The 144,179-nt window shown below is 31.7% G+C and overlaps 6 protein-coding genes and 1 long non-coding RNA gene across 12 annotated transcripts in view; 6 read left to right on the top strand and 1 right to left on the bottom strand.

Annotated features, from left to right (window-relative positions):
* LOC136982224 (transient receptor potential-gamma protein-like) overlaps positions 1-35,655 on the top strand; it is a 70,654-nt gene extending 34,999 nt beyond the window's left edge. The window contains 12 exon segments of the mRNA XM_067278665.1: positions 1,192-1,536; positions 3,353-3,523; positions 4,380-4,614; positions 4,712-4,864; positions 9,135-9,274; positions 10,204-10,319; positions 11,486-11,737; positions 20,243-20,438; positions 20,507-20,701; positions 20,793-20,834; positions 24,812-24,995; positions 34,359-35,655. Coding sequence (XP_067134766.1) covers positions 1,192-1,536; positions 3,353-3,523; positions 4,380-4,614; positions 4,712-4,864; positions 9,135-9,274; positions 10,204-10,319; positions 11,486-11,737; positions 20,243-20,438; positions 20,507-20,701; positions 20,793-20,834; positions 24,812-24,995; positions 34,359-35,359 — 3,030 coding nt within the window. The 3' untranslated portion in view covers positions 35,360-35,655.
* Positions 35,656-62,934: 27,279 nt separating this feature from the next.
* Positions 62,935-69,487, top strand: LOC136982223 (major facilitator superfamily domain-containing protein 6-A-like). Its single transcript, XM_067278664.1, has 5 exons — positions 62,935-63,030; positions 65,711-65,830; positions 65,910-67,232; positions 68,544-68,696; positions 69,316-69,487. Exons 2-5 carry the CDS (start codon positions 65,752-65,754, stop codon positions 69,372-69,374), a joined length of 1,614 nt encoding a protein of 537 aa, XP_067134765.1. The 5' UTR covers positions 62,935-63,030; positions 65,711-65,751; the 3' UTR covers positions 69,375-69,487.
* A 2,192-nt stretch (positions 69,488-71,679) lies between these two features.
* Positions 71,680-86,309, top strand: LOC136982222 (major facilitator superfamily domain-containing protein 6-like). Of its 2 annotated transcripts, XM_067278662.1 has the most exons (5): positions 80,848-80,936; positions 82,018-82,151; positions 82,221-83,546; positions 84,917-85,069; positions 86,143-86,309. In XM_067278662.1, the coding sequence occupies exons 2-5, from the start codon at positions 82,040-82,042 to the stop codon at positions 86,190-86,192; spliced, it is 1,641 nt and encodes a 546-aa protein (XP_067134763.1). In that variant the 5' UTR covers positions 80,848-80,936; positions 82,018-82,039; the 3' UTR covers positions 86,193-86,309. The 2 variants fall into 2 exon arrangements, with proteins under 2 accessions (XP_067134764.1, XP_067134763.1); XM_067278663.1 differs by lacking the exons at positions 80,848-80,936; positions 82,018-82,151 and adding an exon at positions 71,680-71,737.
* Positions 86,310-89,737: 3,428 nt separating this feature from the next.
* Positions 89,738-100,743, bottom strand: LOC136982219 (major facilitator superfamily domain-containing protein 6-like). 2 transcript variants are annotated; one of them, XM_067278659.1, is made up of 5 exons: positions 100,603-100,743; positions 95,163-95,248; positions 93,768-95,087; positions 93,152-93,304; positions 89,738-89,823 (listed from the first exon to the last, which is right to left on the bottom strand). In XM_067278659.1, the coding sequence occupies exons 2-5, from the start codon at positions 95,233-95,235 to the stop codon at positions 89,750-89,752; spliced, it is 1,620 nt and encodes a 539-aa protein (XP_067134760.1). In that variant the 5' UTR covers positions 95,236-95,248; positions 100,603-100,743; the 3' UTR covers positions 89,738-89,749. The 2 variants fall into 2 exon arrangements, with proteins under 2 accessions (XP_067134760.1, XP_067134759.1); XM_067278658.1 differs by lacking the exon at positions 100,603-100,743 and adding an exon at positions 99,073-99,124.
* Positions 100,744-104,667: 3,924 nt separating this feature from the next.
* Positions 104,668-107,221, top strand: LOC136982221 (uncharacterized). Its single transcript, XR_010881862.1, has 2 exons — positions 104,668-104,922; positions 107,101-107,221. It is a non-coding gene; the product is annotated as an uncharacterized lncRNA (long non-coding RNA).
* Positions 107,222-110,578: 3,357 nt separating this feature from the next.
* LOC136982220 (major facilitator superfamily domain-containing protein 6-like) lies at positions 110,579-120,862 on the top strand. Its single transcript, XM_067278661.1, has 6 exons — positions 110,579-110,591; positions 112,413-112,455; positions 114,844-114,939; positions 115,019-116,332; positions 116,563-116,715; positions 120,671-120,862. Coding segments are annotated over exons 2-6 (1,614 nt in total). The 5' UTR covers positions 110,579-110,591; positions 112,413-112,454; the 3' UTR covers positions 120,721-120,862.
* A 6,403-nt stretch (positions 120,863-127,265) lies between these two features.
* Positions 127,266-142,406, top strand: LOC136982167 (major facilitator superfamily domain-containing protein 6-like). 4 transcript variants are annotated; one of them, XM_067278600.1, is made up of 5 exons: positions 127,266-127,415; positions 132,902-134,020; positions 134,093-134,206; positions 141,233-141,385; positions 142,258-142,406. In XM_067278600.1, exons 1-5 carry the CDS (start codon positions 127,340-127,342, stop codon positions 142,308-142,310), a joined length of 1,515 nt encoding a protein of 504 aa, XP_067134701.1. In that variant the 5' UTR covers positions 127,266-127,339; the 3' UTR covers positions 142,311-142,406. The 4 variants fall into 4 exon arrangements, with proteins under 4 accessions (XP_067134701.1, XP_067134699.1, XP_067134700.1 ...); XM_067278598.1 differs by having other exon boundaries at positions 132,902-134,206; XM_067278599.1 differs by lacking the exon at positions 141,233-141,385 and adding an exon at positions 134,297-134,449 and having other exon boundaries at positions 132,902-134,206.
* The last annotated feature ends 1,773 nt before the right edge of the window (positions 142,407-144,179 follow it).

Here is a 144,179-nt window from a genome sequence, read left to right as displayed (position 1 = left end):
GTATATTATTCGGTCATACCTATAAATTTTCTATTATGTTTTATAAAATACCTAGTGTTTGATCATCTCCGTATAAAGAACGTAAATATAATTTATGACACCGAATCTAAGAGAAATCAAAGCTCGATTTACGACGACTGGCTTAATATGAGTTTGTATAAATTAATTCAGTCGTTAAATCGGGGTCTGAGTTCCCTGTTTATGACACCTAACATCTAAATACGGGCCAATTTCTCAAAAACTAGCAAAGAATCTATTTTTATGTTATGTATATGTGTATGGCTTTCGAAAATATGTGACCTCATGTTTATGATTAAACAAGGCCCCATCTTATGGCTCTAAGCATCCAAGATTTGTATTGTTGAAATAAAACATATTTACTTTGTGTTCCCTATTGCCTGTGTAAGGTAATTTCACATCAAATACAGTAAACTCCCGCTATACGACCGTTCGGTTGAATCCGCTTATACGACTAGTTTAAGCCATAACATTATACACGAAATTTTGTATGTTAGTTTGGTATTGTTCAGTAAAAATGCGTTATTTCCGGGAGCTAACCTCTATTTAAGACACGAAAATTAAAGAAAAATGCTACGCTTCGCTTTACGACGGTTTCCAGGTTATTGATTATTTTATACAGTCGAACTTCTTAACAACGTCCACCTTTAAATAGCGGCCACTTTATCAGGAACTTTCTTCTTTTAAACAAAAAATGCATACGTAATAATTTCGAAACAACGGTCATATTTTTTATGTACAGTCAGTGGTCGTTATTCAGAGGTTTTGACTGTATAACTTAGCTATATGTCATAAATTAATTCTAATACATAAACAAATACAGGAACCTGAATAAAACGGAAACCTGCCAAACAGGAAAAAATCGCACAGTACCGTATATATTTCTCGATTTAGCAGGTTTCCGTTTTTAACAGGTTAGTTTTTAACATTGAAAATCGCTCCGTTCCTAAGCATTTTTTCCGTTTAGGCAGGTTTTCTTTTCATTCAAATTCTGTTTATACAGGTTTCCTTTTTACCCAGGTTCCGTTTCGAACATGTTTCACTGAATTGGATACCGTGCGAGTCCGGTTTACACAGGTTTTACTGCAGTTGACTAATATTATAAATTACACGTTCGAACCCATTTAGCATACTTATCACGTGATTACCATTATTACCATTTTTTAATTCTAGAGCTGGGAAGCGATAGACAGGGATACAGCAACCTTTACCCCCGATATAACGCCTTTAATTCTTGCCGCTCATCGAGATAATTATGAAATATTGAAAATCCTGTTGGACAGAGGATCCATTTTACCCATTCCTCACGAAGTGCGATGTGGATGCGACGATTGTGTACAATCCATATCAGAAGATTGCTTACGTCATTCCAGATCACGGATTAATGCTTACAGGGCATTATCATCTCCGTCCCTTATTGCTCTGTCTAGTAAAGACCCTATCTTGACTGCTTTCGAGTTAAGTTGGGAACTCAGGAGACTTAGTTTCATGGAACATGAATTTAAAAGCGAATATCAAGTAAGTTTCTGATTTTTTTTTACATAAAATATGTTAATATAAGAAAAATTATGGGAAAACCTTCTTATTTTAAGATATTTTTCATGATTTTTATTGATATTTTTTAATGAAAATCATAACGAATATCATAAAAATCATGGCATCCCATGATTGAAATGAAATTTTTTGGTTATTTTTGGCAGTTTCCGTTCTGTGGACACTAAGAGGGCTTTTTCTTCCCATGCCCATTGTCAGCTAACAATGAGGGTGATCGGGTGCTGAGATAGAGACCCGAAATATTTGGATCTCGTTGTCCATGAAAAAAAAATGAAGGCATTTAACACGTAAATTTTCATGAAAAATATCGATTTGAAGCTATAAACCTACGAAAAAAAAATATGAAAACTGCTAAGTTTTGAAAACACATGAAAATATTAACAAGAACACAGAAATTTTTATGTACATATTTATAGAGGTTTCCATTTCTGGATATCTTTTTCTAGAACCGAATTGAAATTTATACAGTTTCCGAAACAGGAGATCGTAAAATTTTTCAAAATTATTTGATTATAGAAAGAAAAAAAACAAATTATTTTTATGGCCTATTTTTATTTTTCCGGAGAAGTTCATTCTTGTCAAAACCAAACTCACGTGTAATTCGTTTATATTCTAGAAAATGTTAGTTTTTTCTATCTACAGTATATGAAGGAAGGAAGAGGGGAAAATGTTCTCGAAACTTTATTTAATAAAAAATATATCTATATTTATAAAAAAATGTAATTTTATTAACACTTTTTTACGCCCCGAAACGTTTTTATCTACTAAAAAACACAGGAAAATATTACTGAAACTTTTATAGATAACGGGAAAATTGATAATAGTTTGATAAAGTTTTATGAAATTTAATGGTATTTTACTTTTATTATTAAATTCTTTTATCGGTAAATCGATAAAAAGATTAATGAAGTTGGTGTAAAACGAACCACAAGAATAAACTTAAAATATCATTATAAAAAAATAAAATTTATATTTAAAAGAAACCCTCTAAAATCAGTTTAATAATCTAGTGGAAAAAAACACTAAATTGCACTCATTTGACTCTACTTTTTCAGTTTCTAAAAATTCTTACGGGCAGACACACAGATGAGAAAAATAAATTTTCCCTCCTCCTAAATCCTTTCACTGATTAATTTTTAAGTAATAAAGACTCAATAACAGGGTATTTTAATATTTTGATGCATAAATTTATGATTTGTTTTTGTATCAAGGTTGGACTTAGAATTGTGGCCCTAACTTTAATATATAATAGACCTTTTCCTCTACTAAGTACATGCAAAAATGTAAGGCCCTAAGCTGTACAAGGTGCAAATCCCTCCTGCGATTTTACCCTTCCTCAAGACATTTTAAAATAAATATTTTAAACTGTTATTCCTTTATAAAACTGTAAAGAACAGTAAAGAAAGTCAACCGTAAAGGACCACAGTTACACAGAAATTACCCGAAAATATTTAAGGAAAGAAGAAGAAACTGGTAATAACACGAGACATATCGACGTAGTGTGGTGTACGAAGTGGGATGTGTAATTAAAGGACGTAGTGATGCTGAAGAAACAAGTCTTGTTTGAAGTGACAGCCTGATGAATCGAGGATTTTCCTAGTTAATGTACGATAAATGTAGCTTTTCCTAGGGCATTTACTAAATGACCATTTTCCAAATCTCACGTGAAAGTAGTGAAAGTAGCACGCTCTCTAGCAATAATAAATTAGTGAAAGTATCCCGAATCTTGACGAATTCTATCCCCCATTTTTTCTTTATTTATTTGAATGTTTATTAACAGGAATTAAGGAAGAAATGTCAAGATTTTGCCACTGCCCTGTTGGATCACACTAGAAGCTCTTACGAATTAGAAGTTCTGTTAAATTACGATCCTTTCGGTCCCGCTTTCGAACATGGCGATAGAATGCATTTAAGTCGATTGAAACTTGCCATTAGATACAAACAAAAAAAGGTAATTTGAGTAAATTATATGTAAAATTTGGTCTTAATTTATTTAATTATATTTTAATATAATGATTTTATGGGTTATTTGCATAAAAATTACTATTCCTTTCGGGTTAGGGGATGCAAAAGTCATACTTTTTCGTGCCCAATTTAATTACTATTCAAAGTTCTTAGGTCTTGTTGTGTGCTGTGTGTGTTATGTGTGCTATATGTTGTGTGTGTATTGAGTGTTGTGGTGTTGCGGTGTTGTGTTCTGTTTAGACAGGTTCTGCTATGTTTTAGATAGGTTTTTTTTTTACTGAATTGTGTCATTTTTTTAGTTGAAATAATTACTTATATTCTTAAAAGCTTACATTATACCGAATATGTATAGTTGAAGCTTTAATAATGGCCCCAATAGCGACCATTTCTTAACAGGAATATTTTTTTTTGGATCAAAAGTTCATAAAAAACCCTTCGAACGATGGTCCCCGTTAGTGGCTATTGCTAAAAGGTTTGACTGCATAAATATTAATTGCCTGATACTAAAAGACAAAAGTAAAGGTTTTACCAAAGACACAGAAATAGGTTCTGCTGTATTTAATAATAATTATTATTTTAAAGATCAATAATAAATAATAATAATAATTAAATACAGTAAAACCGGGATCTGAGAATTTCACCACTTTTAGACAGATTTCCGTTTTAACCAGGTTTCGTCTTAGACAGGTTTTTAAAACTGTTCTTTTCTAGTTGAAGTAATTAAGAAAGTATGCGAATAAAAATGTATATAGGCTATTTTTTTTAAATATTATAATTTTATTTATTAAAAAAATGATAAAAATTGTGGAGAAATGACAGAACTTTTTTAATATGACGAATAGTTTTGCGCTCATCCCAACGTACAACAGCTATTAGCTTCTATATGGTACGAAGGATTACCAGGATTCCGTAGGAAGAATATTGTCCTTCAAACACTAGAAATTATAAGAATAGGAGCACTTTTCCCACTATATTCTGCAGCGTATATCTTATCACCGCATTCCTATTATGGCCGCATCTTGAGACGTCCATTCATAAAGTTCATTTGTCACTCCGCATCTTATATCACTTTCTTGTGTGAGTTGAGTGTATTTTATTCTCGTGTTTTTATCTTTTATTTACATTTACATTAATGTGTTTTTCCTGTTTTTTCTTTTTACGTTCTTCCACTTAGTTTTGCTGATTTTAGCTTCACAAAGGATCGAAGCTGTTGTAAGTGATTGGTTCGGTACGGAGGAGAGGAAAATCAAAATCAGAGATGACATCACTACAAAACGTGGCTCTCCTCCTAGTATTGTTGAAGGAATGATTTTGGCATGGGTGGCAGGTAAGGTTTTCTTCCCCCTTTTCTTTTGTATTTAAAATGAATTTTTTTTATCCTATCGAAACGAATTTTTCGGAATTCTTAAGGTTGTTTTAATAGTTTTACTTTAATTTATGCTATGTAATTTACTATTAAGCATTTGAAAATTTAGAATAACTTCCATACGTCTTTTCGATACTGTTAAGTAACGCGTGGAATATAATATGGAGGTGAAATGACGGTGCCATCTTCATACGTTTTTTTAATCGATGTTATGGGTTATTCTGAAAATTAATATATAAAAATCGTAGGAAAATTTTGTCCTGGATTAGGGCCTGTCCCTTCTAAATGTACAGGGTGACCCAAAAGTTAATTAACATGGCTACATTTTACGTTATTTGCCTATTTTTTTTTAGATGATATTTGTTTATATATATAAGGTGACTCAAAAATGTGTTAACCGAACGAACACCTAAGTTACCTGACTTTCGGGCCACACTATCTAAAACTAGGCAAATATATATTAGATTTTCCACGTAAATTCCTATCTGTACATTATTAAATATTATAGATTTTTTAACGATTTAATACTACAGGAATATTGCGAATGGCCGCATAATATAACACGTAATAAAGAACTGATAAATTATTTATGATTTATATATAAGCAATTATATATTAATACTTAAATTTATCGTTTAATATGAAGCTGTGGATGTTTTATATTACCTCTTGTAAACACACACACACACACTAATATCTACACCCCGAATTTTCATGATAAATTTTAAATTCAGCAACGAGAAAATCCGGAAAATTTTTAAATTAAACAGTACTATTTACAGTATTTGTGTGCGACAATAGCAAAATATTTTATTTATTTATTTATCTTAAACTTCAAAACAATAGCCCAAGTTCAAGACGATTATTCGATAACCTTTCACAGGTTTCGACGAATGACAATAGTGAATAATTCATATAATGTTAGAATATCTTACAAATCTCTTACTACGTAAAATTCTTGCTGAATAAACTGGCTATTTCGATTTTTTTCCCACTCGATTTTCCTTGATCGTCAAGATACCATCTCTGGTCAGAAATCTCTCAATACTTTCTTTTATCTTAGACGTATACTGTTGTGTACTCAATCAAACCTCCAAACAACGGCCACCTGTCCCCGTCAGTGGTGGTTCTTTATAGGTTTGACTATTAACTTTTCTAGTCATTTTGTAAGAATTTGTAGATAAAAAGTGTTGTTTGCTTTACTAAAGTGTATAGAAGATTATAAATTAACTACATTTCACTCTGTAAAGCTTTATAGAGTGAATGAACCCTCCAGAAGTTTATGAAAAGATATGCTGCTTTTTTTAATCTCACAAGATTTAATCTCCTTAAATGTTAACAGGAAAAATGAGCTATTATTTTCTTATCCCATAAGAATGTATAGAGAGATGTGCTTTTTTTGTTCTCATAAGTCTATACGAGGGTATAGAGAATGTTATTCTTTTTGTTCTCTAAGATACCACGAGAATATTCTATAGACAGAATAAGTTTTTATACAGTAGAGTCTGCCTCATGAGAATCTACAGAGTTCTGTATTGTTTTTTCCATAAGAGTCTAATGAAGAGATATTCTATTCTTCATGCTCGCAACTAGTTACAGAGTGATTGAGCCACTCTTTTCTGCTCCTATATGAAGAGATTCTTTGTGCTCTCAACAAATTACAGGGAATTGGACCATTCTTTTCTTCTTTCTATATAAAGAGATGCGTTATTCTTTGTGCTCTCAACTAATTACAGAGAGATTGAGCTACTCTTTTCTGACTCATAAGAATATGTAGAGAGATGTGCTATTCTTTATGCTCTTAACTATTTACAGTGGGATTTAACTATTATTTTCTGTCCCCATATGGAGAGATTCATCAATCTTTGCGCTCTCACAATAATTTATGGATAAGATGTATAGAATTTAATAAGACAAAAATGAAAATTAAACTGAAATTTTATATTTTTAGTGTCTCAAGGATGTGTAAATATATGAATTAAATTATTCTATATTTTCTATATATGTTAGGAAGTTGTGAATGTGACCTTTACCCTTGAAATCGTCGCGCCCTCTCCTCTGCTATGCGAGGGGTGAGTGGAGTTATGCGAACTCTGTTAATGATAAATATTGACAAAGAAAATTAATTTAAATATTTTATTTAAATTAATTATCGGTGTTAACGAAACTTAAGTTTAGACAATTAAATTATTATTTTTTGCTATTTTTCCTCTTCGAATTAATTTTTTTAAATCTTATTTTAATTAATAACGAAGGAAACGTGAGGGAGAAAATTTAAAAAATTCAAATTATTTATGATGATTTTTTTAATGGTTTTACTCAACTCATTAATCAACACATGTAAGATGAAGCGCGAAATATCATTAACTTTAATCTGTAGTTTAAAAATAATAATAATTAATTAATTAATTTACATTAAAAAAATTAAAAATTACTTCTTAAGTTCCATTCGAATTTTGAAGTATTTTCGGGTCGGTAATTACAAGTTAAAATAGTTTAAAATATTTCTACTTTTCCGGCCATTTTTAATTTATTTGATTTGAAATATATGCTCTCCACCTCAAATTAATACTGTATTGGATAGGGCTTCGTTACGTGATACTTTTCCCGTGTTTCGAGATCCCTGAATCCGAAATAAATAAATAAACGGCAATGTATGTGTGTGTGTATGTGTGTGTGTGTGCTTAATATCTCAGGATGGAGTAAAGCTTAAGTAACGAAATTTGGCATGGTGACTTGAATTTAAGGGGCATTGATGATATTAAATTTTGGTGGTGAAAGATCGAGAGGGTGGAGAGATAAAGGGTCTTATATATCTCCAATAAGGTCAAACATAATGAGATTTTACTCGTTATTTACATTTACACTTCATTTTTATTTTATAAAACTCATTCCTACCCTCAAAATTAAGCGTTTTGCCATTTTATGGTAATTGAAATTATTAAAAGTTTTTTATAACAAATTCTCATAACAGATGGCGTAACACGCAATTTTATTTAGTTATATTTAAGTTATTTTCTAAATAAGATCTCATAATAACCGAGAAAGTTATGCAACTCGTAGCTAGATTTTTTAAAAATGTATTTAAAATAATACATAATTAAGGGAAATTTTGTAAAATAAACAGTAAATATTATAAAATTTTTATTAAATAAAGACTTGAAGAGTGACGAATATCTGGATTTAAGAAATACTTTGAATTAAGAGATATGTCCCATTTTAAAAAGGAAGTTTTCAGGGAAAAATCGATGATAATTAGTAGTAAATATAGTAGGTGATTAAGTCGTTTCCTATTTTCAAATTTGTGTGTAGCCTAGGATGATATATATATAATCTGTTCTAACAGGATTGTATGTATTAATACATGCTATTTTTTATTCTTGCATGTGCTGTAGAATGGCAGGTAGTAGAATATTCATCCAGGTGAGGGCTCAGATAGCTACAAGATTGCTCTTCAACATCTTCTGGACTTGTGTGGAGCATCTAAGCGATATGGATGTTCCATACAAGTCTCTTGCAGCTATCTGAGTTCTCATATGTACAGTACCTGCCATTAGTCTCTTGCAAATATAATAAATAGTATAGATTAGTGTATACAACCATATCAGAAGGGGTGGTATTCACACGTTATCATATTCCATGTACCATTTAAAAATAAGGAGTGACTTATCAATCATCTTATAGTTTAAAAGAATTTATTAACTAGTAAATGTGTTAATTATATTATATTTTAAATATATTTTTAATACATTTTAATATAATTAAAATCAAGTATAATTAAGAGAGAAAATATGAAATAAACTGAAAACGTGGGGTACAACAGATAAGTAACGTGAAAAATCTCCAATTTAAGACTCGTCCCCAAGTTTAAGCTTGAAAATGCAGGAGAAAATGAGTATTAAATTCGAAGCATTATTTAATTTAATATATTAAAATAAGTAATTAACATTTTACATAACAAAAAATACGTTAAAAAAGCAGAAAATTAATATAAAGGAAACCAATTGCGCCATATTAAATTGGCGTAGTTCAACCCAATTGGCGTGTGCTGTAAAATGTGCAATTTACAGATTTTTGTTGCTGTATTCTTTCTATAATTTACAGGTTAAAATTGCTAGATGTTGAGTTTATAGTTTTTTTTTTCATGTTTTTTATCCTTGTTAAGCACAATGGACTTCAGTAGAGTAGTTGCAATGACTGATATGATCTGACATTATTCTCTTTAAACCAGGCCTCATTTGGAGTGAAATAAAGCAACTATGGGAGGTTGGACTTACAGACTATGTCAGCGACATGTGGAACATCATTGATTTTATCACAAACTCTCTTTATGTGGCAACAGTAGCACTCAGGGTGGTCGCTTACTTCAGGGTAGGTAGGAACGTTTATATATATATATATATGATTGCTATTAAAGTTATTTAAATCATGATTTTCTTTGTAAAAATGACATTAAAGTTTTATTTTTTAAAAATGTAATATTTATTATTATTTTGCTAATTTTAACGCTGAAAACATTTGTTCGTCGTCGCGCTTCGCGGCGGCGCGTATGTTGCTCAATATTGATTATCTTATGTTAAAATTCAACGAACAAAGTTAAAATAGTTTGATTGATGTTCGCAATAAAAATTTAGTATAATGGAACGTTTTTACAATGAATATTTTATGAATTATCTAAGTTTTCGCTTTGGCGCACGCGACGACGCGACGTCGCGCGTGCGCCGAATAAAATTGTTCGTGTTATATTTATTTTAATTACATCCACTACGATTTATTCCAATACTTAAAAAGAATATTTCCTTCTAAATTTTAATTAAGTTAAAATTTGAAATTAGTTAATAAATAATTTTTTTAAAATATTTTAATTTAATTTAATTAATACGCGTCGCTCGTAGCGCCGCAAGCGCGCACACACACCATTAAATAAACCCCATTAAAATGAATAATAACGAAGTAGCACGAAAATGCTATTATATAGATATTTTAGAATATAAAAAATAAGCAAATTTAATCAAATTTACTGTAATAATTCAGCTCAGAACGTGACAGACAGACAAAAATAGCGTAAATAATACATGAAAAGTGAGTGATCAGAAGGATGCTGAGTGTATACAAGTAGCTAGTAACTTATTAATATTTAAAGGGTATATTTATTTTGCTATTCTACACTTTAACCTTATTAGAATAAGAACCTAAGAAGTTATTTAAAATTCAAAAAAAAAAAAAAAAAAAAAAAAAATAGAAGAAAATGATTGGTTTCAGCATCAATTCATTTAAATGATCTTCATCCCTGCTTACAGGTTCAACGTGAGATTAATGAAAATACAGGAACTGCCTCGTTACCAAGGGAAAAATGGGATCCCTGGGATCCAATTCTGATAGCTGAAGGTATATTTGCAACTGCAAATGTATTCAGGTAAGCTTACACTCCTTTATTGCGTCACAATCTCATTATATCAGGTAGTAACTAGAAATATGTAATCCAATTATAAGTGTGAGAACGTATATACAGGTATTTTCTTTTGTATATTATAAGTTATTTTTTTGTGTTTTCTCCCTTGTTACAAGCATCTAATGAGCTTAAAGAATGTAAAATTTTATTAATTTTTTTCTATAAATCTTGTCAAGATTCGTTAATCTTATTTTAGAGTATTAACCATGCATTTTTTAAAAAGAAAATCTTAAAAAGTAACATTTTAATGCTGTTATATCTTCGCAATTTAATTAAGTATATTTCAATTGTAAAAAAAAAATGCAGTAGAACCTGTCAATGACGGCCACTTCCCAACAGCAGAATCTTCTAAACGAAAGCTTCCTTTTACAATGCTTACAAAGATAACCTGCAAACGAGGCCACCCCTTTTATTTTCCCGTCAGTGGACGTTGTTTACAGGTTTGACTGTATATTTTTTATAATTTAAATTTAGTTAAAATTTAATCATTAATATAAAGTATATTATCATAATTAAGCTATATTTAATTAGTAATTAATTAAAAGATACAATAAGGGTAGGAAATATGGAGTGTGGACTAACTAAAGGACTTGTGTTAGAACTTGAAGCACATGCTTAAGGGCCCCGAGTCTCGGAGGCCCCAAAATTGAAAAAAATTAATTGCTGAAATTGTAGCTACAGTTAGAGCTCATAGTTGAAAATTATGTAGAAAGCCCGCCAATCTCTATGCCTAGAGGCTCTGGAAGGTTTTAATCTGTCACTGCCTAATCATAGAAAAAGGCATAGAATAATAACAATATAATAACGAGAAGGAAAGGGGAAAAAAAAAGATGAAGAATAAAAAGAAGAAGATGGAGTCGAGGAGTAGGAGGAGGAGGAGGAGGAAGAGATGAAGGAGGAGAATATTAAGAAAAATAAGATGAAGAATAAGAAGAAGAAGAAGAAGAAAGAGATGAAGAAGAAAAATGCGAAGAGAAATAAAAAAAAGAAGATATAGCTTAATTATGTTAATTAGAATTAATTTTTACAATTTAAATGCGGTTTTAAAAGTATATTTGAAGGTTTTAATATCGATTTAATGGCTGTAAAATTCACTGGTAAGATTTATATTAAATTTTTTTTTTATGTAGTTCTCTTAAACTGGTGTATATATTCTCTGTAAATCCTCATCTGGGACCACTTCAGATATCTCTCGGAAGAATGGTAATCGATATCGTCAAGTTTTTCTTCGTCTACACTCTAGTTCTATTCGCATTTGCTTGTGGACTTAATCAGTTGTTGTGGTATTATGCTGACATGGAGAAGCAAGAATGCATGAAGAAATCAAACGGAAACGAAACTAGAACAGATCCATCTTGTCTCACTTGGAGAAGATTTGCAAAGTAAGAAAAATAATCCTTAAATTCTTTCTTTTTTCCCCGTGAATCCAACTGAGTAAATTTTAATTTCTTTTTTTATTATTTAATTAATTAATTGATGGTGATCTATAAATTAAGAAACAAACCATTCTCATAAAAGAAGAATATGTTAATGATGTATTATTATAATCACTTCTTTTAATTAAATTACTGTTCTTTTTTGATTTATACGCTGTGTGCTAGAATATTTGCCTTATTTAGTTAAAGAATTATTGTTCTTTAGTCATTTTTAATATATGAACAGATCCAGATAGAGGGGCTTGGCTTATTTGCTATGGACCCCAGACAAGGAAACTTTCAAAATTTAGTGTTTTATATTTAAAAAAAAATACGAAATAAATTAAACTAGTTTTTGATGAGTGGCGAAAAATCTTTGTTTTTATTTAATTTATTCATTATTCACGCATTCTAGGAAGCTGTGTAGGGCCCACATTTGTAAGTCGGGCCTCATATCTTTGTACATTGTATATTTATTAGTTCATAAATACTTTGCATATTTATGAAAACGTTAATGAAATATTGAATTTTTAACTTTTTAAAAAGTGCCTGCGTGTGGACATTTTATAGAAAACTCTGCCTTATTTCGGTAATAGATACGTGAAGAAAACCGGAGAACTCCATGTGAAGCACATGAAGCACGAACCCGCGACTTATTACCAGTGTTGTGGTGTTATCTAGTGTTATCTACTCGATAAATAATGACCTCACATACTATGATAACATAACAATGTACTTTCTTCAGACTAATAACAATAGCTAGTTTGAAACAATATATTGCTGTGTTGTTAAAGTATAATTGGATATGCGGCCACAATAGCCGCTAGCCATACTAAAAACATCTAAATATTTATAGTGTTACCGCTATGCTGATATATCCTTCTTCCAATAATCGGACATGAAAAGAGTATAAGAACGTTTTTAAAATTGGATATTGTATAATGATGTATAATCTGTAAAATTATTATAATTCAATAAGATTTACAGAGGTACATATCTAGTAATTGGATTCAAAGCAAATGGAGTATGAATGCTATTGGCATAAGGGATGATATTGCTTTTATTGATTTCTTTAGAGTCAGCTGGAGATAAGAATTTAAGTCTCTTATGTCATTCGAAAATAGCATTGGGAACTACAAGTTGTATAGTCCATTTTTAATGCATGGTTAATTCAGATTTATTTAGATAATGTAATAAAGTCAAACCTTTAAACAGCGGCCATTTCTTAACATAAAAGAAAAAAAAAATCATCTCCAAACAATGGCCACTTCCGAACAACGGCCATTTTTTTTATGTCGCCATCAGTGGCCGTTGTTCAGAGGTTTGAATATATTTTGGTCTTAGAAAAAATGATAGGCTTATTTCAGAATAATTTATTATGCAAAGCCAATTTTACTTTTTATATTTAATTAAGATAAATCTACGTTTTTGAATTTCGTGATACAAAGTCTTGCGTTATTCATAAAAGTGGTGTTCATCCGTTTTCGAATTCTACAAAAATATATGAATAATATTAATTAATAAAACAAGCAAAAAAAAATTATCTAAAAACGTTTAAATATTGTGTTTTTATATGAAATATTTAAATCTTGAGTTCTCCCTGTTCGGGGTTCAGATCAAATGTCTGCTTGAATACCATTTAAGTACGTGCTAACAAATGTTAGAGATGTAATGGCTTTTTTTGAATATTTTTCGTGAGATAAATAATATAATTTTCAGTGTTTATTATGCTATTTGAGTAGAGAAAAATAAATTATTATAAACGTAAGTGGTTTATCGCAAAATATGTAAGAAAATATGCAATATCATTTAAGTCGAATTAGATTGCCGATGATTTGCAGAAGAAATCGATAAAAATACGCCCATTTCTATCTCCACCAATCATTGTTAAAATAGCCATTTTAAAACTCAATCTTGCAAATATCATAGATGACTACATAAGTTCATATGCATTTTTTCTTTTTTTTTTTTTTTACTGTTTTTTCTATGAACTTCCAATTTCATTGTCGACAGGTTACGTTTTATTTTATAAACGATCTTAAAAATTTTCATAAGTTTCGTTTAATTATATTAAACTATTTTAAGATACTATTAATGTTTACATTCTAGTTATGTATATTGCATGGTTATATTTTACATGGTTACGTGGCCAGGAGGTTAACCTATTAGTGAGGTGGAAATCCGCGACCAGTGTCCAGTAGTTTTATTCGTTTGGCCACTGATATACTGTAAGGGAGGGAATAGGATATTGATGTGTTATTGCAGACACTTGAATAAATGTGACTATATAGTGAAATTGCGTACTTAAAACACTGCGGGAAAATGTGTGCAATAAAAATTGACACGAAAAGATTCTTATCTGAAGAAAATTCTATTAAAAATATTGCTAATGGGCTCCAAATCAAAATTAAGAGCTTCATTAAATTGCATTAATTTCTTTATTATGTATAATTAGTACGTATAGTTCAAGTTATCGAAGTAGGGCCTTCCGCGTTTCAAAAGGGGCCCGGATCATTTATCATTCTGAGACCCTTTCGTGTTGAAAAATAATAAATTTTCTTATGCAATGGAATGGTTTGTAAAATAATGCTTTTTGAGGCCCTTGTAAATGAAAGATTTCTACTGATTGGCCTTACTGGTCTTCTTTATTTGAATTTGCATGTCTGGTAATAAAACTGTTATGTATATACAATCAAACCTCTTAACAACGGACACCGAGGGGAACACGAAACATGGCCGTATCTACTGTTTATAAGATATTTTTGTATTCATTTTTGTTCAACGTTCTTTAAAATGGCTGCTGTTTAGAGATGTCCGTTTTTGGAGGTTCGACCTTATAATGCTCGTAACGCATTCTGCATTTAAATTACCGTTAAATAAAATAAATAACTTAAGTTTAGTTCGGATAGTCACCAGAAGTTTACCAATTAAGTGGCTTTGTTCCAAGTACATATAACGATTTCACGAAAAGATCAGTAAATCTTCATTTATCGAAACGTTATCTGCAGAAAATAAAGTTAATGGTAATGGTAAGTATCTTAACGTATTCTTTACAAGCTTTTTTCTGTCTTGTAATAAAACTTTCCGATAAAAATACAGAACAATTTCTATATTGAACAGTCGTTAATTAGGGTTTTACGGCTTTAAAACTTGGTGAAAATCGATGAAATTAAAGGGAAAAATTCTTTAAAAATCTTCTTTAAAGTTCTCATTTTCAAAAAAAAAAATATTTTAATAATTTTAATTTTGTAAATTTGTAACCATTTCAAACAGTTTTACTTGTTGATATTGTTGTATTTAAACATTACAAATCGCATTTTTATTGCTTATACGTTGCTTATTTTAGACTCTAATTAATTAAAAACATATTAAAACTATCTATATTTATAAAATAGAATGTCAGTTGTCTGTCTGTCTGCTTGTCTGTCCGCCTTACAATCCTAAACTCTTTGACCGATCTGCACCGAATATCTCCTCCACTATTTTAGAAACAAGTAAAAAATAAATAAATAAAACCTGTGAACAACGGCCATTGAGAGAACATAAAGATGACCATTATTAGAAGCTTATTCTGCATGTATTTCATGTTTCTAAAAAAATGGTCGCCGTTTAGAGGTGGCCGTTATTTCAGGTTTCGCTGTACTTGATTAGTATACATAAATTTCTATAGTAAACATATAAAGTAATTAAAATATATGTATTGAGCGTTAAAAATAGGTTTCAAAAGTTATTTTATTCTATTATTATTAAAAATTTATAAGTAAATTAATTAAAAATTATATTTTCAATAAGAATATCGTATGTTTAGAGGTGAATCTCCTACTTTAAACATCGACATCTGTTGAATAAAACAGAAAAAATGTGGAAAAATATGACGTGAAGCGAGTGATTCAAAGGATATAAAATCAGAAGCAGAAAATGTGTGTCAGAAATGTCCAAAAAATATCATTACTCATCGGTTTTTCTTCCTACAGAAAATGCAATTTATAACCCTGGACGGTTAAAAAATTTCGAAAAATAATTTTAAAATATTTTACTACACTTCAGGCCTACTGATTTACAAAACAGTCGAACCTCCAATAACGACCACCTTTAAACGGCGACCATTTTTCGGGAAAGTAAAACAAGAATGCGTACAAAATAACCTCCAAACAACGTCCGTTTTTAATCTTTTTGTCAGTGACCGTTATTCAGAAGTTCGACTGTATTAAAAGAATTTAATTGTGCTCAGTAATTAGACTATTGGCATCTCTTTTCTTTCTCATCCGCCAACCAACTTCTTTCTTCAACATAGGCTCTTTTATGGACTCTACTCTTAATAATATATTAAATATAGGGTGTATAGATATATATAGATACAATAAAACCTGTCTAAAACGAAAATCCGCCAAAATATGCAATTCCGGTTTACACAGGTTTTACTGTACATTTAAGAAGTAAATTATATTATAAAAAAATTAATTCAGACGTGTGATTTATTCAATGATTTTCTTTAATAATTTTTAATTTTAGAAGTTATAATTATTTAATTAAAATATAAATTTTAAAACGTTTCATTGCAAATTTTATAAAAATTCTTTAAGCCAATCAGTAGAAATTTAGTGTAAACAACTTATCGACGTGTAAATGAAGATAAACCACAGGCTTATATAAAGATAGATAACTGTTATATTATGCAAGAAAACAACAGAATTAATAAAAAAAAAATGGCTAGTGTCACTATTAAAATAGCCTTGTTTATAAATAATTAAAATATTTGTGTATAATAAAATATTAATTTTACAGTTCGGTAGTAAAGATTAAGAAAGAAAATTTGGCATGGGAACTTGTATATACAGGACATTGATGCTATTAAATTTTGGAGTATGGAATTTCAAGACGAGAGGGGTCGAACTTACTGACGATTTCATTCGTTATTTGCATTTACAATACTTTTAAAAACTCATCTATACCCCAAAATTAAGCATGTTTTTTTTGCCTTTTTATATAATTAATAATATAAAAGTTATTTTAAAAAAACATTTCGTAACAGATATTGTCACACACAATTTAAACTTTGAGCGAGTGTCATAGTGTTTTTTAAGCTTAAATTTTTGATTTTTATCATAAGTCAATACAAGTCAATATTCTAGTATAATTGAAAATTATCGGATTTCCTAATGGATTTCCTTAACCTCGTGTTTGAGTAGAGGAAAGTCTAGCACTGAAGGAATCAAAAGTGAAAAACTTATCATGCTTTTGAAGCTTGCTAGTAATATGGGCAGAGAGTTTCTTTACAACATCCCCATAAATGAAGTATAATTTCTCCCAAAATTTCTCAAAAATCTCATTGACTACGGAAAATCTCTTGTAGAAAGAGCCCAACATATCACCATTTTCAATTTGACGGACTGGCAACATACATCCCTCTGGAATTCTTTTCGTTTCCATATACTTCTACTACAGAGAAGCGTCCTCACTGATATAAATGAAGATCAATATGGAAACATACAAATCAATCTATTTCAGAGCTAGGTCTTACCCTAATGAAACTTATAATAGAGTCTTTTAATTTGACACTTGCTAACAAAGTTTGCCAAAATCTAATCATTAATAACGTGCAAACGGTCCTGGCATCTGAAAAACTGTTGCCATCCTAACAAAACATATCTATACTTTGAAAAATAATATTCAAAGAGAAATTTCTGGTTCGCTTGTTACTTTCTTTGTCAGGCAAGTACAAAATTCTTTTTAAGTTGCATTTCTATTCACCCCACGTTACAGTAACGGTCGTGGGTTCGCGCCAGTTGGTGACGTGGAATTTTTCGGGTTTTATTCACGTGTCTAATATCTAAATAAGGGCCATGGAGTTAAGGCAATTAACTTAAGCGTTGTATACAATAGTCTGAAGAACTCTCTTGATGAACCATCTGTATTACTTATATAAGAATTTCATGAATAATTTGTAAGCTCAAACTGATGTTATACATCTCAAAAGTTTATTCCTTATGAATCAGTTATAATACAGTAAAATATATAACAATCGAATCACCTAATTGATATATTCTCAGGCTGTCTTTAATAAAATATATGAACAGTCATTAGGGTGATCCTGTGTACAAGGTTACGTTAGAATACCTCATCTTCAATGATTTCTGTAAACTTTGAGAAACTATTGATACACGTCTCTTTCATTTAAAAATGGTTAATTAACTTCTACATCATCTCTCACGTAATTTTTTGAGACATTGCTTATGTAATACAGCCAATTTACATAGCACAACGAATCTATCTACAAGTTTAATTAGCTCATAGAGTAATATTTAAGAAATTATTGTTAATGTCACGTAGTTTACTCAGGCCATAAATAATGTTTAAAGTATAAACAAATATTTCAATTTACAGTGGAATTCTACAAGATTTGAATCTAGAATAGGTATTTTGAAGTCTCTTCAAGAGATAAGTGAATAGATTTCAGAGGATTCCTAAACTTGAACAGGAAAAAATCAATTTATTTTCATTAACTTCTAACTGAAATTTAGCATTTCCATCAGTCATATTGTAGGCAGCAGACCATCGTAGCGTTAGAAGTATTCTACCCACCAGCTGTAGAGTAGATAACACCGCTGAACACTTGGTCGTGGATTTGGCCTCACCAACCGACTGGTCATGTGGAAAAAATCAATTTATTTTCATTAACTTCTAACTGAAATTTAGCATTTCCATCAGTCATATTGTAGGCAGCAGACCATTGTAGCGTTAGAAGTATTCTACCCACCAGCTGTAGAGTAGATAACACCGCTGAACACTTGGTGGTGGATTTGACCTCACCAACCGACTGGTCATGTGGAATTTTTCATGTTTTCTTCATGTGCCCAACTTCTAAATTGGGGCTCTTATAAAATCCTTCCTGGAGGCACCCTCTTCTTGACAGATTGTATATGTGTTGCATTGCCTTATCCCATCAATACAATTCAATCTAACAGCAGTATCAGTGACGTTCTCGCCAATAAAAGTCACCTATGTATACTGTATTATTCATAAAATATTTTACAAGAATATGTGTTTCTTATATAGTTTCATGTGTAAAAACCACAATTTTTCAAGAAGAAATGCAATAAACATACCTAGAATTTATGGAATGCTTAATATTCGATTACTAAAAATACGAGTAATTGTCATATACATGCAGTGGTGATATTCGAAATATTTAACAAAGGATTCGCTAGCAGAAGATTTTTCCCTAACAATCACCAACAAACAAAATGGAAGTTTTGGCTAGAAATAAATGCAATACCTTTTCTTGCGATATATCTAATAATCAGTGGCGTATTTGGAACGTAAGGGATCCTGGGCCAGGATCAGGTAACAATAGTATATTAGTGCTGTCGACCTTTGTGCTGTCGACTGCTGAGATTGTGGGATCTCTCTTATGACTGGATCTAGTTTCAAGAACTCTCTTGAATCGATCGCGATTAAACCTCGTTTCACTCGAGATTGAAACGGTCGAGAGAGCAGGGCATAGTCCCCGACCTTGCTCACAATCTAGATTGAAATGCTCGGTGCGAACGGGGTATAAGGCTCTAGTTTAGTAGTGTTACAGAGTATAATACGTATATTTTAATATATTTTTTAAAAAGAAACAAAACCACTGAGAAATGTTACGTGTGTTTAACAAGGTTCGGGAAACTGAAAATTTTACCAACGGATTCGATCGAACCTGTGCGAACCCGCTGAATATCACCACTGTATATGTTACCGGCAAAACCCGATTTTACGCCAAACTAGTTTTGCCTAGGCCAAACTAGTTTGGCGTAAAATCGGGTTTTGCCGGTAACATATACATGCTTACAATGGTTAATTAATATATAATTTATATTGAGAAATATTTATTTTAATTATGATTTAAATTATTCTGGCTAAGAAATTGATATCAATTGCTTTCTCTGATGATTATTTTTAATAATTTCTATCTGAATATTGCAAAATACCAGACTTATCTAAGAATTGTTGTAGGCAGACATGATAATATTTGTAATAAGTGGAGTGACAAAGGTAAAAATGAACAAGTCCTGGCAAAGTTTAAAGCCCAAAGAAACACAGGAAACGTATTAATTCAAAGGAAATAGCTTACACGGGGTCTTAAACGCAAAATTTTGCAGTATTCCGAATATATAGTACCTTATATAAAGTTATATAAAAAGGCATCATAAGTACCCATTTGCAGGGATCTTACACAGGATAATGACGCAAAAGTGTGTAGTATTTCGAATGTACCTTATGTAAAGTTATATAAAAGGGCATCACAAATACCCAGTTGCCTAGATCTAGCACATCCTCTTGACATAAAACTGTATAGTGTTTCGAACGTTCAGTACCGCAATGAGCAAGTAAAACTCTATAAAATGACATTAATACTTATTACATTTATAAAATAAATGTTTATATAATTATTTTTAAGCAATGTGACTAATAAGAATATTATGTTTTCAGCTTATTCGAATCTTCTCAAACCTTATTTTGGGCAAGCTTTGGTCTAATCGATTTGGATAATTTTGAACTGAACGGTATACAAAGTTATACAAGATTTTGGGGCTTGCTCATGTTCGGATCGTATTGCGTGATTAATGTCGTTGTATTGTTAAATCTTCTGATTGCCATGATGAATCATTCCTACCAAATGATTTCGGTAAGTTTCATTAAATTTCGAAGAAAATTATTCATTTTAATTAAATGATTTAGTTATATTTTTACTAGGAGCATGCTGATGTAGAATGGAAATTTGCTCGCTGTAAATTATGGATGAGTTATTTCGAGGATGGAGGTACCGTCCCTCCTCCTCTTAATATAATACCGACACCGAAAAGTTTGTATTATTTAACACGATCGTTGATAAAGCACTTTCGTGGAAATTCAAAAAATGCAAGAAAAGAGCACTTAAAAACGATTCGAGTAAGTTTTTTCTCAATAATAATTGTTTTTTGATGTATAATTTAACTTTTATATGCTGTAAAATTGATTATTTTTGCCTGTTTCTTCAAAGAGGAAAGCGAGACAAGCTAGTGAAAGAGATCATAATTACCAGGTATGTTAGATAATTGTTTCGTTTATTTCGTAATTCGTTTCATTATACAATGGAACTTCCAACGACGGACACCGCTAAATGGCACTTATTTTTCTCTAACGTTAAACATAATGCATACAAAATAACCTCTAAACAACGGTTTCTCCCAACAGCGACCATTTTCTGTTCCTGTCAGTGGCCGTTATTCGAATATTTCATAATGAAATCTTGTAGCAACGACAACTTTCTTTCTATAGTAATGAAACAGTTAGATTCGTATAAAAATATATGAATTTGTTTCCATAGCAATTTCATAGCAATGGAAACAAATTCAAAGAAAAACCTATATGTATAAAATGAAGCAATTTGTTTCAGTGCTATAGAAACGCGCAATTGCCATAGAAAAGTATAATATGGTTGCTCTAGAAACAAGAAAATCATTTCCATAGCAACGATTAAAATTTGTTTATTTCATTAAAAATATGTACTTTTCATCGTTGCTATAGAAACAAGAAAATCGTTTCCATAGCAACGATTAAAATTTGTTTATTTCATTAAAAATATGTACTTTTCATCGTTGCTATAGAAACAAGAAAATCGTTTCCATAGCAACGATTAAAATTTGTTTATTTCATTAAAAATATGTACTTTTCATCGTTGCTATAGAAACAAGAAAATCGTTTCCATAGCAACGATTAAAATTTGTTTATTTCATTAAAAATATGTACTTTTCATCGTTGCTATAGAAACAAGAAAATCATTTCCATAGCAACGATTAAAATTTGTTTATTTCATTAAAAATATGTACTTTTCATCGTTGCTATAGAAACAAGAAAATCGTTTCCATAGCAACGATTAAAATTTGTTTATTTCATTAAAAATATGTACTTTTCATCGTTGCTATAGAAACAAGAAAATCATTTCCATAGCAACGATTAAAATTTGTTTATTTCATTAAAAATATGTACTTTTCATCGTTGCTATAGAAACAAGAAAATCGTTTCCATAGCAACGATTAAAATTTGTTTATTTCATTAAAAATATGTACTTTTCATCGTTGCTCTAGAAACAAGAAAATCATTTCCATAGCAACGATTAAAATTTGTTTATTTCATTAAAAATATGTACTTTTCATCGTTGCTATAGAAACAAGAAAATCGTTTCCATAGCAACGATTAAAATTTGTTTATTTCATTAAAAATATGTACTTTTCATCGTTGCTATAGAAACAAGAAAATCGTTTCCATAGCAACGATTAAAATTTGTTTATTTCATTAAAAATATGTACTTTTCATCGTTGCTATAGAAACAAAAAAAATCATTTCCATAGCAACGATTAAAATTTGTTTATTTCATTAAAAAATATGTAATTTTCATAACAATATAATTTTTTATTTCATAAGTGTGAAAAAATAAGTAAATTTCACAAAAATACTTCAATTTGTTAAGTCTATTACAGGAAATAAGCAATGAAAGTTAGTGAAATAACTAAAAAACGTTCGATATATTTTTTTCAACTTTAATTCTTATATTCTATCTGTCATTAACATATAAAATCACAATAATAAGTTTTATTTGATTAAATAAAGCCTATAAAAAAATAGAATATGAAAGAAATATAATATAGAAAAATAGAATATATTGCCATCAGGTAATATGTTAGCTATATACAGTATATCGAAAGAATGATTGATTTAATAGTAAATGAAATTCTTGGATGTCGCCATAAAAAAAAACTACTTTGTAAGTTGTAATATGCAGATAATAACACTTTTTCTATTATTATTTTCTTACAAATAATATGAAAGATTATCACACTTTTAATAAGAGATATTTATTATTAGACTTACTGTAGAAATTAATTTATTGTTTACTATTAAGTTTCTTAATATAATCATTATAATATATTAATGATCATTACCTTAATTTAATGTAAAAATTATGAAAAATCGTATTTTTTTAAAAAAAGGTAAATTGATCGCATTATTCTTCCATCTCCATAATGCAGGAATGCGCGCTATAACAACGCGACGCATTTCTCTGTAAACACGACGTGACGCGCTTAAAACGTTAAAGTTAAGATATAAATTTATGAAGTTTTAAGAATTTTGCATATAGATAGAGCTATATAAGTATTTTTAAGATTTTTATCATGTTTTAAGTGAACAATACATATGATATGACTTCTATCTACTAGACAGAGAGCGACACGCTACGCGACGAAGCGACCAGGATATACTAATAATATCTACGTCTTAATAGTAAATATATAGAAAACGTGCGTACAGACAGACGTTATCGCAAAACATGTGATATAATGCTTAAGAGTCCCGAAAACTTGTATCTTATTATCGATTTTATTCAAGTAAACAATGCTTTATATACTTAACACGTCACGAAAGGAAGAAAAATCTGATAAAATAGTTTAAAAGGATGTTTATAAGTTGATAATTTTAATTTGGAACCTTGCCTAGAATTTTAAAAATATTTTAAAATATCGTTCAAGTCATTATAAATGCAGAAAATGTAATAAAAATTCCTCTCAAATTCAAAACTTTAAATAAATTTGTTTAAAAAAATAATAAAATAATGATTCTCGATATAGCGTCCCCGTAAATAGTGTCACTTTCGTAAAGCACCAATGAAGACTTTCGAAGGGGTATTTTCTGTATTTATTATAATAGGAGAATAGAAGATGACGTAATACGGGGAGTTATTCTGACAAACGTTAAACACGGGAAATCCAGTATCTGTGAATAACTAATTACACAATTTTGCATCACAAATCACATTACTATTTCCAGTATTTGTTGCAGAAGTACTTGGATTTAGCGCCAAACTCGATTTAGTGCTGATTTCCGATGTTAAACAACGATGACACTATAGGAAATTTGAGCGTAATACCGAGGTCTGTACGCAAGATCGAGTTTGAAAAGTCACGTGATTCGGTGTTATAAACATGTCTCTTAAAATGCAAAGTGATACATTTAAGAAATCGCCAAATACTAGCGGACAAATATTCATTGGCGTTTTATGAGGGTAACGCCATTCAGGATGGCGCTGTATCGAAGTTCGACTGCAATTTACTTTACAAAACATGCTATAATGGATATATTTTACGTGTTTGTGTGATTATATATGCGCATCCTTCCAATCAAACGTTAGCGTAGATAGTGTAGTTACGAAAATGCACTCTAGGGCGGAAAATGGCGTTGAAATATCGTAGTAGATTACCCAAAATGTCTCGAATGTTTATAGCCGCTGTATATAAACCATCACGTTTTCATGTTGCCGACAATGGAGATGAACATATCAAGCATGCTGCTGCGCAACCACACAATATACCGAGACATTTCAACTTATCTAGTACGGTGTTTCAGCGCCATTTACCGCCCCAGCGGACATTTTTGTAACTAACATTTTTTATTGTTTCGAATAAAATTTCATCACCTCAGGATTCTACGTGTGAAATATCACCTCATTTTCCAGATTAGTTCCCGAGTTATACCCTTTCGAAACGTGAACTTTAATTACGAACACCCCGTGTGTACATTACCGAATAAATGTGATGAATAAGTCAAGTTTTTAAACCAGAGCTCTAATTTGAATATTTAAATGTACAATTTAATATTCCGTACACGTTTACAATTAATTTTATTTTCGTATTCTTCTATAAAATCAGCGATAAATCTTCAAGAAAAAATTTTAAAAAATATATGATTTTTCTGAGAAAAGATATACATTTTTTTAATTTAAATTATCAATTCAAAAAATACACCTAAATAATTTAATTTAAAAAAAATAATAATACAAAAAATCAGCTTGTGTTATTTGTATTCAACTGATAATCCTTCACTATATAAAACAAAAGAAATTTCGTATTTAAATAAGAAATTTCTTTTTTAAGCAAATATTTAAAGTTTTATGAGTAAAAATTACAGTTTTTATATTTTGGAAAAGTTAAAAAAGTAATTTAATTTTAAAAACTTAATTTTAAGGTAATAATGCGTAATCTTGTAAGACGTTACATCACAGAAGAACAAAGAAAAGCTGATAATCAGGGTGTGACGGAAGATGATGTCAACGAAATTAAACAGGACATTTCGTCTTTTCGTTACGAACTTATCGAGATTCTATCGACTAGTGGATTTAATACGTCAGCTGCTAAGGGACAGGGACAGAGTAAGTTAATTATAATTAATTAAAGCTTTAATTTTAAGGTTATTCCTACCTCTTTCATCCCCCGCTTTAATAATTTAGGTAAGAGAAATTTTTGTATCAGTAAGATTAAGCTCTCAGGAGTTCAGCGGGGAGAGGGGATTTACGTATAAGCTAAACAAGCTATAGCTGAGGGCCTCTTCTTAAGTGGGCCTCGATCAGAGACGGATTTAGACTCGCTCTGGCCTACACTAACAACATACAAGAGGCTCTTCCTCTTTCACTAAATAATAATGGGCCACGTGTAGGCCTGTAAACTGTCTTTTAGATTAGCCCGAGGCCCCAAGCAGTAGCTTACTTAGCTTATACGCAAATTCAGTTCTATTCTCAATATTATACAAAGAAGCCCTTCCTACTTTGAGATTTGTATTTTTAAAGGAAGAAAGGCCTCTTGTAAGTCTATGTTGTAGCAGGCCACAAGTCTAAATCCGGCTCTGGTATTCTGGTATTCACTGGCTTCTGGTATATATAGGTCCTGTACTCATGACAGGATCTATATACATTTGCTATATTAAACCTTTAAAGGCCTCAACATTAAAAATTCTACTTAAGATCTCAATCTTTTAAATTTAGCTGTCCAAGAAAGGCCTTTTATATGGGTTTTTAATACGGCCTTATGCAAGAGGTAGGGTCTTAGACCTTGTAAGTGTCGTATTATAAAGGTTTAATATTATATAAAAGGGACCTCTTAAGTTCACGCTTGCTTAGGGCCTCGCACAACAAAAATCTCTTCTGGTAGGACCATATATATACAATAAGATTATTCTTACCAGTAAAATAAATAGAGAAAATAATTTTAATTTATTTATAAATTAATTAATCTAATATTTTTAAATTTAAACAGATTTATATTAATATCTTTACTCATTTATTTAAGATTTAATTAATTAAATTTATTGAATATACCCCCAAAACAACGGCCATTCTTTATGATCCCGTCAGTGGCCGTTGTTCATAGGCTTGACTTTATACATTATCTATTAAATAATAAAATTATATATATAGAAATATTAAAATTTATTAAATTTTACAGGAACTCTATATACTTTTAAATATAAATTTAATAATATTTAATTATATTAAAAATGATTTATAGATATAATATATAAAGGTTAATTCATGTACTAAAAATATCTTTAAAAAATTCCATCATCAGATGTCGAAATTTCATATTTTTAAAGCAGGAATGGAGAATTTCTTGGCATTTTCAAGGAAAATAAATCATTTTATGATCACTAAATTGATTTTTAAATCCAAATATACTGGAATTTAATGGGAGAATAAAATGAATATTTTCAAATAATTCAAAATTTTTTTCCGTCAATTTAATTTAATTTTATTAAATTGAGTATTAAATTAAAAATAAAATTAACCCAAACATTAAAAAAAATTATTATTATATTAAATACAAAATACAAAAGCTATAAATTATTTAGATATTTTAATAATTTTTTTTTGTTTTGGTTGGAAAAATATAATTAAAAATATTTTATCTGATATTTTAGTTTTTTAATATAAATTTCGATGCTTTCAATTAATAAATGTTAATTATATTTTTATATAAAATTATCATTTATCATCACCTCCATCATCTGCATCATCATTTATCATTAGCATCATTAATCATCAGCACCAGCAGCATCATTCATTACCATTCACCATCATCATCATCATCATCATCATCTGTTGGCTTATATAGAAGTCGTAGACCTGTTGTTGCATTCATCAACTCTCACTCTCTTACTTTATTCCTTGACTATCTCTGGCTCCACATCTCACAGCATCTTTCTTCACCTCTTCTTCTATCTTTACATCTGCCACTGGGTATTGTTCTATTTATTTTTAGGGTATAGAATTCATATTGTTAGCCTGTCGTCACTCATCCAGGCGATGTGATCTGTTCATTTTGTCTATACAGGGTGGCCTAAAACTCAGTTAATCGCTATAAAGAGTAATTTTCTGTATTATTCAAATACATTTTTTGCTCAAAATCATTTCTTCTTCTTTCGTATCCAAATTACAACGTATAACTTACTTTCGGGCCATCCTCTATTTAAAATTAACCTATAATCAATAGAAAATATATAATAAACAGCGAATGTTACAAAATTCTTATTGTGTAAAGACTTTTGAAGTCGTTTAAGTCGTTTAAAAGAATTTATTGGAGTGAAATCTTTAATAATATACAGGGTGGCCGAAAAGTCACTTAACCAGGTAGTAAAAGCCTACTTCTCTGGGAGATCCGGGATTGAATCCAGTCGAGTGACGTCAGGAATTTTCCATGCGTGGTCTGTCCCAGCGTGGGTTCGGTCTCATATCATCATCGCGAATACGTCCAGACCCATAATGGGGGATCGTACCCATTAAGGGCGTGGTCACTACGAATATGGAGAAAACTGCACCCTAAGGGCGTGTCTAGGTGACCAACAGCTATGTAAGAAGCCAATGACAGTTCATTTCACATAAAACATTTTATACTATTGGTCACTTAGATACAATCTTAGTGTCCACAGGAACCAATCAATAAATTCTTCGATAAGTTGCTCAAATTATTCACGTGGTTAGCTGACTTTTGAGCCACGCTGTACATTTAATTTTCTATTCAAAAGAAGGAATATTAACTATTATTTTAATATATAAAAATATTTTAAAAAAACAAAAATAAAACTGAAAAATTAATTTCAGAATATGTACAAGAAATCTTCAGATTTGTTGTAGCCAATAAACCATTTAATCTTCTTTTATTTATTTATTGTTGAGCTTGTTAAGTTATTTATGTTATTTTCCTGATTACTTGCAACATTTTTTTTTTCTTTTTGTTATCTGCCAACAAAGCAGCTGATCTTGCAAACATCCCTCCCAAAAAATCCCCACAAAATTCTCTGCAATAAATCTTCGGTATTATACACTACACAACCGTTTAAAACTTTATTCCAATTAATTTAATTGGCTTAAAGAATTTTAGAAATTAATAAAATATTTAAATTTTAATTAACCTATTGAATTGCGAGATAATCAATGTTGAATAATTATTTTAGAAGCTTTAATTTCTTAATTATATTTTGTTAATTTAATGAAAACCCGTATCTAAAGTCATCTATACATTTTCCACAATAGAGATCAATTTATGATTTAATTTAAGATAGTCTAATAAAGTGTAAATAATTTAATTCTTATACAAAGAGTTTCTTATTAAAATATTCAATTAATGTTGTTATTAAGAAAATAACTGTTAGCATACAAAATTACTTATCTATTTTTATTATAACACTGAACGTGTATAGGAGAATCATAATTAAACTTCATATATTCAGATTTATTCGACAGTACATGCAAAATTTATGAAGATTTCTCATTAAATTATGTATTAGAGTTCTAATAAAGATTGTGAGTTCGATCCTATCCTGAATAAACCATTCCTTCTTACCTGTATATTGGTTCCTTCTAATGAATATATGGCTTGTGGGAGTTCCTATGATTCTTATGTACAGGGTAGCTATAATTAAATTTTTCCAATTCAGAGAACTTTGCATCTGTAACTAATAAGCAGATTGACACCGACAGCGAGTAAAGTTAGTGAAAACAATGACGTGGATCTGAATCGGTTATGGGGGCATTTAAAGAATATGGTTTATTATGAAATGTTGCAACTTTGGCAGATTTAGAGGATCGTGTTACAGTGCTATTGCAAAGCATCATTGGAGAGCAGCTGTAGTCAGTTGTTTAGAACAGTGTTCCGCAACCGGTGTGCCGTCACAAGGTGAAAGGTGTGACGTGAACTTTTACATATTCTATTAATTGTCAAGTTTTATTTATGTTTTTATCACAGTTGCTGTGTTTCTTATGTTTGTATTTCATTCTCTGCCGCAGACCTGATAAAATAAGATGACGTTTGTTCATTCTTTATTACAAACCACACATTCTTATGTATTCTAAGAAATTAAATATAAAATAAATTTTTTCTCACAAGTTTTGATGTCTGTTTAATAATAATAATAATAATAATAATAATAACTCTCTCGTGGTCACCACCTGGTCTGATGGGAGAGCCCAGTAATTTTACTGATCCATAAGGCAATGCAGGCTGGAGCACAAGCTCCTGGTAGGGACACCCATGCCAGTAAGGTCTATGGGGAGAAATGAAGCTAAGAGTGACCACACACCCACATTCTGTGGAGATATGTATCATGGTAGTAACCAGATCTAAATGTGATACCGGCTCGGACGTCGCCCGGGTTAACAAGGTCCGCGTTCGTGGGTTAGGCAGAGGCTCACGTTCGAAAAATAGGCCACAGTCTCCCTTGGTTACCGGTGGCGAAAGCAGCACCGGCCCAAGCATGGCTACTGCAATGCCCTCAACAGATGTGAGGAACCAACCCAGCCTTGGTGTTTCTGTGGCAATGCATCCACAGACCACAAAGGCTGGAAAACCACGCCAACGGATGAAATGGACAGTAGAAATGAACGAGTTTATCATCCGTACTTATTACACGATCACAAAACTTGAAACAAACATGACAGCGTACAGACAACAACTACACCATAAATTCACACAACAATATCCTCACCTCACTGTCACTGAACAAAGGGTTGTTGATCAAAAAAGAACAATTATACACAACAACCTTATTCCACAAACAACACTTGAACTTATCAAACAACAGGTTGCTGATCAAATACATCAACAGACAGAAACATCTAACATTAATGAAGATCATGTAACCTGTCAGGATAATCCAGCAACAAGCATTGATAATAACACACATACAACAATTACCACTAATGATACTACAGACACTTCCTCGTCCATCACTGATAACATAGACATGGATTTAGTTAATACGCTCTCACTTATATTTCAGGAAACACTCACTAAATATACAGGCACAGATCCCACACAACGACCACGAATACCAAAAATCAACACGTCAAAAGAAGTAGGAAAAACACTAAATTATGTAAACACTCACTTACTACCACACTACATTCATTCAATTTCTACACTCGCAGACATTCATACATTAGTTTATGCTGGGGCAGTCACAGTAGTGACACACCATGGACTGAAAGTACAGTCACAGACAAATACACAGAAAACACAATACTATCACAAGCCTGCCTGGCAGAGAAGAATAGAAATACAAATAAATGACATTAGACAGCAATTAGGCAGGCTGACACAATACACTAAAAACAACATAACACCGAAATTAAGGAAACAGCTCAAAAACATTTTCAAGAAAATAAAAACACACACAAAACACGAACATCACAACACACACATTACAGAATACATTGATACACTAAAACAAAAACTTGCTGCCAAAGCACGTAGACTCAAACGATACAAAACATGTACACTACGAAAACAACAAAATAAATTATTTACAAACAATGAAAAACTCTTTTACAGACAAATTAATAACAAAGCAAACACTGATACACAGCACAGTGGCACACCAACAGAAGAAGAACTCACAACATATTGGTCTTCTCTTTGGTCCAGTGCTGTCACGCACAATGCTGATGCAGGCTGGATCGAGGAGGAGAACAGAAACTTGCACAACATACCAACTATGCCCTGTGCTGAAATAAACATACATGATTTCCAATACACTGTTAACAGAGCACACAACTGGAAGACACCTGGTGTAGACAACATTCACAATTTCTGGTACAAAAAGTTTACATCACTGCACCAGGAACTAGCTAAACACCTAACACACATCATCATCAATCCACAAGACATGCCAAATTTTCTTACTCAGGGCATCACCTACATGAAACCCAAAAACAACAATACCACAGACCCCACACAATACAGACCAATTACCTGTCTTCCAACACTCTACAAATTATTGACATCCTGTATTGCAAACAAAATATACAAACATATTGAAGAACACGACATTCTAACAGAACAACAAAAAGGTTGCCGTAGAAATCACAGGGGATGCAAAGAACAGTTACTCATAGATTCAGTCATTCTACGGCAAGCACACAAACAACACAGAAACATACACATGGCATATATAGACTACAGAAAAGCATTCGACAGTGTTCCACACAGTTGGCTGCTACATATTCTACACATGTACAAAATACATCCATCACTCATTGCATTCTTTCAAAACACTATGCAGCACTGGAGAACAACACTACATCTCAGGGTTAGTAACACTTCCATACAAACAAACCAAATTTTTATTAGGCGAGGAATTTTTCAAGGAGATTCCTTGAGTCCTCTCTGGTTCTGCTTAGCCCTGAACCCATTATCCAACATGTTAAACAACACGCAATATGGTTACAATATCAGACATGAAAAAACAACACAGTTTACACTGTCACATCTCATGTACATGGATGACATAAAACTTTATGCATCCACACAAAAACAACTTCATCAACTCCTACAAATCACACATTCATACACCAAGGACATACAAATGGAATTTGGCCTAGATAAATGCAAAACACTTCACATAGAAAAAGGAATCCTGAAGAAAGAAGATTTTGCACTTGGAAATGGAGACATTATTGAATCCATGGAAGAGGGCGAGTTCTACAAGTATTTAGGATTCCAACAGGCCAAACTAACAGAACATACACAAATAAAGCAAAGATTAATTAAAGAATACCAAAGTAGGTTAAATGCTATTCTCAGAACACAGTTAAATGCAAAACACACAGTTAAAGCAATAAACACATATGTCATCCCAGTACTCACATATTCTTTTGGAGTTATACATTGGACTCACACAGATCTTGAGCAACTCCAAAGGAAAACAAGAACTACACTTACTAAGCATAAACAACATCATCCTAAATCTGCCACAGAAAGATTAACCCTTCCACGTAAAGATGGCGGACGTGGCCTGATTGACATAGTTAACCTTCACTACAAACAAATACAGTCACTGCGAGAGTTTTTCTACAAAAAACAAGAAACATCACAATTACATAAAGCAGTAACTCTAGCAGACTCGAATAACACACCATTAAACTTACACTCACATCATATGGACACAACGCAACATATAAAAAGCATAGACACCATTAAGCAATCGTGGGCTCGAAAGGCACTCCATGGCAGGCATCCTTATGATCTGGCCCAGGATTTTGTTGACAAAACTGCGTCAAACAGCTGGTTAGCTCGGGGATGCCTCTTTGGGGAGACGGAAGGATTCATGATTGCCATACAGGATCAGGTCATAAATACTAAAAACTACAGAAAACACATACTCAAAGATGCAACACTCACAAATGACACATGCAGAAAATGTCACATCATGCCAGAAACTATACAACACATCACCTCTGGTTGCAAGCTCTTGGCACAGACAGATTATTTACACAGACATAATCAAGTAGCAAATATAATACACCAAGAGCTTGCAAAGAAACACAAATTAGTAGACATCCACGAACCATACTACAAATACATTCCGCAGACAGTATTGGAAAACAACACGCACAAAATGTACTACGACAGAGCCATAATCACAGATAAAACAATTTACCACAACAGACCAGACATCACACTCATTGACAAACACAATAAAATCACATACATTATAGACATATCCATTCCAAACACTCACAATATACAAAACGCATGCACTGAAAAAATTAGCAAGTACACAGAACTCGCCCAGGAAATAAGGCATCTGTGGAGGATGGATAGGGTGCTTATTGTACCTGTTGTTCTCTCCTCTACAGGTGTCATACCACACACACTACACAAAAGCCTGGGCACATTAGAATTGAATAGAAACACATACATCACACTACAGAAGGCCACTATATTGAATACATGTCATATTGTGAGAAAATTCCTGAATACAGACACACACACTGATACACTTCTTTAATTTCTGTTTTGGTTACTATGCCTTGACTTTGGTCCGGCATAGTACACAGCCACCGGTTGTTAACCGAGTATATTCTCACTTAACCCAACATAATAATAATAATAACAACAACAACAACAACAACAACAACAACACGTTAGTGGCATTACGTAATTCTATTAATACAGTAGAGCGTCGTTTATCCGAAAGCTGGTCAACCAAAACGTCAGTTAACCGAAAGCTTTTCAGTCGGACCGTGTCGTGCTGAATCGAACGTTTTTGATACTTAGATTAACTTCTAAAGTATAATTTTTTGTTTTTATATTTTTCAATATATATCATTTTGTTTGTACAAAATAAAGAAATAATTTTTAACGATACAATAGCCTCGATTATTATTATAAAATAATTTTGGTTAGGCTTAAAATCGACGAAAATTCAACACGAAGCGACACGCAACGGAGAAAAATTTCAACATGGGATAGGTTAATATATTTTTTCGTTCATAATCGGTTATCCGAACAACCACAGTTTCCAATTGATTCGGATAAACGACGCTCTACTGTAGTATCATATTATACGTTTTTGAGGGGAATAACATGTTGGTGTGCCGTGTTGTCATTGGTGTGCCGCAAGTAGAAAAAGGTTGCGGAACACTGGTTTAGGAGATGAATACACTGTTCATCGTCTTCAAATTTTACACCTGAACAATAGAACACACATTGAGCAACATTTCTTACATTCAGTAAGCAGCCTCCGCAGAAGGTATGCTTCTTCCGGAATAAATGAATGAGTTTTTGTTGTTTTGTTTTCTTATTTTCCTGTAAAGCGCTCCTTAGCGGACGTTTTTGAACTTAATTTTTGCTTGCAAAATCCTATTTCGTATCCTTTTCATAGTCTGTGTACAAATTTTGGTGTCAGTTGACTGCTAGGAGTGCTCTGAATAGAGAAACCTTAGTTATGGCCATCCTGCATATGTCTTCAAATTAATAATTTCTTTTGTGTCTGCAGGTGGCCGAGTGGATAAAACATTGAACACTAAGGCACGACCAGCGACCAGTGTTCAGTGGTTTTATCCATTTCTTCCTCCATACTAAAAGAATTTACCAAGAATTACCCTAAAAGACGAGATTAGATCTGCCATATTGTAATATAATACCTCGTACAAAGAAATTATATTCGGTATTCTTTTATGGTCTTGTTTTTTTATTTTCAATTAATTATCTAGGAAAACTCGATATAAACAAAATTTAATTAGGGTGTATTTGTTTACGATTGTTAAAAGTTTAATTAATGTATTGAAGAAAAGTAAAAACGTTACTTCTTTAAACAATGTATAAAGTATTATGATGCTATTGTGATTTCATTTAATTAATATTAAATAAATTTATTAAGGCATTAAAGATTTCTCAAAAGCTCTTTAATGCTTATTGTCTATAAAATTAATTATTGAAATGGCATATTATTGTATTTTCAGGTGCAGGAGGAAAAAAAGGACGTCAAAGAGAGAGGCGACTTATGAAAGGATTCGATATTGGATTAGTAGAAGGTTCGGTACAGACTCTTCCAGAATTTTGTTCTACAGAACCTACAAAAAAATCACCAGTTAGTCGAATGGTTAAGATCGCTAGAATGGCAGAAAATAAGAAGAAAATTAAAAAAGGAAAATGGAGCTATTTAGTAGAAGCAACGAGAAATGCTCGATCGGCTTTCTCCAGAAGTCGAAGCGAGGATTCAATTAGTAGCCAATTAAGTTCGGAACAAATGAGCCAACGATTTGCAACATCCCCCAGTGAGTCGAACTCGAGTGTAGCAACTTCACCCGGAGTTGCTGCTAATGACAAAACTAAAGACTTCAGCCCAACTCGTCAGACACCGAGCATCAAGAGATCGATGTTTGCGCGACGGTTTGGCACCATCTCTTTCAATCCTGCCAAACTGAGAATGATTTTCCAAGAGCAAAAAAACTATTCTCAACCAGAAAGTTCTACGCAAAATGTTGCATCTCTGGAGCGCAGTCAAGCATCTAGAACTTCCAGTGCACCATTCAGAGAAGAGTTTTTAAAATGCAATGATTTACACAAGAAAGAAGACAGGAGGCCATCAGTATCATTGACTTCTTTGTGTATGAATTTACCAACTCGCAGTCTCTCGCCTATTCCTAGTTGTGCCAGTTCGAACGTTCACACGCCTAGGAATTCTATTACTGGAAATGTGGAGATGCAAACTATTAGTTCAGAATGTGCAGAGATGGAACTACAGAATGTTGCAGTGAGCAAATGTGAAAACGTTCACGCAACCACCAGCACAACAGATACTATTTCTACTGTCAGTAGTCCAGAATGTTTAATGAGTCAAAGTTCTTCGAGGGAGCCATTAATGTCTAGTCAAAAGTCTGCGAATGGCACTTTGGGAGTTATATCAACAGTTTATGGTATTGAACCTGTTAATTGTCCATTGTCTATGGGGTGGATATGAACATTTAACAAAAAATAAACTATTCAATTACTGTGGATTATTGCCTACATAAATATAAAACAATGCAATGTATCCACCTTCAGGAAAAACTACTCGTATACTTCATAGTAGAAACCGAAAGTTTTATAAATTTTAAATAATTTTTCTTAACGAACAAACGCAAGTTTTTCTTTTACATTAAATTTATTATTAAAAATGAATCTTTAATGAATATAATAACGATACCAATTAGTGGAAAAAGCAAAATAAAATCTAAAACTTCCGCAAAGGAATATAAGCGGTCCTCCGCAATTCAAGTAAGATATCATTTCAATTACATTTCAATAACGAATTGGTTAACGCTGTAGTTTTCTTAACGACGATTGGCCGAAGGGATTGAGGACATTTCAAATTTAACCAATCATTTTAGATAAAATTTGAATTTCAACTAATGATTGAGGAAATCATTTTGAATTGAAAATTAATTTCATTTTAATTTTTTTTACTAGTTTTTAACGTTATTATATTCATTAACGGTTCATTTACGTAGAATTAAGTTTTAAAAAATTATAAATATTTAAAATTAATTTATAAAATATTTCTTTATTCTAAAAAAGTTATCTTAATTAATAACGATAGATATTTTGGAGAAAGGATGAAGATTCTGGAAGCGTGATGAGTTAAACAATTATTAAGCACTTATAAATTATATTTAACGTGATAATTCTTTAAAATTACATAAAAATACAATTTAAATATTGGCCTTAAACATATACAACGAATATAAATAGAAACAAATTTCTAAATTAAAATTTACAATTAACTTCTATTCTTCAAACGTTCGTACGATAAATTAAATTAAACAAACATTACGAAATATATTTAAAATTTAAGAAAGTGTTTTGAGCAATTTAAAATAAACGTACAAAAATATATATTAATTAATAAATAAATTTAATAAAAACGGAGATACGTAAATATGTAAATTGTATTTTTTTAATTAGCTTAAAATAGGAATTAAAATATTGAAAAAAAATAGGAATTAGATTTAAAATAAAAAATTATTTTCTTGAAAATAATTAGTCGAATTAAATGTTATGCTTTATATCAGGGTTCCCAATCTGCCTGGTCTCGTGCTAGGTGAGTTGAAACACGAACATATTGGGAGTGTCACGTGTCACGTTCAGTAAATGGCCTTACAGGGTGCATCGTTTCGAATTATGTAAGTAACAATACGACCGTGTTGGGAGTGTCACGTGTCACGAACTAGTTCAATGAATGGTCTTATTGAACGGGTTGGTATCACGTGCTGCTATACACATAACTCGGGACTAGATACTCAAAACGGGTTAGTGCCACGTGATGCTCATAACCCCGTGTTGTTACGTGAATATCTCGAGATTAAGCATCCCACTCACTAGTGATACCTCAAGGGGGCCTGTGGACAAATTTATTTAGTGTTATATTTTAAAATATATAAATATAGCAATTAATATTAATCATCATTAGGGCCTAAATTCGATTTAAGTAAAACACACAATTTTAAATTTATATTATTATCATTATTATTTTATTTTATTTGTGACGTATTTTGTATCAACGTAGAAAGGAGTCGAAGAATTAAGTCTGGTTTTGAAGAGAGGGGGAAGGCTAATTTAAACTTGTTGAGGCATTAAATTATAACAAAGAAGGCCACTCCCTTCATTAAACAATATTAGTTTAAAAACATGAGGCTCCAAGTTATAGTTTGCTTAGCTTATATACACATAAATCCGGCCCTATAGAGTACTGTTTTAGGGATAAGCTCCACGTTGAAATTCAAAATATGGCCTTCACCCTCTTGAAAATTGTTCCGATTTTTTTTTTTTTTTGTTATGAAATCCAACTGAGTGTAAGGTGACAAAGATACAGGAGGTACTAGTCAGGATCAGTACACTACCTTAGTATTTCCAGTTTATTGTAAGCTCTGAGAATACACAATACAAGTCGAGTTCAATTTATATAGCATAAGACAGTTTTAAATTTTATATTACACATTTAAAGGTTAAAAATCCACATGGCACCCCTCGGGTTGCACGCACCCCAAGTTAAGAAACACTGCTATAGAGAGATCGACAAGCAAAAGAAAATCAGATTGGGAATCTTTGCTTTATATAACTGTAAATAAATATTGTGTAAAAAAAATTATTTTAATTGTAGAAACAAACCAACAAATAAATTTTTATTCAGGGTATAGAATTATCACGTGATATTTATGCAAAATATTTGTACAAAGTAAATTATATATCGGCAAGCCATTTTGCTGCTGTTGATTCATAAATAATTCTAGTCTAGATCTAGTCGTGAATTGTAGTTAAAACGTTTTCTCTCTTGCAAAAGTATGGTTTACAATTCATTACAAAATGTGATTTTAATCTTCAGGTTATTACTGAATATAATTAATATTAATAATTATTTCTTTAATTCTGTGATAAATATTTATTTATTTTAAATAATTTCCTTTGTGTTTGAAGGTTAAATATTTTAGATAAGGTCATTTTCTCACCCCTTTTCTTATCTTGAATTTATTGAATTGTATAATATTAAGAAGATCGTATGGTAAAGGGGAATGCAAGAATTATTGCTAACACGGAATTTTTACATCTACAATAATCCAATTTTTTGTACGTATAAATTTTTAATAAAATTAGAATAAAATTAAATTTTGTGTTAATATTATTTAGTTTAAATATAATTAAATAAACGGAGCCCACCAGTGGCAGAGTGGATAAAACTATTGAACACTAGTCGTGGGTTCGTGCCTCACCAACGGGCTAGATACTTGGAGTTTTCCATGTTTTCTTCACGTTAGTAACACCTAAATAGGAGCTACTTTCCCATAGAATATTTTCCTGTATATCCATGAAACTATAATATGTCACTTGTATCCCCACTAGCCTCATGGGATCCGGGCGAATGTGAATTAGGGCGCCCTTTCAGACATTTTTCTTCAGAGGAATTTTTGGAAAAAATATTTTCTTACAAAAGATTGGTTTAGGGCCTCCGATTGATGGGGGCCCCAGGTAAGTGACCCATTTGTTCATAGGATAACGCTCCAATCCTGGACATCCCTTTCGGCGGAGCGCCCACATGTCGCGTTATCGTACACAACTAAATTAAATAATCAACAAAACAATGCATTATTCTTCCTTTTTGGATCTTTTTTGCCCCGTGGACACTAAAAGGGCCTTGGTATTCATACCTATTGAGGGTCCGGAAAGGCTCACAATGGGGGCGGAGAGAGACGGGGCCCGATCACCACCAAAAATTCCTGGAATTTCTGACAACCTGGATTCGATCCCGGATCCCACGAAGCAGCTTTAACTGTCTTGTTTATCCGACATTTTATTAAGATCTGTAACAAATTATACGTTACTTATCACATTACCGTAACGAATAATCATATCTAACGGGTAATTACGTTTAAAAAATTGAATTTTATTTAAATTATAAAAGAATAATTGCGTTTAAATTATAATTAAAAGAAGCAGAAGCAAACATTATAACGTTATATAAATTAGAATCATATCATTCGTTTTGACAAAATACGTCAGTTTGTCGTCATGTCTAATCTTTTTTGGTGTGGAGAAGTGTGAAATGACGTCAAATTGACGTCAGAGTATACATTATTCTAACAAAACGAATGCAACTATAAACTTCATTACAGTGTTATTCCTTATGATTTGCTTTAATATTAACATAATTCAATTATTTTCGCGAATTTAGTTTTTAAATATTTAAATTAGTTTTCTGTATACAAATTTAAATTTGGTAAATTAATCAAATCTAATTAACACTAAAACGAGATGAGATGATGCAAGAGATGATGATAGATAGTTTATACTTCTCTTTCTTTTAATTATAAATTTTAGTTTAAATCAATTTTTTATATAAATTATATTTAAATGAACGTGAAGCATGATTCTCTCTCTTATAGTGCGATTATACACCCATACAATCATTTGTATGTATGCTTCTTCTTGTTTTAATTATTATTTATATGACAGACTGATTTAATTATTGAAACTACTATAGAAAGAAGAAGCGTACGTCGTGCGCTAAAAATTTCATTCTGGTGCTTCATCTTACACTCGTAACACGCTTCATGAGTAATGATGCGTATGAAGTATCAGATGAAACACATGATTATAACTAAGTGTATTAGTAAATGCGTATGAAGCACCAGATGTGCACCAGTTTAAAACTACATAAAGCATCAGATGAAGCACCTGATGAAATAGAGATGATACATAAATTCAAATATCAGATTAAAATTAAAAGAGGTACCAGATGATGCACAAGATGAAGTAGAGACGAGACATCTCTCCATCATCTCTGATACTTCCATTTCGATATTAATTCAGTAACTTCTCAAATGTAAAGTTTTATATAGAAAATCGATTTATTAATATAATATTTTGATTATATTTTAACACCTAATTAATAATTATACAAAGAAAAAAATCGATACATTTAGAAACGAAGAAAGAATTTACGAAATAATCCCTTACTTAAAGTTGCTGAGTAAGCTATATCTGATCTAGTTAAAGAGGAAATTTTCATCATTCTTCTTCACCGAGTATTTTTAAAATTGATTATACTCTTCACGTCACATATATTATGTTATTTATAAGCACAACGTCCATGTCAAAACATCATCTATGTCGATATTTTCGAGTGAAATCCAGTAAGAGAATTTTCATAAACAAGCGATTGATTAAGAGGAAAAATTGAAGTAAATTAATTAAACATTTAAATAAAATCATCATAATTATATCTATTATAAGAAAAAAAACAGTTTTAAAAATTACAGAATTAAAAAAAAACCATAAAGAGGGCTGGCCCAAAAGTCAGTTAACCGAGACGTATTTTAAGAATGGTTCGTGTTAGCACGATTGTTTCAAGTCGGTTCTAATCATGTTAAGGAAAGTTAGCTTAGTGACTGCCTTTTGGGCCAGCCCACATTTAAATGTGTTATTGGAACTCTGTCCTTTTTTTTCTTTACTTTATAACAATGTTAAATTAAATAAAAGTAAAAACATATTTTGATTTTAATTTAAATAAGTAAAATCAATAAATGGAATTTTATTTGATTTATTAAAAATAAATTAATAAATAATAAAGCAAAGTTTAAAAATTTTGTTTGCATAATTTTTAATATTAAAAGCAATTTTAATAAAATACAGTAAAATAAATAAGTAAATAATTTTTATAATTTAATTAAAAATATAAATTAAATTAGCGATTTTTGAAGTTAAATATTTAAAAATTTAGCGAATTAACTCATCTGGAAGCTGCAAACATCAACTAATTTCCAGTCACTTGAATATTTAATATTTAAAAATTTAATTTAATATATAATTATTTTTTATTTAGGACCATTATAAAGTCCTACATAAAATAATTATCGATTAAATTCAATTTTCTATATATTAAATCTCAGGAGATTTCAAGTGAAATCCTGTTTTTTAATAAGTTTTACTCCCTTCCGCACCACTTCTTTTTTTCAGTATTATTTATCCACATCATTATCCCAGTACAAATGAAAAATTTTGAATATTTTCGAGCTGAATAAAAACTTTTACGTTTATTTTTTCGTAAATTAAATATTTTATTGTTAAATTTATAGTACAAACTGTAATTTATAGTTAAAAGCTGAACAAATTAAAATGTCTGGAGGCCTAAACAATATTAATCTTAGGCCCTTTAAGCTCGAGTTCCCTAAAGAACGTTTACTTTATTTATAAAATAATCTGCATTGATTTAAAATCAAATGTAATCATTGTATCACCTCTATGCAACATCATTTACTTCGCATCACATTCTCTATACAGCAACATCTGTTTTGCATCACTTTTCTGTACAGATTTATCCACGTCATTTTTTTATATACAGCTTCATCAATATTCCATCACTTTTTTATACACATCGTTTACTCCACATCACTTTTCTACGCAGCATCATTTACTCCACATCACTTTTCTATGCAGCATCATTTACTTCGCATCACTTTTCTATGCAGCATCATTTACTTCGCATCACTTTTCTATGCAGCATCATTACTTCGCATCACTTTTCTATGCAGCATCATTACTCCACATCACTTTTCTATGCAGCATCATTTACTTCGCATCACTTTTCTATGCAGCATCATTTACTCCACATCACTTTTCTATGCAGCATCATTTACTTCGCATCACTTTTCTATGCAGCATCATTTACTTCGCATCACTTTTCTATGCAGCATCATTTACTCCACATCACTTTTCTATGCAGCATCATTTACTTCGCATCACTTTTTCTATGCAGCATCATTTACTTCGCATCACTTTTCTATGCAGCATCATTTACTTCGCATCACTTTTCTATGCAGCATCATTTACTTCGCATCACTTTTCTATGCAGCATCATTACTCCACATCACTTTTCTATGCAGCATCATTTACTTCGCATCACTTTTCTATGCAGCATCATTTACTTCGCATCACTTTTCTATGCAGCATCATTTACTTCGCATCACTTTTCTATGCAGCATCATTACTTCACATCACTTTTCTATGCAGCATCATTTACTCCACATCACTTTTCTATGCAGCATCATTTACTCCGCATCACTTTTCTATGCAGCATCATTTACTTCGCATCACTTTTTCTATGCAGCATCATTTACTTCGCATCACTTTTCTATGCAGCATCATTTACTTCGCATCACTTTTCTATGCAGCATCATTACTCCACATCACTTTTCTATGCAGCATCATTTACTTCGCATCACTTTTCTATGCAGCATCATTTACTTCGCATCACTTTTCTATGCAGCATCATTTACTCCACATCACTTTTCTATGCAGCATCATTTACTTCGCATCACTTTTCTATGCAGCATCATTACTCCACATCACTTTTCTATGCAGCATCATTTACTTCGCATCACTTTTCTATGCAGCATCATTTACTTCGCATCACTTTTCTATGCAGCATCATTTACTTCGCATCACTTTTCTATGCAGCATCATTTACTTCGCATCACTTTTCTATGCAGCATCATTTACTCCACATCACTTTTCTATGCAGCATCATTTACTTCGCATCACTTTTCTATGCAGCATCATTTACTTCGCATCACTTTTCTATGCAGCATCATTTACTTCGCATCACTTTTCTATGCAGCATCATTTACTCCACATCACTTTTCTATGCAGCATCATTTACTCCACATCACTTTTCTATGCAGCATCATTTACTCCGCATCACTTTTCTATGCAGCATCATTTACTTCGCATCACTTTTTCTATGCAGCATCATTACTCCACATCACTTTTCTATGCAGCATCATTTACTTCGCATCACTTTTCTATGCAGCATCATTTACTTCGCATCACTTTTCTATGCAGCATCATTACTCCACATCACTTTTCTATGCAGCATCATTTACTCCACATCACTTTTCTATGCAGCATCATTTACTCCACATCACTTTTCTATGCAGCATCATTTACTTCGCATCACTTTTCTATGCAGCATCATTTACTTCGCATCACTTTTCTATGCAGCATCATTTACTTCGCATCACTTTTCTATGCAGCATCATTACTCCACATCACTTTTCTATGCAGCATCATTTACTCCACATCACTTTTCTATGCAGCATCATTTACTTCGCATCACTTTTCTATGCAGCATCATTACTCCACATCACTTTTCTATGCAGCATCATTTACTTCGCATCACTTTTCTATGCAGCATCATTTACTTCGCATCACTTTTCTATGCAGCATCATTACTCCACATCACTTTTCTATGCAGCATCATTACTCCACATCACTTTTCTATGCAGCATCATTTACTCCACATCACTTTTCTATGCAGCATCATTTACTTCGCATCACTTTTTCTATGCAGCATCATTTACTCCACATCACTTTTCTATGCAGCATCATTTACTTCGCATCACTTTTTCTATGCAGCATCATTTACTTCGCATCACTTTTCTATGCAGCATCATTTACTCCACATCACTTTTCTATGCAGCATCATTTACTTCGCATCACTTTTCTATGCAGCATCATTTACTTCACATCACTTTTCTATGCAGCATCATTTACTTCGCATCACTTTTCTATGCAGCATCATTTACTCCACATCACTTTTCTATGCAGCATCATTTACTTCGCATCACTTTTCTATGCAGCATCATTTACTTCGCATCACTTTTCTATGCAGCATCATTTACTTCGCATCACTTTTCTATGCAGCATCATTACTCCACATCACTTTTCTATGCAGCATCATTTACTTCGCATCACTTTTCTATGCAGCATCATTTACTTCGCATCACTTTTCTATGCAGCATCATTTACTCCACATCACTTTTCTATGCAGCATCATTTACTTCGCATCACTTTTCTATGCAGCATCATTTACTTCGCATCACTTTTCTATGCAGCATCATTTACTTCGCATCACTTTTCTATGCAGCATCATTACTCCACATCACTTTTCTATGCAGCATCATTTACTTCGCATCACTTTTCTATGCAGCATCATTTACTTCGCATCACTTTTCTATGCAGCATCATTTACTCCACATCACTTTTCTATGCAGCATCATTTACTTCGCATCACTTTTTCTATGCAGCATCATTTACTCCACATCACTTTTCTATGCAGCATCATTTACTTCGCATCACTTTTCTATGCAGCATCATTTACTTCACATCACTTTTCCTATGCAGCATCATTTACTCCACATCACTTTTCTATGCAGCATCATTTACTTCGCATCACTTTTCTATGCAGCATCATTACTTCACATCACTTTTCTATGCAGCATCATTTACTTCGCATCACTTTTTCTATGCAGCATCATTACTCCACATCACTTTTCTATGCAGCATCATTTACTCCACATCACTTTTCTATGCAGCATCATTTACTTCGCATCACTTTTTCTATGCAGCATCATTACTCCACATCACTTTTCTATGCAGCATCATTTACTTCGCATCACTTTTTCTATGCAGCATCATTTACTCCGCATCACTTTTCTATGCAGCATCATTTACTTCGCATCACTTTTCTATGCAGCATCATTTACTTCGCATCACTTTTCTATGCAGCATCATTACTCCACATCACTTTTCTATGCAGCATCATTTACTCCGCATCACTTTTCTATGCAGCATCATTTACTTCGCATCACTTTTCTATGCAGCATCATTACTCCACATCACTTTTCTATGCAGCATCATTTACTTCACATCACTTTTCTATGCAGCATCATTTACTTCGCATCACTTTTCTATGCAGCATCATTACTCCACATCACTTTTCTATGCAGCATCATTACTCCACATCACTTTTCCATGCAGCATCATTTACTCCACATCACTTTTCTATGCAGCATCATTTACTTCGCATCACTTTTTCTATGCAGCATCATTACTCCACATCACTTTTCTATGCAGCATCATTTACTTCGCATCACTTTTCTATGCAGCATCGTCTATTCCACATCACCTTTTCTACGCAGTATACTTTATTCCGGATTATTTTCTCTGTACAAATGAAATTTCGAATTTTAGAATTAAAGAACTTTTATATTTAATTTGTTAAAGGATTTTCTCGTAAATTAAATATTTGATCGCTCAATATAAAGTAAAAACCTCAATTCTTCTCTGTACATAACAATATTAATGCCAAACAATAAATTTCGATTTAGTAATCTGCCATTCTACATATACGACTAAAAGTTAACACATGTTCTATATTGATTTCATCACACAATACGATAAGGGAAGTAAAAGATTCATCAATTTATAAACTCAATTTAACACTTTCAAAATATTTTAAGCTTTTAATCACAACGAGAGATGCCGGGATGAAAATTATAATCATCTTTTAATTTTAAAAAAATACATGACTTCTGAAGTTTCTATATAGTTAATTGAGGTCTCCGGCCCTTAAATCTTCCATATCTAGTCTCGATTTATAGATACCTAACTTAGTTTTCGAGATTAACGAAGGACAGACAGCAAGACGGACGACAGTAGAAATGTCTAGGTCTGTAATTTTCAAATTTCAGCCCAATTAAATCTTCAATATAAAATTATTTTTAAAAATTATAATCCTAAAATGTTAATGTTTTTTAAAACTTATTTTTATTCGTAAAATATGTGTTGTTTGGAAAAGATTACTAATAATATTTATAATGTGTTTGCACGCGTATATTTTCTTTTAAGATATAAATCATATTTGAAAATTATATTTCGTTTAGAATATTTTATATTATTTTTGTTTATTTTTTAAAATTTAAATAAAATATATTTTACAAATTAATATAACAATTTTTAATGACAGTTTATACTGAATAACACGTAAATTTTATAACATACAAAATAATCACGCTCTTCTCATTAATTTCTCTATATATTATAATCTATCCTCTGCAAGAATTACTCTGCCTGTATAGCATTGTATATTCAGCATCATTCTGACTGTAGAGCATCGTTTACTCTGCTTCATTCTGTCTTAGAGCATCTACTCATCATCATTCTGCCAGTACATGTAAAAAAATTGAATTCTTAAATACAGTTTATTCATAAGTAAATGAAGCATAATTAATATATAACAACTTTAATGGCATTTTATTCTTTAAGTACACAAATTTGTATAAAACTTAAAATTAATGTAATCGCTCCACGTCAATCTCTTCAGCATCATTTACTCCACATCACTCTTCATCTACAGATTAAAATTTAATTTTTCGACTGAAATAAAAACTTTAAAAAATATGCTTATAAAAATTTTTATAAAATTTAACATTTATTTCATTTGTTTTAAATGAAAAAATGTTCACTAATTTTAATTTATTCTTGTATAAAAAATATAATTTTCATTTAAATAATTAATACACAGTCAAACCTATAGTGACATAAACGTAAAAAATGGCCGCCGTTTAGAGGTGACCGTTATTAGAGATTTATAGGACTTCTATTCAATTAATGTCCAAATATTAATGAGCATTTACAAATTAATTTATATAAAAAAATTCTTATTTAATTTTAATTTACAATAAACTATATATAATTACAGTCAAACCTCCGATAACGGCCACCTCTAAACGACGGCCATTTTTTCACGAACGTTTCTCTTTGTAATATATACAAAATAGTCTCCAAACAGCTCCATTTTTTATGTTCCTCTCAGTCCGTTGTTCACAGGTTCTACTGTATATTTAAAATATTAATTTAACAGATTTTTTTCCGTGACTTGTATGCAACTTTCTTAAAAAGCCATAAAGTTAGAATGATATAAATGATAATAGTCATTTGCTTTGAAACATTTATTGCTTGTATATCGTTCAATATGCTTGCAATAAATATTTCAAGTTAACAAGAAGAGATTCTCTTTGAGAATCACAGAAACATCAAAAGGTACAGTACAATTGTATACGTCAGAGGAGAAATCTTCCAATCAACATCCAATTGAATTACACGTAAAAACATTCTGTGTACGTCAAAACAATTGCATTCTGCGTGAATTCTTCATCAATTTTTCACGAGCAAACATTTTTCTTCCTCCTTCTTTCATATTAAAATTTGAATTTAACGGATTTACACAAAAATTATTTTTTTAAAATTTAATTATTTAAAAAAATGAAATTATAAAATATCATTTAAAAAACCTTTTTTAAAATGATATTTTATAATTTATTTTAATTTAAAATATATGCTCACCACCTCAAATTATGTCTTGCCCCTGTACATCATACTTTTCCTTTAACAATAGAGTCCAACAGACTGTGGGAATGTATAGGTCTACAATATTTTTCAAATTGCGGTGCATATTAAATGAAATTTATTGATAAAACTTACTTGTACATACTGTATAAAGGATTTCCCAAAATTCAGTTAACAAGTTAATTGAGTTTTTATGTTGCAGTTTGAAAAATTCCACATCTCTGTTGTTCATCTGGTGTTGTCTGTCCTTTCTTTAATCTCAAGAACGGGGTTAGATAGATAAAAGTCGCGTTTTTTAATGTTCCAGTCAATGTCCGTTATTTACAGGTTTCAATGTAAATATATTTTAATTTTTAAAATAAAGTAAATAAGTGAATTTTATACATTAAAATTAATTAATTTTTATTTTATTTATTGTTAATTATTTTATAAAATAAATAAGAATAAAAGAATAAATCATTTCTATTATTTATGGTGATTTATTTTTCGTTTAATTTATCATACTTTTAATAATGAAGTTAATAAATAATAACTATAAATTCCTCTCAGAAGGATAATTAAATTGATTTATTAAATATAATAATAATAAATTGTTATACTTTTGTACAGATATAACTTTATATTTAACATAATTTTCGGGGAGAAATTTGGACAACGATTTTATATTTATTTGTATAGAGAAGTGGGCACTCCCCTTGGAATTAAATAGGTGGGGTTTGTGGTAGGAAGAAAGTTTTCTTATACCATTTAACCAAGTATCAAGGAGAGAGATCGTTAAAGACGATAGAAACAGTGAAAGAGGATACCCAAAGGCATTATCTGCATCACTTAATAATGGCCGCTTGGAGAATATTTGCTTTCCACGTTAAATCGAATCCGAATTAATACCAGCGAAAAAACACTCCTTATCCTATCGAATATCTTCATATAAATTGATAATAAATAAAACTATATAATAATAATACAGTAAAATCTGTCCAAAACAGAAGGAAAAATATTCGGTTCCGTGCGATTCCGGTTTACACCGGTTGTACTGTAATAGTAAATGGTCAAATTTAATTAAATATTAATGTTATTTCCGCGAGTAGGTGCTATTTCTGTAAAGTCTGTCGAGCAACTTCCCAGGAATTTTTTTTGGTGTGGCACTGTCCCTGACCATCCGGTTCCTCCATGATCGACCCCATGATGAGCTGAGAAAGGCTTATTAGTTGTCACAGGGTGGCAAAATAATGCTACAGATAACGTTAACAAGAAGGAAATTATTAAAATTAAAAAGTCCAATAACGGCCATCTCCCAACAACTGTCACCTCTAATTGGCGGTCATTTTTCAGGAACGTTAAATAGAAATGTATGCAAAATAACCTCCGAACAACGGCCATTTCTATCAGCATCGATTTTTTTTACGCTACCGTCAGCGGTCGTTGTTTTGAAGATTATTTTGTGTGCATTTGAAAAACACGTCCCTGAAAAATGGCCATCGTTTAGAGATAGCCGTTGGGAGGTGGCCGTAGTTGAAGGTTCCACCATAAAGTCTAATTGTAGCTACAGAATTATTTATAAATTATGTTATAAAGTTGCAAGGTAAAATTACTTAATTTTTTACAATTTTGGGACTCCGAGCCTGTGTGTCTCTAGGCATGTGCCTCACGTGTCTAATGGGAAATCCGGTACAGAGTACAATGGTTAGATCAATTCAGTTATATAGTAATGAAATCTTTACAATGATGACTAATGATGCGAAAAAATCGAAAGTGCACAAATGAGATTTCTTGGAAAATCAGGCGAAACTGATTGATAAAAGAACAAACACAATTACAGACGGTATAAAGATTAATCTAATACACTCAATTATCCATAATTGCAGTAAAAGATGCACCAGCATGTAAGAAACGATGGGAAAAACAAGGTACCAAGAACATTCCATTATTCAAAGAAGTAGAGGAGCAACATAAAAAATGGTTTAAAGCAAACCAAAAGATGATAATGGACTTCAATTATCATAAATATAGAAAAGAATGACACGAATACGGAAGATAAAGAAGGAAGAAATGAGATTCCAAAGTATGATTTTATCATTTATATGATAGAAATCTCAACTGAAGATAGGTATAATCCGAAACTGAGCATTGGATATAATGATAATCGATTATTCATAATTGCAATAAGGAGTGGCACTAATATGCAAGTGGAAAGAATTATGATTTAATAGATGATTCTACCATTCACAGACTGGTGAAGAGAGAGAGAATCACATTAGAAAATGGTTAAAATCCAAAACAAACCATGTAGTAAAACATTTATGGGCACAGTCCTTTAACAGGAGTACAAACGGAACTGCAAACCATTCTAAAGTTTTTTCACGAGTAAAGCCGGAGGAAAAAGTTTGTAAGGCATATTGTTTTCTTTCTGCCCCTCCTCGAAAGATTTCTAAATCCAGTATTGAGAAGAACCAAAAATCTTTAAAATGGTGCAGAAAGGAACATTCTTCAAAAAATTTGTACTGTACATTCAGGCAGAATTTAAACTTGTCTGATCTTAATCTATAATATAAGGAGGCCGAATGGCAGATTAAGGATCCAGAATCGAATCCGAGCAAGCACACTGAAGAATTTTTCATGGGGTTTGTCTCGGATATGCTTGGATCCATTCCTACCATTCATCACTCCCATCTGACAGAACCCATGACGGGTGTAGAAAAATGGATCTTATTGCCCAAGAAAGAAGAAAGAGTCAAAAATGAAATAAAAAGAACATAGTTTACAAGAGGCCCTCGTAACATAAGGGTGTAAATTTTAGTTTACTTATAAATTCAAGTACATTTCGTAGAAAATAGAATTTAATCTTCAAATTTTCTAGACTTCTCAACTAAAATTTTTGTATACTGACTAAAAAGATTATAAATAAAACTAAATTTAATATAATTTTTCGGTAAATATATTTTTACGTTTATTATTACTATTATTATTTGTTTAGATCCTTGCAAAGTATACATGTGAGTTTTGTTTAAGACGAAGCATTGAAATTACATTATATTTAATGGAAAGATTTAGTAATTTACTTTTCACTTTCTTCTAAGTAAATTACTTTTAAAATTTATAAACTTTTATTACTATTAAGATAATAAATAAGATAAAATCTTTAACATAATTCATATAATAATAATATAAAAATTTTAAAGAATTTTTTCTGTTAAATTATTGTATGGGTTCGAACTTTTTCTTTAGAGATAAAACTAACGAATTATAAGAAAATCTAAAGAAAAAAAAACTATGAAATATTTAATTTTGTAGCAATAACAATAAAAATTTTGCAAAACGTTTGATAATTTTTGGTAAATTTAAAGGTTTCTAATTCGTTTTATCCAGTTGTGTCATGTCTGCCCATCACCAAATCATTCTATTAGGCCCACCAGTGGCTACTGGTGGGCCTAAGTCTGTAATGGAACGATTGAAATCACTGATGGGTCAACCTCTGACAGTCCTTTTTTATATCCTCATGTTAAATATATAATGGTTTGTTAGTTGGTTGATGAGGGTTACACAATGGCACCTCTTAGCAGATCGACCAAGTGCAGCTTTGCGATAACCCATCAATCAACTAATCAACCATCAGTTTTAACACGAGGGCATAAAAAAGAGGGCCCTGTTAAATATCAGTTTTCTCTTCTCGTATTTGTTTCCATCTAATTGTGTTAGTCGTCTAAGTCAACTAACAAGCTCTGTTGGGTCATTAACATTCCGTAATGGCTATAATGTGCTTTATTGATGACCCCACAAAGCTTACTTTATTGGATCATTAATGGTTAAAAAACAAAAAAAAATTTAATCTAAAATAAATTACTTTTAAATCAACGAACATCAAATTTTTAGTGATGATTGCAACGTCCATCTTAGAATTGTATCGATTTGACTGGCTGTCTGTAACAATCAACGTCTGTCACTCACTCGATAACTTATAAAATTAACTTATCTAAAACATAATTTTACAAAAATCTATAATTTTTTAAAAATATATTTCTTTTGTTTAAAGAATTTCATGATTTATGGAGAAATATTGTACTGCAATCAATACCTATATGTTCATATCTTAGTGATTTATTACCCTGAAAACATAGAAACACTCAGAATGACACGGGATTTTTGCAGTACGAACATTTTAAGAAAATCAGGTGTTACACATAAAGAAAAGCCGAAAAATTCCACGTGGTCAGTCTATTGATCGGGGAACCAAACTGGATAAAACCACCGTTGTTCGGTGGTTTTATCCAGTCGGCCACTAGTGACCTGCAAATTTTAATTAGGGATGGATTGATGGGAGAAGGCAACGTAACTCATGGGCCATCTGCCAAGTGAGAATGCCTCCCTGGAGGACTTTTATATTAAAAAAATTGGCCTTTATTCAGGTGTTAGTCACTTGATGAACACCGAAATACAATAATTTTTATTCATGTATTTTTATCCCCAAAAGATTTGGCGATATTCAAAAAAATAAATAAATAAATAAAAAGTTATTTTTGAATTAAAATTAATTATAAACATTTAAAATGATAATTAAATTCAAGGATTAAACCTAAACTATGCTTTAATGGAGAAATCTTTTGATAATTCGAAGCTCCGAAGCGTGATATTTTCAATAGATGAAAGATATAACTACATTAAACTAGAAAATTTAATTTAATTTAGCGAAGAATTAAAAGTATCTCGAAATAATTATTCAGTTTAACGGAAACAATTAGAGAAGTTTTGTATAGTTTCTTAATGAAAATAAATTTAAGTAAAATATAACAATTTGAACTGAAAGTACAAAGTGTAAGTAATAATTACGTTTAAAATTCTTCGTGTGTTACGTTCAATTAATTACAATAAAAAGAATAAATACTTTGTTTTCAAGATTAATTAATATCTTCGTCTAATTTTATGCCTTATTAATTATGCAAATTAACATTAATTCTGTGATTAAAATATACTATTTTGTACTATTTTAATCGGATTGGATTGATGGAACATTTGGGAGATTTGCCAGGAAAAAAATTCCTTTCGGGTGGACTTTCTACGGGGAAATAACTCCAGTTTAGGTATTAGACACGTGAAGAAAACACAAGAAACTGCACGTGATCAGCTCCTTGGTGTGGCAAGCAAAACGAATACCCCTTCACTAGTGGTAGAGTGGAAAGAACCACTGAACATTAATAGTTGGTGGTGGGTTCGGGCCTGACCAACGGGTTGGTACGCGGAATCTTCCGGGTTTTCTTCTTCACTCTTGTATCTGTGTGGATCCACTAGTGTTGTGTAGTAAGAGTAAACTCTTATGGCTATATACGGGTGAATGTTGGTTTGCAAGTTTTAATTTGACCCCCGTAATATCGAGTTTCTCATTGGTTACATTATTTACACTCCACTTACCAAACAAACACATTTGTGAGGCTCCACATATATGAGGCTTGTCTATAAAATATTTGTGAGGCCTCTCTCATACGTCATACAAGTGTGAAGTGTTAGTCTCCAGTGTGAAGCGCATTTCCTTCTCTCATACTCTGCATTGAAACGTATTTTAATTGTTTTAATATCTGTCAAAAGTTTAATTTAAAATATAAAATAAAATTACACATTTAATAAACACATTTAAGAAAATACTTAATATTTTCCTTGTAAATTAAGGCATAATTACATGTATGCGTATATAAGTACTGTACTGTACATTAAACAATTTTAAAGTAATTATATTGTCAAATTACCGTTCGATAATAATATAATTTGCAATTTAATATAATAAAAAATTATTATTTTTCTAAAAACTTTATGATATTTGAGCTTTTATATTTAAAAAAAAATATACATTTCAAAATTAACGTGCAATTTTATCTTATAATTTATAATCAGTTATTATTAATTTAAAAACACTTTTGTTTAAATTTAATAAAATTTTCCTTGTAAAAGCTTTATAAAATTAATTAAAATGTTACAGAAATTATTTAATTTTTTTTATATCTTGATTATTTATGTAATTTTGCTTAACAGATGTCGCCAGGTGCTTGAAACAACTGGCAATACGTACACCCCTTTATTTATATAAACAGAAGCTTTCTTCAAGTTTAAATGGAGGTTGAATACATATTTAAGTGCATTGCCTGAATTAATTTGGTTGTATGATCAAATTTAAATAATCTCAGACAATTGGCTACTCTCATCAACATCATGTGACTTCCTAGACCATCTAGATCCCTTCATCCTCAGATGCTGGAGTATGGAATAAAGCTGGAAGATGAATAAGAGGAGGCGAATAGCATCCTCTTATCCATCTTCCAGCTTAATTCTTTCCTTCCCTCCACTGTGAATTGCTCCAAGTCTAATTTTATACAAGCAAATCACCTGGTACTCGCTATACTTCTCTGGGTATTTCTCCAGGGAAATTTCATTTATTTTGCCTTATCATAGCCCCATAACATCGTAGGAATGCTTGTCATGTTTCAAAAGTTGTGCCATTTTTTCCACCTATCACTTTCTGCACCAAATAACAAGCCATATATACAAATATTAATAATATAAATTTATTTTCTTGAAGAAGTTTTTCCAGTAGAGAAGAAGATGGAACCATAAAATATCTCATACCTGCTTTCCTGTAGGAAAGGAATTAGAGGAACATTACATGGAAGAAGGATATGAAGCCATTAATTTATGAATACCTCTGTAATATCGGCGTGTCCTTTTCTACAGTAAAGACATAAAACTGGTGTACGAATACAGAAAATTAATATTTGTACGGAATAGATTTTTTTAATTAAGTAAATTCTCATTATTTTATTAAATAAACATCACCTTCTACAACAGATATTTTTTCTAAAAATAAACTTTTGACCTTTAATTATATAATATAGTAATCGCGATAAATGCACCATCAGTCATTTATATAATTAAACATTTGCTTTTATTTTTATTTTTTTCTTTTACTTGGAATTGTTTACTATTAATTTTTATTTGTTAAACTCGTTTATATTGTAAAAATATACAACTATTTTCTACTTCTAGCTCTCTTCCTAGGAAGGAAAAGATAATGGAAACAAAGTTTCTCTATCTCCTTTCACACAGAGAAGTAGTTCTAGATAGGTCTCGCGGGTCCAGCTAAGTAGAGAGGGTTCGTAGGTTTAATTTAGATAGAAGGGGATTCGCAGGCTTTTTCGTGAGCCACGGAGGAACCTCAAAATTTAGTATTATATATAGGCCTATATATAATACTAATACAGAAAGTTATGTTATAATTTTAATCGGAAAGAATCTCATGTCTGTCAGTTGGAAGTCAATCGTGAACAATGGGTTTATGAATTAGATTCTTGTTTACGAAAAATATTTTAAATGGTAGTATTTAAAAATATTTACTAATTTATCACTGTGGCAATTTCAATTACAGCATCACAAAGTTTGCAAAGTGATGAAAAATGAGCTGCTAAGTTCAATTTTTATCTATACGATGATAAGTAAACTTTATACTTTTAACGATTTAAGTTTCTTAGAAGAAGAAAAATAAATATTTAACTTATATGTATTTTTTACATATAAATTAAGTTTATAGATTTTTAAAAATAAGCTTGTAAAGAAAGAAATTAAGAAGAATTTTCTTATTATTTTCGATGAAAATAACATATAGGATGGCCCAAAAGTCAGTTAACTGAGATGTGTTTTCATTTTTAAGAACGGTTAATAACACGAAATTGTAACAAACTAGGTTTAAACTGTTTTTAAATACTTCTCGGTTAACTGAGACCATCCTATATGTGAATTGATTTAATATAGGATTAAAAATATGTCATCGGCTCGCGTCCTATTCTTTAATTTGCTTAATATAATTTAATTTTCTTTATTGTTTATACAGAGTTTATGACCTTCAACTTGTTGCTCGATAGTAGGCCCTATTATAGCTAAATCTAAACTTAATACAACTATTAAAGGAGAGGAAGAACATATCCAACGTAAAGAAATATTATAAAAGTAATTTTTTTTCTAACGAATATTCTTAGAATATAATATAGGAAAGAGTGAACTTATAGGAAATTTAGTATAGTTTTATGTATATTAGACCCTCGCTTTTACGACTAAAGATGTCGTAAAGTGAGACATCATTTCTCGTACGTCACTCAGATTATAGGCTAGACTCGCTTGCATTATAATCTTATTATCTTACTGTACTGATCAATCAAAAGGATTTTGATTGAGGTACCAGGCAGTAAAATTACAGTGCAAGCCATTCTCGCCCATTATTTGCAAGCCTAATCCACAATGAGAATACTTCTATATGAGATATGAGAAATTACGCTTCAAATCTTAAATTTTTTACAGAGCGAAATTCTTCTCGTGGTATTAAAATCCTTTTCATTGATGCCACGCGAAGGATTTTGCAAAACACAGAAATACATATTCTACAATTTAGTGTATGTTTTTCTATATATACTAGCTTCATTTAACAATATAACGTTATATTATAAATGATACAAAACAAGACAAAAACTCCAACTACCCTTTAAAACAAGAAGTCTTCTAATTACTACCTGGTTCTTCCCTATGCGCCCTTGCAATCAAGTTTTATATTTAATTTCTCGTCTTTTAAAAAAAAAAAAAAAAAAGAATTTCGCTTCACAATAAAAACAACAATGTGATTTCTTTCCTTTCCATTATTCAGAAATGTTGTCAGTCAATTCATACATTCGACTGTGTGGTCATTTGCATTGCTCTGGTTTTGACAGGTGGAAATCACGTCATAAATTTGAAAATTTGCAATATTTTTTGGAGAAAATATGATAAATTAAATTTTTAAAATATTTTATTTGTAAATTGTCATAAAATTAAGAAAAATTATATAGAATTAAATCGCTGACTTATAAAAAAAAATCCACCATTTCTTGCGGAGATTTTAAAATTAATGTCAAATCCCCCCGCATTCTGTTTTCGATTTTTGTATCTTTTACAGAAAAATTTGTACGCGTACCTTGTAAATACAGGAAATTAACATTCTTACTACAAAATTATTGCTTTCGCCCATTTTTTTCTTAGAGCCAACCAGTGCCCGAGTGGATAAAATCACTCTGAACAATGGTAGTGAGAAGCGGGTTCGGCCTGACCAACAGGCAAGACAAATGGAACTTTTCCGGTTTTCTTCAAGTGTTTAACATTTAAATAGGGGCTATTTTTTTCTTACAAGACTTCTATGAGAAACTGGTAGATCTTCCATGGTAAATGGACTTTTGGTAGATCGTCTATTGCATTGACTTATCCCATTAGTTCAATCCAACTCTCAATTTTGCCAAATACTCAGAATGTTTTATTTCATATTAGATTAATTGACATGTATTGTTATCAATTGTCAATTATTGTATAGATTGATTGTTACCCAAAAAACTGTCTTCTGTGTCCGAAATGTTTTCAATAGTCTTCATAGTCTCAGCAATTTCGTCCATAAAGCTTATTACTGGTCAACTTTGTCCTACTTTTTCAAGTTATAATGCTGTTTTGGGAACACCTTTCTCGTGTCTAATGGTATTTTTGATACACCACTTAATGATCAAAGGATCTAGTCAAAATATGAGAGTTTAAACTGAGTTATTTGAGTAATAATTGAAATGTAGTATATCGCGATCGACTTGTTGAAATCCATTTAAACATGTTATCGCCACCGACAGTGTTCAACAGAAAAAATAATTAAGTCAATTCTCATTAATCATTTATAATTATATAACTACACCATTAATTAAACGGTATTTATATTTGTTTACGCGAATAACCTCTATAGATTTCGATAGCCTTTAAACTAAATTATCTTAAAATTTACTTCATCATTCAACGTGAGTATGATGTTTTGAAACGTCATAATAAGGTTTATAGTTCTCATCTTATTTAAATTATTATGATTTATGCTGTTTTAATCGATAAAAGTCTTTTAACAGAAGTTATTTTTTATTAAACTTTGTAAAATTTATATAAAAATCGGAATTTTTACGTATTATAAACAAGCTTTTAATCATTATTGTTTTACAGTAACCCTGCTTTACGACTTGGCTTTCAAATTTCTATCTTCTGTAGCCTATATATAAAGTGGAATGTCTGTGTTTGTCTTCTTCAGACCTTGCTAAACCTTTCAATCAAATTGTTCAGAGTTATTTCCTATGATGCCAGGCTTCTATAAAACCTGAACACTACTGGTTTCATCCCCATGACGTTCGTGATAAACGTAACAATAATAGGCTCGTGTAATAGTAAAATGATAAATTAATATAATTTTTTTAAATATTTATAATTAAATAAACATATTTATCATTGGTAAATGCTGCAGAATCGCATGAATTAAGTTCTTAACGTTAACAGCAGTGACATTAATAACACAATAAAACCTGTTTTTAGTAGATGTAACAGTGTTTTGAAGGAAGGGGGTTGTAAAATACATTGTAACAGTTGGAATAAAGTCACACAATTGAAGGTAAGACGTTGAAAATTAATTTATTATGCAATCAAGTATGTAAATTGTAATGAATTAATTTAAGGGCAGCGAGCGAAAGGACATGAATTTGTGAAGTAATGACTCAACTGATTTGTTGAGTCATTGTTGGATAAAACCGAAATTTTACACGTTTGTAGAACTGATAATATGGCTCGTGGCGACGATAGGCGAATTTTAAAATTCGATCTAAAACGGGAGATATCGGGAGTCAAAGGTCATCCCCCATGTTATGTCAATGGGGAAATTTGCATTCCATAAATGTAAACAAACGAGCGCGCGCTACTCGACATTTCAAATACGGCGAAGCTCTTGACGAATTTTCTTTGAAGTTTACCCATTTTTCCCCATTATTATTGAAAAATTAATAATATACGTTAACGTATTACACCTTGCGTAAAATCCTTGCAAGGCGTAATATGTTGCACAACGTTTATTACGTATCAATAAGTTAGAAGGGTTTTAGAACAGAGGTAAGAATTCACTGATTATGCAGGGTGACAAGTCGCTTTATTTTAGCGCCTTCAACGATCTAATGTGAGTTCGCAAGCCATCGCTGCGCTTCAGTCAGGGATGAAGCTCTTCTAGTACTACATGGTACTGCATAAAGGTACAGTACAGTGTAGTCTGCTATAGAGGTGCGATATAGTCTACTGTAGAGTTGCAGTGTAATCTGCTATAGAGGTGCAGTGTAGCTGCTATAGAGGTACAATGTAGTGTAATATAGAGGTGCAGTGTAGCTGCTATAGAGGTACAATGTAATCTAATATAGAGGTGCGATATAGTCTACTATAGAGTTGTAGTGTAATCTGCTATAGAGGTGCAGTATAGTCTGCTATAGAGGTGCAGTGTAGCTGCTATAGAGTTGCACTACTAAAATTAACTATTAAATACATTATTTAGCACTTTTTTAAATTAAATTTATATACGAATTTATAAACAGAGCAGTGAATGACCTTAGAACAATGCTAAATCAATAAGGGAATCGAAATGAATTAATGTTGATAATATAATTATTGAGAACAGAGTGGCCCAAAAGTCAATTAACTTGGATATGTTTTTCAAGCCGCTTCGTTAAATTGAGTTATTGCTATCTTATACTTAATAATTATAACAAATCTAACCGATATTAAAGTAAATAGTGTGTCCCAAAAATCAGAACAGAATCACAAATAAAACGTATTTAAAACAAGCTTTAAAAGAATGTATCCTGGTTAACTGACTTTTGAGTCACTCTGCATTTATTACTTGTAAATATTATTATTGTATTTACTTATTACTTCTATTGATTAATAATTATAATTTTAACTGTTTTTAGGGTAAATTTCTTTAGGGGTTTTTATCTTTTTAGGGTAATTAAGGTAATAAAACTTGGTTTTAATCTTTGTAATTGATCAGTGGTCAGAGTTGGACTTAGATTCGTGGTCCTAAGCTATAATACAGAGCAATCTCTTTCTCTTTCTTAAATAATATATAAATCTGAGGCCCTATAGACTCGTAATGCGGGGCCCTAAGCTCCAACTTGTTTACCTTATGCCTATTAATTTATATTTAAATTTGATAAATGACGCGTAAAAATAATTTATTTTAATTTTTACAGCTGAAATTCGTGTAAAAATGTTTAAAACGTTTTATGACTAATGAATTTTAAATTTTTATTAAAATTAAGATGTATAATATATATATACATATAAATATTTTTATTCACGTAATTATACTAACCTTAAGTACTTCCTTACAGAAGAGAAGTAGCGTAAAGTTATTCATTTTATTGGAAATTCTACGAAAGAATTTTCTTTTGTACTCAAGAAAATTGCAATTATTTATATAGCATTTATACTACTTGCATTACCTCGAATTTAACACGCACCTTCGATTTTGTAAGACATCTTTTAGAAAAACTTGATGATAATTAGAATTAAATACAGTTTGAAAAAGTTTATTAAAGGGTGGAGTGTTGATAATGTATTTAAAATAAGTTTTATAAAAACTTGTAAATGATAATAACGAGTAAAGTCTTCATTAACGTCCGATCCCACCCGAGATACGGCACATAACCCCCTCTATCTACCCACCCTCTTGATCTTTAACCGCCAAAATTTAATAGCATCAATGCCGCGAATAGGCAAACCTCCCTGCCAAATTTCAGAAATTTTCGACAAAAGGCCCGAGAATTATTAAGCTTCAAATTGAGTAAACAATTCAAAACACAGATTGACATCATACATTAAAACAAATGTGACGAAATGTAAACATTTTGCGTGATTAAATGACTGTAATTTTCAGTCGGGCATTTCTTTATTGAGAAATTTAAATTTATAACATATTTAAGTAAAGAGGAAATCTGTGAATTGAATAAATTGAAGATCTTTTAATGCTGATTCTGTAGAATCCTTATACACACTATAATTACTAGTTAGAAATTATTATTTGTACCTCTTAACAGGACCACCAGTAGCCGAGTGCGAACTCAAAACCACCGGACATTTGGTCGTGGGTTTGTACCTGATCTACTAACCTGGCTACGTAAAGTTTCCTGGTGTCTAATTCCTAAAAATTCTCCCTGGTGGTACTCCCCTTGGCGGTCTTGGGTTCGCACCTAACTTACTGGTCACGTGGCGATCTATCGAGAGAAAAATGTCTTTCTATGGGAAACTGGTCCCTATTTAGGTGAAAAACACTCCACAAGCCCAGTTCGTTGATCAGACGCGAACCCACAACCAATCATGTTCAGTGATTTTATCCACTCTGTCATCTGGCCACGTGGAGTTTTCTGGGTGTTCTCACGTGTCTAGCACTTAAAAATTCTCTTGGTAAATCGCCTGTGTTACATTGCAATTGCCCAATCCCATCGCTCCATTTCGTACCTCTTTACACCCCTCACAAATTTTAATTTTTCTTCACGTTCTTCTAGATATCTTCTTTAATTTTAACGCTCTGAATTCATCAAAGTAGTTCTAGATAACTGTTGTAAGGAGAAGTCGAGTTCTTTCACACTCCCCAAAGCGAATTGTAGCTCTTTTATCACCCCCGAAAGCGAACTGTCACACATTATTAAGTTTGGAGTTTCGGCAAGTCACACCGTATCGGATCTATCGTCTATTGAATTTGTCATCGATATTCTCTAACTGACAGATCCAGGACACAACCTAGTGTATAGGGACTCTGTGTTCACTTTATATAAATGAATCTGTCACTCGAAATTTGCAACTTTTTCACCTCTCCCTGCTTATAAAGCATATAAAAAAATCGCATTTATATGAATTTTGTGTGTAGCTATAACCACAAGGCTGGGTAATTAAGGCCTTAATGTTCGTTCTGGGAAATCCTGGATCCAATTCAGAGAGCAGTTTTTCAGCTATCTTTCATGGGCGGTTTGTCCTGCCCCACTCTTAACACCAGCTCCCACAGCTCCCATTGTAGGTCGAACCAACGATGGGTATGGAGGAAAGTACCCATAAGACTCGTTATAAAGTAAAACCAGTGTAAACCGGAATCACTTGGTAACAATTATTTGGCCTTTTTGACAGGTTTTTCTGTGCTAGTGATCTAAAATCATATAGATATAATAAAATATAAACAGCGTGGCTCGTAAATTAGTTAAAATAAGGATAAAAATATATCTTAGTTAACTAACTTTTGAATCACTCTTTATCATACCAGCACACAAGCGTATAAATATGTTATAATACAACATTTTGATTATTTTTTTTAAAGAATATTAACATTTACGCGTTTTAAACATAGATGAAGGACAGTCCAAAGTTTTATCGTAGAATAAATAATATTTAATTTATCTATTTCATAATTATAAAACGAAAATAGTTATACTTTTACTGTACTTTATACATTTTTAAATATACTTTTTAAATAATTAAGTTTAGATTTTACATTCTTGGACTTGAAAAAGGAGAAATTTGGAGGTTTTCTGTATGTATGAAAGTTAATTAGTGTGTATGGGGGGGCACTATCTCATTCACTCATTTAAAGCTAAATATCTCTTGTTCCTATTGTCGAAAATTTTTGAAATTTTGCATGGAGGTTTATGTATTAGGAGGAAATGTTTCTAAAAATTTTCGGACCATTGGTTCGGAAGATATGGCCCACCCATTTAATATCCCCCGAACCCATCTAAAGACGTATAAAGGTAAAGAAAAAATTATTAGGAATGAAAATAAATAAAGAATGTCTGAAAATCCAGCAACAATGTCGGAATTTCGGGCAAATATGAAACTATAAAACGAATGAATCATGTCATTAATAAAAAGTTAGTGCATTTTACAGTTACTTTCATTCTACGCTCTGATTGGTTGGTTTAAATTTCAAAAAAATTTAAATTAAATTTCTTTAAGTATGCGGTTAATTGAATTAATATAAATAAATATTTTTTAAAATAAATGATTTAAAATGTCTTATTTTTAAATTATTTATTGTCAAACCTTTCAACAGCGGCCACTGACGAAAACGTAACAAGTGGTCTTTGTTCACAGATGGCCGTTATCGGAGGTTCAAGAATAAATATCTTAATTTATTTTGTTTATTTTAATTTTTAGTATATAATTTATTATTATTACCAATTGAAATTTATCTTACTTCGAAAAACTTATACGATAAACTAAATAGTGTCAATCAAATTTACACCTACGCCTCACGAAGGCCCCATACTTGATTTATAACCTTTTCAAAGAAAAAAAGAAATTTCATTTTAAAGAGGAAATGGTCCCGGAAATTTTGCGAAAATTGTAGTGTTTGTGTGTACAGTAATATAAAACAATTAAATAAATTTTTAAAAAGATCTTAATCAGGCCCCTTATTTGCTAGGGCCTGGTTTGAAATTAAATATAATATAACAATTAAATTTAACCAATTAACGCTTCGGTAATGCGTCCGTCTATACGCTACGCTCTAGAAAATACGAAATCACCAGTATATATAGGGCCTTATCTTCAAAAAAAATTATAAAAATATATTAATACAAGTAGATTTTTTCCATAATTTACCAATATAAAAATGATTTTATTATATATGTTTTTTATAAAGAGGCTAAGTTTTGCTTTTATGTCTGAAGGCCCTACGGATAGACCTGCTGGCACCCATACTATGTGGGCCTCGCTATATGTATTTGTAAGGTTTATATAAGATTAATTTTATGTATAATTAATTATTTTATAAAAGTTTCTGTACTATTTTAGACGTACGATTGTAAGAATCCAAACAAAGAAACTGCACCCGAAATGAATTAATGTATAGAGGAAGGAATATAAATTAATAACTTAAATTTATAAGATTAAATTAAATTAACGTTATAACGCAATTATTATCTGTATAGCATCTTAAAGTAAACAGTATATTAACTGTTTAAAAGTTGAAAGATATCAACTAAACATCTCTGTCTGAACTTCGTCATAAGACATCACTTGAAAGAAAATTGAGTGAGTATTATTCTATTAATAAACTAATATTTTTAAACGAAATATTATTTTATGTGCAATTTATTTAATTAAAATTTATACAAATTTAAGAAATTAAAGTTTAAATTGTACTTATTTAAAGATTGTAAACTTTATTGCTGCATATAAGTTTATATACTGACATTACCCGGGTTGAACTTAGAATTGTTATGTCTCCAAGCTGTAACATATAATAGGTCTTTCCCATCTACTTGATGTGAGGCCCTAAGCCACCAGAATATACAGTGATTATATGTATATATAGATCTTAGTATTAATTAGTAGTATGGTGATGTAGGGAACAGCGTTGTCAAGTACTGTACATAAATAGACGAAAGTTTTATAACTTGTGGCACTGTACACCGAGCATACCTCATTATTAAGTTGGTTAGCGTTGGTTAGCGTATGATAGACAATGTTCAGAATAGATATTTCGTTAAAATTATAAGCATTCTAGCTGGTTTATATAGTAGGATCTTATACAGTTGTACCACCTTATCGCATGGTCATATTTCAGTTCTGTTTAACAGCAGCTATACTAATATAATTTTATTGAAACACAACTAATATTAATTATAATATAATAACTATATCTATACTAGAACACAGCTATACGCTTGTTTTTTTGTATTAATTCAAGCAATCTTATGTACTGTACTACAAGGTTTAGTTTCATGGGGAGATTCAATGCAACACATGAGGTGCCTCTCAGGAGGACTTTCTGTGGTAGACAGACTCCAATTTAGATGTTAAATAAGTGAAGGAAAAATGGTAATGATTTATGTGAATTTTACGATAGTTTAGTTACTATTATTATTTACTCACTCAATTTACATTTTGGCTGGTCAGTGCCGAGCAACTACAACTACTAAATAATGGTAATTGGTCGCGAGTTCGCACCTGATCAAAAGGGTGGTCACGTAGAGTTTTTTGTTTTTCTTTACGTGCTAACACCTAAGAAGGGATCAGCTTCTCACAGAAAGGCCTCTCGGGAGTCCTGGCGTCGATGATGTAAGATAAAATAGGGTATTGCTGTATATCTTTTTCTGGTGTATACGCTACCGGGCTTGCTCTAAACAACGAGGTGAAATTTCGTGAGCCTTCTGGACACTAAAAGGGCCTTTTCTCCAAACCCATTATTTGTTCGGCCAGGCCCACAATAGGGCTATTGGATGTTAAGAGTGGGGCCAGAACAGACCTCCCATAAAAAACTCGTGACGAATTGCTCGCTGAATTGGATTCGGGATCCTCTAGAGCGGAGACTAAAGTCTTAATTAAACAGAAAATTTTTTTATTCTAATCTTATCCCCTAATGAAAATAGGACAACACAGCCAATTACAAAGTTGTAACACATGAAAAATTAGATACTATTACCCTTTAGTGCATTCCTATATATCAAGCTGGATTTCAGAATGAGCTGTCAAATATGACAGGTAAATGCTTCACTTCACAACACAAAACGTAACATTGCATCTCTGCATAGCACAAGTGCAGTGGGGTTAGGTTTAGGTTAGCAGTGATAAGGCTATGCAAATATTCCGATATAATAAAAAAACATCGAGTACCGTTAAGTAAAACTTAATATTTAAGAATGCATTAAAAGAAAGTAACAGTACGTATTTTTTATGTTTACGTAATTTACAGTGTTGCCCTATTTTCGTTAGGGGCTAAAATTACAACACCCGTCCCTAGGTAGGAGATACCGAAAATTCCTACCATCGTTTAGGCATTAGGATATGCCCGACATAGTATACATCAGCAAAGATTTTGAAATAATTGTCCAAAAAGTGATTTTTGTTGCACACTGTATAATAGCCCCTTTGAAAAATTTCTGACATTTTATGCAGTATCTTATGGAAGTACAGGTATAGCTAAGTTTTTTTGTAATATTTACTATAATACTTTTTACAGAATGATCCATAAACTTATCTATCAAACACTGCTCCACAATTGAACGAATTATTCAAATATTAATCAAATCAGCATTTGTTTTCTCTCATTTTAACGATTTTTGCATCATGTAAAGCACAATGGGTCTGCTTATTCTCCAAATATAAATTTCTGAGACTTGTTTTTATGGAGATATTTCGAAAATAGATTGCATCAAACCAAACCACAAACTTTAGAGATTTTGCATTGTGATACGAGGATCATAATGCAAAATCTCCAAAGTTAAGAACTAAAGAATCAATTTAAAAACTTTGGAGATTACATCACGATATAAAACTTCTCTTGAAGAGCTCAAGATCTTCAAGAGGAGTCTTATATCTTGATGACTGTCTGTTTGTCCTTCCTTATTCTCAAGAACGGAAATAGATACATTAAATTCAAGAACAGATATGGAAAATTTATGGGCAGAAGGCCACATTAACTATGTACAAACTTCCGATGAAAACCGGAAATCGTGTTATTTTAATTCAAATATTGAAAGGAGTTAGATACACGATCGGCACGATTCTGTTGCTATCAGGAAAAGTATGATGTACAGGGGCAAGCCATTACTAATTTGAGGTGTATAGCATATATTTTAAATGAAATAAATTAAAAAATATGATTAAAAATTACAGTCTGGCGATGTCACAACACATAATTGCTCATTTTATTCTACTGTATTTAAATATCGATAAACAGGTTTTTGAGTTTCCTTTCTTATCCCTTTAGGAACAAATTTGACTATTAAGTGTTGTAGAAAATTATTCAAGATGATATTTAAATGCTGTAAAGTGACTGTTGACAAGAAGATGCTACCAATGAAACTTCATTTTTTCTTTTACGCTTTGGGTAAGGAATAATTATGCTTCAGATAGAATTTTTGCTTTATTTTACAAATGATTAACTCTTTTTATTTTCAAATTTTCAGCCCTAGGGTCGGTGTTTCTTTACTTCTCATTAATAGCAAAAAATATCGGGATTAGTGTTACAGGAGTAGGAATAACCTTTACTATAGTTCCATTCGTTACAGTGTTAATTAATCCGATATTTGGATGCATAACTGATAAATTCAAAAAAATTAAATTTTTCATTATGCTTCTGGCAATTCTTCAAACACCCATTTACTTTTCCATCAATTATATTCCTGAAATTGAAAAAGAAAAACATGTTTTCTCTGACGTAAAATTCTTATGTAATAATGATAATGATTCTATGTTCATTGAATCTGCAAAGTTTCTAACAATAAATCCAAGCAATAAAACTTTAGAGTGTAATTTTGAATGTATGCCCTGTAACAACAGTGACATGTTATGCCACAGAAGTTTTAATATATTCAGTAAATCGCCTATAAATAATTCAAAAATTATGCAAGTAATTAATACAACCTTGGAGGATAATGCCACATCTTCCATCTGTTATGAAGAATGGAAGGAAAATTGCTGGGCAACGTGCTTCATGGATGAAGAAGATAGCAATTCATTCCTCCACTATCAGTTCTGGTTGTTTGTCTTCCTAACAGCTTCTGGTATAATTGTAACTGATATTATCATAGCTTTATCGGATGTTGCATGCTACGAATCCCTTGAAGGAAGAGTTAATCAGTTTGGTAAACAAAGAATGTGGCTTTCTATAGGATGGGGAGTGATATCAGCATGTACTGGATATATTGTAGAGTTAGCAAATATGAATAACAAGGGAAAAACCGATTTTTCTGTATGCTTTTATATGATGTTACCATTAATGCTTTTAGATGTTATAATACTTGGATTTACAGATATGAAAAAGGATAAATCATCAAGCCATATATTAAGGGATGTTAGGAAAATATTCGTAAAACCTCATCCCTATTTTATTGTTCTTGCTGTATTTCTTGTAGGAGCATTTGCTGGTATACAATGGAATTTTGCCTTTTGGTATTTCGATGAAATGGGTGCTAGTAAGATTTTAATGGGTGTCAGTTCAGCGACGATTTGTATGTTTAGTGAAGTACCATTCATGTTTACCTCTGGTTGGATTATTAAAAGAATAGGAAGAGATAACTGCATGTGTCTTGCCTTTATAGCATATTCCATCTGGTTTTTAACTGCTTCGTATATATATAACGCTTGGTGGATTATATTACCTGATCTGACTCAAGGACCGTGTTACGGTCTTTTCTATGCTGCTATGTCGTCTTATGGGAAAATCATAGCTGCACCTGGAACTGAAGCTACCATGCAAGCAATTTTGAGGGCCTCGTTTTTTGGCTTAGGTAAGAGTGCACACTTCTTTCTTACATTGAATTTCATGTAAATATGTTTTATTACCATAGCGAAATGTTTGTAATCAACTTTCATAACAGAAGCTAATTTGTAATTAGCTTCTGTTATGAATTAATAATATTTTTTATTATTAATAATTAGAAGTTGACACATGTATATTAAAACATGTGACAACTTTCCCCTTCCCGTATCCCATCAAACCCTTCCATTCTCAGCAAAGATTCAAATTTTTACTGAAAATACATAGGGGTTTGATAGGATACGGTATGCAACACATGGGCTATCTGCCAAGGGAGGTAACACGCAGAAGAAAACGTATATTCTATGGGAATTGGCTCCTATTTACTTGGAACTAGTTCCTATATAACGACGTGAAGAAAACCCGAAATTAAAGGACGAACCCGTGACAAACTATCAGTGTTCAGTGGTGTTATCCACTAGAGCTCTAGTAGAGTTGAAGAGTTCAGAGAAAATTTCTAACGACATGTAGTAAGAATATGGACTTCCAAGACCTATAGAACTGAAATATTTACATCTGTCATTACAATGTCAGAATATTTGTGCAGTCTTTCTCTTATTTATTATTTTTGTTTTAATTTTGTTTATATCGTTTACTTTTAATCAAGATTTATGTTGATTTTGAATGAGAGCAGATGTCAATTTATTTCAGAATTATCTCTATAAATTAGACATATAAATATACAGGATTGGTGGAAAGTAACTAGGCATTGAGAAATTGCAAAACTTTTTGTAATAATAATGCTATCGCAACAAAGTTTGTATGACACGTACAGTACATCAATCAATTATAACTCCTGTATATCACTGGTATGAGCAGTAACCGTAGGCTCGCGCAGTGGCAAAAAAGGATGGCCGACTGTTTGTCTGTTCAGGAGCGAGCTCGGACTGCTGCACGATATAAAGTGTGGAAATCAGTGGTCTTTGTGCAGAGATAGTGGGTTGTAGTAAAAGGTTGTCATGCAATAATCTTTCCGAAAACAATCAAGAGTTGTCATTCGAAGCTAAAATGACCACAGATTCGGCCAATTTTCCGTGCAGACGAAGTGCCTGTCCAACCTCATCACGACCAGAGGAAAACGTGTCGTTGGTAGACGGCACCAGTACCTGCGTTGAAGTTTTAAGTACCTATCCATGTTTCCATTCAGTGCGGTAAATGTCTAATAATTCTCTTCAACTTTGCCTTAGGAAAATAAAAATTATAGTGATTTCTCAGTACTTAGTTACTTATAACCCAGAATGTATAACTTTAAAAAGTTGAAAATGTGTTATTTAATGTACAGGCGTCGGTTCAGGAAGTTTACTAGGAGGAATCGGCTTCGAGAAATATGGCGGTCGAATGACATATCGTTTTACAGGATTTTTTACTTTGGGTGCTGCTGTTGTATATAAGTTCATAACCGTGTTTATAGCGGGAGAAAATTCTGTAATAGGAGGTATGTTTTATGTGTAGCCTACATATTTATTTATAAAATAGTTTAAGTATCACCTAATCAGATATCAGTGATATTGAAAAATTGTTTTGATATAATATACTTTACTATCATATTTTCTAAATAACTACCAAAACCTTGCATACATTTTAATTTTTAAAATAAAAATATTTTTAACTTTTAAATACAGTCAAACCTCTAAACAACGGCCACTGACAGGAACATGAAAATGGTCATTGTTCGGAGGTTATTTTTGTATGCATTTCAGGAAAAAACTCGCCGTTTAGAGGTGGTCTTTGTTGGAAGTTCGACTGTATTAATTTTAAAGAAAATTAGTTAACACCTTTGTTTCTATAAGTGCTACCTTCAAACATTCCTTTCTTAAAAACATGATTTTCAGAATTACTATCAGTTTGTAATAAAGGAGTGTTTTAGTATTGAATGATATAGGCTATCATTGTCTGTTGCATCTTGATTCTATCCTGTCGCCCGATTCATTAATAAATTGGAAAAATCAAAAACATGCTTCTTGTATATGATTTTTTTAATTATAAATTATTTTCTGTATTTTAAACAGTATAACAATTTTCTATTTTATTTTATTTATTTTATATTTTTAAAGATAAGAAAGAAGAAACCGAGGATAAACCTAAACTGGAAGACTTATCCACATGTAAATAATGAGAAATTCGTTCCGTTAAATTGGAATTATACAAATGTGAAAATATATAATCGAATATTACATCGGAATTTATTTTTCAAAATTTATATTATTTGTAATAAATGTATTATAATTTATTAAATAATAAAGTGATAAATGCATAATTGACTAAAATCATTTAAAATATTAAGATGCGCAAAAAGCTACATAAAATTAGTAGTCTATTATATAAAAATTTATTCAAAAAATTCAATAAAAGTCAAACCTTTCTGTAAGGAAGGTTGTGTGAATTCCTGTAAAACCATTCATTTTACAGGAGTAGACGTGGTGTGATTGAAAAACTCGCTTTCCGTTGGTCATGTCTGTATTGAAAATATAGACATGGCCGTATGTCATATGTCACATGAATCAAATCCTCGCCTATGATTGGCTACTTCGATATCGAAACTAATAGAATAGGATATTACTACTAAGTGTTTTTGTGTGATAAGTACAGTATAGTAGTTTTGTACGTGTATGCAATTTATTTAATATAGGGTAAGTACTTCGATATTATCAGATACAATATTCGCGTCGTCAAGTAAACAGATCAGATAATTTTGTATAATTATAAGAATAAAATAATAAAAAATAGCATTATAAAATTCTATTACATTTAAATTTCAATAATAGAACCAAATTACTACAAATTTAGATTATTTTAACTCTTTATTAATGTTCACAAAAAGATATTCTCAAAAATATAGGAAGATAGGAAGATAGGAAATTTTTCGCCTTCGTAAATAAGTGTTTAACTTGTTGTTGTTTCGGTCGATATAAAACAGAGAAATTGCCGAAAAGTTCATCAAATGTAGAAAATTATTATCTGTTTATTGATATGTACAGTATACTATAGTTAATAGAATTATAATACAGCAAAACCTCGAGTTAACAGACTAATTCGAACGAGGATGTGTCCAGTAAAGCCGAAAGTCCGTTATATAATACGGTAGGTTTTCGGAATGCGTATGTTGAAAACCTAACAAACTAGTTAATCTGTGTTTACTTATGTAAATAAGTATGCTTAAGAAGTGTAATTGAAAGAAATTTGCCAGCGCATGAATTACCTGGGTATATAACCCATTGTTTCTAAAACCAATCTTAGATATCTCTTCCTAAAACACTCCTGATTTTTAATGAATAATAAATATATAGCGAATCAACTGATTTTCAAATTAATTTTTAAAATATTTACAATTTTTCTATATAAAACTTTAAATATAAGTTATTATTATAATTGTGCAAAAGTCAATTTCATATTTTTCTGGACAAAATATACAACAGAGCTTTTTAAAACCCAAAGAGCTGAGCTTTAACAAAGAACCAACCTCTAAATTCCTCTAAGCGTGGAGGGCTATGCGACTATACAGGGCAGTCGGTTGTATTGTACTTATATGAGGCTCTAACAATAAGAAATCATAAGCATTTGTAAAAATCCCACCTTAAAACATACAAAATAAAAGCTTTAGGCGTAAACAGTCATATGATAGTCTGTCTATCTGTTTGTCTTTCCTCAATCTCAAGAATCATACTAGATAAATGAATTTAAAGATCACATACAGAAAGCAAGAGGCCCCGATTAACTATATACGAACTTCTGTTGCAAACCGAAAGTCACGTTATTTCACTTCAAACTTTTCCCGTGTAAGGTGTTAGATAGATGACTGGCATGACTTTATCGTCAACAGAAAACGTATGACGTGCAAGGGCAAGACACTACTATACTTAAGTGCATTGTGACGTATTCTTGTGCGTCTGCTTTTGTGCGTAGCAATTTAAATTTGGCTACGCCCAAAATTAGTGGAAGATGATCCGACGAATTCGGGTCTCACTATCTAAGAGAAATTTCTTAGAAAATATCTTGTAAGACTTGTCATTTTAATTTAAAAGTGTTGTTTCAAATCAATTTCTGAAAATGCAACCCGAATTTAAATTGGATACTTCAGAAAGAACATCAGAATGTCAGTTTTGTTGCCATTGTTATTCGAAATATTATATTTTATGTATTTTATCTTAAATTTATTAAAATTTACGTATATATAATTAATGATCATCTTTATTTGCATTAATATGCTGGCTTTACAAGTTAAATACGAGTATAAAAGCTTAACAATATATTTTGAAACTGTGATAAACGTTTCAGTCATTTAATTTGAATTCGCATAGAAAATAACATAAACATTTATAAATTTTGAATTATTCTTTCGTAGAAATCCATTTATCTATTGTTTATTGCATACTTTTTGCAAATAATTAGTCGACATGAGGGTATGTAGAAGCAGAAAATGTTCTATCGACAAGAAAATGCTACCGATGAAACTTCATTATCTTTTCTTCTCTTTTGGTAACTTATCTAATATCAAATTAATATAAACAATATTTACATTAATAAATTCTCTATATTGTTTATTGTTAATTTTCTAGCTGCAGCAGCAGGTACAGATTACTTCCCACTAATAGCTAAAAATATTGGAGTTAGTGCAACAGCATATGGTGTGACGTTTTTGATAGTTCCGTTTCTTACAGTTTTTATTAACCTAACTATTGGATTCATTACCGATAAATTCAAGAAAATAAAATTCATTATCATCTTCTTGATTGTTTTTATTACCCCTGTTTGCTTTTTAATTATTTGTATTCCTGAAATTTTAAAAGAAAATCGTATTACGTCTGATGTAAAATTGTATTGTAATGAGAGCAATATGTTAATTTTCATTAATTCTTCTGAATTTCTAATGAGAATTCCGAATAACGAAACTATTGAGTGCCAAGTAGAGTGTTTAACTTGCTACAACGATGATATTTCATGTCGAAATGTATATAATTTAATTACTGAGCCATTCCTTAATCCGTTCTGAAACCTTAAAAGTCAAGAACATAACCTTTCAGAATGAATCTTCATTCTGTTTTCACGAATTACCTGATAATTGCACTGCTTCATGCTCCGTAGAAAATCATAAAATCAATTCATTTTACTACTATCAATTTTGGTTATTTGTCATATTTTCATCACTAACTATTATTTTATTTAACAGCCTGATATCCTTATTGAATGCTGCTTGTTTTGAATCACTGGAAGGAAGAGTTAATCAATTTGGTAAACAAAGACTTTTACTATCTCTTGGATGGGGAATGTCTTCTATGTCTACCGGATATATTGTGCAACTAGTTAATGTCAATAACGCAGAAAAAAACCAATTTTTCTATAAGTTACTACATAATGTTGCTTTTATTTCTATTCGATATAATTACAATAATGTTTACAGACATGAGAAAAGAAAAATCCTCAAACAATATACTAAAAGTCTCAGTAAACTATTTGTAAGAGCTCATCCTTTTTTCCTTGTTTCTGCTTCATTTCTTGTAGGAGCATTAACTGGAATAAAATAGTATTATGACTATTGATACTTGGAGGATTTGGAAATAAGCTATTAATGGGATTACACAAAGGAATAGAATACATTTGAGCTGATGTACCTTTTATGTTTATTTCTGGTTGGATTATCAAAAGAATTGGAAGAGATAATGGCGTGTGTTTGTCTTTTATTACCTTATCTATTCATTATTTTACTGCTTCATTTATTAGAAATCCTTGGTTGATTTTGTTGCCCGATTTAGTTCAAGGACCCTCTTACGGTCTTTTCTACGCAGCCATGACGTCGTATAGGAAACTCGTAGCACCACCTGGAAAGGAAGCGACTATGTAAGCTATTCTAGGAGCATCATTTTATGGTCTAGGTAAGAAAAGCTACTTTTGTTTTAATTAAATATATTCTAATTCTGATTGTTGTAGGGTTTTGATTATCCGTCTTTCGGTTATCTGATTGAACAACACGAAACAATTATTCAGTGTTGTGCTGTACGAACACGTACTATTTAGGCCATTCCCAATACTACTTTTTCGAGCTCAATCTTATTTACTTACGCTTATTTATGCCCAAATAATACTTTCCTTAGGTAAAGAAAAGTGTTATATGCGTAGTAACCTTAACAAATCTTCAAACATGACACTTGGTCACATAATCACAAGCAGAGATTGTATATTTAGTATAACAAGATCACAAAAAAATGCTTTTGAAAGATAATTATGTACATGAAATGACGGAAGAAAATTTTGACAATTTGCTACTATTGACACAAATAGAAAAACGAGAAAGGGAACGGGTGATGATGTAGAAAAAGACGGACTATCAACCCGAATTGATTTAATAAACTCTGCATGACCGGATTAAGAATGATGATGATTATACTTGACATTGGAATGGGAGTAAACAACGTGAAAGAAACGATTCACAACAAGATGGGCATAGCGAAGAAATTCATTTCTTTGCTACGTCCATCTTCAGAGCTTTAAGGATTTAAAGCTTCGTGCAGTTACGCTGACAAAAAAAAAAAATAGAACATTTGATAACATGTTATTATAATTCTGACGGGACATGGCCTCAATAAGAGAAATTGTGATGCAAGTGTCATTTATTAAATTCTTGCAAACGTAACTTTTATATTTTGCCTTCATATATACTAAACGATGTATCTACTTAAATTAAAATTTGACGTTTAGTATATTTCATTCGAATTGACACTTCTACATAATAGTTATCGTGTTGGTTAGACTGTAAAATTATTATTTGTAATTCACACTTATATTGGATTTTCATTAAATTTGCAAGACTTTTCGTCTCTTCTTCACCTCGTTTCTGAAATTTTTCATACACACGTCCCATTTGCTCCGGATAATCAAATTTCTACTGTATTTAAATATATGGATATTTTAAATTTTAAACTCAATAGTAATTACATAACAAAATGTTAACCTAATCATTATAATGAGAAACATGAAGAAACACGTGTTCCTTAAAGCGTCTGCATACATCCTATCTCCATTCATAATATTTATGATAATCTTATATTGATTCTATTCAAAGATTGTTGGTAAGTCTCTTTAAAAAAAGGATAGCGGAATCTACGGATTGGAAATCGAACTCGAGTCCTTCCTATATTTGAAATAAGAAAAAATTTGGCGCCTCTGTTAATACAGTTATTGCAATGGATTGAATTTTCCGCAACACATTCAGATCTTATCAGAGAAATATAGGGCATGTCTCATTGCACAAGGGCACTCCTTGTGGTTCTAAGTTAATAATATATAAGATTCTACTTTTTACCAAATAATAATAATGTAAAAATTCAAAATATTAAGCTGTAATTTCATCACGTGAACTTTAAGTAGTGATTTACTTAATTTATATGTGAACCCTGCTCTTCTGCCCATGTCTTTGTATGCTCTGATTCCTATTGAGTTATTTAGCAAATTTTAATTCCTTCGCTGCAATGCGTTACAAATAATTTTGTAAAGCATTTTGAGGAATATTATAATATATAAAGTATAATCATCTAATTTAATTTAATTGTTTTATTCTTCTGTTTTCTAGGTATAGGTACAGGATGTCTGTTGGGAGGAATTGGTTTTGATAATTATGGTAATCGGATGTTTCTCTTTAGGTTCAGCCAGAATATACAAATGCATCACGACATTTATAGCGGGAGAAAGATCTGTAATAAAAGGTATCTGTGATAAAGTTTATATTGTAATTTTGTTGGTACAATATAATACATATAGAAGTATTCTGTTCTAAACAAGTGCAGGATCTTGATAATTACTATCAGTTTTTAACAAATAACTCCTTTTGTATTGCTTAAGGGCAGAAGACCCCGATTAACTATATTAGTTCGATTTTATTCTATTGCCTGATCTGTTAATAAATTAGAAAAGAATATATTTAAAAAATGCTTCTGATATATGATTTTTAATATAAACGATTTGCTGTATTTTAAGCTGTATAATAACATTTTTATGTTTTGTATTTTTAAAGATAAGGAGGAGGAAAACGAGGAAAAAGCTGAACACGAGGAATGTTATCCATGTGACTGAATAAGAAATTCGTTTCCGTTAACTTGAGTTATTTAAATGTGAAAATATATAATCGAATATTATACCGGAATTTATTATTAAAATGTATATTATTTGTAACAAATGTATTATAATTTATTAAATATTTGTTACAGTTCATCTTCTTTAAGTCGAACTGAGCTGTCTACATGTCCATGGCACAGTAAAATAGAAGAAATCGTTGGCACTTTTAACCCAAACCCATCTTTACGCTTACCTTTCACCTTTCGATAAGTTCGAGACCTTTCTTTTCTCTTATATTCCGTGTAAATACAGACGAATTAGATGAACACTACGACTCCATGCCTGAGACAATTTTTTTTGCAACTTGTAATACAGTAGAGCACCGATTATCCGAACCTCGATTAACCGACTTATCGGTTAACCGACCGCGTTCTAGTCGGCAAATTCAAATGTCCGCTAGTGATGTGGCGCTACAATATTTGGTTATGTCTTGGCTACTTTAATATTATTTTTGTTAAATTTTTGCATGTTTTAGCTGGCAGCACTGGCTCGACCATGAAAGGGAGGCTAGTATTTAAACCAGACCTAATACACTATACTAATAATGTATTTTTTCATACTTTTCGGTTATCCGACTAACTCCAGTCCCCAATTAAGTCGAATAATCGATGCTCTACTGTAATTGTTTTTCGTTATTTGGTATGAAGTTTTATATTAAGAAAATTTATTTTTGAATATATATTTGTTCCGGCTGCATTTCTTGTAGAAGCATTAACAGGAATAAAATGGTATTATGACTATTGGTATTTGGAGGATTTGGGAGGAAGTAAGCTATTAATGGGATTACACAAAGGAATAGAATACATTTGAGCTGATGTACCTTTTATGTTTATTTCTGATTGGATTATCAAAAGAATTAGAAGAGATAATGGCGTGTGTTTGTCTCTTTTATTACCTTATGTATTCATTATTTTACTGCTTCATTTATTAGAAATCCTTGGCGGATTTTGTTACCCGATTCAATTCGAGAACCCTCTTACTGTGTTTTTTTATTCAACCATGACCTCTAATGGGAAATTCATAGTACCACCTGGAACTGAAGCAACCAATGCAACATACTATTCTGGTAGTAGCATTTTAGGGTATAAGTAAGAAAAAGATCACAGCTTCACAAGATGAAAAATCGCCTGTTTTCTTTTTAAGATAAAAATGTACAAGAAATGGTGGATGAAAATTTTGACATTTTTTTACTATTGATACAGATAGAGAGCTAAGGAAGGAACAGTGTTGATGTAGAGAAACAGAATATCATAACGAATTAACTGTCTAAACACTTGTTTATAGAGTTCATGATGGTTTATAGGGTTAAATTTCGGAGGTTAAAGGTCGAGAGAGAAATCATATTTCGAACAGATTCGGACTTATTAAAGATTTTACTTATTAGCACTTATCTACACTATCAAAATTAAACATTTTGTCATTTTATAATAATTAATAATTTAAAAATGTTTTAAAAATAAAATCTTATAACAGATGGCGGTACATAAAATTTTAACTTTTTTGCCTGGAAAGTTACTCAACTCTCTGCTGGATTTTTATTTAAATAACTAGGTCAGGTTTTACTTTATATAATTATAGAGTGATGTTGAAGTGTTTACTTTAAAAATATACAAATGAAACCATTGATAAAATAATTAAATGATGGCCTTTAAATTTGATAAGTGACATAAAAAACATTTATTTATTGGAATTTAATTATTAACGAGCAATTATCTATTCTGACGTGGTCACAATGCCGGGGTACCAAGTTTTAGTCTTGTTAATCGGGGCCTCCTGTTCCTAATCTTTCTATATCCGTCTCGTCTTTAAACTTTCTAACCTTGTTTTCGAGATTAAGTATAGACAGAGACAGACATACGGAATTTATAGGTGCATTTTTTTTCAAATTGCAGCCCAAATATAGCAGATCCCCCGCGGTTACGACCTAACGGAGTTTAGTAAATCATATCGCAGCTGTGGAATGGAATACCTTATTTCTCAGCTTTAGGAAATTAAATAACCCTCCCAAATATTACACAACGCAGACATACAAAAATATAGAAGGTTACATACAGACTAATAACAGGGTATTTATATTGGTCGTAAAGCGAGGGGTCTAGTATAAATTATAAAATTAACAAAAATAAAAATTTTGTGGTGCTGTATAATAATTTTTGCATCAGAGCCCTTGACACCCTTACTCAGTTATTGATTATACTCTTAATATTTCGGCAATTTCGCCCTTGAATAATGTTTATGAGATATTTATCTATAAACAATATTTTTTAAATGCCTTCTTATAAAAACGAATTGTAATTGCAGTGAATAATATGCATTAAGTTGGGTTTTACTTCTTTAATATAACGCTCTCCTATACGCGTGAGTGGACATTCTCCATGGATATTGAACACACAAATAACCATATCACGTGACTTATACATCTGTACTGTGTAAATTCTTATTGTTTGGAATACTTTTGTTTAGCTTCACACTCTATTTAGTGCCAACTTCTGGAGTAAATAAGGGACGGGTCTAAATCGGGATTTAATTGCAATTACAAGTAGAATAAATTTATCAATATTTAAATAAATAGTAAACTGAAAATTTTATTGATTTGCTGTGAAACCGTGTTGTATTGTCTTAGAAGTGTTGAACACAAGATCGTGTTAATAACAATTACATGGCTTTTTCCACCTTTATTTAGTCGATACGGTACACGTTTCGGGCCTTGTGCCCCTCATCAGTCAACTAAAATAATATAAGAAATAGTGTATACAGCGTTTTAACATTATTTACAGGCAAATTGTATAAACATTTTAAAACGTATGTAACGTACCAGTCTTCCCCCAGTATGGCACTCGCACACGATAAGTTTGCACATTACAAGCCCGAGAATTAGAAGGTTGTAAAACCATAAAATTCTTGTACATCTATTTAAATTAAAAAAGGTACATCTATTTAATATAATAAAGTAATAAAATTATATCAACTATTGGGTAATAGTGGGACAGGTTTTTACTATTAGTTATCTTCTTTCTCCTATTAGAGACGATTAATGTACTGTACGTTTTCCAAGTTTGTTTGAGCACTTCCTTTGGTACGTTTATGTTGGGACAAATTTCTAGACAAGTCTTTCAAGTGTTAGCTTTAGTTTAAACTTTTTTCTATTGAGCGGTGTTTGGATTGTGCGATAGTTGAAATTTACATAATAACGTGGAGAGAAGTTGAAACGAATCCAAGCTCTCTGGTGGTGTTTTGTTTTGTTTTTTTTTTTTTTTTTGGACGAAAGTACAGGGGCACAAGGCCCGAAACGTGTACCGTATCAACTAAATAAAGGTGGAAAAAGCCGTGTGATTGTTATTAACACAATCTTGTGTTCAACACTTCTGAAAATTTTATTGTAATCAGAAATTTAATAAATATAGAATAACACACTTTTAGGATCTTATTTTATGTAAACCGCCGTAAAACGAGTCTTCCTATTTCGTATGTTCGGTGTTATAAATTGGAATTACGTTCCCGGAAAAATAATCAAATTATATAATACTAGGAAGAGATAAGTAACAAACAAGAGGATATTTCACACAAAAAATAGAGTAAAAACGGTAGTTGTAAACAATGCTCCCTCTATTTTTTTTCTAGATGAGCGGAACAGGTACTTCTCTGAGCAAAAAACAATTTTTGCTGAGAAGAATCTGAGCAAAAAATTTTTCTGAGCAGATATATATATAAAAAATCTTATTTTTTCCTATAAAAATTAAAATAATTAATTATAAAGTAGAGATTAAAATTTATTTTAAAATATATTTCCATACACAATATTATCTTTTGTCAATGATTTAATCGAAATACACGTAGCAATAATCATGTTGCAGACAGAGTGAGAAATAAGTAAACAACAATTCAAATCAGTGTGCATGCTCGCCTGCGCGGCACATAATTCTCGTGCGCGGCCGCGCAGCATAGAGGGTTGTAAAGCATTGGTGGTAAAGCGATGTCAGTCTTAAAATAGGAGATGCTGTGCTAGAAAATTTATAAAACAAATATCGTGAAATTGATGCGATGAATAGAAAGCAAAAGGAAGTATAAATAAGAAAGAATTATAATAAAGAAATTATAAAAATATATCGTTAGTAATATACGATGGAGAGTAAACTTTTATCACATTTCGTGAATTGTATAGGATAAGTTACCTTGTACTGTGACCTAGAGTAAAAACGATCATCCCTTTCTCTTAGATTACGATTATCTCTATGATCGGAGATGATCGGAAACTGGAGGACGGAATCGACCTATTCGTTACTCCTTTTACCTAACCTAACCTAACCTAACCCAACCTAAACCTAACCTAACCTAACACCATCCAAGTTCAAAGCTCTCTACCGTGTAACGACACACTTCCTATTATACGTTTCATCTACCTCCACTAATCCTTCAAATTAATGCTCAAGCCTTTGAATTACCCTTGTTTCTCAAACCATTCTTAAAATCTCTTCCTAAAAGACTTCTGCATTTTCAACGTACAGTAGAGCGTCGATAAGTGGAACCAGTTGGGGACTGGGGTCCTTCCAGTTAATGATTTGTTCCAGTTTCCGACTTTGTACGAAAAAATACATTAACCTGTCCGATGTTCAAATTTTTCTCCGTTGCGTGTCGCTTCGTGTTGAATTTTCGTTCGATTTTAAGCCTAACGAAAATTTTTATAATAATCATCGAGGCTATCGTATCGTTAAAAATTATTTCTGCATTTTGTACAAACAAAATAAATATATTAAAGAATATAAAAAACATGAAAATTATACTTTAGAAGTAAATTTAGTATCAAAAACGTTCGATTCAGCACGACACAGTCCGACTGAAAATCGTTCCACTTTCCGGCCATTCCACTTACCGACGCTCGACTGTATTTTTCTAATCTCCTAAAAAGTTTGAAAGAATAACATACTTTATACAAGATATTGTAAATTAAACACCGTCTTATTATCTGGGAGTATTACTCTGGGAGTATTACTTACATTCCTATATTAGAATTGAATCAAAATATTCGAGTTTCATGCGCGAAAATATATATAGCAAATCAATTTATACCTATTTTTTGCCTTTAAACATGATTTTCTCCTAAAATTTTACTCCTAAACACTTTCGTTTAGTTACTTTAAATATTCTCCATTGAATAAAATTGATGTAATTAACATTTTAAACGTTAATAACTGTGAATAACAATCGATACTAAATTAAACTTTAAACCTCATATGTTATATAAACTTCTAGATAAGGTTTCCTCGTACAATCTTTCGAAAATGGCCATTGGCATGCGAAACTAGCCACGTATTTATTCCATACACTTAAGAAACTCTCATAAAGCGTAGGTGAAGAACCGCAAAGTAAGAAATGATTAGTTTTCTTTTCTTAAATATTACAAATTTATTAACATGTAAGTTATATTTTAAACGAAATAATAATTATTTATATTATATTTTAAGATAAACATTTAAACGACTGTTTAAAACTTAACAGATATCAAGTAGATATCTCTCTTCGTTTCTGGCATCGTCATTAAACAACATACGGGAATACCAAGAGTATTTTAGTAGGTTTCTTATAAAATGTTTTTCATTTATTATTATATATATATTGGAGGTTTAATTTTAAAATATTTACAATTTTTCTATATAAAATTTTAAATATAAGTTATAATTATAATTGTGCACATTCGCTTCCTGTGTAAAATATAGACTAGACTAATTGAGTATGGACCTCTAAACTTTTCTATACAAAAGGCCTATGCTCATATATAACACACACACCCATGTTGTACATGTATTAGAACCTAAAAGACATAGTTATTAAGCATTTGTATAGGAACCTCGCGCTTTAGGAGGCCTCGACCACACAGATTAGAAGCATAATCGACAGAAGAAAAAGCCTAATGTCTCTTGAAAATGTTAACTTTCTTCTTATAATTTAATATAAAAACGAATTAGTTAAATTTAAAATGAAATAAAATATTCGATTTTCGAGCAAGTAAATAGCGGAAATTAGAATAAATAGTAGAAATTAGCGGATTTATATAAAATATTAAATATAGGCAATTTTGTACGATATCTGTACCGAGAGACTTAAGATAGATAGAGAAGATAGAGATAAACTAAAGTTGATAGAGACAGACAGACAATCCCGACAGGCTTTGCAAATATTCCCAGTTAGTGGGAACATCTACAAAGCCGGACAGAGTATAAGAACCCCAAGAGTGATAAGGAAAATCAATAACTTCAAACTAGAAAAGACTAGAGAATGTCTACTGACTTCGACTTATAAATGTACTTTCCTTGTAATATTGCTATGTAACAGATCGATGAAGAAATTTCACGAATTCGCTAACGATGTACAATAATAAAAGAAATTTTCTCTTGATTCAGTCAAAACTTTTCAAGAAACACCTGACATTAAGCAGAATATAGGCTAAATTTAAATTTTCTAAAATTTATTTATGTATAATAAAGGTATTCAATGATCACCTTTATTTACATCTGTACCTAGCTTTATACAAGTTGAACACGAGTAGCCTATAAAGTTTTAAAAATGAATGTTGAAAGATTAGTAATTAAATTTGAATTCTTCACATAAAAAATAATATAAATATTTATAAATTTTGAATTATTCATTCACAGGAATCCGTTTAATTATTGTTTAATGCGTACTTTTCATAAAAATTCAGTGGACATGGTGATACCTAGAAGCAGAAAATGTTCCATCGACAAGAAAATGCTACCGATGAAACTTCATTATCTCTTCTATTCACTCGGTAATTTGTGTAATATCAAATTAATATAAAAATTCTTTAAATTAATATTTCTTATTATTAATTTTGTAGCCGCGGCAGCAGTTTTAAATTACTTCCCACTAATAGCTAAAAACATTGGAGTTAGTGCTACAGGATTGGGTATCACTTACCTGACGGTCCCATTTCTTGCAGTTTTTATGAACCCAATATTCGGATACGTTACCGATAAATTCAAGAAAATAAAATTCATTATCATCCTCCTGATTGTTTTAATTACGCCTGTTTACTTTTCAATCAATTTTATTCCCGAAATCTTAAAAGAAACTCGCATTATTTCTGATGTAAAATTGTATTGTGATGACAGCAATACGTCAGTTTTCATTAAGTCTCCTCATTTTTTAATGAGAAGTCCGAATAACGAAAGTATTGAGTGCCGAGTAGAGTGTTTGACTTGCTACGACGACGATATTTCGTGTCGAAATGTATATAATTTGATCAGCGAGCCATTCCTTAATCGTTCTGACACCTTAGAAGTCAACAACATGACCTTCCAGAATAATAATTTTGCATCTTCATTCTGTTTTCACGAATTATCTGATAATTGCAATGCCTCGTGTTTCAAGGAAGACCACGAATTCAATTCATTTCACTACTATCAATTTTGGTTATTTGTCGTATTAGTATCATTGGCTCTTATTATAACCAATGCTGTCATAGCCTTATCGGACGCTGCTTGTTTTGAATCATTGGAAGGAAGAGTTAATCAATTTGGAAAACAAAGGTATTTACTATCTCTTGGATGGGGAATATCATCTATAGGTACCGGATACATCGTTGAATTAGCAAATGCCAATAACACAGGGAAAACAAATTTTTCATTAAGTTACTACATAATGTTGCCTTTAATTTTCTTCGATGTAATAACGCTGGTGTTTACAGATATGAGGAAAGAAAAATCGTCAAATAATATATTAAAAGATGTCAGAAAAATATTTGTGAAGGGTCATCCTTTCTTCCTTGTGTTTGCTTCATTTCTTGTAGGTGCATTTTCTGGTGTAAAATGGAATTATGGCTATTGGTATTTGGAGGATTTGGGAGGAAGTAAACTATTAATGGGATTACATAATGCAATGCTTTGCATTTGGGCCGAAGTACCTTTTATGTTTATTTCTGGTTGGATTATCAAAAGAATTGGAAGAGACAATAGCGTGTGTTTGGCTTTTATCACCTTTACCATTTGGTTTTTTACTGCTTCATTTATTAGAAATCCTTGGTTGATTTTGTTACCCGATTTAGTTCAAGGACCCTCTTACGGTCTTTTCTATGCAGCCATGACGTCGTATGGGAAACTCGTAGCACCTCCTGGAACGGAAGCGACTATGCAAACTATTCTAGGAGCAGCATTTCATGGCCTAGGTAAGGATACCTTAATTTTTCTTTTATTAATACATTATAATTTTCATTTCTATCGGTTATATCATCCAGCTTTTCGTTATCCTCACAACTACACTCAATTATTCAGAGTATTGTGCTGAGCCACGCGCAAAATATTTTGCCCATTTCCAGTACTATTTTGTCAAGCTTAACCTTTTTTATTTACGTTTACTTATAGCCTAATAACACATCATTTATTTAAGGGAAAGTGTTGTGCGTGTAATAGTCTTAAAAAGTTTCAAAAATGATATTTGTGTACAACATGATTAGGGAAAGAAATTGGATCACAAAGTTTGACAAGATGACCAAAAAAATCTGTTTTTGGAGGACAAAAATGTGCACGTAATGGTGAAAAATTATTATAAAAATTTTCAACTTTTGATGCAAATTATTTATAAATCATACTTATTTAAGATTTTCATTAAATTTGCAAGATATTATTCTCTTCTTTACCTTCTTTCTGAAATTTTCCATACACAAGTTCTATTTAGAATGAATAATTAAATCTCTATTGTATTTAGATACGTATGTATTTTTAATTTCATATATATTAATAATTTACTATGCAAACGTTAAATGGATAGTTATAATGAGCGTTATGAGAAACATGTTTAGCTTAAAATGTTTGCATATATCACGTGTTGATTCACATTATTCACGTTGATTCTATCCAGAGACCAGTAAGAACTTTTCTAAAGAAGAGAGAGTGGAATCTACATATGGAAAACGCAATAGAAATCCTTATTCTGGGTATAGAAGAGATTTATCGTCTTTGTTCATACAGTTATTTGAATGGAATGAATTTTCCACGAGACATTCTTCACTGAAAAAAGTCCAACCCTTGGTAAAGAGCATGCAGGAGCATTCTCCTTACACAGGGCTGGATTTATGACTCGCTACAGTATGTATTTCTTCCACCAAATAATATCTTAATGTTGAAAATGTGAGAAATTAAATTGTAAACTCGTAGTGTGAGACATAATTTGCAGTTTATTAATTTTTTATTGTAAATCCGGTTTTCCTCTCACCATCTAAATCTGTATTCCTCTGATTCCTATTGAATTATTTATCAGAGTTTAATTACCTAACCGACTACATAACTAATGTTCTCATAATACATATTTAGGAATGTTTTGATATATAATGTATAATATTCTCATTTAAACAATTTATACACGTTTCAATGTTAAAATCTCCTAATTAGAATACAATATATGGCTATGAAATCACGTTTTTACATGGATATCATGGTGTAAATTGTGATTCATTTGATTAATTTCATAATAAAAGTGCATAAAAAATATATAAATATATTAATTACGAAGTTTGAATAATTATAATTTGTTTTCTAGGTATAGGTACGGGATGTCTGTTGGGAGGAATTGGTTTTGATAATTATAATAGTCAGTTGACTTATCGCTTTGTGGGATGTTTCTCTTTAGGATCAGCCATAATTTACAAATGCATCACGACATTTATTGCTGGAGAAAAATCTATAATAAAAGGTATGATTTTTCCTTTACATTTCGGGGCTTAAGATAATAATTATTTTTTAAAAATGTTATAAGAAATGTGAATTAATTGTAACGAAAACCAGCAGCAGTTTTAGTTTACGCGAGATCTTAGAATAAGCAGCAAGTTGATAGGCCTCATTAAAAACCCATATCTTTATGTTAGCTAATTTTATACAAATTCTAAGACCTTTAATATATATACACGAGGGCCATAAAACACGAAGCTCTAGACATAAACACAAATTGCCTTTATAAAAACAGCCGCGATGATGTTAATTTTCAAACAAATGATATTGCGATTTCATGAAATGTCCATTTTTAATAAAATATCTCTTAGAATTGAGAGTAGTTATGAATTATTTAGTGGGTTTTTCTCATTAATGTCTATTTGAAGTAAATATAAACAATAAATGGCGTGCCATATTGTTAATCTACTGATTTTATTAGCGATGTGCAAAAATTTTTTTAGAAATTATAGATAATATCAACACAAATTATTAGAAACAGTTTAAAAACCTTTTCCTACTTCCACTTTTTACATACGTTTCCATGTCTTATACATCTATCTGTTCCATACTCTCCACTTCTACATATTTTGTTATGTTCCACACACTTCCATCACTTCCTCATCTTCTACTTATTTTATATCCTTCCACCTGTCCTATGCGTTTTTATCTCTTCCATACTTAACACTTCTTTCTACCTATTTCTCTCTTTTCCATCTCTTTCATCAAACTGTAAAGAAGTTTGTTGGAAGGGGTATTGACTCAATAGTTTAAAAAACCCATAGTTTAATTGAGAACCTCTATTTTCTCTAATGAAATTCCAATTATTACAATTTCAAATATTAAAAGAAAAGGTTCCAGAGCGTTACTTTTAAATATTTCATAAGTGAAATCTCTTTTAAAAAAGGCAAAGGAGAACAAAAAAGTTTCGCATTAAAGGATTCATTCGTATGAATGGCGCCGTTAATTTTCAGAAATGGTTGTAAAAAACTTTACATATTTATTATTTATTTTATTTAAAATATTTATATAAAATTAATTAAAATAAACTTTTTTTAGAAAGAAAAAGTGTGACAGAGGTTGAGAAACCAAAGCTAGAAGATCCCTGAAAATAGATATTATTTAAGAACTTCACTAATTAAATGTAAATCTCATTAAAATTTGAAAATTTATTAAAAAATAAATAAATTGATTAATATATTAATAAAAAGTTTGTGTAATTTATATAATAATTTATTTTAAAATAAAATTTATGGTATATTAAATATATTTAAAGACATTTTCGCTCGATAAACATTTTAATTGTTAATTATTTGACAAACTTATGAATTGTCTTCAATATAAATTCTTGAAAGAAAGAATATCTTTACAGCCTGACTTTATTAATTATTAATGTAATAAAATATCATAGCCATTAACTGTTTTTCTGTCTCTTAAAATATACCTTTTAACTATATAATTTCACACGGCCATGACTAAAATAAACTAGAATACTTTATACAACTCTTTATAATGGAAAATTTAAATAATGATGTTTATGAAGTGGGCGGTCGTACAGCGAATCTACTGTAGTAAATACGTTTAAAAAATATCTAGCAACGAGTTGTGTAACTTTCCCGGCAACATTTGGTGGCGCCATCTGTTATGATATTTTATTTAAAAACTTTTTATATTTTTAACTATTATAAAATAGCAAAAATCTTAATTTTGAAGGGTAGAAATGGGTTTTATAAAACATTGTAAATGCTAATAACGAGTAAAATCGTCATTAAGCCCCACTCTACTGGAGATACGCACGATCCCCATTATCACCTCATTCTCTCGATCTTTAGCCATCAAAATATAACAGCATCAATTCCCTTACTACACAAGCCTTTCCGCAAAATTTTAGAAATTTTTAACAAGAAGCACAGGAGTTATTAAGCTTCAAATAGGGTGAACAAAATTGTCCCCCTTCCGCATACATACACTAACATCCATACACAAAAAACCCCAAACATTTTGCATTTCTCTCTGATTTTGCATACTTTACCTCTGTTATATGATATATAACAGTCTAGAAAGTAATAATTTGAAATTCTACTTCTTAGTGGCCACACAACCGTCCGAATGGATAAAGCAAACACGTGGACTTTTCCGAGTGTTCTTTACGTGTCTAATAGGCAGCAATTCTCTATAATAAATCTTTTCGTGTGGTACCTTACCCTTAGCAGATTTTCAAAGTGTTGTGTTGCATTATTTCGTTAGTCTAATCGGATTAATTTTTAAATTTATTTTAAAATAATTCAATGTCCTTTTACTATAGTTAATGTATCATATTGTTTGATAATTTAAATTTCAACGGTGCCAAATAAATACACAATTTAATTAAGAAGTGAAGAGTGTCTCAAAGAAGTGGTGGTGGTTTCTAGGATGAAGTGAATTTGATATCTTAATTGTAATAATTTTTATTACAGTATATTACAATACGCATTTACAATAAGCATTTTCACATGACGTATGAAAGTCTCGTGTGTTTGTTCTGTGCATGCGTATTTCGTAAGCCGCCATATTGGAGCCGTTCGTACAGTGAAGCGTGTACCAAGATAAGCGTTACTCTGTAGGATGCAATTCAAATTCTGTAACGCAAAAAGAAGAGTTATTCTACAGAATTCCTACAGTTCTACAACATTAAGACCTTCAGACAGAACTCTATCAATGACGACAAATTTACAGGTAACTTAAGTGTGCAGATTGATAATTTAATTTGATTTAATTGACAAGATTTAACAGATATGTATTTAGCACAATACATACGAAATGAAAATATACAAATGCCAGAGAAAATTAAAGCATAATTAGTGCTTTTTCTTGAAGTCATGTTTTCGTGATTTCTTTAGCGAAAGCCATGTTATTTTATACTCCAATACTGCTCCACAACCATCCAGTTTCGGAGCAGTTTCGATCGTGTGACGTGACGTCAATGAAAAAAGCCCTATTTCAGGTTTCATACTAAAAATGCAATGTTGCGTTACTGAAGATTACTGGTGTTCAGTATAACCTGTCTAAAACGGAAACCTGCCTAAATGGAAAAAATTCTTCAGAACGGAGTAATTTTTCTATGTTGAAAAAACCTGTTTAAGACGAAAACCTGTTAAATAGGAAAAAATATTCGGTTCTGTGCGATTCCGGTTTACGCAGGTTTTACAGCCGTATATGACATAATTTCAACTTTTCAAATTGTTAATAATTGATATCCATGTATTGTTGTCGCATTTTATGTGAAAATCTACAAATGCATACAATAGTATATATATGTTATTTATCATCATCATTATTTTCAGCTTAATCTACCATTTCCAATTATAGTGTTCTCCCTTATATAATCGTCCTTCATTTGTGCCCATGTTTGCCTTTCGTCTGCTACTCTCCGCCATCTTGCGCCTGCTGCTTTCTTTATGTCATAGTCCCATCTTAAGTTTGGACGTCCTCTGGGTCTCTTCATTTCTCGTGGATACCATATCGTAATTTTCGTGGACCATCTGTGGTCTCCAGATGTCCTGCATTGCCATTTGAGAGATTTAATTCTGTTGATCATATCAATTACCTGGGGTTTTTTGTCTAATCCACTTTATTCTATTGTAGTCTTATGAAGCATGAAAAAGAAGCGTAACATTGAATTTAAGCATCCCTACAGCATAGAACACTTCTTTACATTAGCATTTTTTAAAATTTTATTTTATACATTAACGTTATTTTCATTAACAATTCTTTATATTAGTTAATAAAATATTTTAAAAAAACCAATGGAGTCAGATAATCAGTCTTTACCCAATTGTACTATTAACTATTATGTCTTTATATTAGAATATTCACGAGCATAAAAATAATTTTGTTACTATAATAAAATTAATTTCAGATGTTTTCATTATTTCCTTTATACAGGGTGATAACAAGTCTCTATGCACTAAACAATGGTTCGAATTTCCACACCATCCAGCTCTTCAATCAAAGGGGCTGTTGTAATTTCTGTCTCTAATAAAATACTTCAAAGTTGTAGCATATGAAAAAGTGGGTACTATTGCCTTTTAGTGCATTCAGAAATATAAAGTGCAATCCTTGAACAGGTTGACAAATTTGATAGGTAAATGCACCCCTTGCGGTGATCCCTCCAGCAATGTTTTGCAGATATTTCAGAGGACATGGTTGATTGTGCAGTTAATTTAGGTTAGCATTTCATGCAACACAGCTCAGAGTACACCCATTTTTCTTCCGTGATTTCATTAAAGGTCTAGTGTTCAGTTCACCCTTGCCCGAAACCCCTCCGAGCTTAAAACGCGAATCACCATTGCAGTTACCGAAATGGAAACAAATTCATGGTCCTGTTGAATTATAACGATTGTAATTATTACAAGCTTTACAAGTTACAAACTACAAGTATTTATAAGTCTTGTAGCTTGTAATTTTTATGTAACACGGTCCTAATGGGATGTCTGTTGGTGCTCACACCCACAAAACTGACACTTCGAGGTAAAACTTGATGTGTCTTGCTATAAATTAACACCTTGATTGATTCTTTAGTTCTTCTGATGAGTATTTACTAAAATGATATTACACAATATAGAATGTATTTTGTTTTAATATATTTGATAAAAAAAAGTATAATTTACATTGTAAACAAAGAGTTTTAAATATTCCTTTCAGTAATTGGCTCTTCCATCATTGAGTTTTCGATATTCACTACTTCGTTTTTATCTGTTTCTAAATAATTTTATATAAAGATTAGTTTTATAAATTACTTAATATAAATAGTTTTAATTAAAACGAAATTATACAACTTTAATTGCTATAAACTAGTTTATAGTCATTCGTAGTTTTAAAAAGTCATCCACAATATTTAACAGTAGAAATTGTAATAAAAACAGCATGAATACACATGTTCGTACGTGCATAAGATAGAAGCAGCAAATCAACTAAAATTTGGTGACCCCCCTTATAATTGGGATCTCCTAGATTATTACTCGCCATAGATTTCATCGTATTTTAATATTCTTTATTATATTCGTTATTGTTAACTGAAGAATTCTATTTATTATCGATTTTCCGAAACCGTGTTTTTTATAATTTTCTGATTCTCAAACACAAGACCGTGCTACTATTTAAACACTTGGCGTTTTTTCATCCCTATTTAGTTGATACGAGTATTTCTACACGTTTCGGGCACTGCCCCTCACCAACCAACTAAACATTAAAAAAGTATACATAAATTTTTTAACAAAATAACGTTATACAGAAAAGCTATTTTACAAAAATATATAACAAGATGTATAAATTCATTCGCGAGATGTACAGTACCATTAGATTCTTTACAAACTTGAAAGGTGTACACATGTATAAGACTAATGAAGTTTTGTATATCTGCCTAGATAAATTTTAACACTTTTTTACAAATTTATAATTTAACATTATCTTCTTTATATTTATAGGAAATTTACAAAATACAACCTACCTAAAGTTTTACAATTATACTACATTTACTAGTGAGACTCAGAATATACTTTTCCAACAATGAAATGAAAGGTGGGCTTCACCAACACGAAATTTACGTACATCTGGTTTAAAAACAAGCAATTGATACATAAGTACATAAACAGTATAAAAAAATTGTTTAAAAGGACATTACCTGAGGAGCAAGTTTTAAATCTTGATAAACAATTCCCACATTGAATCTTGCTTCTACATAGATGTGATATATATTATATATATAATATATTATTTATTTATTTACAAATAAAAGTAACACCAACTAGTAGACTTAGTTAAGTTCTACTTTACAAATTACACATCAATTAACAATTAACAAAGATAACTAGATAAGAAAAAGAAGAAACGCAAAATATAGTTTATAAAATTTCATGTACTTGCAGTAATACTAATATTTATATAGGTGAAACAAAACGTAAATTAAATATAAGATTGAAAGAACACATTGCAGACTTAAAATACAACAGATTAAATTCAGTTTTCCACGATCATTGTTTATTGAATAATGATAACGTAAAGAGGAAGCAGGTTCTCTGTGGTGTATTGATGTGTAACTTGTAAAGTAGAACTTAACTAAGTCTACTAGTTGGTGTTACTTTTATTTGTAAATAAATATATATTACATCTATGTAGAAGCAAGATTCAATGTGGGAATTGTTTATCAAGATTTAAAACTTGCTCCTCAGGTAATGTCCTTTTAAACAATTTTTTTATACTGTTTATGTACTTATGTATCAATTGCTTGTTTTTAAACCAGATGTACGTAAATTTCGTGTTGGTGAAGCCCACCTTTCATTTCATTGTTGGAAAAGTATATTCTGAGTCTCACTAGTAAATGTAGTATAATTGTAAAACTTTAGGTAGGTTGTATTTTGTAAATTTCCTATAAATATAAAGAAGATAATGTTAAATTATAAATTTGTAAAAAAGTGTTAAAATTTATCTAGGCAGATATACAAAACTTCATTAGTCTTATACATGTGTACACCTTTCAAGTTTGTAAAGAATCTAATGGTACTGTACATCTCGCGAATGAATTTATACATCTTGTTATATATTTTTGTAAAATAGCTTTTCTGTATAACGTTATTTTGTTAAAAAATTTATGTATACTTTTTTAATGTTTAGTTGGTTGGTGAGGGGCAGTGCCCGAAACGTGTAGAAATACTCGTATCAACTAAATAGGGATGAAAAAACGCCAAGTGTTTAAATAGTAGCACGGTCTTGTGTTTGAAAATCATGAAGAATTCTAGTTAAATTAATTTAGAGTCACTTCACGAAAGTGTCTTCGTGTGTTTTTATTAAAATTTCCACCTTATCATTAACAATAAATGCTTTGAAATAATAGTTCAATTTGAATCGTTGAATCGAAATAAGAATTTGGTGTAAAGATTAGCACTTTATTTTAAAAATGTTGTTATGGTATAAACATCATATCGAAACAGTGTAAATAAATCCTTGTTATACTTATACAGTGTACTTCGAAATTAATTGTAAGATAATGAAAGATAATTTCCTATATAAAATACGTATAAAATATGCAAAATATTTTTAGTTTAGTCCTCAAATTGGAAAGCAGAATGTGGTATTGTTCGTGTTAAACGTCATTACATATAGGTTCATGTTATCGTGAAGAAACTTGAGGCTATTAATTGCATATTTTATATATCATATGACAAAAACATCACCTAATTGAGATATTTTTATGGTTATTGTAAGTATAATTAAAAACGATTTGAAGTTATTAAAGACCCATCATTGGCCGAATGTCTAAAACTATTGAACAATGGTCGTTGGTCCAGAGTTTGCGCCTAAGAAAGATTTTCTGGACTTTCTTTGTATGTCTACATTTAAATACATCCAGTTTCCCATAGAAAGTCCTTCTGGGAGACACTCGCCCTGTTAGTAAAACCGCCTTTTGTTGCAATACACTTTGTCTAATGGTTGCACCCCTCAATTTGAAAAATTCTTCTGCGGAACTCCTACGTCTTTATCAATGTAGAGTTACAGAGATTTTCATACTTTTAGTTATGGAGTTGCTCAGCAGCATTCCTGAAGTGTTGTGGCACTCTAGCGAGCCGCGTTACTCCTTTGAAAACTATTGCATTGCATCCGTCTGACGATTAATATTGAACGGTTATTGAAATTAATAAATAACTATACAGATATAAGACTTGTGCTATTGTCCTTATTTTCCATTTATGTCTTATAGAACAGCTTATTAATGCTAGGATTTATCGGCTTGGCCAAAACAAAACTGATATTTGTGCAGTAAGAAAACTTCCTTAGAAAAAGGCATGCCATAGCCCATCAAACCAAATTAAGGAATTATTGAAGAGAATTACAAACCAGGTTTAACTCTCAGTATTGAAACATATATTTCGTTTTTAGTATTATACTACTATATTTTTATATCATATATCATATTTGAAAGACAATACATAATTATTCAATTCTCGAATTGATAGTAATATATATTTTATTGTCTATATTGATACGATTTTTTGATACTTATAAGTTTACTGAAATGTAAAAAACTGCATACCTTTAACCATAGAAGCTTCTCCTCCTATAAATTTCGTTATTAATTTGTATATGATGGCAGTTCCTATGGCAAAATAACCTACAGAACGATAAGTGAAACGAGCACCGTATTTGTCAAAACCGATTCCACCGAATAAACTTCCTGTGCCTATCCCTGAAACACAAAATACACAAGCAATAAATGAATTCATTTTTAAACAAACAGGACTATAAATTCAAAAAACTTGGATAAAAGTTTTTCAGATTTAAGCTTTTCACGGAAAAATTTCATTTTTTTTTATACTTTCGTTATGTCATATCCATTTTAAATATCTCCGAGGTTACCTTCCGTCGGTCTAAACCTTAGAAGAATCATGAAGTATGCGTTGAAGTGCACATACAACACATACATACACACACATACAAATACCCATATACATCACACACCACAGACACATGCAACACACAACACACATCACATACAATACAAACCACACACATACACTACATACTCACACACAAAAGTATAATAAAGACATGTGTCCATCGAAAACGTGAAATTAAAAAGAAACTTATCCAAGTTTTTTGAATTTAAACAAATAAAATTTACCGCAAATATATATTTATATCATTCTTACCTAAACCATGAAATGCGGCTCCCATGACAGTTTGCATAGTGGCTTCCGTTCCCTCTACAGCTACAAGTTTACCATAAGACGTCATCGCTGCATAAAATAAACCATAAGATGGCCCTTGGACCATGTAAGGCAATATAATCAACCAAGGTTCGTAGATGTAAGAAGCAGTTAAAAACCAAATAGAAAAGGAAACAAAAGCCAAAGACATGGTGTTGTCTCTTCCAATTCTTTTGATGATCCAACCAGAAATGAACATAAATGGAATGTCACCAAAAAAACAAAGAATTGCCGAACTTGTCCCCATTAATATCTTACTACCTCCCAGTTCTTCTAAATACCAAAACGAATAGTTCCATTGTAAACCAGAGAATGCCCCTACAAGAAACACAGCTGTGATGAAGAAGAAAGGGTGAGGTTTTACGAATATTTTTGAAATATCCTTCAATAAATGCTTCGACGTCTTTTCTTTCGTCATGTTTGTAAATTTCAGTGTGATAATGTCGAATATCATCAAAGGCAACATTATATAGAAACATACAGAAAAATCAGTTTTCCCTTTGTTATTGATATTTACAGCTTCTACAATGTATCCTGTAAACATAGATGCAACTCCCCATCCTAAAGAAAGCCATAATCTTTGTTTTCCAAACTGATTAACTCTTCCTTCGAGAGATTCGTAACAAGCAGCATCTGATAATGCTATAATAACATCAGTAACAATAACTGCAGATGATGATAACATAACAAAAAGCCAGAACTGATAGTAAAGAAACGAATTTACTTCTTCTTCCAACAAGCAGTTAATATTATATGTATCATTCAGCTGTCGAAAACAAAGATTCATTGTTATATTGTTCTCCAATGTCATATTCGTCACTCGTAACACTGTAGAGCTGTTTAGATATGATTTACTTGTTAAATTAAATGATTTTTGGCACAATTCTTCACTTATATTGCAAGTTTTATACTCTATCATACACTTTAATGACTCATTATCCGGATTCTTGGTCATAAATTGTGAAGATTCGATGAAAATAGAAGACGTATCATCACCACAATGAAATTTAACATCGTTAAAAATATATTTTTCTTTTGAAATTTCTGGGATATAAATAATAGAAAAATAAACAGGGGTATGAAGTATTGTTAAAAACATAATTATGAACTTAATTTTCTTGAATTTGTCAGTGATGCATCCGAATAATGGATTGATTAGTGTAGTGACGAAGGGAACAACTGTAAACATTACACCCAATCCTGTAGCACTTATTCCGATGTTTTTGGCTATTAGTGGGAAATAAACCAATGCTGATCCAATTGCTAAAGAAATAGAAAATAACATATATTTATAAAAATGGAACACGTTACTTTATATTGATGTTATAGTAAATTTACCTAACGAATAGAATAAATAATGGAGTTTCATTGGTAACATTTTCTTGTCGATAGTCCACTTTCGGCAGATCATCTTCGTAATTTGTCTATGAAAATAATACATCAAAATAATATAAGAAATATATAATAAGTATTGGGCAGGCAATACACAACTTTCAGACTGATTTATCTTACGTACATGGTACTTTAATAACTCAAAATGTTTACGGACGGATGACAAATGGCTGTCAAGGCTTCAACTTCCCACTCGGGAGTGAATGGCCGAGTGGATACCAAAGGGGCCACGTTTTCTATAGAATGTTCTTGCAGGAAGTATCTGCTCTTGGCTGATTGTTTATACGTACTGTACGTATATTGCTTGGCCGTATCTCGACAAGCTAACCAACCCACTCTGGGGAACCGAAGAAAAAGAAAAGGAAGAAAACTAGGGTAGTTGCAGGTTTCGTTTCTTTGCTACACGTGTTTAGATCTTAAAAAGGCGATACACGGGTATTATATTGTTTTTTTATTCTCACATATAGCTGATCAAGGAGGATTATCTCCTTGCACGCGTTAACTTACTTTAGTGTAACCACTTTTACTTTTATAAAATGCTTTAGCTTTATAACATTGCTTAATCAATAGAAAACAAATGAATAAATAAATCTCAGAGCAGGTGTTCCTATATCTTCCTGCTCCTCTTCCAGTAAGCGTTGTTAATGGAAGGCGAGTTTGTCGTCTGATTTAATCTGTTTATGTCGTACAAACAATTGCGACTTTGGTCACGTGTGATCACTCATTGAAGCAGTTCGTACCACGTGATCTATCACATGTTCGTATTACTACGAATAACACGAGACTAAGGTGGTTCCTCGAGCACCAGTTGTCTCAAGGGCGTTAAGAGAAATCAAATAAATGCGATTAAATACAGTTTAAATATTTCACAGTGCTTATTTAAACATACGAAATCTAAAACAAGAAAATAGTTTATAAGAATTGTATTTAATATTAATATTTAATAAAGATAAAATGGCCTAATTAAGAGGTTTTTTTTTAATTGTGGATTTAGCCAGACCAACAGTTGAGGCGGTTGAATGATAAGATTTGAGGCCCAATATATATCCTGAGACAGATCGCTCATGACAAACTTCTGGAGTTGTTCTTGACTGGGTTCGATTCCGTATCTCCCTCCCAGAGCAAAACACTGACACCATAATCGTCTCGTGCATAAAAGTGTTAATATAACAAATACACACAAGCATACGCTTAAACATATGCATTTATAAGTATATATGTGTCGACACACGTGTGCGTGGCAGCCATGTTGTTCTTAGAGTTATTCAGTTAATTATACCTAAATATTTTAAATACTTATTTAATTACTCTTCCTATTATAATTTATAAAAAGACACATAATAAAAGTTTATTAATTAATCAACGATAAAAAATAAATTTTAAAAGTTTTATTTGTCTACTTACTAAATTTTCTGTGCAGTATTTAATGAGGATAGAAGTAAGGAAGAGAGATGTTTGGCTGATTTCAACTTTTAAACACTTGATTTAATGTTTATATTTAAGATATTAAACAGATAATAGACGAGTTATAAAGTAGATTTATTTACAATTAAGCTTATAAAGTGTAAAATATATTAAAGTGATATTTATTTCCTGCAATATTAATTTAGTTGCTTTTAAAGATATTTTATTAAATATACATTCAATTGTTAAGCACTACAATTGGTAAAACAACTATATACTTCGACTAGACAGATGTTTTTCGTACAGTGAAATATACTGATACGTATGTTAACACACATTAATATATCTTTCAATAAAATAAAATTTGTTCTATTTAATTTCTAAATTTAATTATATTTATTAAAATTTAATGATTAAATATATCAGTCAGTACATGAGATACAAGTGGAGTTTTCTGGGTGTTTTTCACATGTGTAACACCTAAATAGGGGCTAGTTTCGCATAAAAGTCCACTTTTACCTTGGCAGATCGCCCATGTGTTGCATTACCTTACACCCTTAATCCAATCTAATCTGGCAAAAGTGTCCTTGTATAATGCATGTACTGTTTAAAATATAAATTTCACGTGATAATTTTATTTAATAATCTTAGTATTAATTTAAAAATATCCTCTAAATATTGATGCATTTTATTATTCCGAATAAAATTCGAATTACCCTCTTGTAAGTGGTTTTTATTTAGTTATACGTACACACAGTAGACTCTGACATTTTCATGTGCTATTTTAATAACTAATAAACAATCTTTCGTGTTACACATAAGTAGACAAGGCAGCTTTTACTACATAACGTAACAACTCAGTTTTATTATTAATGAATTTCTTGTCGCCGGACTGTACGACTAGTTTTAGATTGCCTGCAAATCGAAAGGTAATGCTGAGTGAAAGGTTCAGTCTGTGCCTGCATCGACGTGCAAACAATTTCAGAACTAAATACGGAAAAGACCCATCTTCCTATAAGGTAATTCTTAAGTAGTACATCTTTATGAAAGATGGAAGCGAGCAGCATTTATTTCCCACCTCAGAGCATCAGTATTAGTGTTTATAAAGAAGATTCAACATTAACTGTAGGACTGTATGTGCAAAACAACATAATACATTGGCGATCTGCAAAGGGGGGTGCATCCCGGAAGGATTTTTATGAGAAACTGGAAGAAAACTGGCTCCTACTTAGGTGTTAAACACGTGAAGAAAACCCAGACACCTCCACCTGGCAAGCTATTGGAGTGAGGTAAAAAATACCAGGGTTCAGTTTCCTTTTTATCCATTCGGGCCACAGGTACATAATTGTAAATGATTACAAATGTAATTGTATCATTCCTCAACATCGTTATAACGATAGGACGTAAAATGACGACTTGCTGTATTAATTTTATATCATTTACAATTAATATTGTGATTATACATAATAATCTCTCGTTATATCGCTCATACAGGGAGACAAAGCAAATGAGCGATATAACCGATTTATCTATTATCTTTTTTGTCGATTGAATTTCATATAATGGTAATTTCAATTCCAGTAATTGGAATGAAGATAGTATTTCTTGCCAGTAGAAATTCAATGGCAACCGATTTTTAAGAAATAATTCGCTGAAGCGCTTTCATATTTGGAAGACAAAAGCACAGCACGATATATCCCAATGAGCGATATAACGAGGAGCTGCTAATTTAGTGTAAAGAGTGTATTATAATAATGATGTAACATATTAATTTGATCAAATAATTACGTTAATTATAAATCACTTTAAAGTTTTGTGTTTTAATGGAGTATATCACGATAATTTTAACAGTAATTTTGTCTTGGTGATATAAAACATTTTACCCACTTCGGCCATTTAATTTAAATTTTGTCGCTTGAAATATTTCTATAATTGAGGAAATTGTCATCAATGCGTCTTTACATCTTCCTTAATACATTATACTTGTCATCCTGCTCGATCATTTTTTATGGTGTTGTATACGTAAGAATATCAATTAAAGTCTTCTTCAATTGGATATATTTAGGTAAATAAATATATTAGCATCTCATTTTATCATCTTATTTATTAATTACTTAAATTTATAAATTTAGTTTGTAAATATGTCATATCACCTTGACTTTATATTGAATTAAAGTCTACGTAATTTATTAAAGGGCAAGTGGAGGGGCAAAGTTTCGAAGAACAAGCTGAGGGACAAAGATCAAAGGGAAAGTTAGGAGGGAAGGTGTGGAAGGGCAAAATGAGGGGCAAAGGGCAAGGAGCGTGGAGTATTCTCAGCTTCTCTTACAAGGTTACTAAATATCCCCTGATCTCCACACCAGAGTGACAGGTCGAAGGTAAACCTCGCAGCATCCGATCAGCAAGAAATAAAATATAAAACATGATTAAAAAGATTGACTATTTTACTTACATTATAAACTGAGATTCTGTTTAAACTGCTTGCATTCGTGTCGTTGATTGGTTTATACTGTGCTCACTCAAGTGCTCCTTCCAACTGGTGGCAAATGTAAGTTAATCATAAAATGAATATTTATAACACAGAAGTCCTTGTTTTATAATAGATTCTATCTTATCGTATGCTGAATGGACCGTAAAGTATTTATTGTAAAATCTAAAAGTGATCTTTTGCCACTTTGAACTTTACATTTGGTAAATGACAATGAAACTTTATTTTTCTTTCGATAAGTCGAGATTTGTTTAAATCAATAAAATGTTTATAAAATCAATTTATTTTGTTCGTATAGTTCGAAGTTTTCTGCTGGGAAATTTTAAATTATATTAAATTTAATTTTGGGTGTAGGTGTTCAAAGATCTCTGCAGAAAGGACTACTGAGCTGAATCAAATTTATCAATAGTATATATACTGACCCGCGTGTGCGGTCTCGATTTTCGGAAAAAATTGCTGTCTTCTTAGTTATTTAACGTGCAAATTTTGCTTGTTTTCTGAAAAATTTCAAGCATTAAGTAGTAGCAAAATGTCATAAATTCTTTAGGTGGCTTTGCTGCTTTCCTGGATAGAAGAGTTTAACAAAGTGAGCACCATTAGTGTTTCCTATCAGAGAATTGCGAAGGATGTTTTGCTTCTCCTTTCACACGCAAAATTTCTCAAGAAACGTACTTAATACGAAGATTAAGAGTCCCCTTAATGTACGTATTAAGTTAAGGCAGCGGCAAATTTTGTCCTATCAACTGAATTTTGAAGTAAATTTATTTTCCCAAAAATCGAAACAGCATGGTAAGTACCAAGCTTTGTTGAAATTTTTCCTAATAGTTCTTTACTACAGAGAGATCTGAACACCCAATCTTTAATTGTGTTCACCCTGTAAATGCCAGAAATTAAGAAAATGGACATACAGAATTGTCTTTGCCTCAACTATCAAGTAATTTCAGAAAATTTCGAGTAATCGCCGTATTATCATATATAATACTTATATAGATTTATATCCGTTGAATAAATATTTATGACCTTATAGAGCGATATGTACTGAATTGGTTTAGTAGGAGTTGCTTTTAGTTCAGATGGAAAGCCGAAAATTTCAGTCGACCGGTCGCCAAATGGATAAAAACCACTAAACTCTGATAGTTTTTGGGGATTTAAACATGACCAATGGACTATCCACGTGGAATTTTCCGGGTTTTTTACGTGTGTAACACGTAAATAGACGTCATTTTCGCACACAAACGGAGGAAACTCTTCGTTGGAGATTGCCCTCGTGGTGCACCGCACTACGAGGGCGATCTGCATTATAACAATAACTTAACTGTCATCATTATTATTATTGCCTTTATCTACCTGTATTTTTAAATCTGAAATTTTTTTCTTTTTATCACTCATTTACCCATTATTTGCATATATGCTTTTGTATGAAACGATCTCTTCTATCATCTTCACAGTTTACCATTTCAGGTCACACCCAGAGATATACATATACAAACTTACCTTTAATCATGAAATTTTCTCCTGATATAAACACCATAATGCATTTGTAAACTGCAACCGAAGCTAAAGAAATATATCCCTTAAAACGATATGCCAATCGGCCACCATAATTATCAAAGCCAAAGCCTCCTAACAAACTTCCCTTGCCTACACCTGAAAATAATACCGTACGTCACATAAGACTTAATAGAAGTAATGATAAGACTCAAACGAATATACATGAAGAGCTGCTCTTAGTATGGTTTGCATGCTTGCCTCCGTCCCATCTGGAGCTATCATTTTTCCATAAGAAATCGTCGTTGCAGTAAACAGACCGTAAGTAGGTTCCTGTACTAAATAAGTAACAAAATCAACCAAGGTTCGTAGATAAAAGAAATACCTAAAAACGAAATTGAAAACGCAATAAAAGCTAAACACATGCTGTTATCTCTTTCAATTCTTTTGATAATCTATCTAGAAATGAACGTAAAATGGAATATCATCACAAAAACATTGAATTGCTGTACTTAGTCCCAAGTTCTTCCAAAAACCAGTAAGCGTAATTAGACTGTAAACCAGCGAAAACACCCACAAGAAATACAGCTGTGATGAAGAAAACGAGATGAGGTTTTACGAATATTTTCTGAATATCTTTTAGTATATTACTCGAAGATTTTTCTATTCGTAAAAGTCTGTAAGTCTGTAAATTTCAATACAATAATGTCGCAGAGCATTAAAGATAACATTATGTAAGAACGTATTGAAAAATCAGTTTTATCTGTGTACATTTTTTCGTCCGATGGAGGAGAATTGTTTTTAAAATTAAAAACAAAGTCTGTCCAAAGAGGACCACCATTTATTTTTCTTGCGTTCTAGACGATAGGCATTCTTGGCAACTGGCCTTTCTCTGTATATCACCAGTTCTTTTTTAGAAATTACTTTGTGATTTTTAAAAGCACATGTTTTAACTTTTGGCAACAAGTAGCCTACAGAGAAAGGTCAGTTGCCAAGAATGTGTATTATCAGTTTTATCTGTGTTAACATTTACGGCATCTACAATGGATCCCGGAGCCAAAGATGAAACTCCCCAACCAACAGAAAGCCATTATCTTTGTTTGCCAAACTGATTAACTCGTCCATCGAGAAATTCGTAACAAGCAGCATCTGATAAATATGTGATACCATTGGACACAATAATAGATGTGATCGACAAAATTACAAATAACCAAAATTGGTAGTGATGAAATGAATTGACTACTCGATCTTCTATAGAACACGAGGCAACAGATAGAAGACGTACGATTATTATACTGGAAGGTGATGTTCTTTACTTCTAAGGCTTGTGCGTCATTAGAAAATGGTTTAGTAATTAATTTATATACTTTTCGGCATGAGATATCACTATTGTTACAATATAGACATTCTACTTTACATTCACTCGTACTGTTCATTAGAAATTGTGACGTATTGTTCTCATTGCAATGTAATTTTACCTGTTGCACTTATTCCAATGTTTTTGGCAATTAGTGAAAGGTAATTCAAAATGGATGTCGCAGCTAAATAGAAACGAATGCAAATTATTAAAAACATCGATAAAACGGATTTTATATTAATTAGATGCTGCACGAATTACCTAATGAATAGAAGAGGTAATGAAGTTTTATTGGTACCATTTCCCTGTCGATAGCATTTTCTTCTTTCATGTATCGCCATGTTAATTGGTTTCTTGGTAAACGCCAAATACTAAATAAATAGATCACTGTAAAAGAAAAAGAATGAAAATTTAGTGAATATTTACATAGATTACTATTTAGAAGGAAAGTATGGCGATCGGCAGAACCCTATGAAGATCTTCACATTTATGGATTCAGGATACCTTAAAACATGGAGAAGTACAAAAAACTTTCGGGTTCGATTTTAACGGGATTTTTCGATATATTATAAATAAAATTTCCGTAATTGTTCCTTTGGACTTCCACAAACTGTGGATAAGTTTGAAGCTACCGTTTTTTGCATTCGAATGTGTTGGCCACGTGGTAAGTTTCGGGTTTTCTTTTCCTCACACCTAAATAGGGATCAGTTTTCCTTGCAATATTTTGTCCGGGAGGTATCTCTTCTTGACAGATTACCTATGTGTTACCTGGCCGTACTATCCAAACAAACTAACCAACCCGCTTTGGGAATCCGGGACTGAATCCATCCCAGCAACTCTTCAGAAATTAGATCGGAATATGTCGGGCCCTTCTTTCATTACCCGATTGTTCTACTATGGGTCTAGCACAGCGGTCGGGAAACCGGGGTAAATTACCCCAAATGGGGTAAAAATGAAATTATTTGGGTAATAAGGAATTTCTCCAAAACCTAAAGAGTAAAAGTTTTCAATGAAATTATTGTGTTCCAAAATAATAATTTTATTTGGTTTGTGTATTATTTATTATTTTCAGTGTAAAATGATTCAATAAATAGTGTTTAATTTAAATTTGTATCGATTTTCTCCTTTTCAAAATGAGGGGGGTAATGTCGACTTACACAAATATATTTTGGGGTAATGGCTAAAAAAGTTCCCCGCCCCCTGGTCTAGCAGAACTCATCATGAGCATGCCTCATCTTGGAAAAGGCCTATACCACAAAGGAGAATAACTCGAAAACCCCTAAAAACTCGTTTTTTTCGTATGCCAAATTTACACTTTCGTGCTTTTTTAACCGAGGTCCCTTTTCTCCTAATCTTTCCATATTTGGTCTTGGCTTTCATCTATCTAACTTTGTTCTCGAGATTAAGGAACAGACAGTGGGAATTTATAAGTCTACAATTTTTTCAAATTGCATCTCAATGATCATAAGAATTGTATTTAATATTAATATTTAAAAAAATAAGAAGATTAATTAAGAAGGTCTTTTTTAATTACACTCATTATGGATTCGGCCAGGCTCGAATTGGGTACGGGACCCAATATACCCCGATCCGTGACAAGCTCCTGGAGGGGAGATACGGGTGCAAGCCCGTATCTCCCCCAAAGCGGTAGGCAAACACCGCAACTTTCTCCCCATTCATCTGGCCGTTTGTATAAAAGTGTTAAAATAAATAAGATATTTGTAAATACAGTAATATAAAACATATTAAATGCAAACAATGTATATGTGTATATGTGTGTGTGAGTGTATGGGGCTTCCATGTTACCTAAAACTACAGATTCTACATAAAATCTGTTCGTTTTTCAGATTAAAAAGCCCATATATTATCACAGATCACATTTTTTATTCTTTCGGCCATGTGAAAACTAAGAGGCCAGTTTAAAGTACCCATTTTGAGCTCGACTAACCATTGTGGGCTCTCATTATGGGACCGGATAGTAAGGGACAGGGTCCCACATATCCGAGACAGATTATGAACCCGATTTCGATCCTAAATCCAATAAAATGGTACGCTGAGGCCTCTGCCAACCAGCCGTTTGTAATTCATATTTTCTTCGACGTAAACATCATGTATTGATTTATATATTTAAATATCGAATTGTAAAAAATATAATTAAATTTAAATCTACAAAATTATGAATAATAAAAAGTTGTTGGCAGGAGGATCCGGGGTGCAACCCGAAGAATTTTTCGGAAGTAACCTGTCTTGGATATCTCCGGTTCTGTCCCATACCACTTTGCCCATAATGGAGGTCTATAACGTCTAATCTGACCCAAAATTAGTATGGAAAACGTCTGTTAATGCTCACAAGACGCCTCACCAACGGACTAGTTTTATTGCCATGACTAACACCTAAATACGGACTAGTTTTCCGTAAAAGTCCTCCCGGGAGACATTCCCTCTTGGCAGATCTCCTATGTGTTGTTGCATTGTCCTATACCATCAACTAGATGTAATGCGATAATTTTTTATCTCACAATCTTCATTTTAATTTACAACTATCCGCTAAGCATTAATGCATTTTATTATGCGTATATACGGGCGTAAATGCTAAACTATGTATGCGTGTTTATTATTAATTAATTTGTTATCGCCAGATGGAGCGACTAGTTCCAGATTCGTAATACGCTCTTCCATAGAAAGGCTTGATTTATTTGTATACACGCGGGATATCTACCGAAGGGATCTCCTACGTGTATAGGTTCAGATAGTTTAACAGACCGTTTACTGACTGAGTGATTTACAACGATCTTCGGAATTCCTTGGCAAGTCCATGATCCAATCAATGAGGCATTCGTCCAGGTGAAGTAGAGTTCTTCAAGAGAGAGAAAGGAGGAATTTCTCATCGAAGAGGTGTACAGGTACCCACAGTTTGCTGAACGGAGAAGCCGAGTAGCGTGGCAGCAGCACAGGTTCAATCCAAAGAGGTAAGGGAGCAAAAAGGGAGTCTGGCAGGTCTGGTAAAAACGATTTAAAGGGAGCACGACGATTTGGACAGACAGTTCGAAAAGGTACACTTGTGTGACAGAAACGAATAGAAAAGGCGATCCGTGTCCTTGGGAGAGGAGTTTTGAAAAGATTGGTCCGTCCATGGCATATTCCGACTGGTTCTGTCTCCCGTCCTTATTTTCCGAGTGGTCTCTTACCCGATTTCAAGCAATGGCACATTGTAGCTTCACGGGGACCAGGTAAATTTGAATTAGGGGCTCCACGTACAGTATTTTTCTTCCAGGGAATTGTCTGAGAGTAATATTTTCTTATAAAAGATTGGTGGTGCCCCAGGCGATTGCTCTTTCTGCCCATAGGATCACGCACCACTATTTTTCAAGGCTAACTCGCGACTGACTCAAGCCACAGGACATTTTAACCGACACACAGCGACGGCCTTAATGATTGCGAGGCCCCGGGCGGCAGATCTTTGCGAGGCCCTTGTCCTTATGAAAAGTATGTGAGTTGAAAATAGATATTTCTGATGATTGACGAGAAATGCAAGTTATAAATAAATAAATTTAGAGTGTTAAAATATTATATCAGAAGATTTATAAAAGTTAATAGTCATAAAGACGACAAATTAGTAATGATGATAAACTAAGGTACATAAATGCCTTAAAAGATATACGCAGGGATTTAAAAATGATGTTTGTGGCTTATAACTAATAGCTAAGGATAAAATAAAAAGTTTTAAATATCAACTTTTTTCTACTCGAGTTGTTGCGCGAGGATCCTGCAAGAGCGAGGCCCCGGGCGATTGCCCTGCTCGCCACTGCCGAACATACTGTATACATAATTATAAAAATTAAATTACAGTATTTACAATTAGAGTAACACCAATAATATACAACACAAAAACTAAATTGAATTCAATTCAATATTTAAAAAAATCGAGGTCATATCGCATGTCTACAAGAATTTTATAATTTAAATTACAATTTCGAAACTTTGAATAAAATGAGATGTTTCTACTTTACCTGAATAACTTCAACTGAAGAGAGTTTTTCTATTGTTCTATTGTTCAGTTTTTCTATTCTTTCTGCTTTATCTAAGTGTAGAAAACTCCAAGAATGGCCATCCAGGAAAGATAGATTGATAACAATTTCCGCAATTATCGAAACGTTTCGTGTGACAGAATTTAAATCGAATGATTAAAATGTTAAAAGATAAATACTGCTACGTGTCCTTCTATTATCTAAAAATTGTATTGTGCTCGGTTTCATTTGTTTATTTTCAAGACCTTTCAAATGAAAGCAGCGACGTGAAATATCTCAGAAATATTACAAATAATATTTATTTACAAAAGATAAATTACCAGGATATTAATGCAATAAGGAAACAATCATACACATGAATTTTCACCATTTATACCGGTAAATATGGAATAATTTTAGAATCAGATGAAGAATGAATACTCCACGTTATTAATATATTTATTTCTTTTTGCTAATCTGAAACAGTGTCGTTATTCTTATTCGTTGCTTAAACACTATGAAGTGCAATTAATCGATCACTTGGCATTCCTTCATCTCTTTATTTTCAATTCAGTTGAGTTCAAAAATTTTATTTTAATTAAATACACCAAAGCGATACGGCATGTCTACAAGTCAGAATTTTGGGCTGCAATATGGAAAAATTATAGGGCTGTAAATACTCACTGTCGTCCGTCTGTCCGTCCTCTTCCTTAATCTCGATCACGGCGTTAGATAGATAAAAAACGAGACCGGATATGGAAAGCTTAGATGCAGGAAGCCCGGATTAACTATTTACGAACTTTTGGTCTAGAACGGAAGTCACGTGACTTTAATTCAAAAATTCCCCTAAACAGAGTTAGATAAATGACCGGCACGACTCTACTGTTAACAGGAAAAGTATGATGTACAGGGGGATAAACTACTAAAATGAAGGCCTACATTTTAAATTAAATAAACTTAAAATATTGTTAAAAATCGCATCGTGGTATTGTGACAATGTCACAACAAATAATTGCTCGTATACTTTAAATTACAATTTAAAACTCTATAAATAAACAAGATGGCAAAATAAAATGTTTCTATATTTCTTTACCCGAATAAATTCAATTAAAGAAAGTGATTTTTCTGTATTTCTTTCAGGTTCATCTTAGTGTAGAACACTCCAAGAATGGCCCATCCAAAAAAGGCGGATTGATAAAAAAATTTCTGCAAAATATTTCTTGTATTAATAACTTGTATAAAATAAAAAATATTGCATTAATATCGTGTATAAAATATCTTGTATTAAAAGTAACATTCATTTACAAACAATAAACAAATGAAAAGAATTCTTCAACGAAGTGCTTAACATTTCCGACAAGAGTTAAAATTTTCTATGGCGCCATCTGTTATGAGAATTTATTATAAAAACATTTTTATATTATTAATTATTATAAAATGGCAAAAATCTTAATTCTGAGGAAGAGACAAATTTTATTTGAAAAAAATTGTAAATGCTAACAAGTAAAATCTTCATTAAGTCTCGAGATATAATACGTGACACCCCTATTGCCCCCCACATCGTCGACCTTTAAGCACCAAAATTTAATAGTACCAATGTCTCTTACACACTAGGAACCAGATTAAATAGAAAGTTCCTTCCAGGGGGAACCCAACTCGTAATACATTAAAAACTAGGACATCGCGTGACTTTGTCGTCACGGCACGCCACTGTACACAGGCGAACTTTGCACTTGCCTGCCACGAGAAAGGCGATCCTTGTACTGTACATGCCGACGTGGGCCCCTATTTTCTACGTTTATATGGACCCATATTACATTTTTGGATTCCTTAGAGCAATTAATAGAAAATGTCAAAGTTTTATCAAAATTGGCCCATCAAATTATGAGAACGAACTCAATTCTATAAGCCCATAGACGTGTAAGCGACTTGTTTCTCCTTCAATCTTGTATATCAAAAACAAAGACATGGACTCCATTTTTATAATGTTTTAAGATTCCTCATCGCAATTAATGGAAAGTGGCAAAGTTTAATAAAAATCGATCGAACAAATTCTGAAATCGAACGTAATTTTGTAAGCCACATAGAAGAGGTTTCTCTAACGCTTTTGTTTTTTATATTTTCATTGATTTATGTTATAAATTGTTACATAACTTATGTGTAGACGTTTTTGGTTAATTAACACGTAAAAGTCATGTATAAAAAGTGCAAGTTATATAAAAAAAAGTTGAAGAAAATAAGGACAGCAATTAGAAAAAGTAGCTGCGATAGGTAGCAAAATATACGTTCCTATTAAATTTGTCCTCTTTAGAAAATAGTTATACAGTTAGTTCAAGTTTATACAGACGTAATACACCACACACACACGTGGAAAGAAAGATGTTTTATTCTTATCGTATAAATTAAGTAAATAACTTTGTTATAATCAGACAACGTTTCTAATATTTCGTAGTAAATTAGCTCAAGGCAGTTTACACTTGTATTATGCCTTATATATACAAAAGGAACCCTAGACTATAGTTATATTAATGGACTCTGTTGGTACTACTCTACACGAAATAAGGGAAGATACGTCATTGGAGAAGAGGTAAAATACAATAGCTTCTTTACATTGAAAGTTTTTCATTGGGTTCAAATTCTACAAATGTCAAAGCAAATATACAAATTGTAGGCTTCTGTGAGAAATGTAACGATACCAGATCCGATCTTCAGTATCGGGTCGTCCCTAATTATAATATAGCAAAATGTTTAATTTTGAGGGTAAAGATGGGTTTTATAGAAATTTATAAGTGATAATAAGGGGTTGAATCTTTATTAAGTCAGACACTACTAAAGACACACACGATCCTTTTTATCTCTCCACTCCATCGACCTTTAACCATCAAAATTTAACAGCCTCGATCTTCCTAATACGCAAACCTCCCTGAAAAATTTCAGAAATTTTCGACAAGAAGCACAAAAGTTATTAAGCTTCAAACAGGGTGAACAAATTCGTGTCCCTCCCCACACACACACACTAACATTTATACATACAGATTACCCTTAAATTTTTTGTATTTCCCGACGTTTCAAGGTCCCCAAAAAGTAAAAATTCCAAAAAGTGAAAATTTTGAATGGGGGTCTTTTTTTTGACCGATCGCCATACTTTCCCTCTGTTATATATAATGGAGCCAGGAAAGTAAAAGGGTTTCGGTTATATGTTCCGGATATTTTGGGTCCTACTCCCACAATTCGGCCGCTATAACCGCGCGATGAATGGCCGAACCTACGAGGATTTCGAAGTCATATATAAATTTGATATTTTGATTGATTTATGTTATAAATTGTTACGTAGCTTACGTGCAAACGTTTATAATTAATTAACATTTTTTTGACTCACTAACACAAGGTGTGTTACCATTTCAACACTTGGCAGTATTTCATCTTTATTTAGTTGATCAACTAAATCAGCGTTTCTCAAAGTGGGCGATAACGTCCCCTTGTGGGTGCTGGAGGCTTTCAGGGGGGCAGTAGAAGGCTCAAAGGAAATTAGGGGGCAGTAAGGAAATCTAGAGGGGCGATGGCAGACAAATTCTATTTACAAAAATCTGACTATAATATATATAAAATGCTGACAATCTATATATTTTTTAATTTTTATTGAAGATCACAACCTGAATATTTCTAACACGTTGACTTATATTATAGCATGAATGAACTTATTATAGTAACATTATTGCATAAATATGCTAAAAATGAAAGTTCAAGAATGGCTACCAAGAATTTTGGCTGCAGAAGCAAATCTCTCAACTGTACCCTGAGTTATGGTCAGTTGTTCAACGATTTCTGATAGCATTCCCATCGTCGTATTTGTGTGAACGTGGATTTAGTGCTGTAGCAACGTTGCTAACTAAAAACAGAAATCGGCTGCGGCTACTTACGGCTGATTTTAAGTGAATTCGACCCTGATATTAACAAACTGGTCGAAATACATCAGATTCATCCTTCACATTAGATAAGTTTTAAATTCAAAGCCTTCTTTTAATGTTAATAAAAATACTTCTAAATATGTTTCCTCTCATTGAAACATTCTTTGATCTCAGAAATAAGATATAGATCACACCCTATCTATCCTATCCATATAATAATGCATGTTTAAACATTATATTTGCAACTGTTTTTAAGATACGCAACAGATGGTAATGTAAAAAGGCAAGTTAAAAAATATGGGGGCGCTAGGAATTTTTTTAATCTCAAAGTGGGCGATGGTCGAAATAAGTTTGAGAACCAGTGAACTAAATAAAGATGAAATACTGCCAAGTGTTGAAATGGTAACACACCTTGTGTTAGTGAATCAAATTAATTAACAGTTAAAAGCTATTTATAAAAAAATAGAGAATAAAGAAAGTTGAATGAAAGTAAATTAGAAAGATATAGCTGCAATATAGTAACACATACTTTCCTATTAAATTTAACTTCTATAGAAAATAGCTAAATACAAGGTTATACAGATGTAACACACATAAAGCTTTGACGTATGAAATAAAAAGATTTCCAGAGAAAAAAAACTTGTACAGACAGGAAGAGTTAAAGGTAGCAATTTAATATTATACACGCATTTTATTTTCTTGCAGTCGGAACAAATACACGTGGTAAGAAAGACGTGTTCTTTTCCTTTATAAATTAAGTAAATAACTGAGAATTAATTAAGTTTAAAATTAATTTAATATTTAAAATCGATTTATCAATATCATATACGATAAAACCTGTCTAAAGCGGAACCTGAATAAAACAGAAATTTGTCAAACCGGAAGAAAATATTCGACACCGCGCGATTCCGGTTTACACAGGTTTTAGCGAATGTGATTTAATATTTAACAAATTTATAAGTAATAATACTGTTAATGTGCGTGTTTATGTGCAAGTAATACAATTAAACCTGTCTATCTCAAACCGGAACGAAGATGTTTATCTCGGAATTTAATTTTTTCCTTCGTTTTTCAGTCTAAATTAAGTACATAAAAGTAGTATACATTAGTTTATATAATCATATTATCATGTTTATCTCAAATTATGGACCGAAGTATCAATTGTAAATTCAGAGTCCGGTGAATATATTTGCATAAATTGTAGTTGAGAAACATTTCTTGTAATACAGTACATGACGCAATTAATGCTTTTCTCTTGTTGGATACGACTTTGGGTTGCTTATTATTGGTTGAAGAAAGTCGGACGTCTATTACTGTTAAGGTATGTCGAAGATGTTTTATTTATATCTACTACAGGTATGTACTGAACTCGCTATTGTATTAATGAAATACCGTCTTCCAATCAAATCTTATTAATGTTTACTGTGTAGGAACTCTATATCTCGAAACCTGTTTATCTCGAATTTTCCCCATTCTCGCCTCGCTAGGTAAACAGGTTCAAACTGTACTTAGATTGCATGATTGGTTTGTGATTACTATATTTTGTGGTTTGATACCTGACCGAATTCACGATTAGTATGGAAAAAAAGACCCTCTTACTTCCGACATAACGAAAAAAATTTAAAATAGAAAAAAAACTATTTTTGTTGGCCTTGAATCGGCTTGATATGGCAGAACAATCTACCATCATTCGAATTATTCTAAAATGACCCACGATAAACCACTTGAACATTTGGCATGCCATCTGCTACCATTTTACACGCGCCCATCAGATTCTAATGCCCAGATAGGGGTCCATGACTCTTGAATGCCCTTGTGTTGCGTTGCCTCATTCAGACAACCCAACCCACCTTTATATGCATACCGTCTTCTAAGATATACAAAACTTAGTTTTATTATCACACGATGATAAAAATATAACTTATTAGCCGCTTGTATTCTATATTCTGATACATATATTTTTTTTTCTCATAATTGAAACAATTTTTGTATACATAAGGATATCTCTCTTGCTGTTTTACCCAATCATTATGAATCGAAAAATGAAAAAAAAGGATACTTTAATCATATATTCTCTTTGCCATATAAAGCATCTTATCATAAAAGCAATACAGTTTAATATTTTAACCAATTTTCTCCGGATTTTGAAAGTAATTAATCAAAATATGACAATTTGCAACAACAAGCCTTATATGCCCATGGATCGAGAATCCTCCTGGTTACTGGAATTAATAAAAGGATATCAAATGGCTACTTTTTAATGGATTTTGCCAGGCTGAATGGCAAGAGATAAATCCTGATATATCCAGGACAAATTATTAATAAAATTTTGAAGATTTCCATAACATCAAAGTGATGCTTAAAGGCCATTCAGATGCTATTTAAACAATATTAATCCATACATTTCAAATCGTATAAACGTCAGTCAAATATAAACACTGTTTACAATAGGCTAATTATTATCTACGCAGAATCTTCAGCATAAACATTCATTCAACTGTTTAAAACTTGAAAAAATTAACTAAACATCTCTCTTCTTTCTAGAATCGCAAACAGGACGTCACCAGAAAACACAGGGATTATCACAGTAAGTCTGAAATGTATATGTTAGTTTTCCTTCAACATAGTTTTATTAATTTAATTACAATAACAATACTTATTCTTTTTCTAATTAACTATTGTACAGTTTATATAAATCTTAAATTATATTTAAAATCTTTAATTACAATTCCAATAGATTGGGAATTGTCAAATATACGAAACTGAACTATACTTAAATGCGTCCTGTTTTTTAAAAAAATGTGTAAATAACTTTAATATATATCTCTTTCCGTTATATAAACATTTGTATAAATCAACTTTGACCTTGCATTTAGTACATGGCAACAAATACAAAGTTCATTAACAGAGAAAAAAATTATGTAATATGTCCTACAACGTTTACTCGGAAAAGTTGTAACAATAAAATTAGTTGTTTTAAAAATTAAATTTAAATTACAATTTCATATTTATTATTAATAATCGTTATAAAGATCCTGTGGCAAGGACTGTTCGATACATTCGTATTAAACATTCCTTCTCATATTATAGTGACTCTGCTGTGAAATCTTCTTAGCACCTTATCTATGAGTATGTAGTCCTTTGTTCTGGTAGATTTTTTTTCAAAAATCTTTCAGAAGAAAGGACTTCAAACTTCATAACAAAGGATTTCATAGATATCACCTTTATGGTACAGGTGATATCTATAAAATCAAAAGGATGTGACATAAACGATGAACTAGATCCTTTATGGTGGTATCTATCATCTCTTTTCTGTCCTGGCAGATTTGGTTTACTCGTACCTTCCTGAACACACGTGACATCTGATATCCTTCCTTTAATTGTTTGTTTTATTTTTTAAGAAACTAAACAATTACCTTAATTAACTGTGGAATTGCACAGTAGAATATTTAGTTTGAAAGCACTAAGCTGCAAACACAATAGAGACACACAATAGCTGCAAACACGTAATGTCATAAGTCATGTCTGGAGTGGGGTCATTCCAGATGTGACTTATGATCATCCTGTATCTCTCCACTCCCTCGACCTTTAACCACCATAATTTCATGACGACAATGATCCTAATGCACAAACCTCCCTGAAAAATTTCATAAATTTTAATTATTTAAGCTTCGAAATGGGTGAAGAAAATCGTGTTTCCCTTCACACACAAACATCTATACATATAGAGAAAACCTATTTACCCTCTATTAAGCATCTATTTAGGTGTTATGAATCGTATTTTCAGAAAGAACCTCGATTTACGACGGTTTACAATTAAGTCGCAAAAAACAGGATCTACTGTATATGTAGACTATTTATTACATTCTAAAGAATTCATTAGAAGTAATACCAGTCTTGAGAGTAATTATAGTCACATATTTATAGTTACATAACTAACTTGATTTACTTACTTTTATAACGTAACCTGAGTTAAATTGAAGACAAAAACTTCTATAAACAAGAAAATAAATGTTTATAGCAGGTTATTAGTGTACATTTAGACACGTTACCTTCAACGGCACGACTTTGTAAATTGTTTTTTCTTCTATTATAGATGTACATTAATGTTAATTCAAAGTTTTAAAATCCAGCAACAAGTTGATTAAGTTTTCCGGTAATATTTAAAACTGCGCCATCTGTTATGATATTTTATTTTAAAGAACTTTTTATATGTTTAATTATTATAAAATGGCAAATAGCTTAATTTTGAGAGTAGAAAAAGTCGTCATTAAGTCCGACCTTACATGAACCCTATTATCTCCCCATCCCCTCGACCTTTAACCACCAAAATTTAATAGCATCGATCCCCTAATACCTCCCTGCAATATTTCAGAAATTTTTGATGAAAAGCACAGGAGTTACCACGCTTCAAACAGGGTGAACAAAATTGTGCCATACATATTAACAACCATACGCATAGAAAAATAAACTCGAATTTTTTTGCATTTCTCAACATTTCAAGATCTGCGAGTCCAAAAACTCTTAGGGGTGGTCATTTTTTTTTGACCGATTGCCATACTTTCCCTCTGTTATAACAGAGCTAGAAAAGAGAAAAATAGGTGTTCAAAGCTTCCTTTTAGTGGGCAATTATCATGCAAATCTGAAATCTAAACTAAATTTGGTATCGAGTATGAGGTTTCGATTTTCGAGAAAAAAATATATCAAAATTCTGCAACTAGGATTAAATTTGGCGCTGTCAATCCCTTAATGTGCATATTACGTATATTTTCTAACCGGCATGTGAATTTGCAACCCAACAACACTTGCTGCTACGGCAATTCTGTGTGAGACAAATGCGTATAGTGTGAATCGCCCTTCAGCCATTAGTCGTCGTAATCGCCATTTGCTTATAGTTTAAATCCACTGCATTGATTGCTAGATTAAATTATGTATCTTGTAATAATTTATTTAACGTTATTATATTTTTAAACAGTGAAGTCATTGAACATGGCCATATTTAAACGTCCTGATTGCACCATCGACAAGAAAATGTTACCAATGAAACTTCACTACTTGTTCAATTCTTTAGGTACGTATATGGACAATAAGGTAATAAGTAAATTAATGTTTATAGATACTATATATTTTATATTTATTTTACTTTTTAGCTATGGGATCGGTTACGATTTACTTCCCACTAATAGCTAAGAAGATAGGAATAAATGCTACAGGATTGGGTGTGATGTTTACAGTACTTCCATTTCTTAGTCTGTTGTTTAATCCACTGTTTGGGTACATTACTGATAAATTCAAGAAGATTACCTTCATTATCATCGTCTTAACCATTATTCTTGCACCTGTCCACTTTTCGGTCAATTATATTCCCGTAATTGAGAGAAGGACACACTCTTTTGCTGGTGTCAAACTTCATTGCGATGAAGGCAACTCTTTTACTTTCATCGAATCTTCTCAATTTAAAATGAAAAATGTAGAAAATAAGAATTTGGAGTGCCAGAAAGAATGCCAAAGTTGCAATAAAAGCGATTTATTTAACGTCACGAGTGGGTCATTTTTAAATAATTCCCAAATTTTACGAGTATCGAACATAACGTTGGGGGATAATATAACAATTTCCATTTGTTCTCAACAGTTATATGATAATTTCAGTGTTAAATGTTTGATGAAAGACAATCAACGTATCAATTCGTTTGTTCATTATCAATTCTGGATATTTGTTATCTTAATAACACTTGGTGATATTATAGCAGATGCTATCACTGCCTTATCAGATGCTGCCTGTTACGAAGCTCTGGAAGGAAGGATTAATCAGTTTGGTAAACAAATATTATGGACTTCAGCTGGTTATGGTACCATGTCTTTTCTTGCAGGATATATTTTAGATTATGCAAATGTCAATAATAAAGGAAAAACTGACTTTTCTTTGTGTTTCTACATGATGATACCTCTAATGTTAATTGATATCATCATACTGAAATTTACAGATATGAAAAAAGAAAAGTCATCATCGAAAAATATATTCAAAGATATCACGAAATCATTTGTAAAACTCCATTCTCTATTCTTCGTTACGGGTGTGTTTTTTGTGGGATTATTATCTGCCTTACAGTGGAAATATTCGGTTTGGTACTTGGAAGAATTAGGAGGTAGCATGATGTTAATTGGAATTTGTGAAGGAGTAATTTGTTTCGTTAGTGATATTCCCTTTATGTTAATTTCTGGTTGGATCATCAAAAGAATTGGAAGAGACAACAGCATGAGCTTGGCATTCATTTCACTTTCTGTATGGTTTCTAACTGCTTCTTACATCTATGAACCATGGTGGATATTACCGGCATATATGGTGCAAGGACCTTCTTTCGGTCTACTTTATGCAGTTATGACTTCGTATGGAAAACTCACAGCTGCACCTGGTACAGAAGCCACCATGCAAACTGTTTTGGGAGCAGTATTTAACGGTTTAGGTAAGAAACATTAATGTTTTTCTATATTAGATATTTATTTAGTTATATAATTCACTAGAATTGTGTTCTAAAAATAATTTAAACAATATAAAACTATTCATTTGTATTTAATTGCTTATTAAAACAATCTAAGTACCAACAGTCGCTGTAATAAGCACTGTTTGAAAGTATATTTATAATTATTGCCTGTACACAAATTATAATAATTAAATTTATTATTTTGTTTTCAGGTGTAGGAGTGGGAAGTTTATTGGGAGGAATCGGTTTCGATAAATATAGTGGTCGTATGACTTATCGCATTGCAGGATATTCCGGATTAGGTTGTGCCGCTGTATATAAATGTGTTACGTTATTTATAGCTGGAGAAGATTCAGTTATTAAAGGTACTCTTTTTGTTTATATTTCTAACAGTACTAAATTAATTATACATTTAATAATTACTCTGTCTTGTAGTAACAGTAATATAAACACGTAAAGTTAATGTAACAATAATTTGTTAGTATGAAGAAATTACTTCTAGTGTAATGAAATAATGTTGTAGCGAATAGCATCCACCAGTTCAGTTACAGAGTGAATAAAACCCCTGATTATTGCTACTAAGTTGGTCGCGGGTTCGCACCTAATTACTAGGGTTTCTCAAACGGGATCCCGGTTGTTTTTTTAACCCGGGAAATATCCCTGAAAATTTTTCTTATCCCGGGAAATCCCGCAAATTACTTAAAAATTCACTTTTTTCTTATTTTGTGTTAAGATTGAGGAAATTTTGCAAACAGAAAGTATAATTAACTCATAAACTGTCAGAATACATTTGTATTTATTAATTTTAAACCTACTTATTAGTTTTTTTAATTTTTCCTCTTTATGGCACGTTACAAATGATCAATAATCAATACGTAGCTTATTTGTGGCAAGACTCTCAAAATTCTTTACCTGTAATATCTGTAATAATTGCGCTTACGTTGTGTTAATTTTTAACCATGCCCAGTAGCTTCAATAACTGCGTAACGCCAAGTTGTGGAAATTGGGCAAGGATACAAACGAGTACGAAGTCTCAAGTATGAAGTTTTTCTTCATAACCCGATTATTAAAGACAAACGAACTGCCGAATTATTGAGATATGATGTTTCTATTAAAGCAGCCAAGGTAGACAAATCAAAAATACTCGAGAGCAAAAGAAGTACTGCAATAAATCTCGAAAACGAACTAGAAATCTTTCGGGATACAAGTGAAAAACACATAAAATTTGTCTTCTCTTAAATGCATTAAACACGATTCCAATCACAACAATTGAATCGGTAAAGGCATTCTCGGTAGCGAGACTTTTCATTACTAAAATAAGAATTAGATTGAGTGATCGGAGTATTGACCATCTTTGCTTTTTAAAATCTTATAAAAATTTACAATATTTTGTATTATATTTTATTTTTAAAAAAACAAAAATTACCTTCTAAGTTAGAAGTTTGATCTGTTTTTTTTTAAATTTTCAATTCAATTCAAAAGCATTTTTGTTGTGTTGTATGCAGTTTCCAGCAAACTTTAATCAATATTTTCTATTTGTGAAAATTTCTACGTAATTCAAAGGTAATTTTTAATATATATCTTACACAGCATTATTAATATGATTTTGGAGGTTACAGAACGTATTAAATTACTTTAAAAAATGAAAAATAATTATATCATGATATTTTGTATATCTTAAAAATAATTAATTTTGTCCCGGGATTTTCCGGGATCCCGGGAAACAGTTCACTTTTATCCCGGAATCCCGGGACAAGCAAAAGACCGAGAAATGAGAAACCCTACTGATTACGTAGGCTGGTAAGGTGGTGTTTTCCGAGTTTTTTCACATATCAAACACCTAAATAGAAATGTTTTTATATTAAAATTCAAGTGGAAAAAGGTTTTTGTTACATAAGTGGATGAATGGGTTCAATGGTTTGGCTGTATTTGGCATCACATTGTGATTTTAATCAGTTGTCACACTATTAATTGGGTTACAGTTTGAAAACATTGTAGACCTATAAATTTCCATTGTCATCTATCTGTCTCGTTGGTTGTAGGTTTTTTCTTGAAAAATTTGATTTCAATTCGAGGGATTTTCTGTATGTAGGGTGTTAGTTTGTGTGGAGTCACAATTTTGTTCACCCACTTTGAAGCTTAATAACTCTTGTGCCTTTGTCAAAAATTTCCGAAATTTTGCCGGGAGGTTTGTGCATTACGGAAATTAGTACTATTAAATTTTGGCGGTTAAAGTTCGAGGAGATGAGGAGATAAAGGAGGCCATCTGTCGTATCTCGAGTGGGATCAGACTTAGTAAAGAGTTTTACTCGTTATTACAATTTACGATTTCTTTATAAAAGCATTTCTACTCTTAAAATTAATCTCATTGCTATTTTATGATACATCACCAAACGATCGCCTAAATATCGGGCTACAATATGGCTAGTTAAATGATTAACACAAAGTAATTTGTCACTAGAGGTAGACGGTAGGCGCCATCTCTTAAGTAAATTAATAATTATAATTAAATAAATAAGTTATTAAATAATTTAGAACCTTCTGGAATAAAAGAACTGACCTGGGGCGAAGCTTGAACCCGCAACCTTCTCTTGCCGTGTGGTGCGGTGCGCTTGCCAGTTACGCCACCCGGACCCCAAGCGAGTCTTCGTTTCCAGAAGTATATTAATTTAGATATAACCTTACTTGGTTAAATACTGGCGCTGGCTATTTTATAATAGTAAAAATATAAAACGTTATTAAAACAAAATATGATAACGGATGTCGCTACCAAAATTTTAAATGTTGCCGGGAAAGTTGAACAACTTGTTGCTGGTTTATTTCTTCTAGAAATTAGAGCACGTATGTAGCGATGTAGACCTTCATAACAGAAATTTTTCAAAAATTTTCATGTATAACATTGAATTTTAAAATTCTAAAAAGAGTGGAGTGTCAAGAACCATGCTCATCGTAGGAACCAAAAGCAAGATAATAGCCAAGGTAGAGAGTGGGCAGAAAATGTCTGATATTGCTAGACAGTATGGCACGAATAGATCTACAGTAGGTACAATCTTAGCTAAGAAAGATATAATCAAGAAGCTCAAGCAGCTAAAGAAGTAACGAAAATCACATCTGAGAAACAAAGATGTTCTATCCATCAAAACATTGAGAAATTGCTTTTAATTTGAACAAAAGAAAGAGAAAAGAAAAGAGATGCAACTAGTATGACTATCATTCAAGAGAAAGTTAGAGAAATTTTTGGAAAACTGAACAAACAAACTCCACATTTGTCACACGAGGAGATAGAATTCAAGGTGTTTGAAGCATGCCAGTTCTCCTCAACGATGACATTGAAAATTGTTGATTAAATTAAATCAATATTATGACCATACAAATAATTTTGGGTCTTTGCAAAATTATCCTTTTTAATTGTCCAATCAGAGACAGATGGTAACAACTTAAAACCGACAAATGACATTAAAAAATACATACAATACAATTGACGCCGACCTTTTCTTTGAGGATCCGACGCCAAGAACACAGTATCACAATTCTTCACAATAGGTAAAAAACAGTTGTATTTATATCCATCTGCTGACTATGGTGGAACTCTGGAACAGCTTCTTAATTTGCATATCTACATTATTAACAAAATTAATCCTTGGAACTTTGTTAATGATGACATTGAAATGCTCATAATGGAACTTGAAACTGATCTGAATTCCCATAAGAATCAACGTTAAATTGATAATCTGTTAACGAAGAATTCGGGTAACGAACATGGTCTTGGAACGGATTATGGTCGTTAACCGTTTACCCACTGTATTCTATATTATATTATATAAATATTTCAAATTATACCGTATATAAAGTAGCCTTTTTATTTTCATGTAATACAAATTGCTACATTTCTTTATTGAATCTTGTCTTTATTTTAAATATATCATTAGCATTTAGATGAAAAATTAAAGATAATTGAATGTAGAAAAATATGTTTAAGTACAGTTCAATAAAATGTTAATGGTTAAGATTTGTCTATACAAAGCCAAAACACTTTGTAGACTTTGTATTTTTGGGAAAATATTTATCCATATTTAATAATTTCCCTTCTATATAAATCCATCTCTCCTGCAGATTTTATCTGTATTTATGGACTAATTAGTTAACAGATTAGCCGCTACAGTACTAATTTGAGATGGAGAGCATATAATTTAAATTAAATTAATTAAAATATGGTTAAAAATTACAGCCAGGCATTCACAATAAATAATTGTTCTTTTAATTATTATTTATTTTAAAATAATTGTGTATAATTGTCTAAGATGAAATCTTATTTATCAGAAACTAAAGAAGTAGAAGCAGAAAAGCCAAAGATTGAAGATTGCAGCTGATCAGACCATCGTTAATTGAATGTAACTAATGCTAAATTTTCGTCACATAGACGAAAATAAAAATATAAAAATATTGTATTAATATTATGAACTTGGAAATACATTAAAATATGTATTATAACTATTTTTTAAAAAATAATAAGTTTTAAATTTTATTTATCAATACAAAATTTATATTTGTCTGTATATACATATATTAAAAGAAAAATGCTCCTTTCTCACCGAAACTGACACTTTACAAAAAAGCAGTGTGTAAGTAGATTACACTTGATCGCCTGTGGTGTTTACAATTCGTTCTTCGAAAATACCGCCCGTTAACTTCTTCAGTAGACTCAGCATGAATTCATGAAAAGGGTTAAATTAACAAAGGGGAAGGGAGGTCTTTGCATAAGGATAGTTGACACAAAAACTTTTGACTCAGACTTGGAGTTGAATAGACGACTATTCGTTTCCTGTCGTAACTATTCTTTAAGTTTCATTGTTGGGCTGCAATTCGAAAAAAATGTAGACCTATAAATTCCCACTGTCGTCCTTCTTTAATCTCAGAACGTAGTTAGATAGATCAACGGTGGGCAACCCCCGGCCCGCGGGCCAGCTACGACCCGCGAAAAGTTTCTATCCGGCCCGCGAGAAGTTTGATAGATTATAAATTGGAAAAATAACTAACTAATTAATAGTTGTTTTTCCAATTCTTTGTAATTTTTCGAGAACGATAAGAGAAATAAATGTAGTACTGCAATTAACTTCTTTTTTTATTTATTTCATATTTGCAGACTAAAAAATTACAGGTCACAAGAAGGCGTCAATTAACTACTACGGCCCGCGGAAGAAGCGTACAATTTATTCTGGCCCATGTTATAAAAAACGTTGCCCACCCTTGAGATAGATGACTGGCACGACTCAAAGGAAAAGTATGATGTACAGGGGCAAGTCACTATTAATTTGAGGTGGAGGGCGTATATTTTAAATTAAATAAATAACAATTTTGATTAAAAATTGCAACTCTGCATTGTGTCCCTGTTATAATAAATAATCGATTGTTAAAATTGACGTTTTATTTCCGAACACCTCGTAGAAAAAAAAAGCTATATTAAGAATAATTGTCGAAGCCTTTGAATGTAATAGTGAAAAGTATGGCGATTTATAGTTTATAATTTAATTATTTTAAATTATAAACTGCATCTCTACATGATTTTAGTCGATTATTCGAGTATAAAATGATATATTGTTTGGGAATGTCGAGGATGGCGCCGTTACACGGTAGATGGGAAGAGATATAAGATGCCTCTCATAGGAATAACATTCTTCTAAACTGGCATTGTTTAGGAAATAACGCGTGAGACCAGAGAGGTTCATAACCTTGGTCCAGGTCTCTGTTTTTTATGCAATGACAGAGATAAAGTTGATTTGCTGGAAAAATCCAGGGTATACGCCATACTGTCTTTCGGGGAGACAATCAATTATATTCGAGCTATTACTAGAATACTCCAGACGGGTATTCAAAAACATCATGAAGGCGTACGAAATAACAGATATACTACAGAATTGGCCAAAATAGTCCTAGACAAAGATTATGAACCCCCTGGTTCATGCGTTAGATTTAAACAATGCTAGAATAGAAGAACGTTATTGCTCTGGGAGGCATTTTTATACCTCTTTCCTCCTACTAGAGTGACTTGATAAGAAGAGTGACAACAATAGGTTGTCTGTTTTAATTGGTTGTTAGTGACGTGGTAGAGAATCGCCATCCTTCTATGCCTTCGTACGTTTAACATACTGTCAGGTGTTTTCGATATTTTTAATGTAATGATAATGTGGGAACGCCGGGAGGTAGAGCGGAGTCGTACCTCCTTTTTCTTCGGCGAACAGGTCGGCAAGACCCACTCCACTGTAAAGGATGGCTAAATTTTTGATGATATCCCGACTCGTCGGGATTGGGTAATTAATTGTCAGGTCGAGTGGAGGAAGTGTGTGGGTTCGTCGATAAGTTTAAGGCGATGTTCGAAATAACTGAACCATAGTGAAAACAAACAACGATTTATTCAGACAGATAAACAAATACAAAAAATCTAACGCGTCTAGTTCCTAACCGCGAGAGAGAGAGTTTACAAATTTCGGGGTCATACCTCTTCCTAGGGTATATCGATGTTAATCGCAGTAGTAATCGTATCGGTTCTTCGGACGTGAAGGTAAGCCGGCGGTTCGGTCGGGTCGGCTCGTCGTCGGCGGGCTTCGTTGGCTTCGGGTTTCGGCCCTCGTTTCTCGGGACGGATCTTACGGGTCGGGCGTCTTGTGCGGACCTTCAGCGACCCCGTTATCAGCCTTTCCCCCCTTATATACTACAGGTCACGTTATCTTCGATCACCAATCGCGATAGTGGGTGAATCGCTGATGATTCGATCTCCGTGACTCAGTTTGGATCCGGAGGGAAAGGAAGTGCGTTTCGACGGCGGAAGGCTGCACATCCTTACAATTTCGACCGTTTCTCCACTTTCTCACGAGGGGATTTTAACAAAAAAAAGATTTTGGGCCGGGTTAAACCCGGTCCTCACAATAAATAGTGAGTACTTTATTAGCACGTAAATAGATTCTTTAGACTTTAGATAATTGTTTAACTTGAAAAATAATTGTATTTAATTCAGCAATCACTTTCAAAGCAAACTTAAGCTGATGTTTGAAACCGTATAAACCGTTAAAACCGTATAATCTTGTTTGTTTATGGTGGATAGACGGAGCTTAGCCTCTATTGTCGCAACTCTATCGTACTATTATAAGCAGTCTTTACTAGTAGCGGGAGTTTTAACTATTTCTGGCGAACAGTTGTATCAGTTTCTGTAATATTAGGCAAATGTTAACCGTAAGGTAACACGTCTAATGTATTAAATAACAGCTTAGAAGGTACAGAGCGGAAATATTATTTTCGATCGAAAGCTGTAGTTACGAACGTTATTATAAGAAGCTAAAAATGCGAAAAGTTATACCAAACAATCATGAAAATGATGGACATTTCCGCGGAAAAATAGGTAAATAAACATTACAAGTGTAATTTGTGGTAGTATTTTATGCAGTAGAACTCCGGTTAACCAAACTAACACTTTCTCTATCACACTGCAGTTCTCTTACGTCTTGCAACTGCATGATCAGTGACTCATATTTGCTTGACAGATCCAAATATACAGTAAAATCGGAATTTTACTGTTATATTTCGTTAATATAAAAGGAATTAACCACAGTAAAACCTGCTTAAAACGATGCAATTGTAACAGCAAGAATCCTTTTGTATTGATAATTTCCCGCCTTACAGAGGGTAAATTAATGTAGAAAAGCAATTTAAAACGTTACAATTCATATTTAGAACTGTTACTCCTTTATCATGAAAATTTCATGTTTCAAAGACAAGTTGAAAATATAAAAATGTACACGGAGTGGAGTAATCAGTGTAAATACTTAATATCCTTGAAATGTGTTTTAATTATAATCTATAATATATGGTGAAAATGTCCTCTATATTCAGGTTTTGTTATAGAATTGGTATCTAAAAAGTCTTGTTTTTCCATTAGACAGGTTTCAGACTTATAATAGTATGGGAAATAGTTCTGTTCGAAGATTTATTTTATTACTGTTTTTAAAGTCAGATTTCATTGTTGTAGAGGATGTTTTAGACTGATTTTACTAAATAATACTGTATTTACTACAGTAAAACCCGTTCAAAATGGAACATTAATAAAACGGAAACCTGTATAAACGGGAAAAATTCTTTAGAATCTAGCGTTTTTGGTGTTAAAAAAACCTGTTTAAAGCGGAAAGCTACCAAGCCGGAAAACATATAGCACAAATTTTATTGTATTCGTTTTTCATTGGAATAAATTCTCTCATAAATTATTACATACTAATTTATGAGATAATTTATAGCAAAAATTTGCGTAAGCGGAACGAAATGATATACTTACTACATAAAGTACTATTATTTAAACGGCGGAAACCTGTCTAATGCCGAAGTCTATTGTTTGATTTAATCTGAGCGGTATATTTCGATGTAACAGCACCTAAATTTTAAATCGTAATGGAGTAACCAACGGGGTTCAAATTGCAATCGACTTCAAGTGTCAAGTTACACAGTAGTTTATCGCATTTTTCTTCTGTTAAGATTATAATTTCATCGTTTGGAAAGTAATACAATATCGCTACTTTTCTCCAATTCGCTAGATGATGACTAAATTAATATCAAAATAATTCTCTATAAAACGAAAACTTGTTAAAACGGACAATTCTAACCGGTTTCTTAGCTCAAATAACTTTTTAAGCATTATATAACGTGATTGGTCAATTTCAAAAATAGAAATAACGAATTTTCTCATATCTCCCGCTCTTATTGGTTAATTTAAATACGCATATAAATTAACATAAATTAATTACACAAAATGAATAATAATTAATGATATATATATATAGGCTATATTATTAAATGAGAATTATATTAAACTTATTGAATAAAATAAAATTATTATTATTATTATTAGTCTATTATTAAGAATTAATTAAAATTTGTAATTTATTTTAAATCTTAAAAAATGTTGATATTGTTTTTATTCATGTGTAAAATAATATATTATTATTGTATTGTGTATTTGAAATTTATGTTTAAATCTTATTTATATATTTGTAATTTATGTACAGTACTTAAAATATACGTATATATGAAAATTATTAGAAAAATATATAATCGGGAAAGAATTCTACATTATTTCACTACGCAATTGACAATTGGAAGCGAAAATTTCTGTGAAGATCAAGTCTACTGCTTTAAAAAAAAACACTTGGATACATTTGAATATTTTATTTTGAGAGATATAAAGCGAAATTCTTCAACAAAATAGTGTAAGTATACATACAGGACGAACTATCTTCAGTGAAACAGCAAAATATAGCAATCAAAGTATAGAGGACAAACAAGACGCTGGTAAGAATTATTATTATTATTTTGTTGAATACTTTTCTATGTTGCCTTAAGATGACGATTTGTTGGCTAATTAATTTAAAGTTTCAGCACATTGTAAAACCTGTAAAGGGCTGAAACCTATCGTTAATTAAGTTATGTAGTTTGTAATATATACTATGTGGTTACGTTACCGACTGTACTGTATACTACAGACTGTAAGAGATGAAGGAGGACTCTCTCAGCTCTTGATAAATTGAGAAAATCTGCAGCATCGCCCCTATAATTTTTCAAGAGCATTACGAATTATGATGTCATCCTCGAACTGTAGATTAAAAACTCTTTACATCGTTTGAGCACTAAGGTCTTTTTAATCATACCTATTATTTTGGCCACAATGAACTCGGTTTGGTTTATTCGGTTAAGATAACGGGACACATGGTCGAGGGTGTTGCCTCCCGGGATGTTTTTATGGGAATCCGACCTCTATTTTGGTGTTATAAACGTGAAGAAAACTCTCTCGTTGGAGAGGTGTAAACCACTACCAACTACTGTAGCAGTATTCTGTAGTTTTATCCACTCTGACACTGGTGGCCACATCCAGGATCAGATAAGCTTCGAAAACTTTTTAAGGTGTCTCACCTGTCCCGAGTTTGTGTTCTCCAGAACTGCAGACCGATGCTTATATTAACTTGGCCATTCGGTTCGTCCTGTGGGCACTAGGAAGGCCTTTCAATATAGCCGTCAAGGATTCGACCGTCTCCACACTCTAGGAGCGTGGCAAGGACCAAGCCCGACATGTCAAATTTCGTTTATTTATGTATTGTATTTCATTGTGGGCTACAACATTAACCGTGTTAATATAGTGATTACTGGTGGCCGGATTGCCGACCGATAAAGGTGGCAGCCTACAACTCTAGAGAACGTGTAAAAAACTCCAGGAATTTTTCGGGGATGGTCCTTCCTAATATGTTGAGCCCTGTCCCTCACCACCCGGCCGCCCTATTGTAAGCTTGGTCGAACCAATAATGGACTCGTTGAAAAGAACCCTCTTTGTGATGAAAAGTAACTTCAATGTTCCAATTTTGTAATGTAGATAATTAAAAATATACTATTTATTATCTTATTTGTAGGGGAGCTGTATTAATATTGTTATCTTCTAATCGCTTCAATCCTTTTATTAAGATTGATTTTCTTATAATCTTGCGATTGGTATATTCCTATTCCTTCTGAACCACTGACAGTGGCAGTTGGTCCCGCATTGTCACTGACTAACTGGTTGCCTGATGGAGTATTTTGAGTGCTATTTACGTATATAATACTTAAATAGGGACGTTACCCATTGAAAGCCCTTCCGAGAATCATTCCTCCTTGACAGATTAATTGGTGTTGCATTGCGTTATTCCGTCGCAGCACTTCTAATATAAATTTCAACAAAACTTTTGGTAACCTTTCGTCATTGAATTGACGTAATGTTATGGAGAAAACTTCCCATTTTTTCCATTGCGTTAATTTTTTCATTAAGAAAATATATTCTTAATTATTCTTCAATGTATTTATTCTAGTAACAGTTAACTATGTTTATCCTTTTGTCTCTCTTAATATAGAAATTCCGAACATATCATCAGAAATAATTTATTAGTAAGAAGATCTGATCATCTGAGTTTTTGAAAATTATTCAAAATGATAACATCTTTTAACTGTTCCATCAACAAGAAAATGCTACCAATGAAACTCCATTATCTCTTTTATTCATTAGGTAATTTAAATAAAAATTAATCAATTGAATAGTAATAAATAACTATGAACTTCGTTGGCTTTACCGTTATAAGTACAGATCATCGCACACCTTTTCGATTTCTATTCAATTAACCCAAGATATCCCGGAATGCACTTCGATGTATCCAACACCCCTCTTCAGCCAGGTTACACATATATAAATTCGAAATTACGGCATTATACTGTATAACAAAAGATTAATTACTTAGATATGACAATAGAAAGAGAAGTTAAAAAATTTATTTAAAAAAAAACATGTTAAACCTTGCCAAATACCAGTAACAATAAATTATAAATCAACAATACACCTTTAAAATGTAAATTAAAAAAGTAATAATAGAATTAAATTTATTTATTTATTGTGATATCATCACAATTCCAAGATGCAATTTTTAATTTATTTAATTTAAAATATGCACTCGCCACTTCAAATTAGTAGTGGCTGGCCCTTGTATATCATACTTTTCCTTTAACAATAGAGTCGCGCCGTTCATCTAACTACGTTCTCGAGATTAAGAAAAGACGGATTGTTTATTAATTATAATGCCGTAATTTCGAATGTATATATATATATATATATAACATATTTTAAATTTTGTATATATTTTTGTATATTTTTCTGTAATTTACTTTGTTAATCTCGCCCCTTTTGGAATGAGGTTAACAACACCAATAAAGAATAAAGGAGAGTTCGAGTGAGGACCTGAAAGTGAACGGACGTGTTTTTATGGTCTCCAATTTTCTTTTGTCTTGCTAACCCTACACTCGACCCCACGACTACGACTGCAAAATAATACGACAATTTATAAGAGTCGACAGGATTACCTTATCCAGCAATGAGTAAATCTAGAGACAAATCCATCCCAGAAACAGGTAGTTCTACCTCTCCTCCTAAACTAAATCTTATTCCGTTTAACCCACGTGGAAAGCTAAGTCTAACTTCGTGGATGAGACTGTTTGAGAAGCAAGCGGCGAGACAAAGGATTGACGAACAAGAGCTCCACTTTTACATACCAGAGTATTTACAGCATGAAGCTTTCGACTATTTTTGTGAAAATTTAGTGGAGGAAACGGATTGGAACAAAATTAAACAAAAATTACTCGAGTACTTTCCACAGGAAGAAGAAGATTACTTCACCGATTTTGTAAATCGACAACACCAGCGAGATGAAGACGTCTTAACTTACTATAGGGACAAAACCTCCTTGGCGGAAAAAGCTAAGTTAAACATGCAACAGACCATTACAGGTCTCAATGCCGGCATAAATGCGGAAATTAGAAAATATATGATAGCCGCACCGCCAGCCACCGCTGTCGAATGGCTTCAGAAGGCTACTAAATTAATAAAAATTCAAGAAGAAGCAGATCATCCGCCGAAGACCCAGAAAGAAAATCATCCGGCAACTAAACCGAATCGAGAAAATTACACAGGATCCCAACACTTTGCCAAAAACCAGATACTGTCATGGCCGCACACAAAGAAAACGACGCCATCTTGGATTCCACCACGGGGTCAACCCCAGTACAGAAATTTGGTACATCACATGAGCAGACCGCCATCCCCTTGCCGTTTTTGCTATCAGCAGGGATTACCAGCACAGCACTGGAGAAGAGACTGTCCCCAAAGATATTCAGCTCCTATTCACAGAGACGTCCACAAGGTATCTGAAGCAAATGAGGCAGAACCAACTTCACCATCTTGACTACTACTAACTGTTTCAATGGAGAACAAGACGATGCCTGCGCTCATCGATACAGGAAGTTCCATCAGCCTTATATCCCAAAAACTATTAGATACTTTATCCAAATACTTTCAATACCAATCGGATGTGAAGATTATCACTACAGCTGCAGGATCTACCACAAGCATGGCTAATGTATCAATCCCTCTTAAGATTGGAAACCTGACAAAAAACATTACTTTACATGTAGTATCCAGGTATTTCCCTTATTTAATTTTATCTTATCCAGACATTAGAAAATTTAGTCTTGTCATAGATTCTAGTCTTAATCAGATCTCCCAAAATCAGACTATCCTAGCATTAGATCCTAATACTTTTGAAGTACGTTCAAATCACTCTAGTTCCACAAATAGTTACTATAGTAGAGACATTAATCATTTTTGTAATAGAATAAGTAAAAATAGTAATAGCTTATATAAGATAGATCAGAAGGAGACCCCTCAGGCTCCTAACCTTGTCTTCCCACCTCCTTTGGCTCAAAATGCAGCAGGAACTTGTAGGGGTAGGAATAGTTCTACTTCCTTAAAGGAATCTCTGTTAAATATTTTTAACATTAGGGATGTTGTTAACCCTAATCTGAAGGATGATCAGAAGCAGAAGCTAAAGAGCATTGTTTTAGGATTTCGGGAAGTTTTTTCTGCTGAGAAGTTTTCAGTGCCAGCCCTAAAAATAGCTTCCCCTAGAATATTACTTAAAGACGAAAGACCCATAACTTTAAAACCTTACAGAGCATCTTACCGTGATAGGGAAGAGATTGATAGACAGGTGGAACTATTGCTAAAGTCGGGATTGATTGAACCATCGTCGTCCCCTTACGCTGCCCCAGTCACATTAGCCAAGAAAAGAGATGAGGGAAAAACTAGATTATGTATGGACTATAGGAAATTAAACGAGAGGATTAAAGTTAACAATGAACCTATTCCCAGAATAGATGAGCTACTGGATAGACTTATAGGTGCGAAAATATTTTCTACGGTAGATATTCTGTCAGCCTATTGGCAGGTTCCTCTCCATTCTGAAGACAAAGAACTAACTGCCTTTGTAACGAATTCTGGTCATTTCCAGTGGAATCGTTTACCATTTGGCCTAAAGACTTCACCCCAGATTTTTCAGCTAGTTCTAAAAAATATCCTAAATAAATATAGATTTCCTTTTCTCATCAATTATTTTGATGACTTGTTAATTTTTAGTCAGAACGTGGACGAACACCTAAAACATTTAACACAAGTATTTGAATTATGTTCAAGGGAGGGTCTCTACTTAAATCTTAAAAAATGTCAGTTTGTTAGATCTGAAATTAATTATCTTGGGTTCAACATCAAACCAGAAAGTTACTCCCCCTCATTACCAAATATAGAAACAATACAAAAGTTAAAATGTCCAACCAATATCAAACAATTACAGGGCTTTTTAGGGTCCATAAACCATTACCATCGATTTATTCCAAATTATGCAAATTTAAGAGCTCCTCTAAATAAGCTCCTAAAGAAAAATCAAAACTGGGTTTGGACGACTAAATGTCAAGAATCTTTTGAGAAATTAAAAAGAGCACTTATCTCCAGACCCATCTTAAACATGTATAACCCTTTGCTTCCTACACATCTTTATACAGATGCTAGCGGAGATGGTATAGGGAGTATCTTGAAACAGGAACACCCTGTTAAAGGATTACTTCCTATTGCCTATTTCTCCAGGTCCTTACGTGAATATGAAAAAAGCTACACCATTAGTGAGAGAGAATGCCTTGCAATTGTAGCATCTATTGAAAAGTTTCACTTTTATCTTCATGATATCTATTTCACCATACACACTGATCATCAGGCTTTACAGTGGCTGAAAGGTATAAAAAACCCATCTGGAAGGTTATTTAGATGGTCTTTGAAACTAAGCATGTATCAGTATGATATTAAACATCAGAAGGGAAGCCAGAATGTAGAAGCTGATTATTTATCCAGAGCCCCCGTGAGCCATTTTGTTACCACTGAGGAAGTCCTTTCCAACCAGGATACCTCATTACTCACCTCACCCAAATTCTTCCGAGATCGTGAAGATGTAATCTGTATCAGAAAGAAGGGATTTACAAAGAAAGTCATACCTCCATCGCTTCAATACAAGGTGCTATCCAGGGCACATGCACACTATGGTCACCCAGGTATAACACAGATGCTGAAACTAATTAGTCCACGTTACTATTGGCCGAATGTCATCAACGATGTTGTAGAGTTTGTTAAACATTGTGATGCTTGTCAGAAAGCAAAGACATACAACCATAAAAGGTTTGGCTTGTTAGGTGATTTACCTTCATCAAAAGCTCCATTTGACATGTTATCTATGGACACTGTCTCTGGAATGCAAAGATACGGATCTACTAAAGGCTACCTTCATGTTGCCATCGATCACTTTTCTAGGTTTGCTTGGTGTTTTCCATCCAAATCTACTTCTATAAACGCCTACATAGATTGTCTAGGCAAAATATTACAGACAGGCAGCCCGAAACGTCTACTAACAGATAGAGCACCTTCATTTACCTCCTCTAGATTCAGAAGATATTTAGAAAAGAATGGAATCAAACAACATCTAACAAGTACTCAGCGACCTCAGCACAACGGGATAGTTGAGAGACTAAACGCCACACTTGTCTCTAGACTAAGAATAAAATATTCAGAGAATCCAAAACGATCCTGGACTCAAATGTTACGTGACGTTGTGAAAGAATACAATCAAACGCCTCATACTATAACAGGATTCCCTCCAATGTTTTTAATGTACGGAGAAATCCCCGATTCACCTGACAACTTGAATTATCCCCCTCTCAGTGAAGCACGTAAGATTGCCACCGAAAGAACCGAAATAGCTCATGAAAGAAGCAGAGATAAATATAATAGTCAACACCAAACTCCAAACTTCAAAGTAGGAGACCAAATACTACTACAAACCTTTTTCCATCCCGACCAAGGAAAACTTGCTCCAAAGTATCATGGACCTTTCACCATATTAAAGATAGTATCTCCTTGTAACGTAGAAATAGACAGACCTGTTCAATCATTAAATAAATTAACTGATATTGTAAATGTAGATAAAATTATACCGTATTATAATCCAACCAACTTTAGAGTTCAAGCCGATAAATTGTATAACACCCAGCCCAACCTCCCTGAGGCTCCATGATGTCGCCTTTTCAGGAGGGGGGCATTTAACATATTTTAAATTTTGTATATATTTTTGTATATTTTTCTGTAATTTACTTTGTTAATCTCGCCCCTTTTGGAATGAGGTTAACAACACCAATAAAGAATAAAGGAGAGTTCGAGTGAGGACCTGAAAGTGAACGGACGTGTTTTTATGGTCTCCAATTTTCTTTTGTCTTGCTAACCCTACACTCGACCCCACGACTACGACTGCAAAATAATACGACATATATATACATACATGTAACCCGGCTAAAGATGGCCGATGAACAGGCCGAAATTAAATTCGGGATATCTTGCGTTAATTGAATTAAAATAGAAAAAGTGTGTGATGAGTCTGTACTTATAACGGTAAAGCCAACGAGGTTCATTGATATTTAATTAATAAAAATTAATCTTCAACATAGGTTTATACACGAGTATTACATATTTATTTATTTATTTATTTTGAACAAACACTATTAAGTATGACAAATTTAAACACTTGGCGTTTTTTCATCTTTATTATATTTTTCTTTATTTTTTATTTTTTACAGGTACTGGTGCAGTTTTGCCATTCTTCCCATTAATAGCAAAGAGTATTGGAATTAGTGCTTCAGGATTAGGATTAACATTTGCTGTAGTTCCATTTTTCACTATTATAGTTAATCCACTTTTCGGTTTCCTCACTGATAAATTCAAGAAAATTAAATTTATTCTCATGGTTTTCATTGCCATTCAATCAGTTTTCTATTTCTCAATTAATTTTATTCCTCGTATTGAAAAGCAGAAAATCATTTTCTCAGATATAAAATTTCGTTGCGACGATGGAAATATTATGAAAAACTTTACGAAAAATTCAAATATTTCATCAACAAATCCACATAATAGCACATTGCAATGTCATGCAACATGTTCCTCGTGGAACAATAGTGACATATTTTCACGAAATTCTTTCGATTTTACCAGAGATTTAGCTTTAAGTAATGACCAAAACTTACCAGTCGATAATTTTACATCTTCAATTTGTTCTCAGTTTGATGAAGAATGCCAACTTAAATGCTTTGTGGATGGAGACGATGACAATACATTTGTCCATTATCAGTATTGGTTATTTGTTATCATAACAGCTGTTCCTGTTGTAATTACTAATGCAATCATAGCAATATCTGATACTGCTTGCTACGAATCTCTAGAAGGAAGAGTTAATCAATTTGGTAAGCAAAGAGTGTGGTATTCTATTGGGTGGGGAATTGTACAATTAGCTACTGGATATGTGGTTGAATTAGCAAATGAAGGAAACGAAGGCAAAACCGATTTTTCTATTTGTTTCTATGTCATGCTACCTTTGAAATTTATCGACATTATCATTGTAAGTTTTACGGATATAAAAAAGGAGAAAACTTCAAAGAACATATTCGACGATGTTAGAAAGATATTTGTAAAGCTTCATCCTTTTATCTTCATAATTGCAGTATTTCTTATAGGGGCAATCAATGGTATGTTGTGGAATTATGCTTTTTGGTATTTCGAACAACTCGGTGCTAACAAAATATTCATGGGAATAACCTCAGCCGTTAATGTTATGTTTGCCGATGTTCCTTTTATGTTCGTCTCCGGTTGGATTATCAAAAGAATTGGAAGAGATAACAGTATCTCAATGGCTTTTGTATCAAGTTCTGTATGGTTTTTCACTGCTTCGTGCATGTACAATCCATGGTGGATTTTAATAGCTAATTTACTTCAAGGTCCTGCATATGGTCTTTTTCAAGCAGTCATGTCTTCTTATGGAAAGCTCGTGGCTCCACCGGGAACCGAAGCAACTATGCAAACGATTCTAGGAGCAACGTTTCATGGTTTAGGTAAAAGCAAAGAAAAAATTATTTTTTAAATTAAAAACTGGTTGATACTGAATGTATATAATGAAGAGTTTAAATATTGTATAATTTCAGGTATTGGTACCGGAAGTTTACTGGGAGGATTCGGTTTTGATAATTTCGGTGGTCGCATGACGTACCGTTTCGTTGGATATTTCACTTTAATTACAGCTGTAGTATATAAATGCATTACACTGTTTATAGCAGGAGAAAATACTGTAATTAAAGGTAAATTTCTACACACAGTGATACTTCGTACTTCGAATTTAATGCTTTCCAATAGGCCATTTGTACTCTGAATTTTTCTTAATTGGAATCAATTTTTCCCATTAGAAATAATGGAAAATGGTATATCCCGTTCCCAGGTAGTAAACAATACGCAATTCGATAAAATTGTACAGTAAATACATATAATTTCAGGTAAAAATAACACAAAATTAAATGCTACCAAACTATAAATAAAATATGTATACTGTATAATAAAATGAAAATTGCATTTATATTTACTGCATATTAGTGAGGAGTGATATGGTATCTCCCGTTTGTTAACGTCTCTATGTAGTGTATTTAACTTTCTCACAAATAATTCTCTCGGTTTGTTATGATGATATGTTTAGCCAATTGCTTCTCATTTTATTCTTATTAAAGAAGTGGAAAAACTCCTATTGTAAAGAAGGAAAGGAGTGTTTTTATTTCTTAAATTATATATATAACCAAACACTAAAAATTCACCAAAAACATGAGGGGTCGAATAATTCTCAAATTTAGCCTTCGTACCTAAATCGTTCAAAGCTAGAGTCATTTGAAGTATGACGAACCACTGTATTTCATTATTTTAGTTACATATTTAAACCACGATTACATCTAATTTGTTACATAATATTATATTTTATGGCTGAACAGAACAATCTACACAGAGAGGCACTTGAAACGTGTCACAAATCAATTAATTTTTATGAAAAATTTCATTTTTTTGTGAAAAGTAACTAACTAGAATCACTTTGAACACATTCAAAGTAATCCAATAGGTTAATAAGTAATTAATATTTATTATTAGACTGTAAAGGACAATAGTGGATTCTGACAGGTCCCAAATGGAAAATTTTAATCTTCTTTTGGCGGGATCACCTAGAAATTCTTCATGGGCAATCTATCCGTGATATCTTGCCCGTCCAACACTCTTTCGGTCACTATTATTTCGGGTATAGCCGAAACCATATGGGTCTGAAGAAAAGGCCTTTTTAGTGCCTACAAGACAAAAAGGCTCAAAAACACTCCTTAAAGCTGCTACTAACTGGCAGTGTTTATAATTTAAATATCACATTTTTATTGTAAGTCTTGTTTCCCAGATTACATACAATAATTTATTTATTAAACATAAAAATTTAAAAACTGTACACTTAATTAATATACATGAAATTCGTTTTTTGAGAATGTATCACTGTTACATTAACCATAATAAGACGTAGAATTATAGATTATAACAAAATCACTAAATATAAACTTTGATTTATCTCCAACGTTCTTTTCCTTTTGAAATTGGCACTAAATCGAGTGTGACGTTAAACTGAAGTAGCTGTATCAATAAACATTATGCAGAGTAATGATAATTTAGTAAATGACAAATATTGAAAGGTTCTTTATTTAATATTTACGTGAAAGATCGGTTCTTTTTGATGGTGACGTTATTTACGAGAGCGCTATATCGAAATTTAACGTATTTATTTATTAAGGAATAACGCTTTGGATTTCTCTCACATGTAAATATAAACTGTTCCAATTATACTTTTACTCCACACATCTATCCAAGTACAGTACATACATTCATGTATTTACACATGAATGCAGCTCAATATAATTAAAGTAAAATATTTTAAATATATTTTAAATCTAATTTTAATTAATATTTTAATTTAATTTATTTGATTAAACTAATTTTATTAATTTCTTTATAAATGCATAGAAGAAAGAAACAGAGGAATAGATATGACAAAGACAACTGGGAAACAATAGAGACGGATCTGACCAGATTCAGCCAGGATCCAAGAAATTATTAAATAATTCAACACTTGGTGGAGTTCCATTTATTGTAAAAATTATTAAAAAATAAATAAAAAAATTTTACGATAATTAATCACGCGTATTTTTTAGACTACAATTTGAAAAAAAAATTGTAGACTTATAAATTGTACATTACCATCATCCGTCTGCCTGTCTGTCCTTCTTTAATCTCAAGAAAGGAGTTAGATAGATGGAATCCGAGATGAGATATGGAAATAGAAGAGGCAGAAAGCCCCGATTAACTATATATTTCTTTATTTCAATTCAAAACTTTTCGAAAGGTTGTTAAAGGAAAAGTATGATGTACAGGGGCGAGCCACTACTAATTTGAGATGGAAAGCATATAATTTGATGGAGTTATATAAAGGATGGAAGCTACATCGAATGGTTCCCAAATACCCCGATTTACAGCCCGTAGGTGTTGCAATATGGCTCAATTGAAGATAATTTTGTGTTTGCAATGAAGAACCTGCAGGTTCTTCAGAAGCTGATCAGACATGCAATGAAAGGAATCTCATTAGCTTCCGTACTATTGATCAATTTTATGAAGGCCTACAAAAGTTGATCATGTCTGAAGGAAAGATACATTAGAATTACTTCATCGTATATTTAAAATAATTATATTTTAATTGATTAATGTTAGAAATTGTTACGTAACTTGCGTGTAGGTGTTTATGATTAACACTTAAAATTCACGTATAGAAAGTGCAGAGTGTAAAGAAAATTGAATGAAAGTAATGACAGCAAGCGTAAAAAAGTAACTGTCATATAATAACATATACTCTAGAAAACAGTTAAATACAAGGTTAAACAGACACGTATGACGTATAAAATGAAAAAACTTGTAGAGACGAGAAGAGTTAAAGATAGCAATTTAATGTTAAGTAATCAATTTAGTATCTTGCAGGGAGAAAAATATATGTGGTAAAAAAGATGTATTTTTATCATTTATAAATGAATTAATTAACTGAGACGTAAGTAAATTTAAATTTAATTTAATATGTAGAACTAATTTATCAAAAATATTAAGGTTGGAATCACTCATATTTGCCATATTTATTATATGGTTTCACCATTTTTAATGTTAGTAGCATAACTTTTTATCGATGAGTTTATTTAAGCAAACGTAGTGTAAAGCAGGGTTTCATGGTATATGCCTCGGATATGTCAGGCTCAGTCTCTGAACATCGAGCCTTCCCTATGGTGAACCTGGGCGAATTCGCGATTAGTATGAAGAAAACAGGGCTTCTAGTGCTTGCAAAACGATAATAGTTAAAATAGAAAAACAACACTATTTTTGTTGGCCCCTGAAACAACAGGCTAATAAAATGGCGGAAATTACACCTCCATTTGAATGGTTTATCGTGTGTAAAATAACACACAACAAACTATTTCGTTTATCACACTTGAATATTTAGCATTCTATCTGCTATCATTTTACATTCGTCCACCAGTCAATAAAACTGCTGAATACTACTAATTAGTTGCAGGTTCGCATCAGACCAGTGGGCAGCTCTATAGAGCTTTCAGGGTTTTCTTCGCGTGACTAATACTGATATAAAGCCCATGTCTCATGGAAAATCCTTTTATGTCCAACGTGGACGAGAATCCTCCTGGTTACTGGAATTAATAAAAGGATATCAAATGAATACTTTTTGATGTCCATTATGGATTTTTTCAGGCTGAGTGGTGAGAGATGGATCCTGACATATCCAGAACAAATCATTCTCAAAATTTTGAGGATTTCCAGAGTATTAGACTGATGACTAAAGGACATTCACACGCTATTTAAATAATACTAATCCTAATCCATACATTTTAAATGAAAACAAAAATTACTTCTTTACATTTTAAACCGCATAACCTTCAGTCAAATACAAACATTGTTTTAATAGGTTAATTATTATCTAAGCAGAATCTTCAAGTTAAATATTTATTAAACTGTTTAAAACTTGAAAAAATTAACTAAACATCTCTGTTCTTTCTAGAACTTCACCACGAAGCACGAGTATTATCTTAGTAAGTATAAAATATGTGTTATTTTTCTTTAATACAATTTTATTAATTTAATTATAAAGATACTAAAAAAATCCACCAACAAGTTGCTTAACTTTCCCGGCAACATTTAGTGGCGCTGTTATGATATTTTATTTTAAAAAATTTTTTATGTTTTTAACTATTATAAAATAGAAAAAGCTTAATTTTGAGGGTAGAGATGAGTTTTATAAAAAGCTGGAAATGCTAATAACCAGTAAAATTGTCATTAAGTTTCATTCGACCTTATTCGAGATACGACACTCGACCATTTTTATCTCCGCACCCAGTTTACCTTTAACTACCAAAATTTAACATCATCAATCCCCCTAATATGCAAACCTCCGTGCAAAACTTCAGAAATTTTCCACAAAAAACACAGGAGCTATTATTCTTCAAACAGAGTGAACAAAATCGTGTCCCACACACACGCACTAACATCCATACAGTACGAAAAAAATGAGAGATGGTCTGCCCTACGTGTGTCGCCATCTGTTATTATATTTTTATGTTTACACATTTTAATTTTTTGCTAATTTCTTTTTGCTAAATGCTAAAATTGTTTGAAAACTCTAAAAAAATGTATTGTCGACGAGACAACGTATTATGCAAAGTTTCGACTAGATCGGAAATTGGGAAGTGGATGAAAATTGAACTGATTTTTTGTGGACAGACAGTTAAATTAATCAAAGGCGTTTAAAGGGGTATGGTAATGAAAAAATAGATGTTCAATGCCTCTGTAGTGGGCATCGATTAGGCTCACCCAAATTTGATGTACTCCCAGTATGAGGTTGCTAAGTCAAAATTTGGAGCTGTTTTTCCCTTAATGTGCATATGACGTACGTTTTCTAATCGGATTTGCTGCCATGGCATTTCTGTGCTGCAAATATACGAATAGTGTGAACTGACTTTTAGTCATTTCTTTAAATGTTAAATGTATTAATAAATCGTTTAACATTTTAATGGTTAAAGGCAGTTCCTTATCAAACCATACCTATATGCCAGTTTGACAGAATAGCTTTGTTTCACGAATTTCAGTTTTAAAATCATCTGTTCGTGGCCCGTTATCTGACGAAATAATATAGGAATAAATTAGTATTATTAAAAGTGTCACCTTTCACATTTTAAATATTTATTATAAGTTAGTTCACTCAATTAAATCATATAATTTATATTACTGTGTGTATTATAAATGTACTGTACTTATAATTTAATTATCACTTTTCAATTTTAATGAAGCAATTTTGAATATACGAGTATTATCAGAAAGAATTCATTAGTAAGACGTTCTCGTTACCTGAGCTTTTGAAAATCCTTCAATATGGCAAGATCTTTCAATTGTTCTATCAACAGAAAAATGTTACCAATGAAATTCCATTATGTCTTCTATGCATTAGGTAATTTAAATTTTAAAAAATATCTTAACTGATTTCTACACAGGTTTATACATGCGTTTTATACCTTTTTTTTTAAATTTTTTACAGGTACTGGTGCAGTTTTACCTTTCTTCCCATTAATAGCAAAGAATATTGGAATTAGTGCTACAGGATTAGGATTAACTTTTACCGTAGTTCCATTTTTCACTGTTGTACTTAATCCACTTTTCGGTTTCCTCACTGATAAATTCAAGAAAATTAAATTTATTCTCATGGTTTTCATTGCCATTCAATCAATTTTCTATTTTTCAGCCAATTTTATTCCTCGTATTGAAAAGCAGAAAATCATTTTCTCAGATATAAAATTTCGTTGCGACGATGGAAATATTATGAAAAACTTTACGAAAAATTCAAATATTTCATCAACAAATCCACATAATAGCACATTGCAATGTCATGCAACATGTTCCTCGTGGAACAATAGTGACATATTTTCACGAAATTCTTTCAATTTTACCAGATATTTAGCTTTAAGTAATGACCAAAACTTACCAGTCGATAATTTTACATCATCAATCTGTTCTCAGTTTAATGGAGAATGCCAGCTTAAATGTTTTGTGGATGGAGACGAAAATGACAATTCATTTGTCCATTATCAGTATTGGCTATTCGTTATCTTGACAGCTATTCCTGTTATCATCACTGATGCAGTCATAGCAATATCTGATACTGCTTGCCACGAATCTCTAGAAGGAAGAGTTAATCAATTTGGTAAACAAAGAGTGTGGCTTTCTATTGGGTGGGGAATTATACAATTAGTTACTGGATATGTGGTTGAATTAGTAAATGAAGGAAACGAAGGCAAAACCGATTTTTCTATTTGTTTCTATGTCATGCTACCTTTAAACTTTATAAACATTATCATTCTGCATTTCGCAGATATGAGGAAGGAGAAAACTTCAATAAACATATTCAAAGATGTTAGAAAGATATTCGTAACGCTTCATCCTTTTATATTCATAACTGCAGTATTTCTTGTAGGGGCAGTCGATGGTTTAATGTGGAATTACGCTTTTTGGTATTTTGAACAACTCGGTGGCAATAAAATATTCATGGGAGTAACTTCTGCCGTTAACATTTTCTGTGCTGAAGTTCCTTTTATGTTCGTCTCCGGTTGGATTATCAAAAAAATTGGAAGAGATAACAGTGTCTCAATGGCTTTTGCGTCAAATTCTATATGGTGTCTCACTGCTTCGTTCATGTACAATCCTTGGTGGATTTTAATAGCTAATTTACTTCAAGGTCCTGCATATGGTCTTTTTCAAGTAGTCATGACTTCTTATGGTAAACTGTTGGCTCCTCCAGGAACTGAAGCAACTATGCAAACGATTCTAGGAGCAGCATTTCATGGTTTAGGTAAAATATCTTATTTTCTTAAGAATAAATCAAAGAGTAATATTGGAGGAATAATTTTTCTCAATTACAAACTGGTTTGTACTGAATGTATATAACGAAGTGTTTAAATATTGTATAATTTCAGGTATAGGTACCGGAAGTTTACTAGGAGGATTCGGTTTCGATAATTTCGGTGGTCGCATGACGTACCGTTTCGTTGGATATTTCACTTTAATTACAGCTGTAGTATATAAATGCATTACACTGTTTATATCAGGAGAGAATACCGTACTTAACGGTAAATTTTCGTATATTTCTTTTGCTTGCATATCTAATTCGTTACTTAATTTTATTCCTTATGGCTTAACGTATCAATCCTCAGAGAAAGACACTTGAGATACGTTACAGATCAATTACTTTTCATGAAAAATTAAAACTTAATAGCGCTTTTTTAATAAGTAATTAGTATTTATTACTAGAATGTAGGGGAGGCAGAAAAGTATCCTGACCGGTCATAAATGAAAATTTTCAATCGTTTTCATGTGTTTTTTGCACAATAAGCTAAATTTTGAAATCCTAGTGAGCTCAATATCTGAGAAAAATTGCCTTGCTCTCTGTCCGGCTTCTTTATATGGATATGATTATTAATTTCTCCACAGATAAAAAAACGGAACCTCAGATAGACCAAAATGAAAGAAAATCTGCGGACGTATGGCCGAGGTGATTAAGGTCTACTGCTCTGAGAGAGCTGGAATCGATTCCGGGTTAGCCACACAATTTAGTACCCTAAAGACAGATACTGTACATCGGGCTTTGTCTTTCAGGTGCTAAACTTTTACAATAGGGTTATCCCTTCGGCTGCCCCAATCGTAGGGCCTTGTCAAACATATGTGGGCTCGAAAAAATGTAATTAATTATTAAGAAATACGGCCAAGGATTTCTTTTATATGTAAATGTAGTAGTGTTTGAATTATATTTGAGACAGGTATTTAACACATCTACACACAGTACAGTACTGTACCTACCTGCACATGTACATATGCATGCACTTACACACGAATGTAACCTATTTTTTAATATTATTAATTAAACTGTTATGTTTTAAATCTACTTTTAATTATTTATTTGATTTAATAAATTAATTTTATTAATTTTTTTACAATTGAATAGAAGAAGAAAGAAACAAAGGAATAGATATGACAAAGACAACTGGGAAACAATAGAGACGGATCTGACCAGATTCAGCCAGGATCCAGTAAATTATTAAATAATTAAATATTTCGTCATCGTGTATATTAAATAAATTGTTTCACTGCAAGCATCCGAATATATTGTAAATAATATTTTAAAAATATATTCAACACTTTATTACGACAATTTACCACGTGTAATTTTTAATTCTAAAAGTAATCATTAACTGATTACTCTTTATAACGTATTTATACAGGAGATTTGATGTATTTTTCAATAAAAATAAGCATTTGTAGAGATTTTACTAGAATACGGGTGGAGTTTATGTATGTTTTGTCGAGAAAACACTACAATTTTTGAATAGTTGTTAGAAAGAAGTTGCGTTTCAGAATTTGATACATGCGCTTAAGATGTGTTTGGCGACTTTAAGCAAGTATTTGGTTTTAGATTAATAGCTCTGGACGTTTCGAAAAAGAAGATAGTATTAAATGGTCCCCATATACACCCGACTTGAATTCCCTAGATTTTGCAATATGGGAGCAACTAAAGGTAAATAAAATATCCAACAACGAGTTACTTAACTTTCCCGGCGACGTTTAAAACTGCCTTTGGTGCCATCTGTTACGACATTTTATTAAAAAGAACTTTTTATATTTTTAATTGTTATAAAATGAGAAAAACCTTAATTTTGAAGGTTGGGATGAGTTTTATAAAACATTATAAATGCTAATAACAAGTAAAATCGTCATCAATTCCGACCCTAATAGTCGGACTTTATGACGATTTTACTCACGACACTTTTATCTCCCCACTCTTCGACCTTTAATCCATAAAATTTAATATCATCAAATCCCCTAATAAACCTAATAAACAATTCCCCTAATTTTTTGACGAATCTCCATACTTTCTCTCTGTTATATATAACAACTAGGGAAGTAAAATTAAAAACTATAATCATAAACAAAAGATATGCATATATATATATATATATAAATGTTTAAATATAGATACGAATTTTACTTAAAAATATAAAAAGTTTGTACATAAAATATCATAACAGACGGTGCCACTAAAATTTTACATGTTGCTGGATATTTTATTTTGCATTAATTAAACCTTCGTTTAGTGATAAGCGTAAATCTTGCTGTAGGGAAAACAAAGAAAAAAACAAACCAGACTTATTCATATTGCAAGTTACAAAACAAAGTTTTACTCAGTATTAAAACTGCAATCATCATGTAGTATTCATCTTAATCATTTTTTCGTGTTAAGGCTGCCACATTACAGTATTAAAATTAAGTAGTTATGGTGAACTTCCTTCAGGGAGGATCAATTTAATGGTGTCATGAACAATATGGAGAATATATAAATAGAAACGAATAACAAAAAAGTGCCTTATCAACAGGATAATTTTACTATTAAATATACATTATTTTCTTTTAGTTGCAGGTAAGTTTATCATTACGCTTTAATAATTTATTCTTTAATATTTGGGCTGCAGTTTTTAAATTTGCAGACCTGTTTGACTGTCTGTCTTTCGTAAATATCGTCAGTTAAATATACGCGTTAAAAAATGGTTTTCAACGTTAAATAGGAGGAAATTATACACATTTAGGATGCCGTGTATATCATAATGCAGTATAACGAGAGGATTTTTTAATAAATTACTTTGTTTTAAACAAAATAAATAAAACTAATTCGATCGAAATACATAAAAAGCTTTTTCTCCCACAATAAATTATAAAATAACCAGCAACGAGTTGCGTACCTTTCCTGGAAAGATTTAAAATTGCATATGGTGCAACCTGCTGTATTTTATCTATAAAAACTTTTTTATATTACTAATTTTTATAAGGTGGTAAAACGGTTAATTTTGAGGGTGGAGATGAGTTCCAAAAAAA

This window comes from Centruroides vittatus, unplaced genomic scaffold (genome assembly GCF_030686945.1).
Source record: "Centruroides vittatus isolate TY-2023 unplaced genomic scaffold, ASM3068694v2 contig_817, whole genome shotgun sequence".
NCBI lineage: Eukaryota > Metazoa > Arthropoda > Arachnida > Scorpiones > Buthidae > Centruroides > Centruroides vittatus.
Note: the sequence above shows the minus strand (reverse complement) of the source record. Positions and strands in the feature narration are given on the sequence as shown.

Coding starts and splice junctions, on each gene's coding strand:
- LOC136982220 (XM_067278661.1), top strand. Junction 114,940..115,018: donor CTACTTGTTCAATTCTTTAG/GTACGTATATGG, acceptor TTTACTTTTTAG/CTATGGGATCGGTTACGATT. Junction 116,716..120,670: donor AGAAGATTCAGTTATTAAAG/GTACTCTTTTTG, acceptor CTTATTTATCAG/AAACTAAAGAAGTAGAAGCA.
- LOC136982219 (XM_067278659.1), bottom strand. CDS start 95,235: ATGATCTGCCGAAAGTGGACTATCGACAAGAAAATGTTACCAATGAAA. Junction 93,305..93,767: donor AGCCGCATTTCATGGTTTAG/GTAAGAATGATA, acceptor TTTGTGTTTCAG/GGATAGGCACAGGAAGTTTA. Junction 89,824..93,151: donor AGAAGCTTCTATGGTTAAAG/GTATGCAGTTTT, acceptor AAAATTATTTAG/AAACAGATAAAAACGAAGTA.
- LOC136982167 (XM_067278597.1), top strand. CDS start 139,638: ATGGCAAGATCTTTCAATTGTTCTATCAACAGAAAAATGTTACCAATG. Junction 139,714..139,800: donor TTATGTCTTCTATGCATTAG/GTAATTTAAATT, acceptor AATTTTTTACAG/GTACTGGTGCAGTTTTACCT. Junction 141,109..141,232: donor AGCAGCATTTCATGGTTTAG/GTAAAATATCTT, acceptor GTATAATTTCAG/GTATAGGTACCGGAAGTTTA.
- LOC136982222 (XM_067278662.1), top strand. CDS start 82,040: ATGCGTACTTTTCATAAAAATTCAGTGGACATGGTGATACCTAGAAGC. Junction 83,547..84,916: donor AGCAGCATTTCATGGCCTAG/GTAAGGATACCT, acceptor TTTGTTTTCTAG/GTATAGGTACGGGATGTCTG. Junction 85,070..86,142: donor AGAAAAATCTATAATAAAAG/GTATGATTTTTC, acceptor AACTTTTTTTAG/AAAGAAAAAGTGTGACAGAG.
- LOC136982223 (XM_067278664.1), top strand. CDS start 65,752: ATGATATTTAAATGCTGTAAAGTGACTGTTGACAAGAAGATGCTACCA. Junction 67,233..68,543: donor GGCCTCGTTTTTTGGCTTAG/GTAAGAGTGCAC, acceptor TTTAATGTACAG/GCGTCGGTTCAGGAAGTTTA. Junction 68,697..69,315: donor AGAAAATTCTGTAATAGGAG/GTATGTTTTATG, acceptor ATATTTTTAAAG/ATAAGAAAGAAGAAACCGAG.